This window comes from Mustelus asterias, chromosome 26 (assembly GCF_964213995.1).
Source record: "Mustelus asterias chromosome 26, sMusAst1.hap1.1, whole genome shotgun sequence".
Classification (NCBI taxonomy): domain Eukaryota; kingdom Metazoa; phylum Chordata; class Chondrichthyes; order Carcharhiniformes; family Triakidae; genus Mustelus; species Mustelus asterias.
In genome coordinates this window covers 20,003,599-20,147,777 of record NC_135826.1, presented here as the reverse complement: position 1 = coordinate 20,147,777, position 144,179 = coordinate 20,003,599, and the positions used below count along the sequence as shown (strand labels likewise).

Genomic DNA, 144,179 nt, shown 5'->3' with positions numbered 1-144,179 from the left:
ATGTCCCCTTGTAATAGCTCCATCCACCCGTGGAAATAGTCTTTGAACGTTCACCCTATCTATCCCCTTCATCATTTTATAAACCTCTATTAAGTCTCCCCTCAGCCTCCTCCGCTCCAGAGAGAACAGCCCTAGCTCCCTCAACCTTCCCTCATAAGACCTACCCTCCAAACCAGGCAGCATCCTGGTAAATCTCCTCTGCACTCTTTCCAGCGCTTCCACATCCTTCTTATAGTGAAGTGACCAAAACTGCACACAATATTCCAAATGTGGTCTCACCAAGGTCCCGTACAGTTGCAGCATAACCCCACGGCTCTTGAACTCCAACCCCCTGTTAATAAAAGCTAACACACTATAGGCCTTCTTCACAGCTCTATCCACTTGAGCGGCAACCTTTAGAGATCTGTGGATATGGACCCCAAGATCTCTCTGTTCCTCCACAGTCTTCAGAACCCTACCTTTGACCCTGTAATCCACATTTAAATTAGTCCTACCAAAATGAATCACCTCACATTTATCAGGGTTAAACTCCATTTGCCATTTTTCAGCCCAGCTTTGCATCCTATCTATGTCTCTTTGCAGCCTACAACAGCCCTCCACCTCATCCACTACTCCACCAATCTTGGTGTCATCAGCAAATTTACTGATCCACCCTTCAGCCCCCTCCTCTAAGTCATTAATAAAAATCACAAAGAGCAGAGGACCAAGCACTGATCCCTGTGGCACTCCGCTAGCAACCTGCCTCCAATCCGAAAATTTTCCATCCACCACCACCCTCTGTCTTTGATCAGACAGCCAGTTACCTATCCAATCTGCCAACTTTCCCTCTATCCCACACCTCCTCACTTTCATCATAAGCTGACCATGGGGGACCTTATCAAACGCCTTACTAAAATCCATGTATATGACATCAACTGCCCTACCTTCATCAACACACTTAGTTACCCCCTCAAAAAATTCAATCAAATTTGTGAGGCACGACTTGCCCTTCACGAATCCGTGCTGACTATCTGTGACTTGTACATTGTCAGCCATCTTTGGTGTCTGTGTCCATTTTTAGAAATGTACAACTCAGGTCTATTTTAAAGCCCAACATTTCCTTATATAATTCCAAGATCTTTCTCCATCGTCATAACACTATGAGGGAGAATGGTTTGGAGGTTACGATGATGGATTTAGATGAGGAAAGGAGAGGAAAGCAACTTGAGGGGAGTGGAGCAGAAATGCTGGCCTGCACTGATTGGGCCGAATGGCCTGTTTCTCTACCGTATATCCTCTATAATGCAGCTGAAGTCAAAAAAACATTGCAACATGTATATCTGTGTGTTCCTAAAAGGATGAGGGAAGAAAAACAGAAGGAAAAATCAATGCTTGTTTAATGTGCAGTCAGCGTGGAAGAGCAAATTAAATCCATGTGATTATACGGCCCCAGGTTTCACAGTATCAATTTGATGTTAAATTTTAACCTGGCATTATCATTATGATTCCCTTTTTGGACTTTCTTAGTTTCGGTTGGCTAGATTGTATAGCCCTGGCGTAATTTTATACATAAAGGTCACTAAGTCATTGCTTGCTCCTGTACACCATTTATATCAGGAAGGAACCTTCATTTATCTAGGACCTTTGTGTCTTCGAAGAACCCAAATAAATCAAATACTTTTGAAGTGTAGTTACTTTGTATTGTAGGGAAAAACTTTCTACAAAGCAAGATCCCAGTGAGATAAAGGACCAGGTCATCTGTTTCTCTGGCTGCCGGTGAAGGGATATTTCTCAACTAAGGCACCAGGAGGATTGTCTGCTTTTCTTCCACTGATCGAACTTACATTACATCTACTTGAGAAGACAGACGGGATCGTAGTTTATCATCTCATCGGAAACAAGGCGCTTTTGACAGTGCAACACTCCCTCAGCACTTCATTGAAGTGCTATACAGATTAAGTGTTGTCACCCCATGTTTGGAGTTTAAAGCAACAACATTCTGACACAGAGGCAAAAGCGTGACAATCGAGCCAAGGCTGAAACTTTGTAGGGACGGCACAGTGGTTAGCGCTGCTGCCTCATAGCGCCAGGGACCCGGGTTCAATTCCAGCCTCGGGTCAGTCTGTGTGGAATCTGCACGTTCTCCCTGTGTCTGCGTGGGTTTCCGCCGGGTGCTCCAGTTTCCTCCCACACTCCAAAGATGTGCGGGTTAAGTGGATTGGCCATGCTAAATTGCCCCTTAGTGTTCCAACATGCGTAGATTATGGTTATCAGCAGGGTAAATGTGTGGGGTTACAGGGATGGGGGGGACCTGGGATAAGATGCTCTGTCGGAGAGTCGGTGCAGAGTCAATGGACCGAATGGCCTCCTTTTGCACTGTAGGGATTCTATGAAAATGTTTTTGGTGCTGAACACGTGGCTCAGACCAGAAAGAGTTAAAGGAAAGAACCATGGAGGCCTGTAAAGACAACTAATAAATGTATTGAAAGGAAAGCTGTCAGTATTAGTTTGTTCATTACCAGCATGGAGGCACACTCCAACCAAAATAGTGACAGCTTTTCTTATTAAAGCAACTTTAATTATTTTTTCTGTGATTAGTTGTCAGGGTCTGGAACATCTGATATACACTGCCCCAGATGTTCACTTTAATATCAGTGGAGGTTGTTTATTGTTTAATTGGATAATTAAATAGAGGTAATGGCTGGGATTATCCGGTCCCGCTGCAGTGTATGGAGATTTGGTTGAGTGCCAAGTCGTTCGTTCTTGCTGGCAGCGGCAGTGAGGAGTGCGGGACTGGAGTATTCCACTGAACGTATTCAAGCTGATAAATACCCTGATATCTTACTTTAGAAATCTAAACAGTCCGACTAATGACCTGATGGAGTGTCCTGCATTTGCTTACAACACAGATACTGGGTCACTGATGTCACAATGGAGTTAATTCAAGAACAATTGCAAATAATTGAGAACAAACACCTTTAGTGTTGGAATTAAACACAAACTTCTTTCTAAAGATAATTGAATGGGGTTCATTTACCTGATGGGTGGTAACCTCACCCACTGACAGTATATATGGGGAATTCACTCTCATGCTATGCTTCTCCCGACCAACTCCCCTCCCCCCACCAACCCCGTGACCAGTGAAGAACCCAGTGTATACGGGATGAGTTCAGATCAAATGCTCACTGTACACCCTCTCTGATCTTACTCTGATACAAAAATCAGTGGAGAGTAATTTTGGGCATGGCGTAAATCTGGGCATCTGGTCTGAACCCGCCTGTTCCCGCCAGGTAGGCTTTGTTTAAAAAGCAGCCTCGAATAGTAGAATGTTGTCAAAAGGATCTCTCCCTGAATCAAGAAATCATTAAAAATGTGCTTCATGTTAGAATGTGTCAGAGAATCATAGAATCCCTACAGTTCAGAAGGAGGCCATTCGGCCCATTGAGTCTGCATCGACTCTCCGACAGAACTTTCCCATCCAGGTCTTATCCCTGTAACCCCACTTATTTACCCCACTAATCCTCCTAACCTACACATCTTTGGACACTAAGGGGCAATTTAGCATGGCCAGTCAACCTAATCTGCACATCTTTGGACTGTAGGAGGAAACTGGAGCATCCAGAGGAAACTCATGCAGACACGAGGAAAATGTGTAAACTCCACAGAGACAGTCACCAAAGGCTGGAATTGAGTCCAGGTCCTTGGTGTTGTGGTTAGTACTGCCATTCTGCTGCTCTCACAGTGAGACATCACTTAGTTAGACCACACTGTGAGAATTTTGGTCCCTTTAACTCAGAAAAGATATTATTACCATAGATGGAGTGCAACAAAGATTTGCCAGGCTTGTTCTGGATATGGTGGGACTGTCTTATAAAGAGAAATTGGGCAATCGGCCTGTTTTGTCTTGAGTTTCGAAGGATGTGAGGTGATCTCACTGAAACCTCCAATATGAATAAAGGAATAGATAGGGTAGAGGCAGGTAAGATGTTTCCTTTGGTTGAGAAGTCTAGACATGATGTGGAGATGCCGGCGTTGGACTGGGGTAAACACAGTAAGAAGTTTAACAACACCAGGTTAAAGTCCAACAGGTTTATTTGGTAGCAAAAAAGGCTTTTGTTACCAAATAAACCTGTTGGACTTTAACCTGGTGTTGTTAAACTTCTTACTGTGAGAAGTCTAGAACCAGGGGGCACAATTTCAAAATAAGGGGGAAGATGAGAAAGAATTTCTGTACACAGAGGGATGTGAACCTTTGGATTTCTTTACCCCAGAGGGCTGTGGAAGCTCAGTCATTGAGTGCGTTCAATGTAGAGATTGATAGATTTCTGATTAACAATAAACGTGAAGGGTTGTGGGGATAGTGTGGGTAAAAGGCATTGAAGTGCCCCATCAGGCTTGACCATATTGAATGGTGGAGCAGGCTCGATGGGCTGAATGGTCTACTCCTGTTCCTATATTCATATTCCTAAAGTGTATGTTAGCAAGGGGAATGGTAGTGCAGTGGGTTAGACAACGGAAATGAGTTCAAAAGAGAAAATGATGGAAAATCTCAGCAGGTCTGGCAGCAACTGTAAGGAGAGAAAAGAACTGACGTTGCGAGTCCAGATGACCCTTTGTCAGAGCTAGACAAAGCTTCCGCAGTAATTTGCTTTTATTAATGGAAAGGAGTTTTAATGTTCACCAAAATGATGGCAGAGGAACAAGAATAGCTCTGAAGAAATCCCAATGTTATCCTGGTTTGAGCACCAATGGAGAACTCAAGATGGATGACTGTTAGGGAAGAGGTCAGAAACTCCCAGGTATATTAGGAAGTTAGCCTAGACCCCAACTGTAAATTTTGTTTTTAGGATGAGCGTAAGGTGTTTCACTCCAGATGTGATTCAATTCACCCACTAGGGAGCTTTTATTAAAACAATCTTTATTTTTAACAATACAGTTAAAATATAAGAAAAGAATTATCACAACATTTACCAATTGGAAATACTTAAACATGACACGGTATAATTCTTAACAGCTAGCTATCTCTATAGTTCCAATGTAAGCAATATCTTCATAGATATCCCTCTTCAGAATCAGCACAAAACAGATATGCTCCCATGGGTGCTATGTTTCCAGCCGTTTAACCCCTCTGGACAGTTACAGAGAGACATCTTTCTTCTGAGTCTCATACAACCACCTCCAGAGAAAGATCCACCTCCAAACAGCAGAACCTCAGAGAAAAGAACTCATTTTGTGGCAGGTCCCAGTCTCAAAATTCAGAAGATCCCAAACAGCAACTAAACTTGATTTCTCTGTGTAAGCCTAGCTCCACCCTGTCACAAGATTTTACTGTCAATCAGCCTAATCAAGCCCTATTCTGCAAAACCCCAGAGGAAAACACTGAAATAACAGAACAGCATTAATCCAGATTAAAACAAACATTCTAGCAATTAGGACCAATTATGCTGCTGCAGTAACAACAGAGGCTGCTGGTTACAGACCACGTGGCACCGGTTTTAGAACAGACTGTTAAAAAAATCCGGCACAGAAACATGACCTAAATATACTTCTTAAAGGCACAGTATCATAACATGATGAATGAAGTGGAAAAATGTCACAATGCTACAATAGAGGGCAGTCTTCTGAAGTTAGTAGTTACATGGTTACCATTACTGACTCAAGGGAATCATTCCAGATTAATTAAATTAATTTAAATTCGATAGCCACAGCAGAGGGATTTGAATTAAATGACCTGAATCACAAACGAGGCCTTTAGACTATCAGTCCAGTAATATAACTACTATGCTATAAAATTTCCAATAAATACAATCAAATCGTGACCTAGCAGTCAGATTTTCCAATAATTAAGTACATTTTCCAGTAATCAAGCACAAGTAATCTCTTTCAAAACATAACTCTCTTGGTGTGGATATCACTGCATGATAGATTGTGTACGGGAAGGATGAGGTGTCAGCTCAGCACTAAGTCGATTGGACACATAAGATGATCCTTTTCCAGACTCATTTCAATACAATCTCTGGTGCCGTGATGTGTCATCAGGCATGTTAAGAGATGACAAAATATATAAGAATGTAAGATTTAGGAGCAAGTGTTTACCATGTGGCCTCTCAAGCCTGCTCCCCCATTCAATACCACATTCGGTCATGTTCTGCCTCAACTCCACATTCCCCAAGTCCCTTGATCTCACAAGAGACCAAAGAACCTGTTGATCTCAGCCTTGCACATGTTCAACGACAGAGAATCTACAACCCTCTGGAGTAGAAAATTCCAAATACTTCATTGAACTCCTACAGTCATAGAGTCATAGAATCGCTACATGAGGCCATTCAGCCCATCGAGCCTGCACCAACAACGATCCCACCAAAACCCTATCCCTGTAACCCCACGGATTTAACCTGCTAATCCCCATGACATTAAGGGGCAATTTTAGAACAGCCAATCCCCCTAGCCAGCACATCTTTGGACTGTCGGATGAAACTGGAGCATCTGGAGGAACCCTATGCAGACACGGGGAGCACGTGCAAACTCCACACAGAGAGTGACCCGAGGCTAGAATTGCACCTGGGAAAAAGCTAACATCTAGATGAGAACCTCACAGTAATCTACAGTGTAGAAGGAGGCCATTCAACCCATCAAATTTTCACCCACCCTCCGGAAGAGCATCTTACTCAGGCCCATTGCCCCAACCTATCCCTGTACCCTTGTGTATTTACCATGGCTAATCCACTTAACCTACACATCTTCGGACACTGGGACAATTTAACATGGCCAACCCACCTAACCTGCACATTACTGGACTGTGGAAGAAAGGGGGGGACCCGGAGGAAACCCACGTGGAAAATGTGCAAACTCCACTCAGACAGTGACCCGAGGCTGGAATCGAACCCGGGTCCCTGGCACTGTGAAGACTTGTGCTAACCATGTCCCACCATGCATCTCACAACCTTTTAAGTGGAGAAATTCATCCTTATCTCTATCCTTCTTTTACTTATTCATGGGATATGGATGTCACTGGCTGGCCAGCATTTATTGCCCATCCCTAGTTGCCCTTGGAGGGCTGTTGAGAGTCAACCACATTTCTTTGGCTCTCGAGTCACATGTAGGCCAGATCAGCTAAGGATGGCAGATTTCCCTCCCTAAAGGACATTAATAAACCAGGTGGGTTTTTCTGACAATCAACAATGGTTTCATGAACATCAGTAGATTCTTAATTCCAGATTTTTAAAAATTATATTCAAATTCCACCATTTGCTGTAGCAGGATTCGAATCCAGGTCCCCAGAACATTAGCTGCGTTTCTAGATTAATAGTCTAGCAAGAATACCACGAGGCCATTGGCCTAGACCAGCGGTCTCCAAACTCCGATCCGGATGCGGCCCGCTGCAGGCCGGATGTGGCCCGCGGGCCGTAGTGTGGAGACCCCTGGCCTAGACCCCCCCCCCAATTATCAAGCCTTTATCTTGAGACTGTGCTGGGGTCTCCAACCGGGGGAGACCCGGTCCTGTCAAGCATCCTCAAAACCGTATATGATTTAATTAGGTCACCTCTCATTCTTCTAAATTCTGAGGAGTATAGACCTAGTTAACTCAGCCTGTAGACTGAGGAACACTCTTCCCAATAACCAGCCGAGCAAATCATAACCTCCAATGCCCGTATAATCTTCCTTAAGTATGGAGCCCATACTGAGCAAATATTCCAGGCATGGTCTCCCCGAAGCCCTGTACAATTGTAGCAAGATTTCCCTATTCCTGTATCCTCATATCCTTTTGCAATAAAGGCCATTTGCCTTCCAAATTACTGGCTGCACATCGCATTCCTTGCATCCAAGTCCCTCCAAACATCAATATTTACAAGTTTCACACCTTTTAAAAAATAATCTGCTCTATTTTCTTCCTACCAAAGTGAATAACCTCACAATTCCCGACATTATACTCCTTGTGCCAATTTGTTGCCCATTCCCTTGGCTATGCTCTTTGCAGTCTCCCTGTATCCTCCTCACAGCTTGTATTCCCACTTAGCTTAGCAAACTTAGACACATTACTCTTGATATCTTCATCAAAATCATGCAGATTGTAAATAGCTGAGGCCCCAGCACTTGTAGCATCACTGCCAGCCCGTCTGAAAATGCCCCTTTTATCCTATTCTCAATTTTCTGTCCATTAACCAATCCTGCATCTATGCTAATATATTACCCCCAACTCCATGAACCTTTGTTTTATTTATTAACCTGTTGTGCAGTACCTGATCGGCATGGTGGCACAGTGGTTAGCACTGCTGCTTCACAGCTCCAGGGACCTGGGTTCGATTCCCGGCTTGGGTCACTGTCTGTGTGGAGTTTGCACATTCTCCTCGTGTCTGCGTGGGTTTCCTCCGGGTGCTCCGGTTTCCTCCCACAGTCCAAAGATGTGCGGGTTAGGTTGATTGGCCATGCTAAAATTTGCCCCTTAGTGTCCTGAGATGCATAGGTTAGAGGGATTAGCGGGTAAATATGTAGGGATATGGGGGTAGGGCCTGGGTGGGATTGTGGTCGGTGCAGACTCGATGGGCCGAATGGCCTCCTTCTGCACTGTAGGGTTTCTATGATTTCTAGATGCATTGGCCATGCTAAATTCTCTCTCAGTGTAGTCGAACAGGCGCCGGAGTGCGGCGACTAGGGAATTTTCACAGTAACTTCATTACAGTGTTAATGTAAGCCTACTTGTGACACTAATAAATAAACTAAAACTTTATTGAATGACTTTTGGAGATTCATGTTTGCTGCACAAACAGGATGGCCTTGATCACTCTACCACAGGAAAATACCAATGAATCAAATCCCGTGGGATCTGCCCACAAATCTGTGTTAAGAGGTGCCTTCTGATAGCTGAAGTGGCCCCATTCCCACACGACTTCATTTCTATGTAACTAAATATGCCTACAAACATGGTGTAGGTAAAAAAAAACCATTGAAATGTCAAATGAAAACACAGACAAGCAGTAAATGTGTGAAAAAGTCTTGATTCAATTTGTTCACACTTTTACAATAGCCTGACCTTGTAAAAGGCCAGAGCTTTGAATTGAAAAATGTCTGGATTTATCTCCGGAAAAACGTCAAAATCTTTTTCTGTTCAGGCGATCAGACAACTAATTCATCATCAGACTCTTCAGGGTCATTGGCCTCCTTGGTCTCCTCAGTTGAAGGATGCGCCTACAATCACATCATCTGTCAGTTCAGACATGTAGTGTATGACATTGTCCACTTCTGTGTGCGTTTCCATGGTTTCCTCTGCTGGAATTGTCATGCCGGACTCCTGCAGATGAACGAAACATGCCTCATCATCTGGTTGGTTGACCTGTTCCTCTTTATTCTTGACAGAGGTTACCAGGGGCAGCATGATGGCGCAGTGGTTAGCACTGATGCCTCACAGCACCAGGGACCAGGGTTCAATTCCCAGCTTGGGTCACTGTCTGTGTGGAGTTCGCACATTCTCTCCGTGTCTGCGTGGGTTTCCTCCGGGTACTCCGGTTTCCTCCCACAGTCCGAAAGACATGCTGGTTAGGTGCATTGGCCATGCTAAATTCTCCCTCAGTGTACCGAACAGGTGCCAGAGTGTGGCGACTAGGGGATTTTCACAGTAACTTCATTGCAGTGTTAATGTAAGCCTACTTGTGAAATTAATAAATGAACTTTAAAAAATAACTTTGAACTGTTTGACTCCGATATCTGATTGACAACACTTTTAACTTTCTCTTGGGTTTAGCCATGCTCACAGAGCTTGCACGTCCTTTCACAGGGAGATCCCGATGTCAAATGATGACTTGCCCAGCACGCCATGATTTTGCGCTCTTGTGTAATACAACTCCTCTCTGATTGGTGGTCATATGATAAATTTGGCTAATCTGAAATTACCAGTGCGAAATTTCAGTTTATCACAGACATTGTTCTGAGGGATTTGCTATTATGTCGGCAGGAATGGTCGAGCTCTTCTCCCCGTGTCTACGTGGGTTTGCTTCGGGTGCACCGGTTTCCTCCCACAGTCCAAAGATGTACGGGTTAGGTGGATTGGCCATGCTAAATTGCCCCTTAGGGTCAAGGGGACTAGCGAGGGTAAATGCATGGGGTTAGGGCCTGGATGGGATTGTGGTCGATGCAGACTCGATGGGCCAAATGGCCTCCTTCTGCGCCGTTGGGTTCTATGATTCTATAACCGGAATTTTGTGTCATCCGAATTTGACTTGTCGCGATTTCACTGCAGCTACAGCTTCAAAAAACTCAATGGGTGGAATTTTCCCACACGGGAATCATAGCAGGTGGGACACGGACCATGCAAAGGTCGGTTGACCTCAGGCAGGATTTTCCGGTCTTGGGGCCAGCACGGCTGGAAAATCTCTCCCAATAAATTTGACAAAGATGATTCTCATTTCTAAAAACCTGATTGACTTTGTCTGATCTTTACTATGATTTTTTAAGTCTAGTTAAGATTTCCTTCATAATGAATTCCAGCATTTTCCCAACAATTGATTTCAGGCCAAGAGGCCTGTTTCCCTTTTTTTTTCCTTTTCCTTCTTTCTTGTCACCTTTCCAGAACAAAGTGGGAACAAAGTTCAGATGATTCACTACTGTGGTATGAAGTGGGAGGGTACATTCCTGTAGTTTAAGGAAAAAAAATCATTCAAACAAAACTCCACAAATATATTATCCCCTCGTAGATATGTGTGGTCATTCAAAACCCGGAACAGATTTGGATGAAAGAAAATTGATGAAATATGACTCAGAGAAGAGCCATTATTTTTCCCTTGACTGATGGAAATGAAGCTAAACTGAAGTTGTAATGATGCACTTTCAGAGACTCCATTAATGAACAACAACGGATTTATTTACAAGGATCTACATGAGAGGCAGCATGTCTGTACGAGTTCTGGAATGCTTCTGCCTAAGAGAACTCCTCCTCCTGGGGTGATTCCCCATTCTGAGCCCCGATTGGTCACTCAAACCAGGTGAACCTTACTCAGCTTTGTTGCCCTAAAAGGGGCAATTACCACAGGTTGTTTTGAATATCTTTATCCTGTTTGAAGGGTACCATCAGTTTCTGTTCCTTTTGATTTGATTTGATCTATTATTGTTGCATGTATCGGTGTGCAGTGAAAAGTATTGTTTCTTGCGCGCTATACAGACAAAGCATACTGTTCATAGAGTACATAGGGGAGAAGGAAAGGAGAGGAAGCAGAATGTAGTGTTACAGTCATAGCTAGGGGTGTAGAGAAAGATCAACTTGATATAAGGTAGGTCCATCCAAAAGTCTGATGGCAGCAGGGAAGAAGCTGTTCTTAAGTTGGTTGGTACATGACATAAGAACATAACATAAGAACATAAGAACTAGGAGCAGGAGTAGGCCATCTGGGCCCTCGAGCCTGCTCCGCCATTCAATAAAATCATGGCTGACCTTTTCGTGGACTCAGCTCCACTTACCCGCCCACTCACCATAACCCTTAATTCCTTTACTGTTCAAAAATGTATCTATCCTTGCCTTAAAAACATTTAATGAAGTAGCCTCAACTGCTTCACTGGGCAGGGAATTCCACAGATTCACAACCCTTCCTGTGAAGAAGTTCCTCCTCAACTCAGTCCTAAATCTGCTTCCCTTTATTTTGAGGCTATGCCCCCTAGTTCTAGTTTCACCCGCCAGTGGAAACAACTTCCCTGCTTCTATCTTATCTATTCCCTTCATAATCTTATATGTTTCTATAAGATCTCCCCTCATTCTTCTGAATTCCAATGAGTATAGCCCCAGTCTACTCAGTCTCTCCTCATAAGCCAACCCTCTCAACTCCGGAATCAACCTTGTGAATCTCCTCTGCAGCCCCTCCAGTGCCAATATATCCTTTCTCAAGTAAGGAGACCAAAACTGTACACAATACTCCAGGTGTGGCCTCACCAGCACCTTATACAGCTGCAACATAACCTCGCTGTTTTTAAACCTCAGACTTTTGCATCTTTTTCCTGATAGAAGAAGGTGGAAGAGAGTATATCTGGGTTTGTGGGGTCCTTGATTATACTGTCTGCTTTTCTGAGGCAGCGGAGGTGTAGACGGAGTCAATGGATGGGAGGCTGGTTTGCGTGATGGACTGGGCTTCATTCACGACCCTTTGTAGTTTCTTGCAGTCTTGGTCAGAGCAGGAGCCATACCAAGCTGTGATACAACTAGGAAGGATGTTTTCCATAGTGCATCTGTAAAAGTTGGTGAGAGACATGCTGAATTTCCTTAGCCTCCTGAGAAAGCAGAGGCGTTGGTGGGCTTTCTTAACAATGACGTTGGTATGGGGGGACCAGGACAGGTTGTTGGTGATCTGGACACCTAGAAACTTGAAGCTCTCAGCTTTCCTGTTCCCTTGCTCTTGACTGCATTGAGAACATTGCATTGACACTTCCTGCAACACATTCCTTTCCAAGGTCTCGAAATATGGAACTCACTTCTCTCGGGTTTATCTTGCTTGTACACTTCACTGTTTTTTCAGCTGCAATCTCTGAGCCAAGGCGCAATACTGAGGGAATATTGGACTGAAAGAAATGACATCCTCTGATCAGGCATTAAAGCAGGGCCTCTAAACTGTCCCAAAGATGGGTGTAGACGATCCCCTAACACAATTCAAAGAAAAGCAGGCAAGTTCTCCAGCTTTCTGGCTAATAACCAACATCACATCAACATCATTCATGCTTATCCCATGTGGGACCTTGCTGTATGCAAGCAAGCTGCCATGTTTCCACATATTACAACATTTGAAAAGTATTTCCTTGGCCATTAAGTGTTTTGGGACATGGTGAAGACAGGAAAGGTGCAATAAAATTGAAAGTTCTTTATTCCTCTTTCTTTTGAAACGCCAAGCCAAATTTTACCTCACAGCGCCTCTTAAATTACCTCATCGGAGTTTAGGAGAATGAGAGACATTGAGACATATGGGATTCTCAGGGGGATTGACAGGGTGGATGCTGAGAGGTTGTTTCCCTTTGAGGCAGAGTCTAGGACCAGAGGGCATAATCTCAGAGTAAGGGGGAATTTCTTCCCTCAGGGGGTAGTGAATCTGTGGAATTCTTCACCGCAGAGGGCTGTAGAGGTTGGGTCATTAATTATAATCCTCAATGACATTTATGACATCATCGACACAGATGCCATCATCTCACGTGAGAACACCATCCACCAGGTACACGGTACATACTCTTGCAATTCGGCCAACGTTGTCTACCTGATACGCTGCAAAAAAGGATGTCCCGAGGCATGGTACATTGGGGAAACTATGCAGACGCTGCGACAACGGATGAATGAACACCGCTCGACAATCACCAGGCAAGACTGTTCTCTTCCTGTTGGGGAGCACTTCAGCGGTCACGGGCATTCGGCCTCTGATATTCGGGTAAGCGTTCTCCAAGGCGGCCTTCGCGACACACGACAGCGCAGAGTCGCTGAGCAGAAACTGATAGCCAAGTTCCGCACACATGAGGACGGCCTCAACCGGGATATTGGGTTCATGTCACACTATTTGTAACTCCCACAGTTGCGTGGACCTGCAGAGTTTCACTGGCTGTCTTGTCTGGAGACAATACACATCTTTTTAGCCTCTCTTGATGCTCTCTCCATTCACATTGTTTTGTTTCTTAAAGACTTGATTAGTTGTAAGTATTCGCATTCCAACCATTATTCATGTAAATTGAGTCTGTGTCTTTATAAGCTCTGTTTGTGAACAGAATTCCCACTCACCTGAAGAAGGGGCTTAGAGCTCCGAAAGCTTGTGTGGCTTTTGCTACCAAATAAACCTGTTGGACTTTAACCTGGTGTTGTTAAACTTCTTACTGTCATTAATTATACCCAAGGCTGAGATAGACAGATTTTTAATCAGTAAGGGAATCAAGTATTATAGAATCATAGAATCATGGCATCCCTACAGTGCAGAAGAATGCCATTCGCGCCTGCACTGATAACAATCCAACCCTATCCCCGTAACCCCACTTATTTATCCTGCCACTCCCCTGGAAACTAGGGTCAATTTAACATGGCCAATCAACATAACCCGCACATATTTGGTCTGTGGCAGGAAACCGGAGCACCCGGAGGAAACCCACACAAAAACGAGTAGAATGTGCAAACTCTACACAGACAGTGACCCAAGGCTGGAATTGAACCCGGGTCCCTGGCGCTGTGCGGCAGCAGTGCCAACCACTGTGCCACCATACCGCCCCTAGAGATAGGGATAAGGCGGGAAAGTGGCATTGATGATTATCATATCAGTCAGTCATGATCGGCATGGTGGTACAGTGGTTAGCACTACTGCCTCAGCATCAGGAACCCGGGTTCAATTCCAGCCTTGGGTGACTGTCTGTGTGGAGCTTGTACATTCTCCGGGTGTCTGCGTGGGTTTCTTCTGGGTGCTTTGGTTGCCTCCCACACTCTAAAGATGTGCACATTAGTTGGATTAGCCACGGTAAATGTGTGAGGTTACGGGGGTGGGTGGAGGGGTGGGGCTGTGTAAGATTCCCTTTTGGAGAGTCAGTGCAGACTCTATGGGACGAATGGCCTCCTGCTGCACTGTAGGGGTTCTATGGTTTTATGACATCATTAAACAGCAGAACAGACTCGATGGGCCAAATGATCTTCTACTCATACATCCTATGGTCTTATCTTCTCTCCTACACTGTAACCTTGGTGCTCCTGTTTTGCAAATATAAAAATACCAACAGGTCTGACAGCATCTGTGGAGAGAGAGAATAGAGCCAATGTTTCAAGTCTGGGTGACCCTTCGTCAGAGCTCTTGAAACATTGGCTCTATTTTCTCTCCACAGTGCTGTCAGACCTGCTGAGATTTTCCAGCATTTTCTGTTTGTGTATTATACCCAGTACAATACACAAAAGACAAGGGGTTATGAGTGTATTCCATCTGTACAGATTAGCAACATTCAGGTACCACAGAATCCATAGAATCTCTACAGTGCAGAAAGAGGCCATTAGGCCCATTGAGTCGGCACCGACTCTCCGAAAGAGCATCTTACCCTGGCCCTATCCCCATAAACTACACACTTACCATGGCTAATCTACCTAACCGACAGATCTTGGGACACTAAGGGGCAAGTTAGCATTGCCAAATTCCAGCATCCGCAATATTTTGCTTTTAAAAATACCAACATTGTTAGAAAGATTTACTGAGTAAAAAGCAAATGAAACAAACAACAGCACGACTAAACATGTAACGTTTAGCATATTCAATGCAGTGACACACCTGGTGACTAGCAAACCCGATGTAGGTTATTATGAAAAAATGTATAAAACACTGACAACAAGATTTTACATGTGGTTCAAGTATTAAGATCAGGTGCAAGTCCTCACACATCCTACTCAACCGGTTTATGCAGCGGAACAGTGAAGAACATGAAAAACAACCTCTTGCATTTGACCACTTATTTTTCCTGTCTCTGATACCATTGGTTCAGAAGGGGAAACATGATCTATGAGAAATCTGTAGTGGTTTATTAAACCTATATGTGGGGCCCTCGATCTATGAACATCAATCAATCTTTGGAAAGCTCTTCATTATCATATCCGGTAGAATACACAAAGGACAAGGGTTATGAGTGTTTCCTGTCTGTACAGATTAGCAAGAATAGAATCTCTGCAGTGCAGGAAGAGGCCATTAAACCCATCGAGTCGGCACCAAGTCTCCAAAAGAGCATCTTACCCAGGCCCTATCCCCGTAAACTACACATTTACCATGGCTAATCTACCTAACCTACAGATCTTGGGACACTAAGTGGCAAGTTAGCATGGCCAATCCACTTAAACTGCACATCTTTGGACTCTAAGGGGCAATTTAGCATGGCCAATCCACCTAACCTGACACCCTAGTGTCAGGGGGATTCGCAGGGTAAATATGTGGGGTTACAGGAATGGGGCCTGGGTGGGATTGTGCAGGCTAACTGGGCTGAATGGCCTCCTTCTGCACTGTAGGGATTCTATGGTTCTATGATCCTTCGACACTAAGGGGCAATTTAGCATGGCCAATCCACCTAATCTGCACATCTTTGGATTGTGGTAGGAAACCGGAGCACCTGGAGGAAACCCACGCAGACACAGGGAGAACGTGCAAGCTCCACACAGTCACCCAAGGCCGGAATCGAACCCGGGTCCCTGGCGCTGTGAGGCAGCAGTGCTAAAGACCACCGGGGAACATTATGGGAAATTTTCTGATATGCATGGGAGGCATACGTTCGTAAAAATTCTCCCACTGTCGGTTCTAATTACTTTTTAAATTCTTACAGGGGATGTGGGCGTATTTGTTACTTAACTATAAATTATATTACATTATAAATATCCTGCAACTGATTTATGCATTTGCAGCAGTAACTCTTATCCTGGGAATACCATGCCATTGACACACATTGAACAATTGTAATTATTTTTTCAAAATGACAAAAGAGCCATTCTTTAAAGAAAAGGAAATGCTATACTCTAATTAACCAGTCACTGTCAGGACTGAACCGCACTGAGGTTTACTGAGCCTCATGCTGATTTATCAAAATAACAGTGGTAATGAAGGAGCGAATGTCCTCTTTATCAAGTGGGCATTCCACTTATCCTATTATTTTGGGGTCAGGATGGTCTGAAAGGATCTACATTCTGTTAGTTTTAGTTGATTTCAAGGCATCTGGTCGGGAAACTTTCTTACCCTAACCTGCACCAAGGCCCACTCACCCATCACCCTGTGCTTGCTAGCCAATATTGAGCATCTCTATTTTAGAATGTACATCTTTGTTGTCAAATCGCCCCATTCGCTTTCTCTATAATCTCTAGCCCTAAAACCCCATGAAGTATCTGCACTTCTCTGAAACTGGCCCCTTTCCCATCCCTGGCATCTATTTCTCCACCATTAGCAGTCTTCAGCTCCCTCCCAAGTCTATCCAACCTCTCTTCTTAACTTAAATGTTCCATCCCGGGCAGCATCCTGATGAATCTCCTCTGTGCCCCTATCAGTGCAATCACATCCTTCCTATAATGTGGTGACCAGAACTGCGCACTAGCTGTGGCCTCACCAAAGATCTATACAACTCCAACATGACTTTCTTGCTTTTGTAATCTATGCCTCAATTGATAAAGGCAAGTGTCCCATATGCCTTTATCACCAGCCTACTAACAAGTCCTTCCGCCTTCAGAGATCTGTGGACAAACGTGCCAGGGTCCCGTTGTTCCTCAGAACTTCCTCGTGTCCGACCATTCATTGAATATTTCCTTGTCAAATTACTCCTTCCAAAGAGTATCACCTCACACTTTTCAGGGTTAAATTCCATCTGCCACTTACCTGCCCATTGGACCATCCCGTCTATATGTTCTTGGAGTACAAGACACTCAACCCCACTGTTAACCATCTGTCCAATCTTTGTGTCATCCACAAATTTACTAATCATACCCCACACATAGTCATCTATGTCACTTATATAAATGATGAACAATAGGGGACCCAGCACAGATATCTGTTATGTTTCTAATAGGGGGAAGGTGGGATCAAATGAATGGCAGAGCAGGCTTAAAGGGCTGAATGGCCTACTCCTGCTTTCTATGTTTCTATGTAAGCTCTGCAATTCCCTCCCTAAATTTCCCTGCCTCTCTCCTTCACTTTCCTTCTTTAAAACTTTCCTTAAAACTTACCTCTTCGGCCAAACTTTTGGCCATTTGACCTAATAAGCCCTGAGGATTAAGTGTCACATTTGGCTTGATAACCTCTGAAGCACTTTGGGTTATTTTATTACATTGAAGGTGCTATATAAATGCAAGTTGTTGTTGAGGTTGCCCTTGTGGCAGATTTGAGTCAATACAATTTTTGTGACGCATATCTAAAAACAATTGGATATTCAATGGCTTTGTGGGATTTGAACATAAAATGTTGTTATGGACAGGAGTAGGATGAATTTAAACAGCTCAGATTTCTCCTCTCACTACTCATTCATAAACAGAAAGGTGATTTTGATTTTTGACTTACCCCTTTATAAGCAGTGGCGTATTTTTGGCAACTCTCGCACCTAGAGTGTTCCAACTCTCTCGGATTCATTCGCACAGCAAACATGAGATAAGATCAAATAAAAGCATGAGTTTATTTCACACACGTGCAAAGTTTAAAGTTTTATGTTTATTTATTAGTGTCACAAGTAGACTTACATTAACACTGCAATGAAGTTACTGTGAAAATCCCCTAGTCGCCACACTCCAGCACCTGTTCGGGTACACTGAGGGAGAATTTAGCATGACCAATGCACCCTAACCAGCACGTCTTTCAGACTGTGGGAGGAAACCGGAGCATCCGGAGGAAACCCACGCAGACACGGGGAGAACGTGCAGACTCCACACAGACAGTGACCCAAGCCAGGAATTGAACCCGGAGTCCCTGGCGCTGTGAGGCAGCAGTGCTAACCACTGTGCTCATGTGGGATAGGGGTTTCTCAACGTCTGTCCCTTTTGTATTCATACTATAAAAGAGGGTAAGGGAACGAAAGGGGTTCAGGGCAAGATCACAATAAAAAAAATAGAGTTATGAGTTTATGGGAGTCCAGAATCAACAGTCTTATTCTCAGGGAGGAAGGGAGAGTAGTTAGCTGACCATTGCAGGATGATCAGTCTTTCCAAAAGTGAGGACTTCCCCAATGGGAGGAGACATGTAAAGTTAAATTAGTCTTAGAGGCACAAACTTCAATGTTTCAGTAGTCCACAGTATAAACAAAAATTGTATACCTGGGCATGCACTCTTTCTGCTGCTCCCTCTGAGATGGTAAGTGGTAGACAGCAACAGGGTGCTGCCTAGTGTCCTATTTCTCTTTGGAGGTCAAGCAGTGACTGAAGATAAGATCTAACAGCTTAGTAATTAAAGGAATTCAGACAGTGCAAGTTTTGGTCATGTGACAGGATGGTTTTGGGTTAGTTAATGAGGCTGCTGTTGAAACCCATTGTGTTTAGGAGCAGGTAATGGTGGGGCCATTAACGCAACATTGCAGATTAGGAGTCACAAACAGCTGCCTATGACCAGGCACAGGCAGACATCTCGTTGCTTAACCATTGCATTGGCTTGGCCGGAACGTTTATGTGATGCCTGGTGTGTTACATTCCAGAAGGTGCGAGAATCTAGCCTTTGTTTGCTTTCAAACTGCTCAGAAACTTCCAGAAGCCAGTATGTGACCATCTTCAGCCATCTCATTTCCATAGAAAATATTTTCGTATCACGGACAGCAATCAACCCCGGGGGCCCCTCTCCACTTTAGCAATGGCCCCATAACATGTTCCTGTGTCCATTGCCCGCCTGAGTTACGTCCAAAACTCTTTCCATGTTGCAGGTTCAGAGTGCTGCCTAAAATAATTCCGTTAAAGGGAATTCAAATAAAATAAACACCTTCTCTTGGACAAAATCCAAGTTTGTTCCTTTCCTGTTACTTTTTATTTCTACGATGGGGAATTATCCCCCTCCCCCCCGCGTCCACCGTGTTTTGCGGTGGTGGAGGCAACCCGCCATTGGCCATCAGTGGGATTTTCCAGTCCTGCTGCTGTCAATGGATTTTCCTGTTATTTGCACCCTCCACCACTAGGGAACCTGTGGCGGGGGAGTGGGGGGGTGGGGGAGGGAAGACCGCTGTCAGCGGAAATGGAAGATCCCGCCAGTAGGAACCGCCGGAAGATTTCAGCCTATATTTCAAACGTATATCTTTTGCTCAAAGGATCTTGGTTCTTCATTGAGGACTGACAATAAACAAACATTTGATTGAATCATAGAATCTTACAATACAGGAAGAGCACAGCTGTGCCTGTGTCAGCTCTTTGAACGAGCTACACAATTACTCCCTCCCCCCACTGCATTCCCACAGAACCACAATTTTGTCCCCTTCCAATATTTATCCTCTTTTGGAAGTTACTATTGAAGCTTCTTGCACCAGGCTGTACATTCCAGGCCATAATAGCTCACTGTGCAAAAGAAATTCTCCTCATCTCGCCTCTGTCTCTTTTATCAAACATCCCTGATTACCAAGCCTTCTAGCAGGGGCAAGGGTGCCGTGGTATTGTCACTGGACTCGTAATCCAGTGACCCAGGGTAATGCTCTGGAGGCCTGGGTTTGTATCCCACCATGGCAGATGGTGAAATTTGAACTCAATAAAAATCTGGAATTAAAAGTCTAATGATGACCATGAAACCATTGACATAAAAACCAATCTGGTTCACTAGTGTCCTTTAGGGAAGGAAACCTGCCGTCCTTACCTGGTCTGGCATGTGCTTGATTCTTAACTAGTTCAAGGGGATGGGCAATTAATGCTGGCCCAGCCAACGACACCCACATCCGAATAAAGAATTAAAAAATTGTTGGGAAGTTTCTCCTTATTTGCTGTATCAGAAGTCTTTATGAATTTGAACACCTCTATCAAATCTTCCCTTAGCCTTCTCTGCTTTAAGGAGAACAGTCTATGATTCTCTTGTCTGTCCACATTAATATATTTCACAGTATGCCCTGAAAAATACACAACATACTTCTGTAATAAGTGTGCAAAACAGGGTCTGTGAGGCTTTAACTTCTATCCTGTAAAGAATCCCAGGACCGAGGACTGCTGCCACCCACTGCTTGCAGTCCTTATAACAATGAGTCCCATTCTCAATAAGGTATTTATCCAACTCCAGTGTTGGTGTCAGCACGTACAAAAGATTGAAGAAGTATCATGTATCACGATAAATATCTTTAGATGTCAGGCTGACCAGGTCTATCATTTAGCAGAAAACGTATCAGCTTCTTTTGACGTTAATCTCAGAAACGCCCTTGACTGAATATATTTTGTGTTATTACTTATATTCTCTGAAGACAGCAATTCTCAGTCACCAACAACTGATTGTAACTCTGATTACAGTAATGGAATGTTCCTGGTCTATAACGTGAATGCTACGTACAAGCAAAGTGGAGCCCAGATCTAAATGGCTTGGCACAAAGTGAGGCTTAAACTCAATGAAGACATCCTCTGAAATATGCAATAATAATGGATATTTCAGAATAACCAACCAAGCAATGCTCTCAGTGAGTGATTCAATGATATGTAGTGGGTGTGGCATTGTAGTAGGACTAACCCAGGGAGTGTGGGCCACAGCAGGAGAGGAGTGTATGGAAAGAGTTAAACAGACACCACTGTGGTATCCACACTCACTGCAGGCAGACAGGACAAAACATAAATAACTACATCTCACTTGGCACTAAAACAGTCACACACCAGGTGGTATCAGTCCAAGATTTTAGTAATCATAAGAGAATTGATATCAATTATCAAGGCTCCAAAAGGTCGAGAGGGACCATTGCGCCTCTGAAAACTTAATAAAATATTCAGGAGATAGGACAATTAACACCCCATCGAAATCAATTTGACAAACACAATGCTTTGATATTGTAGACAGATGGACAGGGGATGCCCACAAAGTGATTAAAGCTGAATCACCCAAGACAATGGAACCGCATAATGTAATCAAAAACGGAACTGTAACCAATTCAAGGAAACAATCTGATGACCTAATCGAAATGTAACATGTTGTAATGTAAAGAAAGGGGTAGAAAGAATATATAAGACCCAATGATCAGTAGATTGACTTGGAAGCAAGGTATAGTTACAGCCATGAGTTCTGCTCTCCCTCATGCATGTTGAATAAAGCTGTTTTGTTGAAGTTCGACATGGTGTTGGAAGACTCATTCATTCATTCCCTCCTACAGGCTTGGCATTGTTGATGAATGTTTTAAGCAGGTAAAAATCCAGGAGACACTTGATCTGCCAATTAAAAAATTATATCTTGGCAACTTCCTCTCATCCATTGGGCAGCTGAATAATATAGAAGAAACAGGCTTCATTTTCAATCATCAGGCTGTGCCAAGTTAACGGATTTTTACGAACATTTATTTTATTTCATTTATGGGATGTGGGTGTCGCTGGCTGGCCAGCACTTATTATCCATCCTTAGTTGCCCTTGAGAAGGTGGTGGTGAGCTGCCATCTTGAATCGCTGCAGTCCATGTGCTGTGGGTTGACCCACAATGCCGTTAGGGTGGGAATTCCAAGATTTTGACACAACGACTGCAAAGGAACGGCGATATATTTCCAAGTCAGGATGGTGAGTGGCTTGGAGGGGAAATTGCAGGTGGTGGAGTTCCCATGTATCTGCTGCCCTTGTCCTTCTAGATGGAAGTGGTTGTGGGTTTGGAAGGCGCTGTCTAAGGATCTTTAGTGAATTGCTGCAATGCATCTTGTAGATAGTACACACCGCTGCTACTGAGCGTCGGTGGTGGAGGGAATGGATGCTTGTGAATGTGGTGCCAATCAAACAGGCTGCTTTGTCCTGGATGGTGTCAAGCTTCTTGAGTGTTGTTGGAGCTGTACCCAGCCAGGTAAATGGGGAGTATTCCATCACACTCCTGACTCATGCCTTGTAGATGGTGGACAGGCTTTGGGGAGTCAGGAGGTGAGTTACTCGCCACAGTATTCCTACCCTCTGACTTGCTCTTGTAGTCACTGTGTTTATGTGGCGAGTCCAGTTGAGTTTCTGATCAATGGTAAACAAACAGGATGTTGAACCGCTGCAGGTGTAGGTACACTGTGAAATGTGAACATACAAACCTACAAAATAGGAGCAGAAGTAGGCCATTTGGCCCCTCGAGCCTGTTCTGCCATTCAATAAGATCACGGCTGATCTGACAGACTTTTGACAGAATGACTTTACAATTAATAGAATTATCTTCCTCAACATTGGCTGGTGAGGAACATTTATTAGCCTTGACCTCTGCTGATGATGGCTGCCAGCAACCCCCATATAGTATTTTGTGTCAATGTTGAATGACAATAGCTTCAAACTCAGCAGTGGAATTCCTGAAATTGTATAGTAAGCTGACATTCGGATATTAAGGATGGTTCCTTGGGTGAGAAAGCAAAGTTCTGAGTGAAGGTGTTCTTCAGACAGGAGTCAAAATCTTCAGGTGGATCAAATAAATTCTAGGCAAAAGCAGTGATGAAGTGTTTTATAAAGTCCCATAGCTTTTTCCTTTGATGTTGCGTATTGTGACGATACTGTGCATTTAATAAATGTATTTTATATCAGGTTTCTGGTGAAGGTTGTGTTTATAAGCCAGCTCTGTTTAACAAGCAACAGCTCACAAACTGAGCGTGCAGAAGGTTAATTGCTCCTAACACTCCTTTTTGGAGTGTTTGTTCTAATCTGAGTTAATGCAGTTTTGTAATTTTTAGGGTGGTTCCCTGGAGTTTTCAGCGTAGGGTTTCATTAGTTTGATTGATATGTGCATGTCATACGCTAATGGCAGAAGCTAGGCTTACAGAAAGACAGGCAGGCAGTCGCAGTCTGAAATTTAAAAAGAGCAGTAGCTCTTTTTTTCTCTCTCTTTTTCTTGGAAATTGAAGTCTAGGAACCTGCTCGGACATAGGTGTCTCTCTCCAGAAGTCTGCAAAAGACAAGAGGTGTTTTCTCCCTCTCCCTCTCACTGGAGTTCTGTTGTGTGAAAACAGGTTTTCCTATGGAATCTGCTGTTTGAGAGTCAGAAGATGGGTGTCTCTCTGTGTCTCTATCTAGAGGGCTAAAGGGCTGGTAGTTTAGAATTAACGTACGCCTGTGTGTCTTGCTAACTGATTCTGCAGAGGAATTTATGTCTATGGGGATATTTCTTAAATTGGAACTAATAGAAATAGCTAGCAGTTAAGAATTTTACATTGCCATGTTTAAGTATTTCAATTGGTAAAAGTTATGCAATTTTTTTGTTATATTTTAACTGTTGTTAAATGTAGTTTATTTTAATAAAAGCTTCCTTGTGGGTCAATAGAATCACACCTGGAGCTCAACACCTTATGACAAAATCAAAAACAGTTGGGTTCGAGGCCAACTTCCATAATACACCTTGGAGTTTCTGCTCTGGTGCCTAAGAATATGCATTTTGTACTCATCAGAAAGGATCTTTCTCTAGGGTCCACTGGAGATGATGAGGAGACATTCACAGGCTAATGGACAGTCATATCAATGTCATCGTTCAGGAATGGACATACTTGTTCTCCATCAGCAATGTTACAGGAGGAACCTGGAGACTAACGTGTTATCTCCCCATTGTGGAAAGAAATCAATACTTTTCCAAAATACAAGGCAGATCAATATCTTTACTCTGAACATAACATAGTGAAATTATTTGAATAGAAAGTTCTTTTTGGAGAGTTTTCTTTTAATTTAGCAGCGGTTACGTAACTACACCAGATCTATTGTGTGATAATCTACAGTTAGCTCTTGAAAATGAAAGGCAACACATTCAGGGTTAATGGCTGGGAAATTGTATGAACGGCCCTTCAAAGGGTTCCCATGATATCATCAGTGACGGTAAGGGGCTTGAACTGCTGCCATCTGAACCCTGACCTGAGATTAGTTTCATGATAATTGCTTCCATCCATTCATATATTTCACTTTGACCTCTTGTTGCCGCGTGCTTGCTGGTGGTGGGAGGTGCTTCTTTTCTCAGGATGCTCTTTCATAAAAACCCTACAGAGCAGAAGGAGGCCATTTGGCCCATCGAGTCTGCACCGGCAACAATTCCACCCCAGGCCCTATTCCCATAACCCCACGCATTTACCCTGCTAATCCCTCTAACCACACACCCCTGGCAATTTAGCATGGCCAATCAACCTAACCTGCACATCTTTGCTCTGTTCAGTTAAGACGCAAAACATTGGAGATGTGGAAGATCTAAGATGGAAACTGTACTTGTGTGGAGGAGGACATGTGAACTGATGCTCGGGCTAGAAACCCCTATCAGTTCACAACCAGGGCTGGAGTATGTGCCGACCTGTCTTTCTTCCTCTACAATCCCAGGTCAACAGAGCCTTCTCATCTCTGTGACATTTTCCTTGCTTCCTTCCTCCTCTGTTGTTCTGCTGCAGATGTGTACACTTTCACTGTACCTCTGCTGTGGTCTCTGCACTAGTCTCACTATCACTTCCTTGTTCACCATCACGTCTGTTATTCAATGAATCCCACTATCCATTACCACAGACAGAATTTTTAAAAATTCTTTCATGGAATGTGGGCATTGCTGGCTAGGCCAGCATTTTTATTGGCCATCCCTAATTGCCCTTGTGAAAGTGGTGGTGAGTTTCCTTCTTGAACCACTGCAGTCCATGTGTAGGTACACACACAGTGCTGTTAGAAAACAGTTCCAGGATTTTGACAGTGAGGGGATGGTGATAAAGTTCCAGGTCAGGATGGTGTGGGCTTAGAGGGGAACCTCCAGGTGGTGGTGTTCCCATGTCTCTGTTGCCCTTGTCCTTCTAGATGGTAGCAGTCATGGATTTGGAAGGAATTTCTCTGGTCTTAACAGCTGTTCTTCTCCAACATCTCTCAGTTCTGATAAGAAGTCATCCTGCCGAAACGTTAACTCTGTTTTGCTCTCCACCAACGCTTCCTGATCTCTTCCATGTCCATTACTTTTTGTACTCCATTTAGTTAGCCTCTAATATATATCACCACTTAAAGTATAAGGAAAGTGTCAGAAACAAGTACTCTTGTCACATGCAAAAAGGACCAATATTTGCCTTGTAACAATTATCTTTGTTTGTGTCGTATCTCCATAGAAGTGATCACATAATCCATTGATTTGATCATAATATTTATTCAGGGAAAGCAAGTGTGAATACGTCCTGTCTGACAATAAAGAAGTCAACATTGTCATCATATTGGACAGCAAAAATATCTGCTCTTATAAACCATCTTATCACCAGTCAGAAACATCTGTCCATATTTATTCATCAATTGAATCAATTAAAGCAGCTGTTCCCCTTGGTTGAGGGGTCAATCATGAGGGAGCAGAGTTTTAGGGTAAGGGGCAGGAGATTCAGAGAGGATTTGAGAAAACATTTTTTCATTCAGAGGATCGTGGGAATCTGGAATGCACTGCCTGGGAAGGTAGTAAAGGCCGGAAACCTTACAACCCTTAAAAAAATATTTTGGTGAGCACTTGAAACATCATAACATTCAAGGATATGGAAAAAGTATTGGAAAATGGGATTAGTGCGACTTTAGTGGTAGTTATTGATGGTGCAGACTCGATAGGCCAAAGGGCCTTTCCTACTCTAACTTACATTTATACCACCCCTCTAATGTAATAAAACATCCCAAGGCATTTCATTGGAGCATTATAAAGGAAAGTATGATACCAAGCCACATAAGAGATATTAGGGTAGATGACCAAAAGCTTGGTCAAAGAGATAATTATTAAGGACTGTCTTAAAGGAGGAAAGTGAGGTGGAGAGGTGTACTGAGGGAATTCCAGAGCTTGGGACTTAGGCAAAACACCAATGGTGGAGTGATTAAAATCAGGAATGCTCAAGAGGCCAGATTTGGAGTACAGATATCTTGGAGGGTGGTGGAATCTGTGGAACTCTTTGCCGCAGAAGGCTGTGGAGGCCTAGTCATTGAGTGTCTTTAAGACAGAGATAGATATGTTCTTGATTAATAAGGGGATCAGGGGTTATTGGGAAAAGGCAGGAGAATGGAGATGAGAAAAAAAATCAACCATGATTGAATGGCAGAGCAGACTCGATGGGCCGAGTGGCCTAATTCTGCTCCTATATCTTATGGTCTTATGGTCTAATTGGAGGTGATTACAGAAATAGGGAGGGGTGAGGCCAAGGAGGGATTAAAAGCAACAAGGAGAATTTTAAAATCAACACGTTACTTGACCAGAAGCCAGTGCAAGTCAATAAGCACAGGGGTTGATAGTGGGAGTTCAGTCATGGGCAGTAGAGATTTGGATGACCTCAAGTTTTCAAAGGGTAGAAAATGGGAGAGAAGCCAAGAACACATTGGAATAGTCAAGTCGAGAAGGCTTGAATGAGGGTTTCAGCAGCAGATTAGCTGGGACTAGGGTGACCTCAGGCGATGTTACAGAGGTGAAGTAGGTTAATAATGGTATCGACATGAGTTGGGCAGCTCATCTTGGGGTCAAATGTGCCACAAAAATTACAAACAGACTGACTAAATCATATGTCATCTGACTTAATTATATGTCTACATAAGTGCTGTTTGCTTGGCTGGAGTGGCCTACTGCCCAGGGAGTTTTCCCTTTATGTGGTGGAGATCGTGTGGATTCTCTGATGATTCACTGTGATTCTAGGCAATTGTTAGACCCGGGTTGTTGGCAACCCATACATGGTCGGGAATAAAGGTACGGGTTTCATTTCATTAAAATCTCTGATTACATTTTGGAACTTTTAGCTACAAATGTGAAATGCATTTTAGGGGGAAAGGCCAAACTATAACAATCAAATCAAAATGTCTCCATGGAATTCCTACAGTGCAGAAAGAGGTCATCCAGTCTATCAAGTCTGCACCAAATCTCTGGAAGAGCATCCCTCCTAGACCCTCCCCTCTATTACCATAGCCTGCATATTTACCATGGCTAATTCCCCTAAGGGACAATTTAGCATGGCCAATCCATCTAACCTACACCTTTGGACACTAAGTGGCAATTTAGCATGGCCAATCCATCTAACCAGCACACTGTTGGACACTAAGGGGCAATTTACCATGGCTAATTCCCTTAACCTACACACCTTTGGACGCTAAGGGACAATTTAGCACGGCCAATCCATCTACCCTATACCTTTGGACACTAAGAGGCAATGTAGCATGGCCAATCCACCTCTAACCTACACATCTTTGGACACTAAGGGGCAATGTAGCATGGCCAATCTACCCCTAACCCACACAAGTTTGGACACTAAGGGACAATTTAGCATGCCCAATCCACCCTTAACCTGCACATCTTCGGAGTGTGAGAGGAAACCCACACCGACACAGGGAGAATGTGCAAACTCCACGCAGACAGTCACCCAAGGCCTGAATCGAACCTGGGTCCCTGGCACTGTGAGGCAGCAGCGCTAACCACCATGTCGAATTTGGAGTTTTAACCAGCTACTCCCAATTTAAAAGTAAACTTATAGCTTCTGATCCAGTTTTAATCTTGTTAGCCGCGCCTTCAATATTTGGTGGGATGCTCTTTCAGAGATTCGGCGCAGACTTGATGGACTGGATGGCCTCTTTCTGCACTGTAGGAAGTCTATGGAGTCATTTTGATTTGATGGTTGTAGGTTGGCCTTTCCCCTTAAAATGCATTTCACATTTGCAGCTACAAGTTCCAAAATGTAATCAGAGATTTTAATGAAATGAAACCAGTACCTTTATTCCCTACCGTGTATGGGTTGCTAACAACCCGGGTCTAAGGCTAGGTGGAATGTACTCAGTTTACTGTTTTTGTTCATCTTTATAATCTTGCTCTGTGTTGACACGGACATCCGCTGTATTATAATGTCATTCCTGGGTTCCTGTTTTCTAAGTTTTGTGAACTTTTGCCAGGCAGTTGCTGGCCCGAATCATCTCATAGCATTCATTCATGCAACCACAAATTGAACAGAGTGGGAGTGTCACAGATTCTTAGCACTTTAGATCATGTGAAAACTCTGGCGGTTTCCATCCAATCCGAGACTTTTTAAGGAGATAGGTCCTTAATTTTTCTCTCCCCCACTTTTACCCTTTTAATACTCCGGATTTATAAAATCGCTGAAGGGTGATGACGGTAGATTTGGAGAAGGAATTAAGGGGCCAGGTCTGATCTCTTGACAGGTCGGTGGCTTTTGCGTCTAGATTTCAGGGAAGTCTCGCCTTTTGAGGTGTTGGGTGAGTTTTTCAGGGAAGTTTCGCGTCCGGCGGGTCTTTGGGTCAGTTTCGAGTGCAGGCAAGCACGGATAGAAAGGACTTCCCAACCCGGCTATGGCTTCATGTTGGCGACGTTTGTCTTTCTGTCGCTGTGTCTGTTGTCTGTCCGAGGACGAGAAAGTGGCATCAGACATCAACAAAAAAATCAACAAGGCGTTACAGCAGCATAAACAGCAGCGGAAGAGGGAACTCAAACTCCTGCTCCTAGGTAAGTGAAGCGAGAGAGAGCACACACTGTCGTTCATACAACCATTTCACCCCCAAGACTTAAAACGCTTTCATCTGTCCAATTAATCATCAATAATGCTGCTTAGTTTATTTACCAGTGTCACAAGTTGGCTTACATTAACACTGCAATGAAGTTACTGTGAAAATCCCCCAGTCGCCACATTCCGGTGCCTGTTTGGGTATACTGAGGGAGAATTTAGCATGGCCAGTGCACCTAACCAGCACGTCTTTTGGTCTGTGGGAGGAAACTGGAGCACTCGGAGGAAACTCGCACACATGGGGCGAACATGCAAACTCCAGACAGACAGTGACCCAAGCCAAGAATTGAACCTGGGTCCCTGACACTGTGAGGCAGCAGTGCTGCTAACCACCGTGCCGCCCATAGGTATTTTTAAAAGGAGGTTTGAAATATCCGCTGAACTCCTCTTGTTTTCTTAATACAGAGAGGAGTTTGCCACTAAGTAACTAAAAGTCGAATGTAACGTGGTTATATTTGGATTTTAGATTTCTGCTTTGCAGCTGAGAATTTGCGTTCCTGTTGTGAGAATTTTGTGCTTGTGGGTAAATGCAGTGCAATGAGTCTCAGGGGATGTTTATTTATTAATGTCACAAGTTGGCTTATATTCACACTGCAGTGAAGTTACTGTGAAAATCCTCCAGTCACCACACTCCAGTGATTCTGGAAAGGAGCGAACAGGGTAGTTGTTCTTGGGGACTTTAACTTTACAAATATTGACTGGAAAAGCTATAGTTCGAGTACTTTGGAGGGGTCAGTTTTTGTCCAGTGTGTGCAGGAAGGCTTCCTGACGCAGTATGTAGATAGACCAACAAGAGGCGAGGCCACATTGGATTTGGTACTGGGTAATGAACCAGGCCAGGTGTTAGATTTGGAGGTAAGTGAGCACTTTGGTGACAGTGACCACAATTCGATTATGTTTGCCTTAGCAACGGAAAGGGATCGGTATATACGAAAGGGCAAGAGTTATAGCTGGGGGAAAGGAAATTATGATGCAATTAGGCGAGATTTAGCTGGCATAGGTTGGGGAAGGAAACTGCAGGGGATGGGCACAATTGTACTGTGGAACTTGTTCAAGGAACAGCTACTACACGTCCTTGATAAATATGTACCTGTCAGGCAGGGAGGAAGCAGACGTGTGAGGGAACCGTGGTTTATTAAGGAGGTTGAATCTCTTGTGAAGAGGAAGAAGAAGACTTATGTTAAGATGAGACGTGAAGGCTCAGTTAGGGCACTTGAAAGTTACAAGTTAGCCAGGAAGGACCTAAAGAAAGAGTTAAGGGGAGCCAGGAGGGGACATGAGAAGTCTTTGGCAGGTAGGATCAAGGAAAACCCCAAAGCTTTCTATAGGTATGTCAGGAGTAAAAGAATGACTCGGGTAAGATTAGGGCCAGTCAAGGACAGTAGTGGGAAGTTGTGCCTGGAGTCTGAAGAGATAGGAGAGGCACTAAATGAATATTTTTCGTCGGTATTCACACAGGAGAGGGACAGTGTTGTCGAGGGGAGTACTGAGATGCAGGCTGTTGGACTGGATGGGATTGAGGTTCATAAGGAGGGGGTGTTAGCAATTCTGGAAAGGGTAAAAATAGATACGTCCCCTGGGCCAGATGGGATTTATCCTAGGATTCTCTGGGAGGCTAGAGAGGAGATTGCAGAGCCTTTGACTTTGATCTTTGTGTCGTCATTGTCTACAGGAACAGTGCCAGAAGACTGGAGGATAGCAAATGTTGTCTCCTTGTTCAAGAAGGGGAGTAGGGACAACCCTGGTAATTATAGACCAGTGAGCCTTACTTCTGTTGTGGGCAAAGTTTTGGAAAGGATTATAAGAGATAGGATTTATAATCACCTAGAAAGGAATAATTTAATTAGGGATAGTCAGCACGGTTTTAGAAACCCTACAGTACGGAAAGAGGCCATTCGGCCCATCGAGTCTGCATCGACCACAATCCCACCCAGGCCCTACCCCCATATCTACCCACTAATCCCTCTAACCTACGTATTTCAGGACACTAAGGGCAATTTTTAGCACAGCCAATCAACCTAACCCGCACATTTTTGGACTGTGGGAGGAAACCGGAGCACCCGGAGGAAACCCACGCAAACACGAGGAGAATGTGCAAACTCCACACAGACAGTGACCCAAGCCGGGATTCGAAACCAGGTCCCTGGAGCTGTGAAGCAGCAGTGCTAACCACTGTGCTACCGTGCCGCCCGTTTTGTGAAGGGTAGGTCGTGCCTCACAAACCTTATTGAGTTCTTTGAGAAGGTGACCAAAGAGGTGGATGATGGTCAAGCGGTTGATGTGGTATATATGGATTTCAGCAAAGCATTTGATAAGGTTCCCCATGGTCGGCTTTTGCAGAAAATACGGACACATGGGATTGAGGGTGAATTAGTGGTTTGGATCAGGAATTGGCTAGCTGTAAGAGGTGGTTGATGGGAAATATTCATCCTGGAGTTCAGTTACTAGTGGTATACTGCAAGGATCTGTTTTGGGGCCACTGCTGTTTGTCATTTTTATTAATGACCTGGATGAGGGTGTAGAAGGATGGATTAGTCGGTGGAGTTGTAGACAGTGCGGAGGGAAGTGGCAGGTTACAGAGGGACATAGATAAGCTGCAGAGCTGGGCTAAGAGGTGGCAAATGGAGTTTAATGTGGAAAAGTGTGAGGTGATTCACTTTGGAAGGAGTAACAGGAATACAGAGTACTGGGCTAATGGTAAGATACTTGGTAGTGTGGATGAACAGAGGGATCTGGGTGTCCATGTGCATAGATTCCTGAAAGTTGGCACCCAGGTTGATAGGGTTGTTAAGAAGGCGTATGGTGTGTTAGCTTTTATTGGTAGAGGGATTGAGTTTCGGAGCCAGGAGGTCATGCTGCAACTGTACAAAACTCTGGTGCGGCCGCATTTGGAGTATTGCGTACAGTTCTGGTCGCCGCATTATAGGAAAGATGTGGAAGTGTTGGAAAGGGTGCAGAGGAGATTTACCAGGATGTTGCCTGGTATGGTGGGAAGATCGTATGAGGAAAGGTTGAGGGATTTGAGGTTGTTTTCGTTAGCCAGAAGAAGGTTAAGAGGTGACTTAATAGAGGCATACAAGATGATCAGAGGATTAGATAGGGTGGATAGTGAGAGCCTTTTTCCTCGGATGATGACAGCTAACACGAGGGGACATAGCTTTAAATTGAGGGGTGAGAGATATAGGACAGATGTCAGAGGTAGGTTCTTTACTCAGAGTAGTAAGGGCGTGGAATGCCCTGCCTGCAGCAGTAGTGGACTCGTCAACATTAAGAGCATTCAAATGGTTATTGGATAAACATATGGATGATATTGGAACAGTGTAGATTAGAAGGGCTTTAGATTGGTTTCACTGGTCGGCGCAACATCGAGGGTCGAAGGGCCTGTACTGCGCTGTAATGTTCTATGTTCTAGTGCCTGTTTGGGTACACTGAGGGAGAACATGGCCAATACACCTAACCAGCACATCTTTTAAATTATGGGAGGAAACCGGAGCACCTGGAGAAAACCCATGCAGACACAGGGAGAACGTGCAGACTCTGCACAGACAGTGACCTAAGCCAGAAATCAAACCCAGGTCCGTGCTACAGGCAGGAGAAAAATTGTAACATTATTTTTGAATGGGTGGCCAACAAAAGGTGCCACAAGAAGAAATAAAATTTCCATTCCTGCTGCTATTTTCATTCCCACTGCTGCTCCCCAAGTGCTTTACACTCAATGAAATACTTTTTGAAGTGTAGTCACTGTTGTGAGGTAGAAAACGCGGCAGCCAATTTACACACAGCAAGATCCCACAAACAGCAGGGTGATCATGACTGGTCTTGTTGGGTGAGGGAGAAATATTTAGCAAGGTTTAAAGGAGATGTACGAGGCAGATTTTTTTACACCGAGCTGAAGGGCCTGTTCCTTGCTGTAATTTTCTTTGTTCATGTATTTGTCAAGACGCCCCTTAAAAGTCACAACCGTATCCGCTTCCACTACCTCCCCTGGCAACGAATTCCAGGCACCCACTACCCTCTGTGTAAAAAGTCTGCCTACACTGACCATACTGCCCGACTGAACTAAAACCCCCTACCCTTCCAGGGACCGTATCCCTCTATTCCCATCCTATTCATGTATTTGTCAAGACGCCGCTTAAAAGTCACTATCGTATCTGCTTCCACTACCTCCCCCGGCAGCAAGTTCCAGGGACCCACCACCCTCTGTGTAAAAAATCTGCCTCGTACATCTCCTTTAAACCTTGCTCCTTGCATCTTAAACCTATGCCCCCTAGTAATTGACTCTTCCACCCTGGGGAAAAAGCTTCTGACGATCCACTCTGTCCGTGCCTCTCATAATCTTGTAGACTTCTATCAGGTCGCCCCTCAACCTGCCATAGGATGGGAATAGAGGGATACGGTCCCCGGAAGGGTAGGGGGTTTTAGTTCAGTCGGGCAGCATGGTCGGTGCAGGCTTGGAGGGCCGAAGGGCCTGTTCCTGTGCTGTAATTTTCTTTGTTCTTTGAATCCAATTCATGGTCCCCACAAGAGAGACAAACCACATTCAAGCTGATGAGATGAGGCATTGCATCCCATTTGGGCTTGATCCAACACTTGATCTTAGCCAAAAGGCCGAACCAGATGGGTATTTACGACGACAGATGACAGTTTCATGTCACCATTGATGAGATGAGCTTTACAATTCTATATTTAGTAACTGCATTCAAATTCCCCCAGCTGCTCATGTTGGGATGTTCCCAGAGCATTAGCCTGTACCTTGATGACTAGTCCAGTGACATTACCACTGCTCCACCACTTCCCCGTCACGACACCGGGTGTGTTAGTCTCAGCTGTGTGCTCAAGTCCCTGGAGTGGTGCTTCAATCCATAGCTTCTGAGTCAGAGGCAGGAATGTTACTCACGGAGCCACTGCTGACATGTTACTGCATGAACGTCGATGTGAAAAGTATTCGTGTAAGGCCAAGTGCCAGGTCTTGGCCCAGTCTTACTGGAATTAAACAGAATGAGATCCCAGAGAAGGAACTGTCTACAACAATCTGTCTACGCTATAACCCTGTCTGGTATAAAACCACATGATAAAGATTTGATTTATTATTGTCACGTATTGGGATACAGTGAAAAATATTGTTTCTTGTGAGCTGTACATACCGTTCATAGAGTACATAGAGGAGAAGGTCAGGAGAGGGTGCAGAATATATGTATTAGTGCACAGTGAAAAGTATTGTTTTTTGCACGCTATACAGACAAAACATACCGTAACATAAAGAAGGAAAGGAGAGAGTGTAGAATGTAGTGTTACAGTCATAGCTAGAATTTAGAGAAAGATCAACTTGGTGTGAGGTAGGTCCATTCAAAAGTCTGATGGCAGCTGGGAAGAAGTTCTTTTTGTGTCGATTGGAAAGTGATCTCAGACTTTTTTATCTTTTTCCTGGTGGAAGAGAGAATGTGTGGGGTTCCATTAGAGAATAGTGCACTGCTGAACCGCTCCCCTGTATCTTCTGCCCTCACTGGTGACGAGCTTGGAGGTGGGCAGGACGTGTAGTTGGGACGGTGACTTACCTGAAGCCTCCCTGCTCTGCCAGAGTTAGGTTCTGGGTGCGAAGGCCCAGGTTCAGCCTTGAGTGGCCAATTAATAAAAATTTTCTTTCAGCGGGTTTTGAATTTTTGGAGCTCTCTTCCCCTGAGTGGTGCAGACAGGGTCAATGTATGTGCTTAATGCAGAAGCAGCTAGCTTCTTGACTGACACACCAGATCTGCCACGATCTAGTTGAATGGTGGAGCAGGCTTGAAGGGAACAAATGGCCTATTTCTGCTCCTGTATGTTCTTATGTCCGTGTATCTCACTGCTGCTGGTACTAACTGAGCTGCAGGTGGGTCTGTCACTATATGCCATACGCAACAGCTATAACCATGTGGTTGGCTCACCACCTTCTGTGGTGGTGGGGGTTATTCAATGAAAGGCACCTGCTGGACTGAACAATGGGCAGGGAGGGTACTTGTGAGAGCCACCCTCCCTGCCCTTGCTGTTGACTCCCATGTCTCCTCACAACGCCTACTCTGCAAAACCCCCTCCACTTTACTTACCTGTGTCCTGGGACACCAGTGCCTGTCCTTCCAGCAGCAGCCACTGCCTCCTCGTTCGCACTGCTGAGCACAAGATGTGCTTGCTTCTGATTGGCTGACAGTACTTGGTGGGCAAGACTTGGGGTAGAATTTTCCCGTCCTGCTCGCCACGGAAATCGTAATGGGCGGGACACGGATCACGCAAAGATCCGTTGAGCTCGGGTGGGATTTTCCGACCCCTGGAGTGAGCGTGGCCAGAAAATCTCACCCTTGGGGTCTTGATTCCAGGTTAAGGCCCGCTATTGGACTCTCCCAGTGCCTGATGGGCTTGTGGTTTGGTAGGCCTTCCCAAACAGAGGCAGCATGGGTCTCACCGGCTGTACAAGCGGTTGGCAAGGTCTCAACAGGATTCCGCCCATTGTATTGGATTTTCTTTTATTATTGAATCGAGTGGGATACACCCACCAGTCTCACATAATGAAACACATTAATCCGCTGAGAAAATAAAGCTCCTTATCCTATAATAAGCAGACATTCACCTCCGTGCTGGACAAATTGAGGCCAGTTTACCTTTAGCTTCTATAGAAGGCAGTCAGGTTCCAGTCTCCAATCAATAGCTGCAGCATAGTTACAGGCACAATTCCTGCTCTCTCCAAGGAGCCAGATTGGAGCTTTGCAGTCCCATTACGGTGGGGGCTATCGGCTGTAGGAAGCACAACTGCCAGCTGTAGCAGACTGAGGTGCCACACAGCTGGGTACCTGGGACTGTGGTGAGAGAGTCCCGGTTGAGCAGAGATTTTCAATGATTGTTTATTCTTTAGACACAGCGCTGGACTGAAGCCCCCGATGTAACAGACATTTTCATTTCCTTTATTTTGTTCCTTTAATCTAGTCACTTTTTAAAAAAAAGTCTTATTTCACACCCACATGGTGGAACTCTGCCTTTTTAGCCAGAATCTTTTGTTTATCTTGAAATATTAACCTTTAGAAATCCAACAAGCAAGTATCTGTAACTGCTGCAGAGTAAGTAAAAGTTTTTAATTTTCAAAATACATGATTTGTTTGGCTTCTCTCCACCTCATCCTCGGGCTTTTCACTCAGCCTGGGGTGTGGCTCCATGAGCGATCTCTAATATTTCACTCTTCACGGCAGTGAACTTTGGCAGCAACCTGATGGGTCGTGAGTCACACAGTGAAGCTAGACCCTGCCCAATGTTCACATGCATTTCCCAGCAGTGGAGTGGGGAAGGCTGGAGGGAACAATGAGAAACAGATGTTGGACCAATTTCCTGTCCTGCGTGGACAGTTGAGGCCACTGAGGATAGTCCAACAGCTGTTGGAGATAGGATTAGCTGAACTCGATCCAGACTGGGGTGAGACCCTGGCATCAATAACTCAATAATTGGGTTTTCAACCCTTGCAGATTTTCCTGCAGTCTTTTGGATTAAAAATGTAATCTCCCAGGGACAGATGCGAGCAACCTGAGAGGACGGCACAATGGCACAGTGGTTAGTGCTTCTGCCTCACAGGGACCAGGGTTCGATTCCCAGCTTTGGGCACTGTCTGTGTGGAGTCTGCACATTCTCCTCATGTCTGCGTGCGTTTCCTCCGGGTGCTCCGGTTTCCTCCCACAGTCCAAAAGACGGTTGGGTGCATTGGCCATGCTAAATTCTCCCTCAGTGTACCCGAACAGGTGCCGGAGTGTGGCGACTAGGGGATTTTCACAGTAACTTCATTGCTGTGTTAATGTAAGCCTACTTGTGACACTGAAAAAAGATTTGCTCCATTTTCTGGTTATAATGTTGATGTTAGTGGCGTTTATATCACCAGAATTAAAAGTATATGTTTTTCATGATCTTCCTGGTTATTTCATGTGGAGCAGGGTTGAACAAGGTACAGGGCCACAATGTGCTCAGGGTGGCACTGGCACAAGCATGCTTTAAGCACAGAGTGGTTTCCGACGTGTGGTTCATTCTGTATGTTTGTTTTATTTGTACTTGGAATATGAGCCTCGCTGGTTAGGGCAGCATTTATTGCCCATCCCTAATTGCCCTTGAGAAGGTGATGGTGAGTTGCCTCCTTGGACCCCTGCAGTCAATGTGGTGTCGGTGCACCCACAGTGCTGTTGGGGATTGAGTTCCAGGATTTTGACCCAACGACAGTGAAGGGACGGCGATATAGCTCCAAGTCAGCGACCAATTACCATGAGGGTAGATGTGTTGGCGAACTGATGGCGGAAGCGCATGGGGGTGGGTTGGGCAGAGCAGCTGGAGGCTATGTGATGGATACCTCCTGGAGTACAAAGTTGGCAACCTTAAACACCACACCTACGCCATGAGCCATGCTATGAAAATAACAGTGGAACTTAGTGTTCACCACTGTTCACACACACATTCAATGGCAGCTCCTCGCAAGCACACATACGCAATTAAATGTGAAAATTAGAAGTTGTTGTCTAAGATATGTGCTTCCTCTAAATGACACCTCATCATCAGACTTGCCTTGCAACTATGTTCAACAATGTGCAGTTGCTGTTCTCATATTGTAGATAGGGACTAAGTGGCAAAGAAAGTTTGGGTTAGTCCAGTCCAGACTAATTATACTTTTAATGGTGCAGCAAGTCTTAATTACTGCCCAAAAATCTCCCTGACACTGAAAATTAAATTTTACAAATGTGGGCCGGGATATTCCCAAAAAAATTCCAAGTCCCCAATTCACGTGAAAACGGGAGTAACTCTGGCTGATTTTTTTTTTTTTGGTGTGATTTTCAGATTGAATCTCCCACACTCTGGGCATTGCACAATGTCCTAGCGGGATTCCCTCTAAACATCAGTGGGCAGGGGCCTATTCGTGCCTGAGAGGCCGGCAGCATAGCACTGAGCGGGCCACTGTGCATGCACCGAACTGTCAGAGTGGAGATCGACTCATGCGTAGTAGCCCTGCATTGCCAGCCCACCATCGCTAACTTGCCCCCACCCAACCCCCCCACTCGCTAACTTGCCTCCCGGCAAGCCCTGATCTCCCCAAACCGCCCCCCCCCCAATCTGGCCAGCTGGAATCGTCCGAGCTCCCCCTCACCCCACAGCCCTGACCCCACCCTCCGACAGCCACGATCCCCCACCTGGATGGCCAGCCCCGATCGTCATCCTCCCTCCCTCCCTCCCTCTGCCTGCGATCCAAATATAGAATGGCAGTGAGCACCCTCCTCTTTTTCCCCACCCCACCCCCAACCGATTGTGCCCCCAATAGACCCCTCTTGTCCCTGCCCCCTTTGCACTGCCTGATGCCCAGTGAGCAGTGCCAAGGTGCCCTTTGGGCAGTGCCAGTTTGGAGCTTCTATCAGCACTGAGGGTGGCCAGGACACAGAACATACTCTGGATGGGGGACTTACCATCACCACAGACCATGCCCCCCACCCCACCCTTACCTCTGACCTCCTGGGGGGCCTCAATGGATTCTCTTCACTCCAGTGGGGTTGGCCACCTGTTCCCCGTTAGGGGGGAGCAGTTGTAAACCCCGCTGGAGTGAACCATTCCTGGGTGCGGTGTCGGGGGGGGGGGGGGAGACAGGGATGGAGACATACTAGCGGGTCTGGAGACTCCGGGTTTCCATATGGTAATCAGCTCTGCGCCGATTTACAGTGATTTTCTCTGGAATTCTTTGGCTGGGAGATGTACGAAGGCCATGGCACCCAGTGGGGAACTGGCTAAACGGCCTGAGCTGATGTCTCCCGGCCCACTGTTGCTTGAGCAGAGCTGTGGGCTGCGAGAATCGCCCCCGTGGAGTCTCAATCTTGCAGTTTCTAATTATTGTTGGAGATTTTAAACTATGCAATTAGCATTTGTTGAAATTCTACTTGGTTGTTTTTTCTCTCTCTCTCACTCACATTGGGGAGGGAGTAGCATCGTGGTATTGTCACTGGACTGGTAATCCAGAGACCCCGGTCAATACTCTATGGCAGATGGTGGAATTTGAATTCAATAAAAATCTGGAGTTAAAAATATAATGACGACCTTGAGACCATTGTCAATTGCCATGCAGTCTGGTTCACATGTCCCTTAGGGAAGGAAATCCACCATCCTTACCTGACCCACAACAATGTAGTTGACTGTTAAATGGACTTACAAGCCACTCCGTTGTTTCAAACCACTATAAAGTCAAGAACAATGAATGAAGCCAGACGCACCACCTGGCATCGATCTAAGCACCAGAAAGGACAAAGCAAACCCAGCCTGTCGACCCTGTAAAGTCCTCCTTGCTAACATCTGGGGGGTTTTGCCAAAACTGGGACACCTGTCTCTCAAACCAGCCTCCCATCCATTGACTCTGTCTACACTTCCCGTGCCTCGGCAAAGCAGCCAGCATAATCAAGGACCCCGGACATTCTCTCTTCCACCTTCTTCCGTTGGGAAAAAGATAAAGTCTGAGGTCACATACCAACCGACTCAAGAACAGCTTCTTCCCTGCTGCTGTCAGGCTTTTGAATGGACCTACCTTGCATTAAGTTGATCTTTCTCTACACCCCAGCTATGATTGAAACACTGTATTCTGCACTGTCTCATTTCCTTCTCTATGAACAGTATGTTTTGTATAGCATGCAAGAAACAATACTTTTCACTGTATGTTAATACATGTGACAATAATAAATCAAATCAAACAATCTGACGTAGACATACTCACGGGATCATACCTTGCAGACAATGGGCCTGATTTTACCATTTTCATTCTAAGAGTTGAATCTGGGCGCAATTCAGATCCGACTTGGAAAACTGCTCTCAGGCGCCCCTGTACGCACTCTGCCTGGAAAAGCGACCGCGGGTCTGAATCGCCCTGTGGGCGGAGCTTATCGCGCCCGAAACACTGCAGCTCCGATCAGAGCTTTGAACTGCGCATGGGCAGTGAAATAAAATTGAAAAAACGCGCCCTTATCCACAAAAAGTGGATAAAGCAGCCCAGGAGCAAAAAACAGGAGCGATGGCCCCCACAGACTTTGCCCCACCCCCACAACATAACTGTCCCCCTTATCCAACCATCCCCCCCCCCCCCCCCCCGCTACCCAGACACCAATCATGACCCTCTGCCCCCCTTTCTCCCCCCCCCGGCCCCCACTAGAGATACATCTGACCACCTCGCTCTTTGCCCCCCCCCCCCATCAGAGAATGATCCCATCTCCCCTCCACACCAGAGAATGATCGGGCCTCCCCACCCCACCAGGGAGCGATCTGCCCCCCCCCCCCCCCCCCCCCCTCCCAGCCCGTGCTGTCCCCAATGTTCACATGTTATTTCAGCAATTGGTTGTCAAATATCTGATAATGGATATTGCTGCAGGATGTAGCAGCGGATGTGGAAAAGGTTGTTCCTAATAGAGCAGCAGTGGTTAGGTGGTGTAAAACACTGTTTAAAAAGACACAAAGTTGGGGGCAATAGAAACTGAGCCTGTTGCCATTGGGAAGTTTGGCAATAATGTTGGTGATCCACTCGGCAGCTGGGAGAAAGGGGAAAATTCATTAACAAAGAGGGAACAAGAGGGTCACGGAAAGAAATGGGAGAAGGGAAATAACTCCCAAGTGATCATGGATTCAAAATGTAATAATCTGACTGAATGACTTCTACAAATGGCAACGGCATCAACAATGGTCTTTAATCTCACAAGGCACTGTGATCTTTTGCTGAATGCCACTACTGTCAGCTGTTTAATGTGACGATCCATTGAACCAGACATGTCAATTCAATATTAAAATGTTTTATTTCAACAGTAGCTAAAGTCTTGACATGAGGATTTTTAAAACATTAGATGGTGGTTGCTGTTTTTGATAAAATTGAATTTGTCCTGGGGATCTTGAGGTTGGAGTGACTGTGACCGTGACGATTGGATAGCTGGAATATGTGAGCTTGATTGAGACAGCATTTATAGGTGCTATCAGAATGTGCAAAGTTCTGACAGGCTGAAATGTTTCAATCTGAACAGATAAATGTGTTCAGAATAAGAAGATGGATTTAATTAATATTGAATTTTTTTTTATTCATTCGTGGGACATGAGCGTCACTGGCTGACCAGCATTTATTGCCCATCCCTAGTCACCCTTGAACAGAGTGGCTTGCTCGACCATTTCAGAGGGCAGTTGAGAGTCAACCACATTGCTGTGGCTCTGGAGTCACATGTAGGTCAGACTCAGTAAGGATGACAGCTTCGCTTCCCTGAAGGGCATTAGTGAACCAGAGGGGTTTTTCTGACAATCGACAATGGTTTCATGGTCATTAGTAGATTCTTAACTCCAGATACTTCTCATTGAATTCAAATGCCCACCATCTGCCGTGGCGGGATTCGAACCCGGGTCCCCAGAACATTAGCTGAGTTCCTGGATTAATAATCCAGCGACAATCCCACCATACTATCACCTCCCCGCTTGTTAAATAGTATTCTAGGGTGAGTGAAAAGTTCACGGATCTTGCTGATTGAGGAAGAGACCCTCTTGTTCTGAGGTATGAGGACCCTAAACAGGAATAGCCTTCCTTCATATCTTTAATACACTCCGCACAGAGGGACAGAGCTTCCTAAACACAGCCACATGCAATTCTATAAAAGAAAACACCCACTCACCAAAGACTCAGTTACAGGAATCGGGGAACTTCATGACTGACACGGGGAACACCCAACTCCTTGAGAGCAACCAAACAAAGTGCAGGAAATAGCAGTGTCTTTGCAGAGAGGCACAAAGTTAACTTTACAGTCCCTGAACGGTCTGAATTCTGATGTAATGCTGTTGAACTGAAATGTTAACTCTGCTTCTCTTTCTATAGATGCTACTGGACTTGCTCAGTCTTTTCAGCATTTTCTATTTATTAATTTTGGATTCCCGGCATCCACTGTATGTTGCTTTTGCCTCGAGGCTACTGGATTTGCTTGTTTTCTGTTCACGTGTTCTGCATTTATTAAGTACCAGGAGCGGCTTCACTGCAGTAATCATAGAAACCCTACAGTGCAGAAGGAGGCCATTTGGCCCATCGAGCCTGCGCTGACAACAATCCCACCCTATCCCCACAACCCCATACATTTACCCTGTTAATCCCTTTTAACCTACACATCCCGGGACACTAAGGGGCAACTTAGCATGGCCAATCAACCTAACCTGCACATCTTTGGACTGTGGGAGGAAACCGGAGCACCCGGAGGAAACCCACACAGACATGGGGAGAACGTGCAAACTCCACACAGACAGTGACCCAAGCTGGGAATCAAACACAGGTCCCTGGAGCTGTGAGGCAGCAGTGCTAACCACTGTGCCACCGTGCCACCCCAAATATTACATATTAATATTAAATCTGAAGACACAGTTCCGTGTGAAATCAAAGGGTACAAATACTTGACCCAGCCCTACCCTCATGGCACAGTGGTTAGTACGGCTGCCTCACAGCTCCAGGGACCCAGGTTCGATTCCGGCCTTGGTGTGGAGTTTGCACATTTCCCTGTGTCTGCGTGGGTTTCCTCCGGGTGCTCCAGTTTCCTCCCACAGTCCAAAGACGTACAGATTCGGTGGATTGGCCACGGTAAATTGTTCCTTAATGTCCCAAAGTTTATTTATTTATTAGTGTCACAAGTAGGCATATATTAACACTGCAATGAAGTTACTGTGAAAATCCCCTTGTCACCACCGTCTGGCACCAGCTTGGCTGCACTGAGGGAGAATTTAGCATGGCCAATGCGCCTAACCGGCATGTCTTTCGGACTGTGGGAGGAAACTGGAGCACCCGAGGAAACCCACGCAGACATGGGGAGAACAGAGCCGCACAGACAGTGATCCCAGCCAGGAATCAAACCCGGGTCCCTGGCTCTATGAGGCAGCACTGCTAACCACTGTGCCACCGTGCTGCCCTGAAATGGATTGGCCATGGTAGATGTGTGGGGTTACAGGGATGGAGACGGAGGAGAAGGCCTGGGTAAGATGCTCTGCCAGAGAGTCAGTGCAGACTCAATGGACCGAATGGCCTCTTCTGCACTGTAGGATTCTATGATATTGATTCTCATCCCTCTTCTTCATTTCTTCCTTCTCTTGCATAATTTCTCTATCCTGTTTATTTCTAAATTAATGACTTGCCTTTCTACAGAATCTTTTTTTTTTGCTATATAAGTGTTGATGTGTTTGACTCGCCTTTCTATCGCTGCCACAATAATTCCACAACTCACCTTGGAGCTGGATTAACTTCTGTTAAGAATGGTTATGCTCGTCTGAAAAATAGCTTTTAAGATCAGTTTCCCTGTCAATTCAGAAGATCAGCGAGGCCACAAAACCTCAATGGCAGAAGTGAACATTCGGCAAAGCAGGTGAACTTATCCATGGGGCTGTGTTAATTATCACACAAACAAATCTTGCACCTGCAAGCCTTTTAGATGTATTTGTAAATAGAATATATTGGGTAAATGTATTCATTCTGAGGCCATGGTGGGGAGTTGACCTCAAAGGATATGTGGATAGTAAATGCAGTTAAAACCATGGCGGCACAGTGGTTAGCACTGCTGCCTCATAGAGCCGGGGACCTGGGTTTGATTCCGGCCTCGGGTCACTGTCTGTCTGGAGTTTGCACGTTCTCTACGTGTCTGTGTGGGTTTCCTCTGGGTGCTCTGGTTTCCCCTCCTATTCCAAAGATGTGCGGGTTAGGTTGACAAATACTCTATACAGACAAAGCATACCATTCATAGAGAAGGAAAGGAGAGAGTGCAGAATGTAGTGTTACTGTCGTAGCTAAGGTATAGAGAAAGATCAACTTAGTGTGAGGTAAGTCCATTCCAAAGTCTGGTAGCAGGGAAGAAGCTGTTCTTGAATCGGTTAGTACGTGTCCTCAGACTTTTGCATCTTTTTCCCGAAGGAAGAAGGTGGAAGAGTGTATGTCCGGGGTGCGTGGGGTCCTTAATTATGCTGGCTGCTTTTCTGAGGCAGCGGGAAATGTAGACAGAGTCAATGGATGGGAGGCTGGTTTGCGTGATGGATTGGGCTACGTTCACGACCTTTTGTAGTTTCTCGTGGTCTTGGGCAGAGCAGGAGCCATACCAAGCTGTGATACAACCAGAAAGAATGTTTTCTTTGGTGCATCTGTAAAAGTTGGTGAGAGTCATAGCTGACATACCAAATTTCCCTGAGTTCAGACGCTTTCCCTGTGGCGAAGTTATTGCCCGATTGCTTGCCTGCCGGGGGCTCAGAAACTGAGTGAAAGGCATTCTGACTGAGACTGTCTCTCCTGTGGCCATGTGTGCAAGTGCAGACATGTATTGGCAGCTATCTTGCGTAACCATCTTGAGCTGCTAAGAGACAGTGTTAAGAAACTGCATCCTGTCATCTCAAAATAGTTATTTCTTGGCTTATTTTTTTTCTTTCAAAATCATTTGAATTATGGTGCTCATGCAGTTTTGGTCAATGGATTTCTGTTCTTTATTTAGATTTATAACATAAACATGAAAGAGATTTTTTAAAAATCTAAATAAATGGAATTATCTTCATGTGCTGAACTGTACAATTGGTACTAGCCTTAAGACTTTGAAGAAAGGTTTGCATTTAGCACCTACTGTATCTCACAGAAATGTCTCAAAGCATTCTGCATCTGTCACTGTCAAAATTGGGTCAAAATTCTGAAACTTCCTTCCTAACGGTGGGAGTACTTACACCGTAGGGACTGCAACAGATCAGGAAGGCAGCTCACCACCACTTTCTCAAGGGCAATTTATGGGTGGACAATAAATGCTGGCCTAGCCAGCGGTGCCCACATCCCGTAAATGAATAAAGACATTTCAGGAACTCTTTTTTTTCCACATCCCTGAAACAGCAGGAAGATAAAGGGGCCAGTTGACCTTTCTTTTGGGCGATTTTGATTGAAGTCGGAACATTGACCAGGATATGATCAGAACGTCCTGATCTTCAAAGGTGTCACAAGATCGCTTTTATCAGCACAGATGGATGAGGCCTCGGTGTAATATCTCATCTGGAAAACTGCAGATCTGAGAATGCTTCAAATCCTCACGCATTGGAGTGTCAGTCTAGATTATATGTGTTCAAATTCTGGTGGGAGACTTGAATCAACAACCCTCTGAGTCAGGAAATGTCACCAACTGAGGCTAGCTAATGTACATGAAACACACAGTCATTTTCTTTTGAGACCACAGATTCATTGACATTCAACTCCTCCTATTTTAAACCTTTTTCAGTTCCTGCCACTTTGTGTGCTGAGGTCATGTTGACTTGATGCAAGGCTCCAACAACTGTACCAAATATTTCCTTTTGTCATCATTGAGAAAGATGCCTGTTGTATAAATCAGACTGTAATGGATGCAACACGTGATTATCACCATGCTTCTTCTCTGGCAGTCCCTCAGGGTCGGGGGTGACTTGCTTCCACTCCGGGGAGGTGGGTTCTGCAGTGGCTGAATAGTCCAAGCCTGGAGCCACAGGTTTGGCAGGCGGTGTTTGATGGGGTGGGTGGGTGGGACACTCTGGATTCTGCACTCCTTTCTGCTGTTTACACTTGGCCTCCACGTGCTCCACCTGGTGACGCACAAGGTGATTGGCACCTTCTCAGGTGGTTCTTTTCCAGTTTGTGTCCAGGCAAGCGATTCCCTCGTGTCGATGGGGATGTTGCATTTATTTAGGGAGGCTTTCAGAGTGCCCTTGTAGTGTTTCCTCTGCCCTCCTAGTGAATGCTTGCTATCGCTGAGTTCAGAATAGAGCACTTGCTTCATGAGTCTTGTGTCGGGCATGTGGAATATGTGGTCTGCCCATCACAGATCGTAGAGTGTGACCTGCGCCCCGATACTGCGGATATTGGTCTGCAAGAGGACACTCACATTGGTAGGCCCATCCTGCCAGTGGATTTGCAGGATTTTGCAGAGGCAATGTTGGTGATATCTCCAGGGATTTGAGGAGTCTGCTGTACATTGTCCATGTTTCTGATGCATTCAGGAGGGTGGGGACCACGGCTGTCCTGTAGACCATGAGCTTGGTGCTGGATCTGAGGTCTCAGTCTTCGAACACGCTGTTCCTCAGGTGTCCGAAGACTGTACTGGCGCATTGAAGTCGATGTTGAATTTCATCATCAATATCTGCTGCTGCCGAGAGGAGGCTCCCGAGGTTTGGGAAATGATCCACATTGTCCAGGGGCTCACTGTGAAGCTTGATGGTCAGGGGGCAGTTTTGTGTGGCAGGAGCGGGCTGATAGAGAATGTTTGCCTGAAGCCCATTCTCTCATGTACCCCTGTGAATGCATCAACGATGGTTTGTAGTTCGTCTCTGAGTGTGCGCAGACATGGGCATCATCTGCGTACTGCAGCTCGTTGACAGAAGTTGGGGCGGTCTTGCCTCTAGCCTGGAGATGTCAGACGTTGAACAGTTTCTCGCTTGTCCGATACGTTAGCTCCACTCCAGTGAGGAGCTTCAGAGTGATGGAGCGGAGTGTTGCTGCGAGGAAGATGGAGAAGATAATTGGTGCGATGACGCAGCCCTGTTTGACCCCAGTTTGCACTTGTATTGTATTATCATACAGCAACACTGTCCAGTGTAGAGAGTCCCCAGGAATCAAACACTAGCACAGATGAACAACAGAAATGATTAATCGAGCTGGATGGATTTTAAGAGGACGTAATTTCCATTTAGATTCTGAATCATCGGGGTAAAGTTGATCAATGCAAGTGGGCAAATGGACTTGTAGCGAATCAAAAGCTTACTTCTTATAATAGAATCCCAGCAGTGCAGAAGGAGGCCATTTGGCCCATCGAGCCTGCACCGACAACAGTCTCATCCAGGCCCTATTCCTGTAACCCCCATCTATTTACCCAGCTTATACCCCTGAAGAGGCTATTTAGCACGGTCAATCCACCTAACCCACACCTAGAGCAAACCCCACACACACTGTCACCCGAGGTCAGAATTGAAGCCGGGTCCCTGGCTCTGTGAGACAGCAGTGCTAACCATTGTGCCACCAATGCCCTTCTCTGTATCGGGATCATAACATCCACGAGAGCAGGGAGTGTCTTTCCCGGTGCATCATGCCAAAGGCCTTCAGATAGTGCACTGAAATTGTACCCTTTGAAGTACTGAACTGAGACGTATACCTTCTAAGCCAGAAGAAAGGTTACAACAAGCCCAGCCAAGTTGACATCACTGAAGGAGTGCGGCTTTTATCTAATGCATAAATCTGGTAGCATGAAAGTTATCTTTTAAGAAGTTTGACAGGTTCTACAGGTGCCAACTGTTGCACATGAACGGACAGGCAAAATTCCAAGAAAAGTGAAACTGTTGAAACATTTTAATCTGTGTTATAAGACAGCACAGTGCTGTTAAAGTTGTTTTGAATGCAGCACATATAAGGATAAGAAGACTGGAGGCAGTCAGGTTGGAGATATCACTGTGTTTGTTTTGGCTGTCCATGCCCTCTTTCCACAGTCAGAGTTGATGGAAACGCAAAATCAAAGTCCGAATTACATCCTCCGCTGTGGAATTTCAGAGTCCCCCACCCCCCCCCACCTACCAGCAAGGCGTATTTCTATCGGGTTGTATTTTGTCTGATAATTTCACACGTGCTGTTTCCGTACCCGTTTCCTGTCTCAAAGTTACGGCCAATTCTCAAGGGGAAGGTCAAAGTGTCACTTTTGCTTGTCAGTCCTCCACTGTTCAGCATTTTGTTTTCAAATAAAGGTGGTTGTTGCTGCCTTCCATACTTTTTTTAAAATGAAAATTCAGGGAGTGAATGTTAAAGTATACTTCAGAATATCAACTCCATCGGAGCACAATGGACAGTCTGAGGAAGAAACCAATCCACGTCAGCCACGTGAAACAGGCTTGCAGGGAATCAACAGCCAGTGTATCAACTGTGTCAGTTTTTATTATCCTTGGAAAATGTTGCCGTAATTTTTAAACAAGTAAAAGCGACTGCGAGTCTAGGAAACGAGTCGCCATGAAGGTTTGAATCATCGTTCTGTGAGCTTCAGTGGGAAGAGGATCAAGCACGGCACGGTGGCACAGTGGTTAGCACTGCTGCCTCACAGCACCAGGGATCTGGGTTCGATTCCCGGCTTGGGTCACTGTCTGTGCGGAATCTGCACATTCTCCCCATGTCTGCATGGGTTTCCTCCAGATGCTCTGGTTTCCACTCACAGTCCAAAGACATGCAGGTTAGCTGAATTGGCATGCTAAATTCTCCCTCAGGGCCGGAGTGTGGCAACTAGGGGATTTTCACAGTAACTTCACTGCAGTGTGAATGTTAGCCTACTTGTGACGTAATAAATAAAATAAACCTTTAGAAAAGCACAGTAATTGACATTACCTGTCAATGCTGTTTGTGGGGTATCTTAGTGTTTTTAACATGGCTGCCATTTTCCCATACACTGGACGAGATTCTCCGAGCTCACCCAAGGCGGGACCTTCTGCGGGCAAGAACAGAAAATTTGGCGTTCCAGCCAAAACTCTCAGCGGCATCGGAAAATCCCAGCTGCGAATGAGGACGGTCGGTTTCGGCCACTGTCCTTCAAAACAAAAATAGCCTCTTTTCTGTCAAGTATTTTGGGATGTGATGAATGTTATAGGAATTTGTGTCACCTGGTTGTACAAGGAACCGATGCTCAGGGAAGCAATTGGGTACCACACTTGATGGCAATCACTTTAGTCCTGATGCGGGTGAGCGTCCACACTTCTCTGACAACACAACGCGATTTTTTTCTTAATGTTCAACCATAATGAGCACGTAATGAGGCCTTTCAGCCCATCATGTCTACACTGGTCCTTTTTGAAAGAATTATTCAGTTCAATCTATTTTCCTGTTGTTTCCCCTTTTGCCCTGCAGATTTTATTCCCCTTTTCAATTGTGTTGATAAAGCTCCTGTGAAACCTTGGGATTCTTTACTACATGAATCATAGAATCCCTACAGAGCAGAAGGAGGTCATTTGGCCCATCAAGCCTGCACTGACAACAATCCCGCCCATGTTCCATCCCCGTAACCCCACATATTTACCCTAGCTAGTCCCCCTGACACTAAGGGGCAATTTAGCATGGCCAATCAACCTAACCCGCACATCTTTGGACTGTGGGAGGGATCCGGAGGAAACCCATGAAAGATCCTGTATAGATGCAAGTTGATAAGAACAAAGAACAGTACAGCACAGGGAACAGGCCCTTCGGCCCTCCAAGCCTGTGCCGCTCCTTGGTCCAACTAGACCAATCGTTTGTATCCCTCCATTCCCAGGCTGCTCATGTGACTATCCAGGTAAGTCTTAAATGATGTCAGCATGCCTGCCTCCACCACCCTACTTGGCAGCGCATTCCAGGCCCCCACCACCCTCTGTGTAAAAAAAAAAAAAATCCCTCTAATATCTGAGTTATACTTCGCCCCTCTCACCTTGAGCCCGTGACCCCTCGTGAACGTCACTTCTGATCTGGGAAAAAGCTTCCCACTGTTCACCCTATCTATCCCCTTCATAATCTTGTACACCTCTATCAGATCTCCCCTCATTCTCCGTCTTTCCAGAGAGAACAACCCCAGTTTACCCAATCTCTCCTCATAGCTAAGACCCTCCATACCAGGCAACATCCTGGTAAACCTTCTCTGCACTCTCTCTAACGCCTCCACGTCCTTCTGGTAGTGCGGCGACCAGAACTGGATGCAGTACTCCAAATGTGGCTTAACCGCGTTCTATACAGCTGCATCATCAGACTCCAGCTTTTATACTCTATACCCCGTCCTATAAAGGCAAGCATACCATATGCCTTCTCCACCACCTTCTCCACCTGTGTTGCCACCTTCAAGGATTTGTGGACTTGCACACCTAGGTCCCTCTGTGTTTCTATACTCCTGGTGACTCTGCCATTTATTGTATAACTCCTCCCTACATTATTTCTTCCAAAATGCATCACTTCGCATTTATCCAGATTTTTCTGCCACCTCTCCGCCCAATTTTCCAGCCTATCTATATCCTACTGTATTGCCCGACAATGCTCTTCGCTATCCGCAAGTCCAGCCATCTTCGTGTCATCCGCAGACTTGCTGATTACACCAGTTACACCTTCTTCCAAATCATTTATATATATCACAAATAGCAGAGGTCCCAGTACAGAGCCCTGCGGAACACCAATATATATCAATTTTCCCAAGGCTGAGACCTTAGTTACATTATGTCTAGTGAAAAGTGGGACGCAGACAATTCTCCTCCATTAAGTACTCGCGTTTTTAAAAATTGCATGTTTCAAAGTTCATCCTGGACTCTTGATTAGAGAGAAATAGGCATTCGTCCTTTATGATTGAGAAAGGAATTTCACCCTCTTTTTCCAATTATGGCCGGAATTCTCCCACCGTTCACACCGGTGGGATTTTCCCATCCCTGCCTGCGGGTTTCCCACTGGTGCGGGGTGACGTCAATGGAAATTTCCATTGACAGTGGTGGGACCAGAGGGTCCCGCCGCTAGCAAACAACACGCCACCTCCCGTTGAGGGGAACACGTGGCTGGGAGGCCGGAGAATTCCTGCCCATCTCTCCAAATCGATACATACTTTTGCAAGTTTTGATAGCGTTGATGGTTTTACCAACAGAAAGAATAAGCTGCTGAACTGCATTAAGATAGAAACATAGAACATAGAAACACTACAGTACAGAAAGAGGCCATTCGGCCCATCGAGTCTGCACCGACCACAATCCCACCCAGGCCCTACTCCCATATCCTTACATATTTACCCACTAATCCCTCTAACCTACGCATTCCAGGACACTAAGGGCAATTTTTAGCACGGCCAATCAACCTAACCCGCACATTTTTGGACTGTGGGAGGAAACCGGAGCACCCGGAGGAAACCCACGCAAACACGAGGAGAATGTGCAAACTCCACACAGACAGTGACCCAAGCCGGGAATCGAACTCAGGTCCCTGGAGCTGTGAAGCAGCAGTGCTAACCACTGTCACCATGCCACCATCTCACAAAGACTGTGGGAGGAAACCGGAGCACCCGGTGGAAACTTGCGCTGATATGGGGAGAACATGTAAACTCCATACAGACAATGACCCAAGCCAGGAATCGAACCCAGAACTCTGGCGCTGTGAGACAGCAGTGCTAACCACTGTCCCTCCACCCCCTTCATATCAGGCACCAATCTAGTGAACCTTCACAGTCCTGCCTTCAATGCAAGGATATCTCTTCTTAAACGTGGAGACCCAAAACTGCATACTGTACTCCAGATATGGGGCGGGATCTTCTGGCTGTTCATGCCGGTGAGGTTTTCCACTCTCCGACGGTTCACCCCCGCCGCAAACTTCCTGGCAGCATGGGGTGGATTCGGTGGGAAATCCCATTAACAGCAGCGGGACCAGAAGATCCCATCACTGGCCAACGGCGAGCTGCCTCTTGCCACTGGGAAACGCATACGGAGAGCCTCACCTGTACAGGTAAATATTGGAGTATCAGGTCCACTGTCACTCCAGATTCTGACTTTGTACCTGAAGCACTCTAGAAGTGGAATAGAGTTTGTAAATAAAGGGAATCTGGTGAAGGGACACCGGCCTGTGAGGGGTTATAAACAGTAAGAAGTCTCACAACACCAGGTTAAAGTCCAACAGGTTTATTTTCACGAAAGCTAATGGCTTTTGCTACCAAATAAACCTGTTGGACTTTAACCTGGTGTTGTGAGACTTCTTACTGTGTTTACCCCAGTCCAACGCCGGCATCTCCACATCAGGGGTTATCAAAGCAGCCAGCATAATCAAGGACCCCACAGATCCAGCACATACTCTCTTCCACCTTCTTCCCTTGGGAAAGGGATACAAAAGTCTGAGGTCACATACCAACCGACTCCGGAACAGCTTCTTCCCTGCTGCCATCAGACTTTTGAATGGACCTACCATATATTAAGCTGATCTTTCTCTACCCTAGCTATGACTATGTTCTGCACACTCTCCTTCCCTTATCCCCTATGTACTCTATGAACAATATGCTTTGTCTGTATAGCGCGCAAGAAACAATACTTTTCACTGTATACTAATATATGTGACAAATCAAATTATTTCACTCCAGAATGGATGATTCAGGCTGATTTAATCTGGGACAAAATTAATTCATGCTTGGAAAAATATGGGCTTATAAATGAAAATCAGCATTGATTTATTAAAGAAAAGTCGTGTTTGAATAACTTGATTGAGATTTTTGCTGCTGGAGCAGAGAGGGTTGAAGGGGTGGTGTCATTGTGTGTGTGCGTGCGTGCGTGTGTGTGTGTGTGCTTCCAAAAGTCATTTGAGAAAGACACACACAACACACTTGTTGGGAAAAGAATTAAAGCTCATGGGATTAAAAAGGCAGCATTAATATGGCTCTGAAGTTGGCTAAGTGGCAGAAGTGAGTAAGGGTGAATTGTTCTTTTCAGACTGGGGTTTGTGTTATGTCCACTACTCTTTTAGATATTTGTTAATGACCTGGACTTTGATATCCGGCACATAATTTCAAAGCCTGCACATGACACACAACTCAGAAATGTAATAAACAATGAGGAGAATGGTAAATAACTTTAGGGAGGACATAGGTTGATGGAATAGGCAGACAGACAAATGGCAGATGAAATTCAACCCAGTGAAATGTGAAATGATACGTTTCGGTAGGTGTTGCAGAAATGTTTTCATTTTATGATTCATATGTTTTTGAAACTAAATTGGTAAATGTAAGGTACGTGAAACTCTGGAATTCAGAAGTTGCCAAATCACCCAAGGTATTTGCACATCAAAGGTTTTTCCATGTCTACTTATAAGGTCAGGGCGAGAGCCTTTATAAAGCAGATTGGCCCATTTTGCTGGGAGACCTAAGACAATGGGTGCGATTTTTCTGGCCGCACTCACCCCAAAGCCAGAAAATCCCGCCGAGGTCAACAAGCCTTTGCGTTGTCCATATCCAGCCTGCTGCGATTCCTGTGGCAGGCAGGATGAGAAGATTCCGCCAATAACTTTGAGGAGAATTGCCTGATCTTCATTAGAGATAAAAAATATTTATGTAATTCCCCCAGACTAAAAGAAGGTTGAAAAACGACTGATAAGCAAGGGAATGTATAAAGTACCCATATACTTTTCAGATCAAAGGACAAGTTTGAAAATTGAAATTTATTAATTAAAATCTCTATTTGGAAAGTCCCAGGTGTGCTACATTTGTCGTGGTGACAGGAAGACAGTCTTTTGTTTTGAGTTTATCTGTGTGTTTTCTCACAAACATTTGGGATCCTTTATTAATAGAAGAACAGAGTATGAAAGCAAATAAATTATGTTATAAAATGCTAGTTGAGCCTCAGCTGGTGTATTGTGTTTAATTATGGACGCTGCATTTTTGGGGAAAATTTCCAAGGCCTTGGTGAGATGGTGTCATAGTGTTTAGCACTGCTGCCCAACAGTGCCAGGGACCCAGATTCGATTCCCGCCTTGGGTCACTGTCTGTGTGGAGTCTGCACGTTCTCCCTGTGTCTGCGTGGGTTTCCTCCGGGTGTTCCAGTTTCCTCCCACAGTACGGAAGATGTGCTGGTTCGGTGCATTGCCCATGCTAAATTCTCCCTCAGTGTATCCAAACAGGTGCCAGAGTGTGGCGACGAGGGGATTTTCACAGTAACTTCATTGCAGTATTAATGTAAGCCTACTTGTGACACTAATAAATAAACTTAAAAAGACTAGATTGCAGATTTGATTTACTGAAATAGAATCAGTTATGTGTCGACGCTGGAGAGACTGGGATTGTGCCCTTTGGAACGGAGATGGTTAATAGGAGAAAGGGCTGAACTATTTTGATGAAGTTCACAAAGAGAAAGTATATTTTACAGAGTAGACGGGGGGAATCTGCTCCTACTTGTAAAAAGATCAAGAACGAGAGGACACAGGTTTATAGTGTTTTGCAAAAGTAGCTAATGTGATGTGAGAAAAAACTATTTTGCACAACGAGTGGTTGGGGTCTGGAATGCACTGCCTGGATGTGTGGTGAAGGCAGCTTCAATTGAAGCACTTAAGAGGGCATTTGATGATTCCTTGAATAGAATCAATGTGCAGGGCTAGGGGGATAAGACAGGGGAATGACACTAAGTTATGATGTTCATTTGGAGAGCTGGTGCAGACATGATGGGCCAAATGGCCTCCTTCTGCACCGTAACAATTCTGTGGTGTCCAGTGGTAGAAATATTGTTAATTGGAGGGCTTAAGATTTAAGGTGATGTGATTGGAATAAGAATCAGAGCTAATGTGAGGAAACCTTTTTATTTAAATAGATGCCAAAATTTTGCTGCCACTTACGATGCTGGGATCTTGTGGTCCTGCTGATGGCATACCCCCACAGCGGGTTTCCCGGTGGGCGAGGCTTGCGTTCAATGGGGAAACCCCGTTGACAACGGCGGGACTATAAGATCCCATCACCACGAAACACTCCGTAGAGCGGGAGGAAAATCCCACCCAGAGAGTTGTGATTTGGCACGTACTACCTGAACGGGTAATGGGAAGCAGGTTCAGCAGTAGTGGGGATGTTGAAGGGAGGGGGACCAATTGGATAGTTCTACCTAAAGTGCTGGGACGGGCACAATGTACCAACTGGCCACCCCCAGCCCCCTCCGTGCCGTACCGTTCTCTGATTCTGTGAACTTGTGGTGATTTACAATTCGCGAGCTACTTCTTCTTCACCGTAAGATAGTGGATGATTTACGTATTTATAAATGTGACCCCATTTCAACTCTCTGTTCGTTTGGAGCAAATTTTAGCCAAAGATGGGTTTAATTGCTTTTGTAAAGTTGATTACTCGTGCAGGAAATGCTTTTGATGCAGCCCAGTGTTGGGCAAATTGTGGCCCATGAGACATTTTGTTGACCGTTACCCACACGCAGGGTTGCCACATTCCGCTGATTTCCATCCGCGTATTTATTTTCCAACGAGTATAGTGGTAACACATGTAAAACTTGCAGAATACTGAGAGGCCTAGATAGAGTGGACGTGGAGCGGATGTTTCCATGAGTGAGCGAGACTAGAACTCGAGGGCACAACCTCAGTGTGAAGGGACGCTCCTTTTAAAATTGAGATGAGGAGGAGTTTCTTCAGCCAGAGAGTGGTGAATCTGTGGAACTCTTTGCCACAGAGGCTGTGGAGGCCAAGTCATTGAGTGTCCTTAAGACAGAGATAGATAGATAGATTCTTGATCAATAAGGGGATCAAGGGTTATGGGGATGAGGATCATATCAGCCATGATTGAATGGTGGAACAGACTTGATGGGCCAAATGGCCTAATTCTGTTCTTATATCTTATGGTCGAAGGGCAAGTGAACTGATTGCTCACAACATTGACTGTGAGAGCCGTGCGCTCTCTCTGCGTCCAAGGTGTAAATATTGTTTTTATCATTTGAAGTTGATAGTTCTAATAATATCTATAACTTGTTATGAAATATTCAGTGTGTGTTAAATGTATTTAATCTTATTCATGGGGTCATGGTTAGTGAACAAGCCTGATTTCAATCTTGTGGCCCACTGAAATGAAGGAGGGCCACTCATGCGGCCCACTCACTAGCCCACCTCTGTGGAAGCCCAAAGATTCAACATTGGGCCTTAAGGAAATGATTTTCATCAGAAAAATGGCGGCAGCATTTTCGAACTCAAATCTGTTCCTGATCCACCTATCACCATACTCAAATGGACTTGGAAACGGGCAGGCTGAGTGGGTAGGCAGGCTGCCTGAGGTCTGCAGGGCCCAGATGCAATTTTCAGATGCCAGTGAGAGGAGTGTTTTGTTTTGATCATTTGTGGGATGCGGGTTTAGCTGGGAAGGCCAGCATTTGCTACTCATTCTTCAGTGCTCTTAACTGAGTGGCTTACTTATCCACTTCAGAGGCAGGTATGTAAGTCTCGAACGCATTCCTGTGGATCTGAAGTCACATTTAGACCAGGCCAGGTAAGGACAGTAGATATCCTGAGTGAACCAGATGGATTTTTAATGACAATCAGTAGTTGTAATGGTCGCCATTACTCTGCGAGCTCTTCAATCGCAGACTTAAGTAATTAACTGCATTTAATTTTCACAGCTATCATGATGGGATTGGGACTCTTGTCTCCAAATCATTAATCTAGGCTTCAGGATTAATATTGATCCTCATGCACAGTCCACAGCTCAGGAGTGGATGTAGTGCATACTAACCAGTGGTCCTTAAAGGAGTTCTGCAGGTTGCCCTACAGAACTCCTTTCAGAATGATTTTGTGATGTTCCTCTGACTCCACCAAATTTTCTTGGCCCACTGCTGCCCCTGTCATTCGGCACTCCACCTTGCCCCTCCTAAGTTTGATTTCCTCACTCTCAAACGTTTTGCTTTTCGGTTTATATTTGTTTGCTCATTCTGATTTCCGTATCGAGCTTTGCTTCTTTGTTCTTGTTTTAGTGTACAACATCTGCTTCTTATTTCAGTACGGGGCTGCCTTTGATCTCTGGCATTTCATTGACCTCTGTCTTTCCAAATAGAACATAGAACATAGAACATAGAACAGTACAGCACAGAACAGGCCCTTCGGCCCACGATGTTGTGCCGAGCTTTATCTGAAACCAAGATCAAGCTATCCCACTCCCTATCATCCTGGTGTGCTCCATGTGCCTATCCAATAACCGCTTAAATGTTTCTAAAGTGTCTGACTCCACTATCACTGCAGACAGTCCATTCCACACCCCAACCACTCTCTGCGTAAAGAACCTACCTCTGATATCCGTCCTGTATCTCCCACCACGAACCCTATAGTTATGCCCCCTTGTAATAGCTCCATCCACCCGAGGAAATAGTCTTTGAACGTTCACTCTATCTATCCCCTTCATCATTTTATACACGAATGCTTCTTCTTTTCATAATACCGTAACTAGCCTCTCCTTCTTTTCTCTAATATCATTGGAACATAAAGTAAAGATTATTTATTCGTCACAAGTAGGCTTACATTCACACTGCAATGAAGTTACTGTGAAAATCCCCGAATTGCCACATTCTGGCGCCTGTTCGGATACACTGAGGGAGAATTTAGCGTGGCCAATGCACCTAACCAGCACACCTTTGGACTGTGGGAGGAAACCGGAGCACCCGGAGGAAACGCACGCAGACACGGGGAGAATGTGCAAACTCCACACAGACAGTGACCCAAGCCGGGAATCGAACCTGGGTCCCTGGCGCTGTGAAGCAGCAGTGCTAACCACTGTGCTACCGTGCCGCCCTAACCCACTCCCCAAGGGCGATAATGATGAACCAACCAGACTATACACGTGTGCTCATGTCATTTCAGTCAAGGAATGACATGTAGGTAATCCCAATCTATTTAGTGCTTTAATCTACTGGCAGATTAGGAGTAGCAGTCAAATCAGCCTCACATTTCCTTCCGGTTCGCTCATTAAGTTTAAGTTTATTTATTAGTGCTACTAGTAAGCTTACATTAACACTGCAATGAAGTTACTGTGAAAATCCCCAAGTGTCACACTCTAGCGCCTGTTCAAGTTACACTGACAGAGAATTTAGCATGGTCTAAATTGCCCCTGAAAGACGTGCTAAACCAGCACGTCTTTCGGACAGTAGGAGGAAACCGGAGCACCCAGAGGAAACCCACGCAGACACAGGGAGGAGGTGCAATCTCCACACAGACAGTGACCCAAGCCGGGAATCGAACCCAGGTCCTCGGCGCTGTTAGGCAGCAGAGCTAACCTCTGTACTATGTTTCCAGCTCCTGCTAGTCAGGTGGCTAAGTTCAGAAGTTGGCCACATGAGGAATTGCTGGCACATACTGGCAACACAACATCCTCTGGCACAGCAGATTGGATCACCAGTACCTCGTACTGCCTGAATGCTATTCTAACCATCTTAACTAGAGATAGTGCAGGCCAATTAGAAACAACAAAACTGGTTTGCAGTTCAATGAATGATGGGTACAGAGAGTATAAAGCGAATGGGAATTAAAGAAGCAGTTTAGCTTTAGTGGCTTGGGTCAATCGAAACCAAACTGGTTCCAGTCCATTAAACTTAAAATCAGAACCAGGAACAATCAGCAAAACTTGCAGTGTTCGTGACAGGGTGGTACAGAGGTTAGCACTGCTGCCTCACAATGCCAGGGACATGAGTTCAATTGCGGCCTTGAGGGCCTGTCTGTATGATGTTTGCACGTTCTCCCCGTATTTGTGTGGGTTTCCTTCGGGTGCTCCGGTTTCCTCCCACACTCCAAAGATGTGTAGGTTAGATGGATTAGCCACGTTTTGGGGTTACAGAGATAGGGTGGGGGGAGAGGACCTGGGTAAGATACTCTATCAGAAAGCCAGTACAGACTCAATGGGCTGAATGGCCTCTTCTGCACTTGGGGTAACTATGATTTTTTTTGCCAGTTCTGTAGAGGTTTAAAGGCTTTGTTTATAATTCATATTTCCAATTCCCTTCCCACACCTAGTGGCGCACTAAGGCAGACTTTCATCTCAGGTCGCTAGTCTGTCACCAGGGGCTTATAGCCTGAGTGGTGTCAAGCGTGGCTGACCAGGAGTTTCTCCCACTCTTATCATCAGCTATCAGCATGCTTGGAAGGATTTGGCCATGTTATGAACGCCTCTTGTCCATCAAGTACTGGGGTGGGTCTTGAACCTGGAGCTTCTGGCTCAGAAGAAGGGATTCCACCCACTGCACCAGAAGACCTCCTGCTGATCTCAGTGCTGCCCCAAAATAAACCAAGGAATTTAGCATTGCCAATCCGCCTGACGTGCACATCTTTGGGCTGTGGGTGGAAACCAGAGCACCGGAGGAAACCCACACAGACACGGGAAGAACGTGCAGACTCCGCACAGACAGTGACCCAAGTTGGGATTCGAACCTGTGAGGCAGCAGTGCTAGCCACTGTGCCGCTCCTAGTTGCTCTCCCCAGAGATTGGTCTTGAGGTATAATCATCTCGATTAACTATAATCATTTCATTTTAGACTAGGGAAAAGTATTGCTGGATTCACTTTTTTTTGGTACAGCAATAAATACTTTGCTTTGAAATGGTCCAAACTGAAGTTTTTTTAACATCCAAGCCCATTAAGTTCTGGCTCAGCTGACCCTGTTTTGACCCAAATTTGCACCAATCACTGGTGATTAATTGGTTGTATTTCGGGGCAGAATGGTGTCCAGATGTTGTTTGGTTCTTGTGTATGCAGTATGTGGCTGATAGGTATGTTGATTGTGATTCAATTCTTGTGTTGTTCTGCCGGTCACTTTGTGTCTGGAACAGTCTTGGAAACAGTCTTGAACAATCGAGTTTGTTACCAATGGCAATGCTATTGATATGATATAATCCGCTAGACGTCAGTCAAGAGGATGTAGTTAGAAGCTCAAAATGTCCTGGAAACTTTATATTGTCTTTCTCAATATAAAGTGATTTGGGTATTTAGTCTTTGTGACTGGAAACATCGTCATCTCTGACAAGCTTAAGGAGTGTCACGGGCATTCGCCCTCTGATCTTCGGGTAAGCGTTCTCCAAGGCGGCCTTCACGACACACGACAGCGCAGAGTCGCTGAGCAGAGACTGATAGCCAGGTTCTGCACACATGAGGACGGCCTCAATCGGGATCTTGGGTTCATGTCACACTATCTGTAACCCCCACAACTTGCCTGGACTTGCAAAATCTCACTAGCTGTCCTGTCTGGAGACAATACACATCTCTTTAACCTATGCTTAATGCTGTCTCCACTCACATTGTCTGTACCTTTAAGACTTGATTAGCTGTAAAGACTTGCATTCCAATCATTATTCTGTAAATTGAGTTTGTGTCTCTGTATGCCCTGTTTGTGAACAGATCTCCCACTCCACCTGACGAAGGAGCAACACGCTCCGAAAGCTAGTGGCGTTTGCTACCAAATAAACCTGTTGGACTTTAACCTGGTGTTGTTAGACTTCTTACTAAGTTTAAGGAGGACAGTAGTATCGTGGGAATATTATTGGACTAGTAGGTCGAGAGGCCCAGCTAAACACTATTGCCATCTCATTTGGGACGGCACGGTAGCACAGTGGTTAGCACTGTTGCCTCACAGTGCCATGGACCCAGGTTCAATTCCTAGCTTGGTTGACTGTGTGGAGTTTGCACCTTCTCCACGTGTCTGCGTGAGTTTCCTCCCACAGTCCAAAGATGTGCTGATTAGGTGCATTGGCCATGCTAAATTCTTCCTCGGTGTACCCAAACATTCACTGGAGTGTGGCGACTGGGGGATTTTCACAGTACCTTCATTGTAGTGTTAATGTAAGCCTACTTGTGACTAATGAGTAAAGAAATAAATAAAAAATATTGAGGGATGAGTTCAAATCCCACCATGGCAGCTTGGGGGAATTTAAATTCAATTAATTAATGTGGCACAAAATGCTGGTCTCATTCTCGATAACCATTATAAAACTACTGAGCTGTGGTAAAAACCCAACTGGTTCACCATTGTGGCTCAGGTAAAGAAATCTGTCATCCTTACCCAGTTAGACCTACTTGTGGCTCTGGAATTACAGCAATGTGGTTGACTCCTAACTACTCTCTGAAACAGCTGAGCAATCCACCCAGTTAAAGGGTAATTAAGGATGGGTCATAATTCACGTCCCAAAAATGAATTTTAAGAAAAATCTCAACCTGCTGCTGTAGCAGTTCCAAATTCAGCAAGAGACTATTCTTCTGTTATTTATTCTTAGGCGGTTAATGCTATTTCATTTTCCCCTCTTTAGTTGCCCAGCAGAGGTGGATTTGGTGCCAATTGTTTTACAGCTGAATGATTTGGTAAGCATCACTCCTGAGGGGGTATAGAGTCAACCATTCAGCGTAAGAGGTGGCACAGCGGTTAGCATTGCTGCCTCACAGCGCCAGGGACCCAGGTTCAATTCCAGCCTCAGTCACTGTCGGTGTGGAGTTTGTACTTTCGCCCCGTGTCTGCGTGGGGTGCTCTGGTTTCCTCCCACAGTCTGAAAAACGTGGGGGTTACGTGCATTGGCCATGCTAAATTCTCCCTCAGTGTACCCAAACATTCACCGGAGTGTGGCGACTAGGGGATTTTCACAGTAACTTCATTGCAGTGTTAATGTAAGCCTACTTGTGACACTAATAAATAAACTTCATAAATTTAGGCTTGGAGACACTTGGAAATCAGAATGGATAAGGGTGACAAGCTGCCTTCCTTGAAGCTCTTTAATGTTCCAGCTGGGATCTCTGGCAATTTCATCACAGTCAAGTTGTTTGGCCATTCTATTTGGTGCAAATCCCCAAATTAATGAACTCATAACCTGGATGTTGCGACTCGGGTACCGTAACCGATACTCTGCTGTACCCCTCCAATCCATAGAATAGAATCCATGCAATCTTTGCAGTGCAGAAGGAGGCCATTTGGCCCATCAAGTCTGCACCAACCACAATCCTGCCCAGGCCCTATTCCCGCAACCCCACATATTTACCCTGCTAATACCCCTGACACTAGGATCAATTTAGCATGGCCAATCAACCTAACCTGCACCCGGAGGAAACCCACGCAGACAAGGGGAGAATGTGCAAACTCCACACAGACAGTGATCCAAACTGGGATTCGAACCCGGGTCCCTGGCGCTCTGAGGCAGTAGTGCTAACCACTGCGCCACCGTGCCACTTCCAATCACACTGATCCTTATGATGCATATGCTGCTGAATTCTGACTCTCCAGCAGGAAGTATTATTTGAGCTTCCAGTCGCTGCCGCAACTTCAAAAACAGCTTAAACACAAAGCATCTTTCCTTACATTTCTGGTCAACAATGGGCCAAAGAACTGAACTGTTCAACCCAGCTTAACCAGCAAAGTAGTTTTGGTATCATTAGACAGCCAGGTAGGAAACTCCCAACAAAACGCACTGGCTGGATCTCATCGAGCACGTTGAAGATAAACTTTCATTGTGCTTGCTGCCTCCATAGCATTGTGGGTTTCTCTTATTTTGTATTGTAATGTTTGCCAGGGAAATTGGGTTTCTGTGTCTAGTCTGTTTCTGTTTATTGTTCGCTGCAAGTTGGTTTAATGAGACATACAAAGACACAAAAATCTGAAAACATGTACCAACAGACTCAAGAACAGCTTCTTCCCTGCTGTCATCAGACCTTTGAATGGTCCTATCATATATTAAACTGATCTTTCTCTTCACTCTACCTGTAACAGTAACACTATATTTTGCACCTTGTCCTTTTCTTCCTCCCCATGTACTCTATATACGGTATGCTTTGCCTGTATAGCGCTCAAGCAACAATACTTTTCATTGTATCCCAGTACATGCGACAATAATAAATCAAATTATGGCCAGGACTTTTAGGATGGTGGGGTTTCCTCTCCCATTATTATGAAGAGTTGACGCATCCCCGTCGACACGGTGTGTCCAACAGTGATTTCACGCTCCAATGGGAGTTAATTGGTTGGAGACAGGCTTTCTGCCCCTCACTCGGGAAGAAGACCCGCCTTAGAGAGCTGCCGGCCAATCAACTCAGGTCTAATGCAGCAGCAGAAGCTTCAGTGGCCAAGACTAGGCCAGCAAGCAGGCCCCAAAGCCTAACTCCTAGGATTGTTTTTTATCCCTTCATGGAATGTAGGCATCACTGGCTGGCCAGCATTTATTTAGCATCCATGGGGGCAGTTAAGAGTCAACCACATTGATGTGGCTCTGGAGTCACATGTAGGCCAGAACAGGTAAGGATGGCGGATTTCCTTCCCTAAAGGACATTAGTGAACCAAACGGGTTTTTATGACATTCGACGTGTCATCCAGATTTTTATTGAGTTCAAATTTCACCATCTACCGTGGTGGGATTCGAACCCAGGTCACCATGGCATTACCCTGGACCTCTGGATTGCTAGTCCAGTGACAATAGCACTATCCCACTGCCTCTCCTTCCAGAGTCAGGTAAGTTTGGGCGTCTCAAGGTGGTGAGGTTAAGGCAGGCCTGGAGGCGGGGGGGTGCTGGGCAAAGAAAGATTGTCACATCAGTGTAAAGGCTGGAGGTGGGTGGAGGAAGGCCTTGTGGTTTTGTTCCTGTTGTAATTTTCTTTGCTCTTTCTGGAAGGGCAGGGGGTTTTAGTTCAGACGGGCAGCATGGTCGGTGCAGGCTTGGAGGGCCGAAGGGCCTGTTCCTGTGCTGTAATTTTCTTTGTTCTTTGTTGTTATTGGATTTTGGCATGGGGAGGGGGAGGAGGCAGTAAGTTTAAAGGGGGGCTGCTGATGGAGGGCCTCTTAACCTATCTTCCCCACCTGAGACCTGACCCTGATTCATTTTTGGGTTTCTCCCATACCCCGGAACTCCTCTGGCCAGCCTGAAAACCGAGGTTGGGCGGGAAATGGCATTCCCTCAGTACTACACTGGAGTATCAGCCTGCATCTTTGTGTTCAAGCCTTTGCAATGGAACTCAAACCCACAGCTTTCTGACTGAGAGGTGAAAGTGTGATCCACTTAGCCACAGCTGGGAATTCCCGGGCTTGAGGCCGAGGCAGCTAAAGGGACACCACAGCCGTGGTTCGTTGAAGAACAGCTGCTAGACTGTTGCACTCACCTGAGTCTGACCTGCAGTGTTAGGCTTTGTCATTGCAAATGGTAGTTGATGCAAGTGACCGTGGTTGGTCAGAAATGCATCCACAGAATGAATCTTTTTGGGGAGGGGGGTGGAAATATGCTTTTGGTAGCATGGAATCCTACAGTGCAGAAGGAGGCCATTTGGCCATCATATCTGCACCAACCACAATCCCACACAGGCCCTATCCCATTAACCCCCCCTTGCATTTATAGAACATAGAACAGTACAGCACAGAACAGGCCCTTCGGCCCACGATGTTGTGCCGAGCTTTATCTGAAACCAAGATCAAGCTATCCCACTCCCTATCATCCTGGTGTGCTCCATGTGCCTATCCAATAACCGCTTAAATGTTTCTAAAGTGTCTGACTCCACTATCACTGCAGGCAGTCCATTCCACACCCCAACCACTCTCTGCGTAAAGAACCTACCTCTGATATCCTTCCTGTATCTCCCACACGAACCCTATAGTTGTGCCCCCTTGTAATAGCTCCATCCACCCGAGGAAATAGTCTTTGAACGTTCACTCTATCTATCCCCTTCATCATTTTATAAACCTCTATTAAGTCTCCCCTCAGCCTCCTCCGCTCCAGAGAGAACAGCCCTAGCTCCCTCAACCTTTCTTCATAAGACCTACCCTCCAAACCAGGCAGCATCCTGGTAAATCTCCTCTGCACTCTTTTTCCAGCGCTTCCACATCCTTCTTATAGTGAGGTGACCAGAACTGCACACAATATTCCAAATGTGGTCTCACCAAGGTCCTGTACAGCTGCAGCATAACCCCACGGCTCTTGAACTCCAACCCCCTGTTAATAAAAGCTAACACACTATAGGCCTTCTTCACAGCTCTATCCACTTGAGTGGCAACCTTTAGAGATCTGTGGATATGGACCCCAAGATCTCTCTGTTCCTCCACAGTCTTCAGAACCCTACCTTTGACCCTGTAATCCACATTTACCCGAGCTAGCCCCCTGACACCAAGGGGCAATTTAGCATAGTCAATCCATCTAACCCATAGATCTTTGGACTGTGGGAGGAAACTGGAGCACCTGGAGGAAACCCAGGCAGACACAGGGAGAACGTGCAGACTCCGCGCAGACAGTGACCCAAGCCGGGAGTCGAACACGGGTCCCTGGAGCCGTGAGGCAGCTGTGCTAACCACTGTGCCACCGTGCTGCTGCAGGATAGAACAAACGCATCATTTTTCATTGATATTAGGAACTTATTAAATAAAGCCCTTTTTAGGATTATTTCAGGAGTGTTTTCAGATATCAAGTTGCCTTTGGAATTCTAGCTTTTAAGCCTGGGAAGAGAGACCTGATTATCATAGATATCATTAATCATTTTGAAAATCGCAAACGTCTATTTTAGGTAGAACATAGTCTTCTCAATAAATACCACAAGTCTGAGGATGTACAGTAACATGTTGCAACCTGCAAAATCATCTCTGGAGTACTTGAAAGAAAATTATTTAAAACATACATGTACCGTTAAAAAATGCAAACCGTTCTATCTAATATGTTTTGATTTCTTAACTTGATACAAATTAATCGTTGTCACGCGGTGGAAATTTCTTCCCTCACCTCAAAGGTTTGAAACCTCTCTCACAGTTTCTTGCTTCTGTGTTTTAACAATAAGCTGGAATGTACCGACTGACGGGGGCTGGCCGCAGATTCAACAGTAGGGATTGAAAGAGGAAAAGTAACAGAGGGCTATGTGGTAGGAGTCGGTGCATGGGGCTAATTGGATAGCTAATTCAAAGAGCTGGCACAAACCAGAGTGTGTCGAATGATGCTATCACCAAACAATAGTCACTGTGTATCATAGAATCCCTGCAGTGCAGAAGAAGGCCATTCGGCCCATCAAGCCTGCACCGACGACAATCCCACCCAGGTCCTATCCCCACAACCCCATGTATTTACCCTGCTAATCCCCCTAACCTGCACATCTTGGTGCAATTTAGCACGGCCAATCAACCTAACCCTAACATCTTTCGACTGTGGGAGGAAACCCAGGCTGACACAGGGAGAACATGCAAACTCCACACAGACAGTGACCCGTGGCCAGAATTGAACCCGGGTCCCTGGCGCTGTGAGGCAGCAGTGCTAACCACTGTGCCACCGTGCTGAATGGTCCTATTTGTTTTTCCTCCCAAGCTCCATATACTCTATCCTACATTACAGTATTACTATGGCACAGAAGGAGACTATTCTGCTCATGTCTGCACTGGCTCTCTGTATAAGCATTATGACTTGGTACCATTCCCCTTCCTTTTCCCTGTACCCCTGCGCATGGTTTCTATTCAAGAAATCATTTAATGCCCCATTAAGTGCCTGGATTGAACCTGCCTCTACCACACTTCCAGGCAGTGCATTCTAGACCCGAAACACTTGCTGTTTGAAGAAGTTTTTTTTTCCCCTCACATCACATTTGCTTCTTTTATAATTCACCTAAATCTGTGACCTCTAGTTCTTAATCTGTGCCCTCTTGTTCTCTCTCTCGGCGCCCATATTGTACTGTGATTACATACATTATACAGTCCGTTGTACTAGTTCTTTCTTTCCCAGTATTCCCTCAATGCTCTTTTCCCCTCCCAATCTACGGACTAGTAAAACCCCTAATAGCGGCTGAGTTGATTTGTACTTGTTCATTTATCTCCTCTTCCTCTGTTAGTATCACAATCTTGATGGCATCCTGCATGCATCAATAGAGGCAGGCTTTGGGCCTTGCGACCTTTGAACAAAAAGAGATAGGAGCACAGAATAGAGAATTATAAAACTAGTTGGCACTTTTGAGTTAAATTCTGAGGCAAGTTGTGCATAGTTATATTCGATCTTCTGAATAAAATAGAGATGCTTTAGGGTAACCCTTGCAACTGTTTTATTTTATTTACATCAGTGTTTATTTATTAGTGTCACAAGTAGGCTTACATTAACACTGCAATGAAGTTACTGTGAACATCCCCTCGTTGCCACACTCCGGCACCTGCTCGGGTACACTGAAGGTGAATTTAGCATGGCCAATGTGCCTGAGGTCACGTACCAACCAACTCCAGAATAGCTTCTTCCCTGCTGCCATCAGACTTTTGAATGGACCTACCTCGCATTAAGTTGATCTTTCTCTACACCCTAGCTATGACTGTAACACTACATTCTGCACTGTCTTGTTTCCTTCTCAATGAATGGTATGCTTTGTATGTACAGCACGCAAGGAACAATACTTTTCACTGTATATGAATACATATGGCAATAATCAAATCAAATAACCTCAGCCGCTATTCGGGGTCTTTCATGCCTTTATGGGACAGGTTAATTTTCACTCCTAGGTTTAAGTTGAATTCCAACCTAGATTGATGGCTTGCAAGTTTTCTGACTAATGGTCTTGCGTGAAACCATTTTAGCCGTTGTCAACCCACATTTCACGAATCTGACTCCAAAACAGAAAATTATTATTTTGTGTGCCTGTCACACTCCAAAAGGTCACAAGAAGGCTTAATGCAAGAAATGGGCAATATCCCAGGAGAGAGGAGTGCTGTTCCGATATAAGGCTGGGAAGGGGTGTTTTTTTTTAGTTCAGTGGGATTTTATCCTGCATCTAACTTGTGTGATAGACTGATGTGGATGTGGAAAATGTTTTGTTCTTTGCTTTCATCCACTTATGCTTTGGATCATGCACTTTATCCAGCCGGGATGGAAATTGCTGAGCAAGCGCCTCACTCAGGATATTTGTATTCCCTGAGGATTTGTGGTGGGCAATTCTGCTCCATGTCCAGCGGCTGTTGGACGGCCGCGTATATAACATCAATGCTACAAGGTTACAGTCCTAACTTAAACCAGCACTCCCTGACAGTGCAGTTCGCTGGTGCAAGCATTATTTCTGTAATCCTCCCACATGTCTGCTAGCTGTATGTGTGTAACCATAGACTGCTTCTCAGCTCTTTGCTTTTGTGGCTGGCACAATGTCTAATTAATCCTAAAGAAAGGCTCGAGGCTTCACTCATGAAACCTTTACTGAATACGCAACTTCTGAAGAATGGAGTGGGTGAAGTTGATCTGTGCCAGCAGTGCGGACAAAGCTGGGGGGAATTAGAAGGATACAGTGGCACAGTGCTGTACAGTGGCACAGTGCTGTACAGTGGCACAGTGCTGTACAGTGGCACAGTGCTGTACAGTGGCACAGTGCTGTACAGTGGCACAGTGCTGTACAGTGGCACAGTGCTGTACAGTGGCACAGTGCTGTACAGTGGTCCTGCTGCCTCACAGCGCCAGGGACCCAGGTTCAATTCTAGCCTTAGGTGACTGTGCAAACTCCACAAAGACATTCTCCCCATGTCTGCGTGGGTTTCCTCCGGGTGCTCCGGTTTCCTCCCACACTCCAAAGATTTGCAGGTTAGGTGGATTCGCCGTGCTAAATTGCCACTTAGTGTCCCAAGATGTGTAGGTTAGATGGATTAGCCATGGTAAGTGGGTGGGGTTACAGGGATAAATGCTCTTTTGGAGAGTCAGTGCAGACTGGATTGGCCCAATGGTCTCCTTCTGCACTGTTGGGATTCAGTGGTTCCCTGAGTCTCTTCCATCATGTTTTTTCAGGTAGGTTAGCCATAGCAGATGTGTGGGGTCATAGGGATAGAGCAGGGGAGAGGTCCATGGGTAAGATAGCCTGTCAGAGAGTTGGTTCAGATTCAATGGGCCAACTGGCCTCCTTCTGCACTGTAGGGATTCTATTGATTCTATGACACGGCTCAGGAGAACAAGAGGGGGCGGATGAAAAGCACAGTGGTGTCATGGTAGCAGAGGCAGGTGACTGGGCCTGCCATGGGAATCAATGATATTGTCAGAGCACCATCAATGTGAGGGATCATCTGATTCGGGCTTGATTTAACAGATGCTGTCTGATTCAGAAGGAAAAGCATGCCTGGGATCTCACACAGACCCACCTTCACTAACCCTTCCATTGAAGATACAGCCTGGGATGTGTGGATGCTTTCTGCCAATGAGGGATTCACATCTGTCCCAAGGTTTCACTCACCATAGACGGTCTCTTAATCTCCTTCTCCACTTTATACCTCTTTTCTTGTCTCTCTATCAATAAAAGGACATGTGTGACTTCAAGTCTCATTATTTATACTATGTTCACCAAGGGGAACAGGGCACAGTAACGGGTCAATTCTTGAGATTGTGAACATTTCAACCATTAAGAATTTGAAAGGGAGCTGCAGGGTTCTTTGTCCTAGCAGACTAGGTTCTGTTGGCCAGACCTGCATTAGGAAATGTAGATGGCCCTTTGCATTTGAAATTGGTTTCTGCAGCTCACAGAGATAATGAGGTGTCATCTCTTGGCCAGATAGTCATTTGTGTTTGAAAGTCACAGCCAGATATGGCTTCAGGTATTTGTAAAAATTCTGTTCATTCAGTTTTATCAACAATGGGTGTTGTGAGCAACATGAATGAATAACCACACAGAACATAGCTTGGAATACAGCAATAATGTAACAAACTTATAAAGAGAGAATAAAAAGGAAAAAAAAACGATGACAAAACACTGCCGAGCCCCAAAAAGATAAATGAAAAGAAAATCAACAACAATCATGTGACAAATATAGTTTCACATTACGTAACATATAGAATCTAGTTAGGGTTATATGAAAGTAGCGAGCAGTAGTTCCTCAAAACAATCTAGGGAAGGTTGCCAAGTTACATAAACACCAGCAGTGTTTATGGAACTTATGTAACAGCAGTACTGTTATAATGTATTCTAATTTCTCAGGTTTGAGATTCTGTGTAAGATCACGTATCCAATCAGCAAATGTGCCAGCATGCTTCCAATTTAATAGATTAAGTGTCGAGCCTGTAATATAGAAAAGGCGAGTGCATCAGACTGAGCCTTTGTAAGAGGGATGCTATTTGGTTCCTTGATAATGGGAGACAGTTAAGTGTCACTGACAGAAATATGTGGGAGTCGAAATAACTCCCACGAGGCCAGTGTTCCTTGACCAAATCTAGATTGATTTACAAGAGTTGGCAATACTCAGACAGGTACTTCCCAGTACAGAGTGTACACCCCGAGTGCCGGTAACCCCGACACACCACATTATATAATTCTACAGGGCTCCCGGATTGGATAGCATTAACTGCCACAATCGGGGAGCTCCTATTCTAACAGGTCCACCTCGATAAAGTCATTACAGGAATGATGTAAAAACTTTTGTCTGAAGTAAACCCAATTTAGGATTTGCCCAGTACATACAAAATAGTGAGGTGACTTCTTCTGTAATTTCAAAGCCTTCTTCCAGTTTTTAAAATTTATAAATTAACCAGACAGATAGATATGTACAGATCACAAAAATATAGTTTGAGGTCTTAGCTCCATTGCAGCAGTGCAAGACACAACATAAACAAAGCATCCCTAGCCAGTGTACAGAAAACGTACAATAACCGCCAGCAAAGATCACCGTTATGGTGATGGTGGCACAGTGGTTAGCACTGCTGCCTCACAGTGCCAGGGACCCGGATTCAATGCCAGCCTCGGGTCACTGTCTGTGTGAAGTTTGCACTTCCTCCCCGTGTCTGCGTGGGTTTCTTCCGGGTGCTCCGGTTTCCTCCCACAGTCCAAAGTTGAGAGGGTTAGGTTGAGTGGCCATACCAAGTGGACCCTAGTGTCAGGGAGGATTAACAGGGTAAATGTGGAAGATTATGGAATAGGTCTGGGTGGGATTGTGGCTGGTGTAGACTCGATGGGCTGAATGGCCTCCTTCTGTACTGTAGGGAATTTATGATACTAGGTCTGGACAGATAAGGAAGTTACCGATACATTTTGGAGACCGGTGAATTTATTGCTTTGTATAATGGTTTATTTAGACACAATGGGTGGAATTCTCCCGTGTGAGACTAATTCCCATGGTGGGGTTGGGAACGTGGAGTCTTTCCTGCTACGAAGACCAGTGGGAAAACACATCAAATCTTCTGGCCACGACCTCATTAATTATGCAATTAGACGTTTTGCGCCGTTTTCCATGGCAGCGCAGGCCTGATGGTGCATAGTTCAATAAGAAGTCTCACAACACCAGGTTAAAGTCCAACAGGTTTATTTGGTAGCAAAAGCCACTAGCTTTCGGAGCGCTGCCCCTTCATCAGGTGAGTGAGAATTCTGTTCACAAACAGAGCATATAAAGCCACAAACTCAATTTACAAAATAATGGTTGGAATGCGAGTCTTTACAGGTAATCAAGTCTTAAAGGTACAGACAATGTGAGTGGAGAGAGGGTTAAGCACAGGTTAAAGAGATGTGTATTGTCTCCAAACAGGACAGTTAGTGAGCATTCCAACCATTATTTTGTAAATTGAGTTTGTGTCTTTAGAGGCCCTGTTTGTGAACAGAACTCCCACTCACCTAATGAAAGGGCAGCGCTCTAAAAGCTTGCGGCTTGTGCTACCAAATAAGCCTGTTGGACTTTAAGAAGTCTCACAACACCAGGTGAACATGCGTACCCCAGTCCAACGCCGGCATCTCCACATCGGTGCATAGTTCGCCATCTTATCAGGGCGCCATATTGAAAAGGCACCCAACATCACCTCCCCCCCCCCCCCCCCCCACCCCCCCCCCCACCCACCACCACTATACACAGCTGTTGTTTTCCAGGGTCCAGGATTGCTGGTGGCCTCTATCCTGAACTTTAGAGACAGCCCCAGGTATTGTTCAGGTGAGTCCTGACATCTGCAGGCCACTTTGTTCCAGATGTGTAACAAAGAACAATACAGCACAGGAACAGGCCCTTCGGCCCTCCAAGCCCACGCCGCTCCCCGGTCTAGGATTGAATCCTGAACCCAGGATCCCCGCCCAATTTTCCAGCCTATCTACATACTAATATCCTATCCACCGAGCTGTCCCTCACAGCTACGATGCTTTGTTCATCACAACCTATTAGCTCACCCCCACCCCCCCATTCCAGACCATGTGATCTCCAGGGAGAGGCGAAAACCCAGAGTGAAAACCCCAGGGCCAATATGGGGAAAAAAAATCTGGGAAATTCCTCTCCGACCCCCTGAGGCGATCGAAACGAGTCCAGGAGATCACACTGGCCCTGATCGGAAAATGCTTCCCAACCCTATTCATTTCCACTTCCACGAACACCATATGAATTCCCTGCCCCCGAGACAGGTTCCCAACTATCCGCAGTCTCGCTCTGTACTGGCACCAGCAAGTTGATCATAGAATGAAGCCTTGAAACGAGAAACAAAGAACAATTAGCACGCGCCGCTCCCTGGTCCAAACTAAACCACTCTTTTGTATCCCTCCATTCCCACTCCGTTCATATAGCTGTCTAGATAAGTCTTAAACGTTCCCATTGTGTCCGCCTCCACCACCTTGCCCGGCAACACATTCCAGGCCCCCACGACCCTCTGTGTAAAATATGTCCTTCTGATATCTGTGTTAAACCTCCCTCCCTTCACCTTGAACCTATGACCCCTCGTGAACGTCACCACCGACCCGGGGAAAAGCTTCCCACCGTTCACCCTATCTATGCCTTTCATAATTTTATACACCTCTATTAAGTCTCCCCTCATCCTCCGTCTTTCCAAGGAGAACAACCCCAGTTTCCCCAATCTCTCCTCATAACCAAGCCCCTCCATACCAGGCAACATCCTGGTAAACCTCCTCTGTACTCTCTCCAAAGCCTCCACGTCCTTCTGGTAGCGTGGCGACCAGAACTGGACGCAGTATTCCAAATGCGGCCGAACCAACGTTCTATACATCTGCAACATCAGACCCCAACTTTTATACTCTATGCCCCGTCCTATAAAGGCAAGCATGCCATATGCCTTCTTCACCACCTTCTCCACCTGTGACGTCACCTTCAAAGATCTGTGGACTTGCACACCCAGGTCCCTCTGCGTCTCTACACCCTTTATGGTTCTTCCATTTATCGTGTAGCTCCTCCCTACATTATTCCCACCAAAATGCATCACTTCGCATTTATCAGGATTGAACTCCATCTGCCATTTCTTTGCCCAAATTTCCAGCCTATCTATATCCTTCTGTAGCCTCTGACAATGTTCCTCACTATCTGCAAGTCCTGCCAGTTTTGTGTCGTCCGCAAACTTACTGATCACCCCAGTTACTCTTTCTTCCAGATCATTTATATAAATCACAAACAGCAGAGGTCCCAATACAGAGCCCTGCGGAACACCACTAGTCACAGGCCTCCTGCTGGAAAAAGACCCTTCCACTACCACCCTCTGTCTTCTATGACCAAGCCAGTTCTCCACCCATCTAACCACCTCCCCCTTTATCCCATGAGATCCAACCTTTTTCACTAGCCTACCATGAGGGACTTTGTCAAACGCTTTACTAAAGTCCATATAGACAACATCCACGGCCCTTCCTTCGTCAACCATTTTGGTCACTTCTTCAAAAAACACCACCAGGTTAGTGAGGCATGACCTCCCTCTCACAAAACCATGCTGACTATCGTTAATGAGTTTATTCCTTTCTAAATGCGCATACATCCTATCTCTAAGAATCTTCTCCAACAACTTCCCCACGCTTTCCACTGGTGTGTTTTTTTTCTGCATGGAGAACCAGCTGTGGGGAAAAGATTCCGAGTGAGCCTTCACCTGCGTTCCACAAGTGGGATATAAGTCAGTTTCACGTTGGCCGCCAGGGGGATTTCCGATCCGCTGTGGCAGACGCCAGTGGAAAAATCCAGGTGGGAAATTCATGTTGGTGCAAAACTAATTTTTGGGCCTCCTGCTAAATTCTCTCTCTTCCCCCCCCCCAACAACCCACCATTGAACTCTATGCTGTAATATGAGGCCCACGTACCTTTGAGCGAGCATACCTTAAACTGCAGTCAATCACTCCCTCATCAGCAAGATTGCTACATTAATCCCATGGCTTGTATTCAGTCTACAAGCAGCTGTAGTTGGATGTACTATACTCGGCCATCTAGTTAACATTGTATGCATATAGTCCTATATTCAAATAAAGAACTCACATTGTTGCTTTACTGATCCATGTTGTGCAATTTGGTGGCACAGTGGTTAGCGCTGCTGCCTCACAGCGCCAGGGACCCGGGTTCAATTCCAGCCTCGGGTCACTATCTGTGTGGAGTTTGCACGTTCTCCCTGTTTTTCTCCAGGTGCTCTGGTTTCCTCCCACAGATGTGCGGGTTAGGTTGATTGGCCATGCTTGATTGACCCTAGTGTCAGGGGGATTAGCAGGGTAAATCTGTGGGGTTATGGGAATAGGGCCTGGGTGGGATTGTGGTCAGTACAGACCCGATGGGCCAAATGGCCTCCTTCTGCACTGTCGGGATTCTATGATTCTAATTGGCATGAGAAGAATGTAACTGATCATCACCCAGTGCCACCCTATCAAACCGCATATGAGAACTCACATATTTCTATGAACTCACCTGAGGTGACTATCTGCACTGATGGAGGTGTACTTGATGGATGTGAGGTGGTTCTTCTGAGCTCTGGTGCTTGGCTTAGCGATGTTGAGGAAGTTGGTCTCAATTCCTGGACGTTAACACCTTCTGGGAACACAAAACGAGATCAGGAGAACCAGCCTTGGAGCGCAGAAGCCTCTGGAGCGCTGATGCTCCCAGTATAGCTCTTCTATGGAATGTTGTTGGACAGAGTGGATTGCAATGCATGCCCCTACTGAATGCATTGCTGTTTCAATTCACCATTATCATCACCAATGCTTATCTCAGCTTGCCTGACCTTCTCATGGTTTACAATCCTGGTGATATCCATGACTCTCCCTCTTCCGTGCTTATGGTCATGTGAAGGTAGAATAACCCCTCCTCCAGTCTGGGTGCTCTCGTAGGCAGGATGAACCTGTAGCTCCTGAAAGGGCAAAAGAGAGGCAAAGGGAAGGCATTGCTGTCCTCCAGGAACAATGCCAGCTACTCATACTCATTAGAAGCTGCATGTTTCAGTGCTAGCAAGTCTCTAAGCAACTGTGAGGTGACAGTAAGTGCCCTAGGCCCACGCTTAACCTAAGTTTAGGGAAAGCACGTGTTGTCCGGAGGGTGAATAAATGAGGCTTGGAGATTGCACACACCTTGCATCGTTTGTTGAATCTTTTCCCACTCACGATCCAGTTTCTGCACACCATACTCCTTCCTCTGACTATGTCAGCTATCTCCTGCCTAGTCTAGGTGGGTAGCCTTCTCCTGTCCTCCTCTGAGTGCTTTCCTTCTCTCCCTTACAGCTTCCAGGAGGTCCTCCAGGAATACAGGAGCTGCCCTGGGTTCCAGGCCTCTGACTGTCCTGTGAAGAGATGGGTCAGCTGAGAAAAGACAGCCACTGTGATTGTCCTTTCTCCATTTGGCCTCCATTTGAGCAGTGCTGCCTCCGTTCCCCGTCCGACTGCCACAAATTGGCCTCCAAACCCATCTCTAGACCAATTAAGAGGTGGCTGTTTTCCCTGGGGGGGGGGGGGGGGGGGGGTTCGGGATCTGCAAACAGCCTCGACTTTGGTTCCCTACCTCCGAAAGGAATATCCACCCATCATATATTTTAGCAACTATCTAGAAGGACCCTGGAGCATCTTTGACAATGTGACAGGCCTGGGTAGAAGCAATAGATCGATACAAACTTGTGTATATTTTTGATTAATTTCTTCAATGTCCTGGAAAATCTGTTAAAACTGGGACAGATTTCCTCTGATATCAAATAAATTTGCCAATCGCTTTGCTCCAACAATCCTTCCTGAATCTAACCGGAAACTGGATAAGGGCAGTGGGATTGCAGGAAGATCATATGATCTTGCCCAAGAGGGGGAAAAAAAAACATTGAAACGGGGAAATAAGAACACAGGTCTGAACTGTTTTTCTCCTTCTGGGAGAGTGTAAGAAAAGGAAACTCTTTTCTCAGCAAGTCAACCCTCTCCTCTTCCTGAACCTTAATGACGCTTCTGATCGAAAGGTATATGGACAATAGATAGCATTCAAAGAATGTAACACTAGCACCTCGCCGCTATGATTTAAGCAAAAGATTACATGCGCAGTAAATGCCTTTAACACTGTCAGTGTCATATTTGAACTCCCTTTAATTTGACTGTTGGGAACACAATGCAGTTGAACAGGTTCCCTTGTCACGCGATACTTTGAAGACAGAACAGCTGCTGGCAGTCCTACACTTGCTTCGAGCGCTGCTGTGACTTCCTGCCAGCCGAAATTAAATGCTGTAAATCCTGAATCTATTTCCCTCAGTATCATCTGACTGCTCTGTTGTGTGAATGCGAAGTTTTATGATGCACTTGACTACATTAGAGAAGCAGATCCCAGTGTGAAAACCCTCATAGAATCCTACAGTACAGAAGGAGGCCATTCGGCCCATTGAGTCTGAATTGACCACAATCCCAACGAGGCCCTATCCCCTTAACCCCATGCACTTACCCTAGTTAGTCCCCCTGACACTAAAGGGCAATTTAGTGTGGCCAATCCACCTAACCCGCACATCTTTGGACTGTGGGAGGAAACCGGAGCACCCGGAGGAAACCCACGCAGACACAGAGAGAATGTACAAACTCCACGCAGACAGTGATCCAAGCCGAGAATCGAACCCGGGTCCCTGACGCTGTGAGGCAACAGTGCTAACCATTGTGCCACCGTGCTGCTTCAGCAATCGATGGAAATTGGAAGTAAAAGTTTTTAAAAGAACACATGGGCATGCAGGGGTGGCAATGGAAATCTGGAATGAGAAATGCCCATTCAGTTTCAGGCAGTGCTGCCTCACAGCACCAGGGACCTGGGTTTGATTCCCGGCTGGGGTCACTGTCTGTGCGGAATCTGCATGTTCTCCCCGTGTCTGCGTGGGTTTCCTCCGGGTGCTCCAGTTTCTTCCCACAGTCTGAAAGATGTGCTGGTTAGGTGCATTGCCCATGTTAAATTCTCCCTCAGTGTACCCAAACAGGCGCTGGAGTGTGATGACGAGGGGATTTTCTCAGTAACTTCATTGCAGTATTAATGTAAGCCTACTTGTGACACTAATAAATAAACTTGAACTCTTTCTGATAAGAAGTAAGAATATTCAAAAAGTCAAAGACCTGGGATTTTCAGGTCCAACAGGGGTTGTTACAGGCCACCCAAAACGCCGTTGACTTTTATTGGTACCGGATGATCCCAATGGAGGACGGAACAGGAAAACCCTGCCCAAAATCTCCTCCACTTGACTCTGTCCTGCCCCTTCTGCAGCCAACACTTTCCCCATCTATAGAGGGAAATGACCATTAAATCCAGTGAAACCTTTGATCTTCTGAACTTACAGCTTCACAATTCATTGCATAGTAGTTTCTTTCCAGAATGGTTAAGCATTGCAAATGTAACTTTATTTTTTATTCTTTCATGGGATGTGGGCGTCACTAGCCAGGCCACCATTTTGTTGCCCATCCCTAATTGCCCTTGAACTGCAGAGGGCGGCTGAGAGTTTGCTTTTACGGCCGGCACGGTGGCACAGTGGTTACTACTGCTTCCTCACAGCTCCAGGGACCCGGGTTCGATTCTGGCCTCGGATGACTGTGCGGAGTTTGCACCTTCTTCCCCGTGTCTGTGTGGTTTTCCTCCTGGGTGCTCCGGTTTCCTCCCACACTCGAAAGATGAGCAGGTTAGGCGGATTGGCCATGCTAAATTGTCCCTTAGTGTCCAAAGATGTGTAGGTCAGCCAAGGTAAATGTGTGGGGTAACGGGAATAGGGAGGGACAGAGAACCTGGATAAGATATTCTGTCAGCGTGACAGCGCAGACCCGATGGACCGAATGGCCTCTTCTGCGCTGTAGGGATTCTATGTTAACAGGAAAGGTGGAAATAAGTTAGGGTCATTCAGGATTTCCTGCTGGAAATACCTACAGTTCCACCATCATCGTATCGAGTGTTCTCTTCTGGAAGCTTGAAGTTCATTATCTCTGATCATTATCCCTGCTGAAACGTCATCACATTATTCTAAGGAACAGTTTTATAAGAACATAAGAAATAGGAGCAGGAGTAGGCCATCTAGCTCCTCGAGCCTGCCCCGCCATTCAATAAGATCATGGCTGATCTGAAGTGGATCAGTTCCACTTACCCGCCTGATCCCCATAACCCCTAATTCCTTTACCGATCAGGAATCCATCTATCCGTGATTTAAACATATTCAACGAGGTAGCCTCCACCACTTCAGTGGGCAGAGAATTCCAGAGATTCACCACCCTCTGAGAGAAGAAGTTCCTCCTCAACTCTGTCCTAAACTGACCCCCCTTTATTTTGAGGCTGTGCCCTCTAGTTCTAGTTTCCTTTCTAAGTGGAAAGAATCTCTCCATCTCTACCCTATCCAGTCCCTTCATTATCTTATAGGTCTCTATAAGATCCCCCCCTCAGCCTTCTAAATTCCAACGAATACAAACCCAATCTGCTCAGTCTCTCCTCATAGTCAACACCCCTCATCTCTGGTATCAACCTGGTGAACCTTCTCTGCACTCCCTCCAAGGCCAATATATCCTTCCGCAAATAAGGGGACCAATACTGCACACAGTATTCCAGCTGCGGCCTCACCAATGCCCTGTACAGATGCAGCAAGACATCTCTGCTTTTATATTCTATCCCCCTTGCGATATAGGCCAACATCCCATTTGCCTTCTTGATCACCTGTTGCACCTGCAGACTGGGGTTTTGGCGTCTCATGCACAAGGACCCGCAGGTCCCTCTGCACAGTAGCATGTTGTAATTTCTTTCCATTTAGATAATAATCCAGTTTGCTATTATTTCTTCCAAAGTGAATAACCTCGCATTTGTTAACGTTATACTCCATCTGCCAGATCCTCGCCCACTCACTCAGCCTGTCCAAATCTCTCTGCAGACCTTCTACGCCCTCCACACGATTCACTTTTGCAGCATCAATTGACAATGTACTTTTCACCAATCTAAACCAGTCACCAGGCTCTACTCTCACTTACCTTTTCTATATTATTCCATGTTGATGGGGTGTTAGTTACGGAATGGTGGTGCTTAAAGAAGTCTTCAGAGCCTTCAGCAGGTTAGCTGTCAGCCTTTTTTTTAACAAGTGGGACTATTTAGACATGCATAGGCAAGGGTACAGGTTAGGATCTATCTCCATGCTTAGATCTTAATCCAGTTTGGTGCAACACCACACTGACCCCTGGGTCTGGACCATGTGCCTTCTCGCGTCACAGTGTGGCCGTTACTGTACTCAGTCCCACAATAATCTTGTTTGTTCCAGACCCTTATACTACACTCTGAGGTTCCCCCTGTGTCATCTCCTTACAAATATGAAGAGAACCCAAGTTTCCACAGTCTTTCAAAGTAACTGGGGGTTACCATTAACCAGAAACTGAACTGGACCAACCATATAAATACCAGTGCTACAATGTCAGAGGCTGGGAGTTCTGTGGTGAGTAACTCACCCCCTGACTCTCCAAAGCCTGTCCATTATCTATAAGCCACAAGTTAAGAGTGTGATGGAATACTTTACAAATGCCTGGATGTGTGCAGTTCCAACAACACTCAAGATGATTGAAACCTAGCAGCTTGCTTGACTAGAATCCTATCCACTACTTTACTCCCTCCGTCACTGACAGCAGTGTCTATCATCTACAAGATGCACTTCAACTCATCAAAGCTCCTTCTACAGCACCTTCCAAGCCACAACCTCCAGCACCTAGAAAAATCGGGGCAGCAGATGCATGGGAACCTCCTAGTTCCCCTCCTCCAAGCCATACACCATCCTGACAGGGAACTATGTCACCACTCCTTCACTGTCGTTGGATCAAAACCTCCCTCCACAACAGCACTCTGGGTGTACCTACACCACATGGACTGCATCAATTCAAGGAGGCAGCTCACCACCACCTTCTCGAGGGCAATCAGGGATGGGCAACAAATGGCAGAAGCACAGATTTGTTACTGTCAGCCTGGTGCTCACATCCTGTGAAAGAATTAAGAAAAGAATGAATCTTCTGGAGGCAAGGAATCAGCGTTGTTGCTCTATATTTTTGAATCATTAACAAAAAGGCTGAATATCTTTCTTGTACTACCTTTGCAAACAAGACACAGCAGCATTCACAGTGTGGCCTGACCACAATACGGCACCGTTTGAACATCACATTCTCCATGTGGAAGTAAGAGGCTAAGAATATATCATGTGAGCAAAGATTGACTACGTTTATGCAGAACAGTGGCACCAAATACTAAACCACTTAGCCTGACAGTGGCAGAGAAACGTGTAAAAGGGGAAAGCAGAATGTTAAAAAATGGGAAGTGATCCATCACATAAAAATCTCTCTCTCTTATCTTCCCCCCCCCCCCCCCCCCCCCCCACCCCGATTTGGAGAGCTGTTAAAAGTCAATGGCTCTCCAAGTTTTCCTGTCCCACCCATGATGATGGTGGGAGTGGAAAATCCCAGCCAAAGTTTTCGTTAAGTAACCATTGTTGCCTTTTCCTGCAGTTTGGTTGCATTGTCAGTGCTGATTCAGGCCAGAGTTGATCATAAGGGAGCTACAGTTAACCACAATTGTAGATACGTACAGGCTGGATGGCTGGTTCGTGACGCAGAGCGATGCCAACAACGTAGGTTCAATTCCCTCACCGGCTGAATTTATTCATGAACAATGCCTTCTCAACCTTGCCCCTCGCCTGAGGTGTGGTGACCCTTTGGTTAAATTGTCACCAGTCAGTTCCCCACTTCAAAGGTGAGAGCAGCCTATGGTCCTCTGGGACCAACGCCGACTTTAACTAGAGGTGGGTGGCACTTTGGCACAGTGGTTAGCACTGCTGCCTCAGCGCCAGGGACCCGGGTTCAATTCCGGCCTTGGGTCTCTGTCTGTGTGGAGTTTGCACATTCTCCCTGTGTCTGCGTGGGTTTCCTCCGGGTGCTCCGGTTTCCTCCCACACTCCAAAGGTGTGCGGGTTAGGTTGATTGGCCATGCTAAACTGATCCTAGTCTCAGGGAGATTAGCAGGGTAAATGCGTGGGGTTGCCCGAATAGGGCCTGGGTGGGATTGTGGTCGGTACAGGCTCAGTGGGCCGAAGGGCCTTCTTCTGCACTGTAGGGATTCTATGATTTTACAGAATAAAGCACTACTGTACATAACTAAATTGTATTTACTTTACTGTATATTGTTATGGTCTGAGTCCAAATGTATGAGGTAATGAAAGTTACTCATGTTCATTGGAGAAAAGTTTTGAATTGGAATTCAAATCTTAATAATTTCACCTGTCTACCATATAAATGAGAGTGCATTGACAATGCATTCATTTCCCTTCCTTGTCAATCTCAAAGGTGCAGCAGATGATGGCCCAGTGGAATGCTCACTAGACTATTAACCCAGAAAGTCAGCTAATGTTCTGGGGACCAGGATTCGAATCCCGCCACCGCAGATGGTGGAATTTGAATTCAATAAAAAATACCTGGAATTAAGAATCACAGAATACCACAGTGCAGAAGAGGCCCTTCGGTCCATCGAGTCTGCATCGACGCATGAAAGGCCCTGACCTGCCCATCTAATCCCACTTGGCCCATAGCCTTGAATGTTATGGCGCGCCAAGTACTCATCCAGGTATTTTTTAAAGGATGTGAGGCAACCCGCCTCCACCACCCTCCCAGACAGCGCATTCCAGACCATCACCACCCTCTGGATAAAAAGGTTTTTCCTCAAATCCCCCCCCCTAAACCTCCCAACAATCACAAGTTAAAAGTGAGGGGTGGGAGGTTTAGGGGGGATTTGAGAAAAAACGTTTTTACCCAGAGAGTGGTGAGGGTCTGGAATGCGCTGCCTGGGAGGGTGGTGGAAGCGGGATGCCTCACAACCTTTAAAAAGTACCCGGATGAACACTTGGCACGCCATAACATTCAGGGCTATGGACCAAGTGCTGGCAAGTGGGATTAGGTGGGCAGGTCAGGGCATTTCATGCGTCGGTGCAGACTCGATGGGCCGAAGGGCCTCTTCTGCACTGTAGGATTCTGTGATTTTAACTTGTGACCCCTCGTAACTGACCCTTCAACTAAAGGGAACAACTACTGCTGCTGATGACCATGAAACCATTGTCGATTGACAGAAAAACCTATCTGGTTCACCAATCTCATTTAGGGAAGGAAATCTGCTGTCCTTACCTGGTCTGGCCTACGTGTGACTCCAGAGCCACAGCAATGCGGTTGACTCTCAACTGCCTTCTGAAATGGCCTAGCAAGCCACTCAGTTCAAGGGAAATTAGGGATGGGCAATAAATGCTGGCCCAGCCAGCGATGCCCATTTCCCACGAATGAATAAAAAAATGATGTTATCCGCACCTGATCCAGCCAATGCTCCAAATAGTAATTTGTACGTACTATAGTCATAGCATGGCTGATTAACCACAGAATGTTGCTCCTTTCTTTAAATGGAAGAAATACATTTATGAAACAGCTATTTGCTTGAACCATTTGATTTGACTTATTATTGTCACATGCATTAGCATACATGAAAAGTATTGTTTCTTGTGCGCTATACAAGCTAAACATACCGTTCATAGAGAAGGAAAGGAGACAGTGCAGAATGTAGTATTACAGGCATAGCAAGGGTGTAGAGAAAGACCAACTTAATGCAAGGCAAGTCCATTCAAAAGTCTGACAGCAGCAGGAAAGAAGCTGTTCTTGAGTCGGTTGGCACATGATCTCAGACTTTTGTACCTTCTTCCCGAAGGAAGAAGGTGGAAGAGAGAATGTCCGGGGTGCGTGGGGTCCTTAATTATGCTGGCTGCTTTTCCGAGGCAGCGGGAAGTGTAGACAGAGTCTGGCTTGCGTGATGGATTGGGCTACATTCACGAGCTTTTGTAGTTCCTTGCGGTCTTGGGCAGAGCAGGAGCCATACCAAGCTGTGATACAGCCAGAAAGAATGCTTTCTATGGTGCATCTGTAAAAGTTGGTGAGAGTTGTAGCTGACATGCCAAATTTCCTTAGTCTTCTGAGAAAGTAGAGGCGTTGGTGGGCTTTCTTAACTATAGTGTCAGCATGGGGGGACCAGGACAGATTGTTGGTGATCTGGACACCTAAAAACTTGAAACTCTCGACCCTTTCTACTTTGTCCCCATTGATGTAGGCAGGGGCGTGTTCTCCTTTACGCTTCCCAATGACAATCTCTTTTGTTTTGTTGACATTGAGGGAGAGATTATTGTTGCTGCACCAGTTGACATTGTGAGAGGTGCTTGGGAGGTCTACCATTTGCTTGGGAGGTCTACCATCCTCCATTGCCCTTGAGTTTGAAGGGTTGCGATGGGAGGAGATTTACATGCTCACTGTCTTGCTCTGCCAGTCTCTGTGTGCAGTCGTGTGTTCTTTACATTGCCCTCGCTTTTGTTTTCTTTCCTCCCCCTCGGGTTGGCACAGTGGTCGAAAACCAGAGTAAAAGTCACCTGTATTTTAATTTTATATTTCCTCTCGAGAAATAATGAAAAAAAGGAGAGACACTGCATTTCTATAGCACCTCTCGCCACCTCAGTATGTACCAAAGCTCTTCGAAGCCAGTGAGGTACTTCTGAAATGGAGCCACTGTTGTAACGCTGGTTCACGCAGGAACCAATTCGCGCAAAGCAAGCCCCCAACAAACTGTGATGTGGTAATGACCGGATCATTTGTTTATACTCTTCTGATATTGCAAATGGGCAAATTAACCAGGTAAATTTAATCGATAGCCCCTTCAAGGGGTATTGTAATTAAGGAAGAGGTTTAAAAGGAACTGTACCAAATTAAATCCGAATGTGTTTTCGGGGGGAGGGGGGGGGGGGGGGGGTGATGAAGCACTCCAGCCCCTAGGGTTTCCAGTGGGTGCAAAAAGCCTCGGGAATGCCGCAGGATACTGCGTGCTCCCTTTCAAAGGACACCCGGCCATGAACCTAGCTGCGGAAGAGGGGCAGACAGTCAACCCGTTGACCCTTTTGCTCACCCCTGCCTGGATCTGGCAATGACCAGCTTGGGGAGCAGTCTGGCAAGCTGGTCCTCCCCCTTGACCAGCCCCCCTTCTCTGCACTGGGTCGCAAAAGACCAGGAGCATTGTGTCGAATTGCAGCCAACATTTCAGAAGCTTTATTTGTTGATCAGTGTTGTTAGAGGGTTAATCCCCAGCCTGGACACTGGGGAGAATTTCCGACTCTTCTTTGCAGATTTCCATGGGATCTTTTACAACCACTTGAAAGGAAGGACTTGGTTTAATGTCGCAACTAACGGTGCAGCATGACTTTCGTACTGCACTGGAGCATCAGGCGAACATTTTCTGCTCGAGTCCCTGGAGTGGGACTTGAACCCACAACAGAGGGAAGACTGCTACCTTAGGCTGGCATATTTTGCCCATTTATGGTTGCCCTGAAAAAATAGCAGTGGGCCTTATTTTTAAATCAAGGTCACTTTGAACTCGAGTTAGCTGGGCTAGTAGCTGTGGAACATGTGTTCCAGACAATCTAACATCTTTTGTGGTTCATTTTTCTGGAGCCAACATGCAAGTTATAGTTGAGTTGCATAACCTGCCATGATATAAATTGAACAGTTGACTTTAGGATTGCTAGTCCAGCACCATTTACCACTTCACCAAAATACACTGCAGCAGACGGATTTAAGATTTTGATTCTTGTCAGGTCAGCCTAACACCGCAGAAATAGAGGGCGGGATTTTCCGGCCCGCTCGCCCCAAGGTCGGAAATGAGGTTAACGATCCTTTGCATGGTTCGTGTCCCGCCCACTATGATTCCCGTGGCAGACGGAATGGGACAATTCTTCCCAAAGCCATTCACGCCCCGCTGCCACTGTAAGCAAGGATGGAAAATTTGGCACTCGGCCAATTCTCCGTTCACTGCAGCGGGAGCAGAGAATCCTACCGGCGTGAATGGCCAGAAAATTCTGGCCATTGTGTCTCAATCCCTACCCATAAAGAGAGTCTCTTCCTATTTACATTCTGAGTGCCCTCAGTTATATATTTAAAATGGTTGCAGGGTTGCTTTGAGAGCTGATCGCATGATTTGATGGTGATGTAATTAGGATGTGGGCTCAGGCTGTTGTTTTACTTTCAGTTTTGTACTTGATGCAATGCAGAGAGCAGCTCCTCAATAAAGCCTGCTGAGTGTTTGTTTGAATCTAAGCGTGCAAACAGTTCTTTCTCTGTTAAAATCCACAACCCAGAACATAGAACATTACAATCTCCCCCCTCTCCTCATGGAACATTATCAAACCATGTACCTTATCCAGTTAATACAAAATGCTGCAGACAAGCACTAAGGTTTCAGTCTGTGCTTCCCTGAACTTCCCTTCCCATTCCATGGAGAAACACTTGCCCTTCAGATCATGTTCTTCCAGTGAATGGATGGATTTGAAATCAGTGACTCACTGTGTAGTAAGTTGGGCTGCAGGACAATGTAGAACTCGAATGTTCCTCACGGTTGCTTTGGCAGTTTTCCTTATTCTGTAATAATTGAGCAGTCTAATTTGTACCTTGTGTTTCATTTAAACCAGGCACTGGAGAAAGTGGCAAAAGCACATTCATCAAACAGATGAGAATCATCCATGGGTCTGGATACTCCGAGGAAGACAGGAAAGCCTTTGCAAAGTTGGTCTACCAGAACATAATCACCGCAGTCCAGTCCATTGTAAGAGCTATGGACATCTTAAATATACAATACCAGCAGCCGGGAAATAAGGTAAGATCTAAAGGAATGTGTAAAAAAATTGGCCAAAGTAAATCTCTCAAGTTAAAGTCTTCCTTTTTAAGATTAAGTTTTTTTTAAAGTTTATTTATTAGTGATACAGGTCGGCTTACATTAACACTGCAATTAAGTTACTGTGAAAATCCCCTAGCCTGTTTGGGTACAAGGAGGGAGAATTTAGCATGGCCAATGCACTTAACCAGCACGTCTTTTGGACTGTGGGAGGAAGCCGGGGCAGCTGGAAGAAAAGCACGCAAACACGGAGAGAACGTGCAGACTCTGCACAGTGACCCAAGCTGGGAATTGAACCTGGATCTCTGGTGCTGTGAGGCAGCAGTGCTAACCAGTGTGCCACCATGCCGCCCTATTGGATGCATTATCTGCTTCATGTGAGGATGGTTCTGGCTATATTTAATCAGTTTCTATTTCATCACCTGTGTGAGTCTCTATGAAATAAGAATGGCAAGGGATGAATTTCTGAGTTCAATCTGGAGCCTTTGCCTGTCAGCCGTGCCCGTTGAGGAACTGCCGTGGATGAATATTGGCACAGTGCTACACTTCATCCAAATCATTGTCAAAAGGTAAACATGGTGGTCATGTCTTGCATCACCATTCCACAAACAACAAATGATGAATGAACAGTTAATCATTTTTTGCTGGTGGTGTTTGAAGGAGGAATGTTGGCCGAACACCAGGGGAATTTGTTGCTGTTTATTAAATAGTCGCATGACATTTTTAACATTAAAAGCAGACAGGAGCTTAGCTTACTGTGTTATCCAAAGGGCGGGACTCGCCCATCTACAGTACTGAGTACTGAGCAGTTTGATTCACTGATGCTCCAACCAAACATGTGGAGGTTAGGCGCATTGGCTAAATTGCCCCTTAGTGTCAGGGGGATTAGCAGGGTAAATGCGTGGGATGATAGGGTGGCCTGGGTGGGATTGTGGTCGGTGCAGACTCAATGGGCTGAATGGCCTCCTTCTGCACTGTGGGATTCTATGATTATAATGGACTCCCACTCCAACCACCAGTCTGCTATGCCTATCATATCTGTGATCTACAGGATGCACTAGCCAAGGTTGCTTCGACAGTCCGTCATTCCCATTTAACCTCTCCACCAAGAAGGGCAATGCGGGACCATCATCACTACCAGGTTTCCCTCGCTCATTATCCGCACTGTTCCTTCATTGTTGTTGGATCACTGTTGGGCCCTGGAATTCATTCATAGAATCTCTGCAGTGCAGAAAGAGACCGTTCAGCCCATCGAGCCTGCACCGACAACAATTCCATCCTGGCCCTATCTCCGTCACGCCAAGTATTTACCCTGCCAATCCCCCTGACACGAAGGGTCACTTTACCATGTCCAATCAACCTAACCTGCAACCGGAGCACCCGGAGGAAACCCATGCAGACACAGGGAGAGTGTGCAAACTCCACACAGACAGTCACCCGAGGAATTGAACCCGGGTCCCTGGCACTGCGAGGCTGCAGTGCTAACCACTGTGCCACCATGCCACCCTGACTCGATTATGGTGGCATAGTGGATAGCAAAGCTGCCTCATAGCGCCAGGGACCTGGGTTCGATTCCTGGCTTGTGGGTTCTCGTGTCTGGTTGGGTTTCTCAGGGGGCGTCGGTCTCCTCCCACACTCTAAAGATGTGCAGGTTAGGTGGATTGCCATGCTAAATTCTCCCTCAGTGTACCCGAACGGACTTCGGAGTGTGGCAACTAGGCGATTTTCACAGTAACTTCATTGCAGTGTTAATGTAGCCTACTTGGGACTGCAGCAGTTTAAATGACAAAGAACAAAGAAAAGTACGGCACAGGAACAGGCCCTTCGGCCCTCCAAGCTTGTGCTAATCATGATGCCCTAACTACAATAAAATAAACTTCTGCCTTTACCCGGTCTGTATCCCTCTATTCCCTCCCTATTCATGTACCCATCGAGACGCCTCTTAAATGTTGCTAATGTGCCTGCTTCCTCCATCACCTTTTGGCAGCGCGTTCCAGGCACCCACCACTCTCTGCGTGGAAAAACGTCCCCCGCACATCTCCCTTAAAATTTCCCCCTCTCACCTTGAACCTTGAAAATATGTAGAAGGCCCAGCTGTACATTGTCAGGGCAACTTGGACGGGTATTAAACGAGGCCCACGATGCGAAACAATTGATGGTGAAAGTGCTGCATTTTGATTCATGTGGCTCAGGTTACAGGTTAAAATATTGGACCGCTTTCCTGAATTTGGAAAAGAATGATGTGCAGTGGAGGGTTCACCTTTCACTGCAGAATGTATCTAGAAACAAGAGGGAGTTGGAACGAGGAGGAAGATGAGGTCAGGGACTTTCATATCAACAGGCATTGTTGTTTCAGTATTAATTTGCATGCGCAAAAAGGAACAGGTGACTGACAGGAATATTACCTGTTTAGTTGAATGAAGCATTTGCTCCGACTAAATTATTTTCTTGCTAATCTTCAAGTGGGTAATCTCACACCATTAATCCTCCATCTGCTTTTGCCAGCAAAGTGTATTAGTTCAGGTAGCCAGCATTTATCAACTGTGACAACAAGCAACATGGAAAGGGAGATATAAGGGAAATATTTCATTTGGACCTTATTAATAATGCATTTATCTTACAAATTCTATACAGCTGCAGTAAGGTTCCGTTCAAATATTACATTGTCCCAGAAGAGTGAAGGCCATTCTTGCTTCACTTTTTTGAAATTATTCCATCCCGTAAGGATTGTGATGGAGACCACAGCAAGATAAAATACTTAACATCTTGAAAGGTTATCAGAGCTCTTTTATTCCCTTCATAGTGAGACTAGACAGTGTTGAATAATTTCTTTCACGCTTGGCTCTGTCAGGCATCTGAAATCGCCATTCAAAGAGCAAGAAATGACTTTACAGTAAGGTCAATAAAGCTTTTCCTGTTTCCCTTTGGGGTGCATTTGATAATACCACAGCTGCACCACTTGTACTTCCTGACCATGTGCAGTTGCAGTTCCCGTATTAATATTTCCCACACATTACATACTATGCTTAATCTCCAACAGCTGTCTTTCCCTGGCTGTACTTAATTTGCATTAATCTATAGTTCCTCATACCATAATATACCAGATTTAACACTTATTTAATTTGCATTAATCTATAGTTCCCCATACCATAATATACCAGATTTAACACTTGGCATGTCAGTTACAACTCTCTCCAATGTTTACAGGTGCACCACAGAAAGCATTCTTTCTGGTTGTATCACAGCTTGGTATGGCTCCTACTCTGCCCAAGACCGCAAGGAACTACAAAAGGTCCTGAATGTAGCCCAATTCATCACGCAAACCAGCCTCCCATCCATTGACTCTGTCTACACTTCCCGCTGCCTCGGCAAAGCAGCCAGCATAATTAAGGACCCCTCGCACCCCGGATTCTCTCTTCCACCTTCTTCCTTCGGGAAAAAGATACAAAAGCTTGAGGTCACGTACCAACCCACTCAAGAACAGCTTCTTCCCTGCTGCTGTCAGACTTTTGAAAGGACTTGCCTTGCATTAAGTTGATCTTTCTCTACACCCTAGCTATGACTGTAACACTACATTCTGTACTCTCTCGTTTCCTTCTCTATGAATGGTATGTTTTGTCAGTATAGCGCGCAAGAAACAATACTTTTCACTGTATGTTAATACATGTGACAATAATAAATCAAATCAAATCACTCAGTTACATGTTTTCCACTATATCATTTACATTCTACCCTTAATCCTCATAAACCTATAGTCAACATAGAATCATAGAACCCCTACAAGTGCTGAAGGAGGCCATTCGGCCCATTGAGCTTGCACCGACAACAATCCCACCCAGGCCCTATCCCTGTAACCCCACAAATTACCCTGCTAATCCTACCTGACACTAAGGCTGGATTTTTACCGCCCCATTCACCACAGGAATCGGAGAGAGTGAGGGGCAGAACATGGGCAGAACATTGACCTCAGCCGGGGCTTTACGATTACGGGACGAGCGAGGCCGTAAAATCCCACCCTATGGGTCAATTTAGCACGGCCAATCAACCTAACCTGCACATCTTTGGATTGTGGGAGGAAACTGGAGCACCCGGAGGAAACCCACGCAGACACTGGGAGAATGTGCCACCGTGGCGCCCAATATCAACTTTGTTTTCTTTTTTCACCTCTGTTTTCTGTCAGAAAAATTACTTTTGTGGCTGGTAAGATACCCTTAACCAGCTATCGAAAGGCACATTTTACATGGATTTTGGCACTGTCATTGATTAACCCCCTAATAATTATTCAAATTTGATTAGTGCTTGATTGTTTGAAGATTTCTTTTCAGCCTGGGACTGAGGTAAATTTGAACTTCTCTCAGCATGAATTGAAATCATTGAATCCTTACAGTACAGAAGGAGGCCTTTCAGCCCATCAAACCTGCACCCACAACAATCCCACCCAGGCCCTATCCCCATAAACCCATGTATTTACCGTTCTGATCCCCATGACATTAAGGGGCAAGGTAGCATGGCCAGTGTATCTAACCTGCACATCTTTAGACTGTGGGATGAAACCGGAGCACCCAGAGGAAGCCCCTGCAGACACGGGAGATTTGATTTGATTTATTATTCTCACATGTATTAGTATACAGTGAAAAGTTTTTTTTTTAGACAAAACATACCGTATATAGAGAAGGAAAGGAGAGCATGTAGAATGTAGTGTTACAGTCATAGCTAGGGTGTAGAGAATGATCAACTTAATCCAAAGTAGGTCCATTCAAAAGCCTGATGGCAGCAGGGAAGAAGCTGTTCTTGAGTCGGTTGGCACATGTCCTCAGACTTTTGCATTTGTTTCCCGACAGAAGATGGTGGAAGAGAGAATGTCCGGGGTGCATGCGGTCCCTGATTATGCTGCTTACTTTTACAAGGCAGCGGGAAGTGTAGACAGAGTCAGTGGATGGGAGGCTGGTTTACTGGGCTTCGTTCACGACCCTTTGGAGTTTATTGCGGTCTTGGTCAGAGTAGGAGCCATACCAAGCTGTGATACAACCAGAAAGAATGCTTTCTATGGTGCATCTGTAAAAGTTGGTGAGAGTTGTAGCGGACATGCCAAATTTCCTTGTCTCCTGAGAAAGTAGAGACGTTGGTGGGCTTTCTTAACTATAGAATCGGCATGGAGGGACCAAGATGGATTGTTGGTGGTCTGGACACCTAAAAACTTGAAGCTCTCAAACATTTCTACTTCATCCCCATTGACATAGACAGAATCATAGAATCATAGAAACCCTACAGTGCAGAAAGAGGCCATTCGGCCCATCGAGTCTGCACCGACCACAATCCCACCCAGGCCCTACCCCCACAGGGGCGTGTCCTCCACTACGCTTCCTGAAGTCGATGACTATCTCCTTTGTTTTGTTGATATTGAGGGAGAGATTATTGTCGTCACACCTGTTCACCAGATTCTCTATCTCTTTTTAACCTGTAACCTGAGCCACATGAATCAAAACTCTGTCTCGTCATTGTTTGAGATCCGACCCACTGCGGTGGTGATATCAGCAAACTTGAAAATCGAGTTGGTGGGGAATTTGGCCGCACAGTCATAGGCGAATAAAGTGTATAGTAACAGCTTGTGGGGCACCGGTGTTGAGGATGATCGTGGAGGAGGTGTTGTTGCCTATCCTTACTGATTGCAATCTGTGGGTTAGGAAGTTGAGGATCCAGTCGCAGAGGGAGGGGCCGAGCCCCAGGCCACGGAGTTTGGAGATGTCGGAATAATGGTGTGCAAATGCCACACAGTCAGTCATCCAAGGCCGGAATTGAACCTGGGTCCCTGGTGCTGTGAGGCAGCAGTGCTAACCACTATGCTATCATGCCCATGCACTCCAACATTGCGGAAAAAGATACATGGGCAGGTGGATGCAATGTGAGGCAATTGTACATGTATAGGGTGTCTTCAAGTCATGTCAGGAGATATAGTGCTCTTGGCTTCTTTATTTTACATGCTCATCCTAGTGGAGGAACATTGGTGCTTCCTGCACCAAGCACAGTCAAGCTGAGTTGGATATAGTACAACTCCATACAGAGTGAAACTCGATCTCATGACCTCAACAGTAGGCCTCAGAAATAAAAGCATAAAGTGCTTGAAATTCTCAGTGGGTCCAGAGGCATCTGAGAGGGGATGGAAGGTTAAAGAAGATTGCCCAGTTTATCTTTTAAGCGACTGTTGAGGCAATATAAGTGAAAATCTTCCTGCTGATAATTGGACTGGCAAAAGTAGTCATTGCAGGAATTTATATTAATACACATTTCTAGTTTCATATTCAATTATTGTAGACCATAATCATTCTTTTGTCATAGAAATCATAGAAATCATAGAAACCCTACAGTGCAGAAGGAGGCCATTCGGCCCATCGAGTCTGCACCGACCACAATCCCACCCAGACCCTACCCCCACATATTTACCCGCTAATCCCTCTAACCTACACATCCCAGGACTCTAAGGGGCAATTTTTTTTTTTAACCTGGCCAATCAACCTAACCCGCACATCTTTGGACATCAATGTAACCTATAGAGAATTGCACCAAGTATCTTTATCTATTCAAACTTCTGTAAACATTTTGGTTAGTAGTTGAAGAATGGACCTATTTAAACACAGAAATACTTTGGAAAGCTTCTGTTGGTTAAGCAAACATGATCTATTGATGAAAAGAGTAAAATATTGACAGGAATTCTCAACCGAGGAAATACAGCCTTTTTGTTAAAATTGAGTAGTTTTTGATTGGACTTCCTGTACTTGCTCTTTAACAAAATCATTGGTTGCTTCCAAACCAATAGCAATAAGGCAAGAAAACTGTGTACAGTATTGGTTACCTTATTTAAGGAAGCAATTATAGAGTCATTGGGCTTTACAGCATGGAAACAGGCCCTTCAGCCCAATTTGTCCATGCCCCCCAATTTTTACCATTAAAGCTTGTCCCAATTTTGGCCCATATCCCTCGATACCAATCTTACCCATGTAACCATCTAAATGCTTTTTAAAAGACAAAATTGTACCCACCTCTACTACTACTTTTGGCAGCTTGTTCCAGGCACTCACCATTCTTTGAGTGAAAAATTTGCCCCTTTTTGTATCTGTCCCCTTTCACCTTAAACCTATGCCCTCTAGTTTTAGACTCCGTTACCTTTGGGAAAATATATTGACTATCTACCTTATCTTTGCTTTTCATTATTTTATAGACCTCTGTAAGATCACCTCTTAGCCTCCTGTGCTCCAGAGAAAAATAGTCCCAGTCTATCCAGCCTCTCCTTATAACTCAAACCATCAAGTCCCGGTAGCACTCTTGTAAATCTTTTCTGTACTCTTTCTAGTTTAATAATATCCTTTCTATAACAGGGTGACCAGAACTGTACACAGTATTCCATGTGTGGCCTTACCAAAGTACAACTTCAACAAGACGTCCCAACCCCTGTATTAAATATTCTGACCAATGAAACCAAACATGCCAAATGTCACCTTCACCCCCTATCCACCTGTGATGCCATTTTCAAAGAATTATGAACTTGCACCCCTAGATCTCTTTGTTCTGTAACTCTCCCCAACGCTTTACCATTAACTGAGTAAGTCCTGCCCCGGTTCGATCTACTGAAATACATCACCTCGCATTTATCTAATTTAAACTTCATCTGTCATTCGTCAGCCCACTGGTCCAATTGATCAAGATCCCGTTGCAATCTGAGATAACCTTCTTCACTGTCCACTATGCCACCAATCTTGGTGTCATCTGCAAACTTACTAACCATGCCTCCTATATTCTCATCCAAATCATTAATATAAATGACAAATAACAGTGGACCCAGCACTGATCCCTGAGGCACACCGCTGGTCACAGGCCTCCAGTTTGAAAAACAATCCTCTACAACCACCCTCTGGCTTCTGTCATCAAGCCAACTTTGTATCCAATTGGCTACCTCACACTGGATCCCGTGAGATTTAACCTTCTGCAACAACCTACCATTTAGTACCCTGTCAAAGGCCTCATTAAAGTCCATGTAAACAACGTTGACTGCACTGCCCTCATCTATCTTCTTGGTTACCCCTTCAAAAAATTCAGTTAAATTCGTGAGACATGATTTTCCACTCACAGAGCCATGCTGACTGTCCCTAGTCAGTCCTTGCCTCTTTAAATGCCTGTAGATCCTGTCTTTCAGAATATCTTCTAACAACTTACCCATTGCAGACATTAGGCTCACTGGCCTGTAATTCCCAGGCTTTTCCCTGCAGCCTTGCTTAAACAAAGGCACAACATTTGCCACCCTCCAATCTTCAGGCAGCTCACCTGTGGCTGTCGATGATACAAATATTTCTGCCAGGGGACCCACAATTTCTTTCCTAGCCTCCCACGACATCCTGGGATACACTTCATCAGGTCCTGGGGAATTATCTACCTTCATGCACTTTAAGACTTCCAGCACCTCCTTCTCTAATATGTACGCTCCTCAAGACATCACTATTTATTTCCCCAAGTTCCCTCACATCCATGCCTTTCTCAACAGTAAATACTGATGAGCAATATTCATTTAGGATCTCACCCATCTCTTGTGGTTCTGCACATAGATTACCTTGTTGATCCTTAAGAGGCCCTATTCTCTCCCTAGTTACTCTTTTGCCCTTTATATATTTGTGGAAGCTCTTTGGATTCTCCATTGCCTTATCTGCCTAAGTAATCTCATGTCCCCTTTTTGCCCTTCTGATTTCTCTCTTAACTCTACTTCGACACCCTCTATACTCTTCAAGAGATCCACTTGGTCCCAGTTCACTGAAAGCTTACCGGATTAATACCTGGAATGGTTGGGTTGTCTTATGAGGACAAGTTGGCCAGTCTAGGCTTGTACCGACTGGAGTTTGGAGTCAATCTCGGGGTGGCTTGATTGAAACATATAAAATTCTACGGGGTTTTGACAGGGCAGATATGGGGAGGATGTTTCCGCTTGTGGGCAAATCTAGAACCAGGTGTTTAAAAATAGGGGTCACGGAGATGAGGCAATTTTTTTCTCTGAGTGTGGTGAGTTTTTGAAACTCTCTTCCTGAAAAGGTAGCGGAATATTTTTCAGGCACAGGTAGCTAGATTCTTGGAAAGCAAACGGGTGATAGGGTATCAATGGTAGGCAGGATGCAGATTTGAGGTGACTATCAGATCATCCATGAACTTAGTAGAATCATAGAATCCCTACAGTGCAGAAGGAGGCCATTCAGCCCATCGAGTCTACACCTGCCACAATCCGAACCCAGGCCCTGTTCCCATAACCCCCCACATTTACCCTGCTAATCCTCCTGACATTAGGCTTAATTTAACATGGCTAATCAACCTAACCCGCACATCCTTGGACTGTGGGAGGAAACCGGAGCACCCGGAGGAAACCCACGCAGACACGGGGAGAATGAAGATACTGGGGTGACTGTTAGAAGGGGTAAGAAGCAGTCAGTGCAACAATCCCCTGTGGCTGTTCCTTTGTATAACAAGTATACTGTTTTGGATACTGTTGGGGGGGGGGGGGAACCTACCAGGGGTAAGCCATGGGGTACAGGTCTCTGGCACAGAGTCTGCCCCTGTTGCTCAGAAGGGAAGGGGGGAGAGGAGTAGAACATTAGCCATTGGGGACTCCATAGTTAGGGGGGACAGATAGGAGATTCTGTGGGAACGAGAGAGACTCGCGGCTGGTGTGTTGCCTCCCAGGTGCCGGGCTCCATGATGTCTCGGATCGTGTTTTCGGGATCCTTAAGGGGGAGGGGGACCAGGCCCAAGTTGTGGTTCACAGAGGCACCAAAGACATAGGTAGGAAAAGGGATGGGGATGTAAGGCAGAAATTCAGGGAGTTAGGGTGGAAGCTTAGAGCTAGAACAAACAGTTGTTATCTCTGGTTTGTTACCCATGCAACGTGCTAGCGAGGAGAGGAATAGGGAGAGAGAGCAGTTGAACACGTGGCTACAGGGATGGTGCAGGAGGGAGGGATTCAGATACCTGGATAATTGGGGGTCATTCTGGGGTAGGTGGGACCTACAAACGGGATGGTCTACACCTGAACCAGAAGGGTACCAATGTCCAGGGGGGGAAATTTGCTAATGCTCTTCGGGCGGGTTTAAACTAATTCAGCAGGGGGATGGGAACCTGAATTGTAGCTCCAGTGTACAGGAGGTTGAGAGTAGTGAGGTCATGAAGAAGGTTTCAAGGTCGTCGGAGTGTACCGGCAGGCAGGAAGGTGGTTTGAAGTGTGTCTACTTCAATGCCAGGAGCATCTGGAATAAGGTGGGTGAACTTGCAGCATGGGTTGGTACCTGGGACTTCGATGTTGTGGCCATTTCGGAGACGTGGATAGAGCAGGGGCAGGAATGGTTGTTGCAGGTTCCGGGGTTTAGATGTTTCAGTAAGATCAGGGAAAGTGGTAAAAGAGGGGGAGGTGTGGCATTGTTAGTCAAGACAGTAAGGAGTCTAACAACACCAGGTTAAAGTCCAACAGGTTTATTTGGTAGCAAACGCCACTAGCTTTCGGAGCGCTGCTCCTTCGTCAGGTGAGTGGGAGATCTGCTCATAAACAGCAAACAGGGCATATAAAGACACAAACTCAATTTACTGAATAATGATTGGAATGCGAGTCTTTACAGCTAATCAAGTCTTAAAGGTACAGACAATGTGAGTGGAGAGAGCATTAAGCACAGGTTAAAGAGATGTGTATCGTCTCCAGACAGGACAGCCAGTGAGATTTTGCAAGTTGTGGAGGTTACAGATAGTGTGACATGAACCCAAGATCCCGGTTGAGGCCATCCTCATGTGTGCGGACCTTGGCTATCAGTCTCTGCTCAGCGACTCTGTGTTGTCATGTGTCGTGAAGGCCGTCTTGGAGAACGCTTACCCGAATATCAGAGACCAAATGCCCGTGATCGCTGAAGTGCCTCCCAACAGGAAAAGAACAGTCTTGCCTGGCGATTGTTGAGCGGTGTTCATTCATCCGTTGTCGTAGCGTCTGCATGGTTTCCCCAATGTACCATACCTCGGGACATCCTTTTCTGCAGTGTATCAGATAGACAATGTTGGCTGAGTTGCAAGAGTAGGTACCGTGTACCTGGTGGATGGTGTTCTCACGTGAGATTATGGCATCCGTGTCGATGATCCGGCACGTCTTGCAGTGGTTGCTATGGCAGGGTTGTGTGGTGTCGTGGTCACTGTTCTCCTGAAGGCTGGGTAGTTTGCTGCGGACAATGGTCTGTTTGAGGTTGTGTGGTTGTTTGAAGGCAAGAAGTGGGGGTGTGGGGATGGCCTTGGCGAGATGTTCATCTTCATCAATGACATGTTGAAAGAGGAGATGTCATAGCTTCTCTGCTCCGGGGAAGTACTGGATGACGAAGGGTACTCTGTCCACCGTGTCCCGTGTTTGTCTTCTGAGGAGGTCGGTGCGCTTTTCCGCTGTGGCGCGTCGGAACTGTCGATCGATGAGTCGAGCGCCATATCCTGTTCTTATGAGGGCATCTTTCAGCGTCTGGACACCTCCAGATTTATAATCATCTAAAAAGGAATAATTTGATTAGGGATAGTCAACACGGTTTTGTGAAGGGTAGGTCGTGCCTCACAAACCTTATTGAGTTCTTTGAGAAGGTGACCAAAGAGGTGGATAAGGGTAAAGCAGTTGATGTGGTGTATACAGATTTCAGTAAAGCGTTTGATAAGGTTCCCCATGGTAAGCTATTGCAGAAGATACGGAGGCATGGGATTGAGGGTGATTTAGCGGTTTGGATCAGAAATTGGCTAGATGTAAGAAGACAGAGGGTGTTGGTTGATGGGAAATGTTCATCCTGGAGTTCAGTTACTAGTGGTGTACCGCAAGGATCTGTTTTGGGGCCACTGCTGTTTGTCATTTTTATAAATGACCTGGATAAGGGCGTAGAAGGATGGGTTAGTAAATTTGCGGATGACACTAAAGTCGGTGGAGTTGTGGACAGTGCGGAAGGATGTTGCAGGTTACAGAGAGACATAGATAAGCTGCAGTGCTGGGCTGAGAGGTGGCAAATGGAGTTTAATGCGGAAAAGTGTGAGGTGATTCACTTTGGAAGGAGTAACAGGAATACAGAGTACTGGGCTAATGGTAAGATACTTGCTAGTGTGGATGAGCAGAGAGATCTCGGTGTCCACGTGCATAGATCCCTGAAAGTTGGCACCCAGGTTGATAGGGTTGTTAAGAAGGCATACGGTGTGTTAGCTTTTATTGGTAGAGGGATTGAGTTTCGGAGCCATGAGGTCATGTTGCAGCTGTACAAAACTCTGGTGCGGCCGCACTTGGAGTATTGCGTACAGTTCTGGTCGCCGCATTATAGGAAGGATGTGGAAGCATTGGAAAGGGTGCAGAAGAGATTTACCAGGATGTTGCCTGGTATGGTGGGAAGGTCTTGTGAGGAAAGGCTGAGGAACTTGAGGCTGTTTTCATTAGAGAGAAGAAGGTTAAGAGGTGACTTAATAGAGGCATATAAGATGATCAGAGGATTAGATAGGGTGGATAGTGAGAGCCTTTTTCCTCGGATGATGATGGCTAGCACGAGGGGACATAGCTTTAAATTGAGGGGTGATAGATATAGGACAGATGTCAGAGGTAGGTTCTTTACTCGGAGAGTAGTAAGGACATGGAATGCCCTGCCTGCAGCAGTAGTGGACTCGCCAACATTAAGGGCATTTAAATGGGCATTGGATAAACATATGGATGATATTGGAATAGTGTAGGTTAGATGGGCTTTAGATTGGTTTCACAGATCGGCGCAACATCGAGGGTCGAAGGGCTTGTACTGCGCTATAATGTTCTATGTTCTAACGTGTAAACTCCACACAGACAGTGACCCGGGGCCAGAATTGAACCCGGGACCTTGATGCAGTGGGGCACCAGTATTAACCACTGTGCCACCTTGCCACCCAACTTATTAAATGGCGAAGCAGGCTCGAGGGGCTGAATGGCCTATTCCTGCTCCAGCTCCATATGTAAGGATTACTCGTGCAGCAGGTGTGCTTGGAAAGGAAAGACAGCTCAACGTGAGTTCCAACATCAATTTTCCAAATTCTGTCCACTTTCAGCAGTAATTGCAACTCCGATTCCCAGCGTTCGTTGATTTCACTTTAGCTAAAACAAAGTGATTCCACATCAGGCATAGCTTCCGCAAGAGGTAAGCTTTCCCTTGGAGGGGAAGACCAATGGAATTTCAGGACTCTCTTCCATTATTATCTCACAGCCCAGCTGCAGGGAGTAACCAGTACCTCATATTGCAGCTGTGGGGAGTGTGCTTGTTAGATATTCAGTGCCAGAGACGTTTAGATCACAAGGCTGATTTCAATTAGCAATATCCATGCACATTCACTGCTAATTACATTAGCATCGTGTAAGAATATGCATGATTAGACTTAACATGCAAAAAATACCAACAGAGCTTTACTAATTGGAGGAAAGAAACTCATACAATATTAATGACACATACTAGACTTCCTAAACTTAATAAAAATGTGCATTAATTATCAGGTAATTGCCTTGCCTGCTCCTATTGTGTTTACTCTTAAAAGTTAATTTTTACCAGACTGCCCGATGGTTTAGTGATGTCGTCACCATCGCAGAGGCAAGTTTGTTCCCTGGTTCATGTCGGGTTAACTAAAATTAGCTGGAGCAGTGGTGCAGGCGTGACAATTAGCCGCAATATTGGTTTATGGAAAGGAAAATGACGGTTTTACAGCACACTTCAATGGAGGTGTGCGTATATAAGTCAGTTGACAGCTAGGCTGCGTTCAGTAGTGGCGCCCTCTGCATTGGGACATTCGGCCGACACTTGCTGTGAAGGCTCACATGAAGCATGGGTTTGGGTGAGAGAGTGGAGAGTAACTGGTGCCCATGCATTCCAGTGAGTGACCCGGCAGTAAAGGACTCACAACCTGAAAAGGAATGAAAAATACTTCCTGGTGTGGTGCCCTTTGGATCACTGTGGTGTGATAATTCATTATGTTGCTGCAAATGCTCTGTATTGTGTTTGGATAGTAAGAAGTCTCACAACACCAGGTTTAAGTCCAACAGGTTTATTTGGTAGCAAATACCATAAGCTTTCGGAGCGCTGCACCTTCGTCAGATGGAGTGGAAATGTGCTCTCAAACAGTGCACAGAGACACAGAAATCAAGTTACAGAATACTGATTAGAATGCGAATCCCTACAGCCAGCCAGGTCTTAAAGGTACAGACAATGTGGGTGGAGGGAGCATTAAACACAGATTAAAGAGATGTGTATTGTCTCCAGACAAAACAGCTCGTGAGATTCTGCAAGCCCAGGAGGCAAGCTGTGGGGGTTACTGATAATGTGACATAAATCCAACATCCCGGTTTAGGCCGTCCTCATGTGTGCGACAATACACATCTCTTTAACCTGTGTTTAATGCTCCCTCCACCCACATTGTCTGTACCTTTAAGACCTGGCTGGCTGTAGGGATTCGCATTCTAATCAGTATTCTGTAACTTGATTTTGTGTCTCTGTGCACTGTTGGAGAACAGATATCCACTCCATCTGATGAAGGAGCAGCGCTCCGAAAGCTTATGGTATTTGCTACCAAATAAACCTGTTGGACTTTAACCTGGTGTTGTGAGACTTCTTACTGTGTTCACCCCAGTCCAACGCCGGCATCTCCACATCTTGTGTTAGGATAACAGCCAATTTCCAAACTGACTGTCTTTGCAGCCTGTATATTTAACACTGACAGGGACCCGGGTTCGATTCTCGGCCCTGGGTTACTGTCTGTGTGGAGTTTGCACATTTTCTCTGTGTCTGCATGGGTTTCCTCCGGGTGCTCCGGTTTCCTCCCACAGTCCAAAGATGTGTGGGTTGGATTGAATCGGCATGCTAAATTGCCCCTTAGTTTTAGGGGATCTTGCAGGGTAAATATGTGGGGCTACAGGGATAGGGGCTGGGTGGGATTGTGGTCGGTGCAGACTCAATGGGGCCAAACAGCCTCCTTCTGTACTGTAGGGATTCTATGAACCACAAAAGATCAATACAGCTAAGGAATGTAGCTGAATGAATGATAGAATCATAGAATCCCAACCGTGCAGAAGGAGGCCATTCAGCCCATCAAGTCTGCACTGACGATAATCCCACCAAGGCCCTATTCCCGTAACTCCTCGTATTTACCCTGCTACTCCCCCTGACTCTAAGGGATAACTTAGCATTGGCCAATGCACCTAACCTGCACATCTTTGGACTGTGGGAGGAAACCGGAGCACCCGGAGAAAACCCACGCTGACACGGGGAGAACGTGCAAACTCCACACAGACAGTGACCAAAGCCGGAATCAAACCTGGATCCCTGGCGCTGTGATGCTTTGTGCCACAGTGCCGCCCATGAGGAAAAGATTGATAGGTGAAAGGGATTTAATTTTGGATAAGTTGCCGGATAAAGAATGGCAGATCTGCGGGCATCACCTTAAAATATGGAGGGGCAATTTCAGCTTTAGTGGGGCAGAGAGTGGCATGAGTGGATTGGCCACCAGTTGGACACCCAATTCGATTTTTCCTTCCAAGGAAGGGAATGTTGAACCTCGAGCTACAAAGGCATGAATAAGGATTTTGGCAGCGGTGAGGGAAAGAAGCGTAGACTCTTTTCAAGATTAGAACTAAAGGGTGATATTCAGGTACTTTGTAACATTGACGTTTAGAGTTGGTCATTGGCTGCTATAGTTCTCACTGTGAAATGGTTGCGGGGCCATTCTCCCAGCCAGGAGACTCAAGCGGAGGCCGTTTCGCGGGCTCCCCGCTGGGCGCCACAGCTTCCGCAAGTCTTCGGCTGCCGGATTTCAGCTCCACGCCAGAAATCGGCACAGAACTGTATAAATTATTTAAAGTAGAATTTGCATTTCATTAGTGGGCCCGGGATTGAAATCTCTGGGTCCGCTAGCCTCTCCCACCACCCTTGTCCCCGCCAGGAGTGATTCACTCCAGCGGGGCTTACAACAGCTCTCCATTAGTGGAGAGCTGGTGGCCCAATCCCGCTTGAGTGAAGGGAGGCCATGGAAGCTCCCCATAGGGTCAGGGATAAGGGGGTGTGAAGCCTGGGCATTGCCAGCTTGGCAGTGCCAACCTAGCCACCTGGCACTGCTCGAGGCAAAGTGGCAATGTCCAAGGGGGCACCTTGGCACTGCCCACCAGGCATTGGGCAGTGCCAAGGGGATGGGGTCTATAGGGGCGGGGCCTCAGGGCACAATTGGTGAAAATGGGGGGGTCCGGCTGCCACTCTGTGCATGGCTGTGACCGTGGGCAGGAGGCCAGCGATTGGTGCTGGATGTTTGGGTGGAGTCGACCTGACTGAGGGGGCCCGGGGCTCTTGGAGGTGCGGTCAAGACTGTGGGGGGGAAGGGAGGGTCGGGTGGGATGGGAAGGGCTGGGATGGGAGTGAGGGAGATGGGGACTGCGGGGGAAGAGGTGCATCGAAGCTGGCCCACCCACATTCGGGGGGGGGCCAGCAATCCGGTGGTAGGGGGGTTGGTAGGGCAACGATGCGGGGGTCACAGGCCTGGCCAGCGATCGAGAGGCCGGCACTGCAGGACCAGTGCGCATAAGGCGGCACAGTGTTTAGCACTGCTGCCTTACAGCGCCAGTGGCCCAGATTCAATTCCCGACTTGGGTCACTGTCTGTGCAGAGTTCGCACGTTCTCCCCGTGTCTGCGTGGGTTTCCTACAGGTGCTCCGGTTTCCTCCCACAGTCCAAAGATGTGCGGGTTAGGTTGATTCACCATGCTAAATTGCCCCTTAGTGTCAGGAGGTTAGTAGTGTAAGTAAGTGGGGTTATGAGGGTAGGGCCTGGGTGGGATTGTGATCAATGCAGACTTGAATGGCCAAGTGGCCTCTTTCTGTGCTGTGGGATTCTATGATGCTATGTTTCTTTGCGCCGATCTCGGTGCTGACAGACTGGAGCTTGCGCAGTGGCCCGCTCAGCGCTATGCTGCCAGCCTCTCCAGTGGGAAAAAGCCCTGCTCCCTGAATTTTCGCGAGATTCACGCTGGTGCACCCTGCAGTGCACAGAGTGTGGGAGGTACATTTTGAAAATCCCGCTGAAAACACCAGCATGATTTACTCCAGCTTTCATGCGAATTCGACACTTAAAGAACTTTTTTGGGAGAATCCCACTCGTTATTTTTGCAAAACCATTCCCTTTGCAGCCGAGTGTAATTTTACAAGTTGACTTCGGAAATTTCCACTTTGGATATGGCAATAGGAATATAAAAGAGAAGAGTTGACAAGAAATGCTCCAAATGTGCGATTATGTAGCTAACTGCACTAATAGAAGAGTGTGGATGCTTTGGAGAGGGTGCAAAGAAGGTTTACCAGGATGTTGCCTGGTCTGGAGGGTTCAGGTCTGAGGAGAGGTTGGATGAACTCGGATTGTTTTCACTGGAAAGACTGAGGGGCGACATGATAGAACTCTACAAAATTATGAGAGACATCGATAGGGTGGATAATCAGAGGCTTTTTCCCAAGGTAGAAGGATCGACTACAAGAGGACACAGGTTTAAGGTGAGAGGTGATAAGTTTAAGGGAGACATGCAGGGAAAGATTTCACACAGAGGGTGGTGGGTGCCTGGAAAACACTGCCTGTGGAGGTGGTGGAAGCAGGCACACTAGCAACATTCAAGGTGTATCCTGATAGAAACATGAACGGACAGGCAAACGGAGGGATAGAATTGCGTATTGGCGCAGGTTTGGTTGGCTGTGTTCCTGTGCTGTATTGTCCTTTGTACTTTGTTCAGACTACTAGTTGACATTCTGGATCATTTGTTAAGAAAAATTCAATGAGTTATAATTAGAGGCTGGGAGCTAATTGGCCAGGGGGTATGGCCATAATTCAGTCCCAGTCCTAAGGTTATACATTCAATTCTTATTTTTATCTTGGTGCACATTATGCCCACAATGGAAATGCTAATGTAAACTTGTCATGCTGTAATTACACTCTCCCTCCAGTGATGGTGCTGTACCACCTCCTTTTGTTAAGCCAGTGGTTCCCAAACCTTTTTCACTGGGCCACACTTTCGGAATAAAAATTTGCTCGCGCCTCACTGAATTTTTTATTGATAAGAAATACATTCAGTAACAACAAAAAACAACTCCAAGCAGTGCTTGATTCATAACATAGGACACAACTACTTTATAATATTATAATAATTTATATTATTGATGTCATATACATGGATCTTAGTAAGGCGTTTGATAAGGTCCCCCATGGTCGGCTTATGATGAAAGTGAGGAGGTGTGGGATAGAAGGAAAGTTGGCCGATTGGATAGGTAACTGGCTGTCTGATCGAAGACAGAGGGTGGTGGTGGATGGAAAATTTTCGAACTGGAGGCAGGTTGCTAGCGGAGTGCCACAGGGATCAGTGCTTGGTCCTCTGCTCTTTGTGATTTTTATTAATGACTTAGAGGAGGGGGCTGAAGGGTGGATCAGTAAATTTGCTGATAACACCAAGATTGGTGGAGTCGTGGATGAGGTGGAGGGCTGTTGTAGGCTGCAAAGAGACATAGATAGGATGCAAAGCTGAGCTGAAAAATGGCAGATGGAGTTTGACCCTGATAAATGTGAGGTGATTCATTTTGGTAGGACTAATTTAAATGTGGATTACAGGGTCAAAGGTAGGGTTCTGAAGACTGTGGAGGAACAGAGAGATCTCTAAAGGTTGCCACTCAAGTGGATAGAGCTGTGAAGAAGGCCTATAGTGTGTTAGCTTTTATTAACAGGGGGTTGGAGTTTAAGAGCCGTGGGGTTATGCTGCAACTGTACAGGACCTTGGTGAGACCACATTTGGAATATTGTGTGCAGTTCTGGTCACCTCACTATAAGAAGGATGTGGAAGCGCTGGAAAGAGTGCAGAGGAGATTTACCAGGATGCTGCCTGGTTTGGAGGGTAGGTCTTATGAGGAAAGGTTGAGGGAGCTAGGGCTGTTCTCTCAGGAGCGGAGGAGGCTGAGGGGAGACTTAATAGAGGTTTATAAAATGATGAAGAGGATAGATAGAGTGAACGTTCAAAGACTATTTCCTCGGGTGGATGGAGCTATTACAAGGGGGCATAACTATAGGGTTCATGGTGGGAGATATAGGAAGGATGTCCGAGGTAGGTTCTTTACTCAGAGAGTGGTTGGGGTATGGAATGGACTGCCTGCAGTGATAGCGCGGCACGGTAGCACAGTGGTTAGCACTGCTGCTGCACAGCTCCAGGGTCCCGGGTTCGATTCCCGGCTTGGGTCACTGTCTGTGTGGAGTTTGCACATTCTCCTCGTGTCTGCGCGGGTTTCCTCCGGGTGCTCCGGTTTCCTCCCACAGTCCAAAGATGTGCGGGTTAGGTTGATTGGCCAGGTTAAAAAAAATTGCCCCTTAGAGTCCTGGGATGTGTAGGTTAGAGGGATTAGCGGGTAAAATATGTGGGGGTAGGGCCTGGGTGGGATTGTGGTCGGTGCAGACTCGATGGGCCGAATGGCCTCCTTCTGCACTGTAGGGATTCTATGATTCTATAGTGGAGTCTGACACTTTTGGAACATTTAAGCGGTTATTGGATAGGCACATGGAGCACACCAGGATGATAGGGAGTGGGATAGCTTGGTCTTGGTTTCAGATAAAGCTCGGCACAACATCGTGGGCCGAAGGGCCTGTTCTGTGCTGTATTGTTCTATGTTCTATAATATGATCATGGGACATCCAGAAAGTATAAAACAATGCATCACTTAATGCTCTTGCTCTCACTTTGGAAAAATATCTATCCATGTTTAAATGTTTCTTTGATTGTCCTTGAATCTTCCTGCCACACTTGCCATCCTCTCTCGCCGCGCCAGTGTGGCGCGCCGCACTCTTTGGGAACCACTGTGTTAAGCACTTGCTGTTGAATTTGGTGAACATGCTTCATAACAAGCTGAGGGGTAATGGTCACGGAATCGAATCTACGCTGTTTCTACAATTTACATTCTTAATTAATTCAACAGGAAAATTCTCAGGTAATAAAGGAATTAGAAGCCTATAAAATCACTACACTTGAAAGACAGCATGCGGATGCGATTAAAAGCTTATGGAATGATCTAGGAGTAAGGACTTGCTATGAACGGCGCCGGGAGTACCAGTTGCTTGACTCAACAAATTAGTAAGTCTTTATTATGTTTTCAGATAGTCCCTTGTGCACAATTCAATTAGAATGAACAACATTGTCAGCCGTTGCATTTTAATTCTGTTTTTCCGTTCTGTCTGTTTTGGTTATTCAGGAATGTAGGAAATGTGCCTCAGGAATTCCATTGTGTTTTTATTTGATCTCGGCTTCCAGCTGCCCCTCAATCCTGTCATGCTCCAGAATTACACCCTAGTTGCCTTTTGAACTGACCTATGTGGTTTAATGATCTTCCATTATAACTATTTCATCATAGAATCTCTACAGTGCTGAAGAGGCCATTCAGCCCATCGTGTCTGCACCCACTCTCTGACAGATTAACTTACCCAGGCCCTCTTCCTCCTCTCCCCGCAACCCCATACATTTCTCATGGCTGATCTATCTAGCCTATACATCTTTGGACACTAAGGGGTAATTTAGCACGGCCAATCCACCTAACCTGCACATCTTCGGAGTGTGGGAGGAAACCGGAGCATCCAAAGAAAACCAATGCAGACTCGGGGAAAACTCCACACAGCCAGCCACCCAAGGCTGGAATTGAACCCGGTTCTCTGGAGCTGTGAGGCAGGAGTGCTAACCACTGTGCCACCATGCCTCCCAAATATATCTATTGGCTTCTGTGTGAAATACGAACATATGAATTAGAAGCCCCCAAACCTGCTCAGCCATTCAATTAGATCATGACTGATCTGATTGTAACCTCAACTCTACATTCCTGCTTACCCCCAGTAACCTTTCACCCCTTTGCTTATGAAGAATCTATCTAACTCTGCCTTAAAAATATTCAAAGACTTTGCTTCCACTGTCCTATGAGGACCAGTGATCCAAAGACTCAAAACCAGCTGAAGGAATAAACATCTCCTCATCTCTATCTTAACTGAACAACCCTTATTTTTAAACAGTGACCTATAGATCTAGGTTCTCCCAAAAGAGGAAACATCCTCTCCACATCCACCCCCTCCAGACTCCTCAGGATCATATGTATTTCAGGATATCATATGTTTCAATCAAGTCACCTCTTACTCTTCTTAACTTCAGTGGATACAAGTCTAGTCTATCCAATCTTCGTTCATAAGACAACCCAACCATTCCAGGTATTAGTTCAGTAAACCTTATCTGAAATGCTTCCAATGCATTTAATCCTTCTTAAATAAGGAGTGGAAAATCATGTCTCATGAATTTGATTGAGTTTTTTGAATGGGGTAACCAAGAAGGTAGATGAGGGCAGTGCAGTCGACATTAGCATGGCCTTTGACAAGGTACCGCATGGTAGGTTGTTGCAAAAGGTTAAATCTCATAGGATCCAGGTGAGGTAGCCAATTGGATACAAAATTGGCTTAACGACAGAAGACAGAGGGTGGTTGTAAAGGGTTGTTTTTTCAAACTGGAGGCCTGTGACCAGCGGTGTGCCTCAGGGATCGGTGCTGGGTCCACTGTTATTTGTTATTTATAATAATGATTTGGATGTGAATTTAGGAGGCATGGTTAGTAAGTTTGCAGATGACACCGAGATTGGTGGCATAGTGGACAGTGAAGAAGTTTATCTAGGATTGCAATGGGATCTTAATCAATTGGGCCAGTGGTGTGATGAATAGCAGATAGAGTTTAATTTAGATAAATGTGAGGTGATGCATTTTGGTAGATCGAATAGGGGCAGGACCTACTCAGTTAACGAAAGGGCGTTGGGGAGAGTTATAGAACAAAGAGATCTAGGGGTACAGGTTCATAGCTCCTTGAAAGTGGAGTCACAGGTGGACAGAGTGGTGAAGAAGACATTCAGCATGCTTGGTTTCATTGGTCACAACATTGAATACAGGAATTGGGAGGTTTTGTTGAAGTTGTACAAGACATTAGTAAGGCCATACTTGGAATACTGTGTACAGTTCAGATCATCCTATTATAGAAAGGATATTATTAAACTAGAAAGAGTGCAGAAAATATTTATGAGGATGCTACCGGGACTTGATTGTTTAAGTTATAAGGAGAGGCTGGATAGACTGGGACTTTTTTCCCTAGGGGGCTTAGAGGTGATCTTCTAGAGGTCTATAAAATAATGAGGGGCATACATAAGGTAGATAGTCAACATCTTTTTCCAGAGGTAGGGGAGCCTAACACTAAAGGGCATAGGTTTAAGGTAGGAGGGAAAAATGCAAAAGGTTGCAGAAGAGCAATTTTTTCACTCAGAGGGTGGTGAGTGTTTGGAACAAGCTGCCAGAGACAGTAGTAGAGGCGGGTACAACTTTGTCTTTTAAGAAGCATTTAGCCAGTTACATGGGTAAGATGGGTATAGGGCGATATGGACCAAATGCAGGCAATTGGGACTGGCTTAGTGGTACCAACTGGGTGGTATGGACAAGTTGGGCCGTAGGGTCTGTTTCCATGCTATAAACCTCTATGACTCTGAGTTCAATATTGTACACAATACTCTTGATATGGTCCCATTAATGTCCTGTACAATTGAAGCATAACACTCCCTACTTTATATACAATTCCCCTCACAATATACAATATCATTCTATCAGGTTTCCTAATCATTTGCTGTACCTGCAACCTTTTGTGATTCATGCACTAGAACAACCTGATCTCTCTGAATCTCAGAACTCTGCAATCTCTTAACATTTAGATAATATACTTCCATCTTATTCTTCCTGTCCAATTGTCCAATTTCATATTTTCCCACATTATACTCCATTTGCCAGATCTGTGCCCACTCACTTAACCCTTTGTAGCCTCCGTATATCCTTTTCACAATTTACTTTCCTACTTATCAGTGTGTCATCAGCAAATTTAGCAACCATACTTTTGGTCCCTTCATCCAAGTCATTTTTCTTTACTTTTCAAGTTTTAAAAATTTATTAGTCACAAGTAGGCTTACATTAACACTGCAAGAAGTTACTGTGAAAATCCCCTAGTCGCCACACTCCTGCACCTGTTCGGGTACATTGAGGGAGAATTTAGCATGGCCAAAGCACCTAACCTGCATGTCTTTCGGACTGTGGGAGGAAACCGGAGCACTCGAAGGAAACCCACGCAGACACGGGGAGAACATGCAAATTCCATACAGACAGTGACCAAAGCCGGGAATCGAACCCGGGACCCTGGCCCTATGAGGCAGCAGTGCTAACCACTGTGCCACCATGCAGCCCTAATATATAAATTTATATTTATATGAATTTATAGAAATTATGAAAAGTTCAGGCCCCAGCACTGATTCCTGTTGCACACCATTTTAAAAAATAATTTGCCAATCAGGAAGTGACCCAATTATACCAACTCTATTTCGTATTAACGGGCCAATCTTCTATCCATGCCAATAAGTTGCCTCGTAAAGAATGAGCTTTTATTTCCACAATAATCTTTGATGTGGCACCTAATCAAATGCCTCTGGAAATCTAAGTACAGCACATCCACCAGTTCCCATCTGTCCACAGATTACTTCTTCAAAGACTTCCAATAAACTAAATCATGGATTCACAGAGTTATTACAGCTGTCAGGAAGCAAAGGTAGTTGTAAATAATTTATGATTGTATTATTGGATATTAGAAAGACAGTATAGATTTAAGTGAGTTTAATTTAGTGTTTTTGCTTAAGAAAGGGTAAAACTCACTGAATTCATGTTAAACAAGTGTGTTTGCATGTATGGGCATTTTCGGTTTCAGTTCAAACTGTGTCTGTATTGTGCTTAGAAAGATTACGACATGAAAAGCAAAAACAAGATTGGAGAAAGAATGAGCTGTTGCTAAGCAACCAGGGGCACCTTTAGGGTAGGAAGGCTTTTTGAGTTTAGTATTAGCTGACCTCCTAGCAATCGGAGCTTAGCAGTGAGAGAAAAGGGTAGTTCTCACAGCCCTGCTAGAAGCAAGATAGCCATACCATGGATTAATGGGCAAGAAAGCAACTCCAAAAGCTAAAGGACAATTAGTTCCAGAAACTAGAGAATAGAGAGAAGCTTCCAGGAAGATTGAAGTAAAAAGAAACAAAAAGGAACTGCCATTGGAACAGGGTACTATTCGGTGAAGTTAGTCAAAGCTGAAAAGTGCAGACCTGTTGGAATTAGCTTGTGAAAAACCAGTGATATCTGAAGCACTCCTAAGAATGGTGGTATCTTCCTACATCCTGTGAAGTTAATGATTAATGCAATTGGTGGCTGAGAGACTATGCTAAAGTTGGAAAGCTTTTGGTTATTAAAGATAAAGGAATGCTGAAAGGAGAGTTGGAAAACCTGCTAAAAGCAGCGGAAGGAAAGCTTAATTGTGAAAAGGTTCTAAAGTGTGTCTTTGTTTGGAAACCGTGGCAATCATCCCTGGGGAATTTGGGAAGAAATTCACAGAAGCTCAATTGGGTAGCATCCACTGCTTGGGTGGGGTGTTGCCTGACCACAGTTAGCCTGTTGGGTTACAGGGACTGTAACTCATTGGCAAAAAAAATGGAGGCCATCGCATCTGTAGGGTGGTGTCATTAAAAATCTGGCAACATTGAGAATAGTGAGATCGGGGCAAACCCTGCCCCCTCGATCCCCTCCCACAGACATGGAGAAACTCCCCCCCTCCCATAGATAAGGGAACGCCCCCAAGGATAATTGGAATGCCATCCCCCATGGAGCTCCCAGATGGGCTCCCCTGGCACTTCCCCGGCACTCCTGGGTAATGCCAGGGTGCCAGGACAGGTGCTAAGGTGCCAGGATGGTGTTAGGGGGGAGTTCCAGGTCAGTGCCAAGGGGCAGAGCCAGAGCAGTGCTAGTTCACTACCCAGACATGTTTACCCAACCCCACAGCCCCCCCCAACCTTGCAGGGGCGATAACTACCAGTGGGTTCCCTTCACCTGTTTCCCGTTTTTAATGTAGGGAGGAACGATACGGTGGGGAATCTCGCAAATTATATTTAAATGTATTGAAATGAGGTTCCAGACCATCCTGAATGGGAACCTTGTTACGCCACTGGCATGGGAAATTGAAAAACGAGATCACAACGGCAAAATTCTCGTCTTCCATCTCTGGAATTTTGTGCCCATGTCGTTTTTACGCTTGAGGTGAATGCAGGCGCAAACTTTCCCCCACCCCATGGTGTAGTTTTCTACTTTCCCTCCCTTTTTGCACAAAAGCATTACGTTTGCTATTTTCCAATCTAATTGGATCTTCCCCGAATCCAGGGAATTTTGGAAAATTATAAGCAATGCATCAACTACGTCATTAGCCACTTCTTTTAAAACATGAGGACGAAGTCCACCAGGATCCAGAGACTTGTCAGCACACAGCTCCAACAATCTCATAGATCATAGAATCCTACAGGGCAGAAGGAAGCCATTGGCCCATCGAGTCTGCACCGACCATAATCCCACCCAGGCCCTATACTCATAACCCCGTGCATCCACCCTAGCTAGTCCCCCTGACGCCGAGGGGCAATTTAACATGACCAATCCACCTAACCCGCACATATTTGGACTGTGGGAGGAAACTGGAGCACCCGGAGGAAACCCACACCGAGAGTGACCCAAACTGGGAATCGAACCCGGGCCCCTGGCGCTGTGAGGCAGCAGTGCTAATCACTGTGCCACCTTGCTGCCCAATTTGCTGAGAGTATTGTGTGATGTTAGTGTACCTTCAAGAGTTTTTTTTTAATTCATGCTCACAGCCTTGGGTGATGTCCTTGTTGGGAGGAGAAAATAATTGTGGGAAGCTCAGGTGACAGGGATTGATTTGTAGTTTCAGTTTGGAGCTGCAGGTTAGAGTTGAGTTTTTGAAGGGACAGCAAGCTAAAAGAAGTATTTTTCCTGTCTCCCTGTTGTTTTGAAAGTTCTGTTGGTTTCCTGAATGGTGAAAAATTTCTGTTCTTGGGGGTTGGACCAGAGTCTCTCTGGTGCTTTGGAAAGCTGTCTTGTCTTCAAACTGTTCTGAATCTCAAGAGCATTGGACAGCAGAATTCAACTAATGGTCTCGATCCCAGAATCATGTGAGCATTAGTCTTTGCTATGTTAAACCTGTGAAAAGGGTTTTTTGTTGTCTATGGGTTTTGGTTTTAATTGGAACATATTAGAGATATTCATTAAGAGTTGCACATTGTAGTGGTTGTTTTGTTTCTTGTTTGTATTTGATAAAAGTTCTTGCTAATTTTCTTACTATACATGTTAACTGTATTCTTAAATAAACTTTGTTTGATAAAAGTTTCCTCGTGGTTCTTTTGAATCACACCTGAAATTGAATATATCATACTAATCCTAGCCAAATTCAAGATGCAAAACTTATGATTCGAGCGGACTTCATAAAACACTTTGGAGTTCCTGACCCGGACCATAGCGCAATTATAATCAGTAGTTTTCCCTGAAATCCCTACTTCCCTCCAATTGAAATAACAGGTGGGATTTCCATCTCTCCACTGCCTCTCCTTGGGTTGTCTGACTGTTCCAATACTCGACTTGATTAAGGCAGTTTGTGCTCCCTCAGGAACAGGCTGCCTCCTCACCAATGTATTAAATTGGGACCAAATGATACAGTCGGGAGGGACCCTGTGGAATTTTGCTGTAACTCAGTGCTGTCACCCTCTGTGTCCTGGCAAACTATGGGTGGGGCAGGTTGGGCAGCAGCCATTGGCAGTGCCACTGAAAGGGATTATGAGCTGCAGTTGTGTCAAGCTGGAGGCAGATGTGTATTAACATTTTCATCATTCCTTTCGGGGTTTTGAAGCGTTAGAGATTTCCTCAAGATGAATTCCTTGCTGCTTTGCAGACTCTGTGTATTTCCACATTAGTGCTTCATTGAGCTGATCTATTTAGCCCCTGCCAATCTGCCGATAGTGATGAGTCATTGGACGGGTGGAGCTGTTGCTGATTCCCATTCTGATCCTTCGCCCAGGTGTTTATGGGGAGACGGGGAAGCAGTGAGGTGAGATTGCAGTAGCTGGGAAATGCGGAATGCAGGGGGAGGGTGGGAGTTTGAAGGGACCTCAGTGGGAGGATGTCGATTACAGGGAGGAAAGAATGTTAGTTTGGCACACCAGGGCTGCAGTGAGACTTGTCCACTCCTCCTGACCCACAACCAGCACATGGAAGGCACTTACCTGCGGGATCCAGCCTTGCTTGTCTCCCTTCAGCTGCCAGGTTACCTGGGGAATCTAGTCAGTAACAGTTACATGTACATGGCTACTAAAATAAAAGGCTTGTTGACATATTTAAATAATGAACTTGCCTCTGTTGAGCCAGTTCACCTACTCCCAGCCTCCCATCTGTTACCATTAAAACCAGATGTGGGCATGCTAGAGATAGGCTGGTGTTGGGTTCCAGCTGTTCGAAGTTCTAAATCCCCTTCTTCGCCCCCCCACCCCCAAACACTCCCACTCCACCCATCATGGGGTGTTGTCTCCAACTGAATTGGATTTCGGATTTGAATCATTTCACGATTTTAAGAAAAGTTTCATGTTTTCAGGCCCCCCCTTTTTAAACAATTGCTCTGTTAAAATTGTTGATGAACACGGCCTCTTTAGAAGAGTTATTGCAGAGTGCTTAAACCGAGAAGAAATAGGAACTCGCCAGGCACTACACATACTGAGAATGACCGCCATTGCATGACACAGCACAGCTCATGATACAACTTTCCTATGATTTCCTTCATTGGATAATCGATCCATAGAAACCCTACAGTGCAGAAGGAGGCCATCTGGCCCATCGAGTCTGCACCGACCACAATCCCACCCAGACCCTACCCCCATATCCCTTCACATTTACCCGCTAATCCCTTTAACCTATGCATCTCAGGACACTAAGGGGTAATTTTGGCCTGGTCAATCAACCTTACCCGTACATCTTTGGACTGTGGGAGGAAACCAGAGCACCCGGAGGAAACCCACGCAGACACGAGGAGAATGTGCAAACTCCACACAGGCAGTGACCCAAGCCGGGAATCGAACCCAGGTCCCTGGAGCTGTGAAGCAGCAGTGCTAACCACTGTGCTACCGTGCCGTCCTTTTTAATGTATATCCATTTTAATGTATATCACTGCTCTGAGATTGAGAATGTTACGCCACTGCTACACGTTTTAAATCCTGACTCACACTAATCTGTTTATTTTTTTTGCAGTTACCTGACTGACATTGACCGTATTGCAGCGAATGATTATATACCAACGGACCAAGACGTATTGAGGGTTCGCGTACCAACAACAGGCATTAATGAGTATTCATTTAATATGCATCAAGTATCCTTAAGGTATGCAGAAACTATTCTGTGGGATGAGGAGAAAAGCCTCAAGTCGTTGGGTAGATATGTTCCTGGTTCAATGCTGTTCACAAAGTTAACTCTTCAATCACCCCGATTTGTTTCTTAACAGGAGTGAATAGAGGAAAATACATCCCCCAGCCCCGAGCTGGCCAATGTTTCAAGAGCTGGAAGCATTTATTGTGCAGCAATGAAGTTATATTTTAAATCTAATTTTTCAGAGTTGTGCACTGGCCACTCCCACAGTGATTAAACTAAACTTTGCAAGGAAGCTTGACATCCAGCCCAGCAATGTAACTTTTAACTTTTATTTCCATTGACCTGGAGGTTGCATTCTCTCTCGCTTTCATTCCCATTCTTCCTCACTCGTTCATGTATTCTCCTTGCCTCATTTCATAGAATCCCTACAGTGCAGAAGGAGGCCATTCAGCCCATTGAGTCTGCACTGACCACAATCCCACCCAGGCCCTATCCCCATAACTGCATGCATTTACCCTAGCTAGTCCCCCTGACACTCGGGGGCGATTTAGCATGGCCAATCCACCTAACCCGCACATCTTTGGACTGTGGGAGGAAACCCGAACACCCGGAGGAAACCCACGCAGACACGGGGAGAACGTGCAAACTCCACACAGACAGTGACCCAAGCCGGGAATCGAATCCAGGTCCCTGGCGCTGTGAGGCAGCAGTGCTAACCACTGTGCCATCCTTTCTCTGCTTCTCACCTTGTTAACACCCCCCCTCTCTCACTCTTTCTCGCTGCTACCTCACTCACAATCTTCACTCTTAATTCTTGTCCTTCCATCCCTCACAATCTTCTCTTGCTGCCTCTCTGACTCAAGGGGCGGGATTTTCCGATCCCGCTTGCCCCGAGACTGGAACATCCCGAGGTCAATGGACCGTTGCATAGTCCTGTCCCACCTGCTGTGATACCCATGGTGGGAAAATTCCGCCCTTCATTGCTCACAGGGCGCAGAAGAAGTAACATGAGCAGACTGCGTAAGGATTCAAACAGAATATCATCGGAAAGCAATCACACAGCAGGGCATTGACAAATCCTGATAGCCGTAATTAATAAGCTTGTAAGAAATGGGGGCTGTGGTCGGCCATTCAGCCCATTGAGCCTGTTCTGCTGTTCAATAAGATCTGGGCTGATCTGATTGTGGCCTGAACCCCACTTCCTGCCTGTTCCCCACAACCTTTAACTCCCTTGCTGATCATAAATCTGTCTAACTCGACCTCGAATATACTTAATGACCCAGCCGCGGCTGGTGACTGTGGAAGACAGCTCCACACAATAACGTTAATAGTTTTTGAGTGAACAGCGGGTTGAGGTTCTCTGCTCTTTTTAAAGATGTGAAATATTTCATCGCCCCGGTTACACTCGGGACAGAAATGCGTTATAATCAATGAAGCACAGAATGTTTTATATCCAGCAAGGAGGGTTCATTGCTGGAACTGAAAGGGTTAATAAGATCAGGAAGCTAGGGCCAAATCCATGATTTTTTTGTCCATGAATTTTGCAGGGTGGAAAGTCCAGAACTGCCAGTCTGTGATTTTCCGACCTGTGCTTCCTGAATTCATCGGGAATGTCCCGTCACGGAATCAGGCTTCCTGGCTGGTCCCAGGCCACCTGCAATCCACAATTAAACTTGCATCAAATTAACCATTGGATTTATTTCAGTAAATATTGGATAATGTTCTACTCAGTCTGACTGGAGCCATGAAGTGGAATTTAAGGAGCACTGAACATACAGAGGAATGCATATTAGTTTTTGTTCTTAGGGCGAATCGATAGCCAACAAAGTATCCTATGGAAATAAAAGTATTCTGTGGATTCGCATTTAATCCTGTTATTTGTGGCTATCTTTGAAAACAGTATCATAGAATCCCTACAGTGCAGAAGGAGGCTATTCAGCCCATCTAGTCTGCACCGACAACAATCCCACCCAGGCCCTATCCCCCTAATCCCACATATTTACGCTGCTAACCCCCTGATACTAAGGGCAATTTAGCATGGCCAATACATCTAACCCGCACATCTTTGGAGTGTGGGAGAAAACCGGAGCACCTGGAGGAAACCCACGCAGACACGGGGAGAACGTGCAAACTCCACACAGACAGTCACCCGAGGTCAGAATTGAACCCGGGTCCCTGGTGCTGTGAGGCAGCAGTGCTAACCACTGTGCTGCTGTGCCGCCCATGATGTGGCATGTGTATTTTTTTTAATGATACCTGGCTATTTGATGCGCTATGAGCAATTGTTATTCCTGATTGGATCAATGGTCAGGTTTCTAAGTCCTTCTGTAATTCCTAGAATTGTGGATGTTGGAGGACAGAAGTCTGAAAGGAGGAAATGGATCCACTGCTTTGAGAATGTCGTGTCAGTTATCTTCCTGGCTTCTCTCAGCGAATATGATCAAGTCCTGGAAGAGAGCGAGAATGAGGTAAGACTCCTTGGGCACTGGGGAGTTCCTTGCGTGAAGTTAACTTACCCGAGACCTCTGCTTTTATTCATTTAAAGTTTTTATATATTAATTATTATCAGAAGTAGGCTTACATTAACGCTGCAATGAAGTTACAGTGAAAAACCCCTAGTTGCCACACTCCGGCACCCATTCGGGTACACTGAGGGAGAATTTAGCATGGTCAATGCAACTAACTAGCACGTCTTTCAGACTGTGGGAGGAAACCAGAGCACCCGGAGGAGACACAGGGAGACACTGACTCGAGCCGGAAATCATTTTTTAAATTCATTCGTGGGACATGGGTGTCACTGACTGGCCAGCATTTATTGCCCATCCCTAGTTACCCGAGGGCAGTTGAGAGTCAACCACATTGCTGTGGCTCTGGAGCCACATGTAGGCCAGACCGGGTAAGAATGGCAGATTTCCTTCCCTAAAGGACATTAGTGAACCAGATGTATTTTTCTGACAATCGACAATGGTTTCACGGTCATCAGTAGATTCTTAATCCCCGATTTTTTTTTTCATTGAATTCAAATTCCACCATCTGCCGTGGCGGGATTCGAGCCCGAGTCCCCAGAACATTAGCTAAGTTTCTGGATTAAGAGTCTAACGATAATACCACTAGGCTATCGCCTCCCCAGTGCTAACCACTGTGCCACCGTCCCACCCTGCTTCCCTTTTAGACTGTTGGGAATGAACTCACGAGGGAGATGTGGAGAATTTTTATACGTCTGTCCAGCCAACAGGAACCCTTACAACCGGCGTTGTGGGTCTTGAGTTTGAACACACGCAACGTATGACTTTTTGACCATTTGGTTTTAATGGAAACTCATGGCCAACATGTCCTGTAATGAAAGTAAAATGCTGCAGATGCTGGAAGTCTGAAATATGAACAGAAAGTTCTGGAGAATCTCAGCAGGCATTCGTGGAGAGGGAAAGAGTTAATGTTTTCAATCCAGTATGACTCTTCTTCGGAACTATTTGTTCAGCACTTACCCTGTTCTTCACAAACAGTTAAATTATTACAAACAAATCTTAGAGGAGCTTGCTGTGCGTAAATTGGCTGCTGCATTTCCTACATTACAACAGTGATTACACATCAAAAGTACTTCACTGTCTTTAAAGGATTTTGCAACATTCTGGGATTCCAGAAGTGGGTATCTAATGTGATGTCAGTGTACCTTTGAGTTTTTAAAAAATTCATGCTCACAGCCTTCGGTGATGTTATTGGGAGGAGAAAAAACTGTGTACTGCTCAGGTGACAGGGATTTCATTTGTAGTTTCAGTTTGGAGCTGCAGGTTGGAGTTGAGTTTTAGAAGGGACAGCAAGCTAAAAAGAAGTGTTTTCCTTCTCTCCCTGTTTTGAAAGTTCTGTTGCTTTACTGAAGGGTGAAAATTTTCAGTTCTTGGGGGTTGGACCAGAGTCTCGCTGGTGTTTTGGGAAGCTGTCTTGTCTTCAAACTGTTCTGAGTCTCAAGAGCATTGGACTGCAGAATTTAACTAATGGCCTCGATTCCAGTATCGAGTGAGCATTAGTCTGTATTGTGTTAAATCTGTGGAAAGGGTTTTTGTTGTCTATGGGTTGTGGTTTTAATTGGAACACATTAGAGATATTCATTAAGAGTTATACATTATTGTGGTCGTTTTGTTTCTTGTTTGTAATTGATAAAAGTTCTTGCTAATTTTCTTACTATACATGTTACCTATATTCTTAAATAAACTTTGTTTGATAAAAGCTCCCTCGTGAGTCTTTTGAATCACAGCTGAAGTGAAACATCTCATGCTTATCCTGGCCAAATTCAAGATGCAAAACGTATGGTTCAGGTGGGCTTCATAAAACATTTTGGAGTTTCTGACCTGAACCATTGCACTAAATAAGATAGATAATGTAGATACAGTGTTCTGGCAATCTCAGAACTGTGCTCTCTGAACCCTGGTGACACCACATTAAATCCTCTTCAAATTTAATGGCAGCGTAAATCATAGCACAAGATGTTCAAAACTTAAATTTGAAAGCAATCCCTATAATTACAATAATTACAATTTCTTTGTTGCAGAATCGAATGCGGGAGAGTCTTGCTCTTTTCCATTTTATTTTGAAATCCGACTGCTTTGCAAATTCATCCATGATTCTTTTCTTGAATAAAAAGGATATTTTGGAGGAGAAGATTCTTAAGTCACATCTAGTGGACTATTTTCATGAATTTGATGGTAAGTGGAAATCATAATTCTGTAACGCTGCTCTTTTTTCCTTTCCATATAAGGGTCCTCAATGTTTAACTATTTTTTAAAAATTAAAATAAGTTAATATCTGTGCACATCAAGGTGAAAATGAAAGACATTCATTCCAGGGAATGGAAGAAGCATGGGACGCATAATGGGCTTTGGTGATTGGGTTGGGAGACATGAGTCGGCGTGGAGGGGGCATGGGTACACGAGGTAGTGTGGGTGAGGCATAGTCCCAGAGATTAAGGTGGAACTTCTAGCCATCTTCTGGGGGCAGTGGGCATGACTCAATCCTATCCCCATCTCCACTAGAGTGAAAGTTTCATGTGACGGGGGACCCCTTTATTTCGAGATGCGTCTGTTTGGGAATTTTCTGACTTAAAGCTACCCACCACGGTAGCAAAATTCCTTCTCTGGGAGTGGGATTTTCCAGCCCTTCCAGCTGGTGGGATCAAACCCCCCCCCCCCCGCCACCCCCACTGCAGGAGGGCGGGTAAGCTGTGCAAAATGACATAGACTTTGACAGAAGCAGAAGATGCCGCCAACAGCCAATGGCAAGCCACCTCCGCCATGGGAAAACCTACCATTTTGGTTGGGGGGGGGCTGGAGAATTCCAGTCTTAAATTTGCTAATGACAGCTTAATGCCCGGAACAGTCCCTCGTCCCCCAGGAGGCTATACTTAGTTTGCCCCCCTCCCCCCATCCACCTCACCCCCCCCCCCCCATCCACCTCACCCCCCCCCCCCCCCCCCCCCCCAGTGGGTTTCCCTCTACTGCTTCACGTTTTTAAATACCTGGGTGTAAATCTCGCTGACGTGACTTCACATTGGTGAGGGGAAAGTTCTTCGTGCAGGGTGACATAAAGTGAGAGAGTCACTTTAAGTGTATGTTAGTTTATTATAATGGATTTAAATGAGACTCCCAGCCTTTCTGGTCACTGGTGAGGGGCGGGGAAATCAGAGGATGCGGCTTCACTGCTGAGATTCTTGTTCCTGAGGTATCGTGAGATTTTCCGCCAACGTAGCCATATTCTCCAGCGTGATCACCGCCATGCTGTCGAAGCTTTTCCTTTTACACTCATCAGTTCAGCTACGCAAGATCCATGCCTTTTCCAACAAGGCAGAAGTTTGGGGGAACCATTATTCCCTGTTTTATTCCCCTATGTCAATGCCTTGACCAATCAGAGTCGACTTGCCTGATTTGAATTTGAAACAAAAGTTTGGCATCTAACCGTTAACTGTTCTCTGTTGCATTCTCCATGGCAACACCTCTGCCAGTCTGAGTCCACAGCTAATCCATCAGCACCATCTTCTGATGCAGTTTAAATTGCCATTCCCTTTACTGTTGGTTTATGCCAACAGCTGTCCTGATGATTGCAAAATGAAAAACTTTCAATGGCATGTCGCTTTTTTCAGCAATACTCTAGAATTATTTTCTTAAACCTTGCCTTTCTGCCCCTCTCTCCTCCTTTTAAGAAGTTTCTTAAAACTTGTTTCTTTGCCCAAGCTTTGAGCCTCACCTCTGCTAATGTCCACCTTTGCGACTCCATTTGACCAGAAGACCATGAGAAATAGGAAAAGAAATAGGCCGTTCAGCCCTCCGAGCCTGCTCCACCATTTAATAGGATCGTGGCTGATCTAACACTCATTCAGTCCACTTTCCTGCCTTCTCTCCATAACCCTTAGTTCTCCAATTGTTTAAAAGCCTGTCAATCTCACCTTTGAAAATGTTCGAGGACTCGGGCTCCACAGCTTCCTGGGGTAAAGAATCCCCAAAATTCACCACTTTTTGAAAGAAGAAATTCTTCCTTGAATTTGTCTTCAATGAGCTCCCCCTTATTCTGCGATTATACCCTCTGGTCCTACACTCTCCCCATGAGTGGAATCATCCTCCTAACATTTCCCCTGTCTAACCCTCTAAGAATCTTCTATGTTTCTATCATATCATCCCTCATTCTTCTGAATTCCAAGGAATACAGTCCCAACCTTTAAAATCTTTCCTCATATGGCAGTCCCTCTAAACCCAGCAGAATAACCTCTTCAGTAAAGTTCTTCAATGATATATCTTTCCTTATATAAGGGGACCAAAACTGTACAAAGTATTCTAAATGTGGCCTCACTAGTACCTTGTAGAGTTGTAGCAACACCTCTTTACTTTTATACACAGCTTGGTATGGCTTCTGCTCTACCCAAGACCGCAAGGAACTACAAAAGTTGTGAATGTAGCCCAATCCATCACGCAAACCAACCTCCCATCCATTGACTCTGTCTACACTTCCCGCTGCCTTGGCAAAGCAGCCAGCATAATTAAGGACCCCACGCACCCCAGACATTCTCTCTTCCACCTTCTTCCTTCGGGAAGAAGATACAAAAGTCTGAGATCCCGTACCAACCGACTCAAGAACAGCTTCTTCCCTGCTGCTGTCAGACTTTTGAATGGACTTACCTTGCATTAAGTTGAGCTTTCTTTACACCCTAGCTATGACTGTGACACTACATTCTGCACTCTCTCATTTCCTTCTCTATGAACGGTATGTTTTGTCTATATGGCACGCAAGAAACAATACTTTTCACTGTTTGTTAATACATGTGACAATAATAAATCAAATCAAAATACTCCAGCCCACTTGAAATAAAAGCCAGCACTCCATTTGCCTTCCCTATCACCTTCTGTACCTGCATGATCGTTTTCTGGTTTCATGAACAAGGATCCCCAAGTCCCTTTGTGGTACAGCTTTCTGCAGTCACTCTCTATTTAAATAATAATCTGCCTTCTTATCCTTTCCTCCGAAATGAACAATCTCACATTTTCCCACATTGAATTTCATTTACCAATGTTCTACCCACTCACTTAACCTGTCAATATCTCTCTTGTAAACTATTTACACCCTCCTCAAAACCTGCCTTCCCGCCCACCTTTGTATCGTCTGCAAATCTGGCCACAGTGCACTCTGTTCCTCCAATCATTAATATATATTGTGAAGAGCTGCAGTCCCAGCACTGATCCCTGTGACACTGCACTGTTTACTGCCCTCCAACCTGAGCAAGACCCCCTTGTCACTACTCGCTGCTTCCTGTTAGTTAGCCAATCCTCTATCCATGCCAGAATATTACCTGCAACACCATGCGCTGTAGCCTTGTTTGATAGTTCTCCTTCGGGCATATTGCTATGTTAAAGATGCTATATCAGTACAAGTTATTAATTCACAGAACCACACATTCATGAGTGAATGATGCTGCAGGAGAGGTTGTTTATACAGCAAAGTGCACTCATAGAGGGGTAATCACACACCTACTGTCAGTTGTGCTCCTCTTAAAAACCATTTTAATGTTTGATGATAGAATCATACAGCACAGAAGAGGCTATTCAGCCCATCATACCTGCGCCAGCTCTTTGAAAGAGTGGTTCCTCTCACACCTCTGCATTTTCGCTACGAATCTTTCCTTTTCAAATAAATGTCCAATTCACTCTTCATAGAATCCGTACAGCGCAGGAGGCCATTCAGCCCATTGAGTCCGCACCGTCTCTCCAATGGAGCATCTTACCCAGGCCCACAGAACAGAAAAATGAGTGGGCGAGGTACACAGCGTCACTCTGGTGGGGCGGGGCCTGATAGAGCCAGCTCCACAGAGATCAGGGCGTCCTTAAAGGGCACAGCGATCAGCTCAAAGTAAACACCCTCTCAGTACCCCATCACGGACACATAGGAGCACCTCACAAGCATCAGGGGCAATACCCCCCCCTACTCGCCACCCACCACAATGTTAAAATCAACCAACCCATCCCCATTCCCAGACAACATCAGGGCTCTCCCCTCTCCCCCCTCTCACAAGCGTTGAGGCAGTCCCCCCTCTCCCCAACTCCCTGTTAGTAGGCATCAGGGCACTTCCCTCTCCCCCCGCCCATTGCAGACATCAAGGCAATCCTCCCTCCTCTTCCGCCACCAGTGCAGTCTCAAGGGCACTCTCCCCCCTCCCCCCAATCTCCTCCCTCTTTTCACACCCCCCACAACCATGTCTTGGAGCATTCTTTCTCGTCCTCACAGGCATCAGCTCCCCCAACACACATGAGGGGATGCCCTCCACTGGGCCCACCTCTGGCACTGCCCCCCTGGCACAAGTTGGCACTGCCCGGGTGTAATCTGCATGTCACTCTCGCGAACAAACTTAGTTTGGCGCCCCCTTGGCACCCTCAGTGGGATCCCCTCAACTGTTTCCCATCTTTACAAACCTGTTGTGAACTTGCTGGCGTGGCGTTGCATTGGCAAGGTTTCAATATTCTGTGAGGGGTGGAGGGGGATATGTGGAGGGGAGGCAGATGTAAATGTATTTAAACGAGATTCCTGCCTTTTCTGGGAGAAAATCGGTAAATAAGAAGAATCAGTTTTCAATGGCATGAAGGTCAGTAATTAGCGGGCACAGATTTAACATAACTGACAAAGGAACCAGCGGGAAGATGGGGAGAAACACTTTTCCACAGCGGGTCATTACAATTTGATTTGATTTATTACTGTCACATGTATTAGTATGCAGTGAAAAGTATTGTTTCTTGCGCGCTGTACAGATAAGCATATTGTACATAGAGAAGGAAAGGAGAGAGTGCAGAATGTAGTGTTACAGTCATAGCTAGGGTGTAGAGAAAGATCAACTTACTATGAGGTAGGTCCATTCAAAAGTCTGATGGCAGCAGGGAGTTCTTGAGTCATTTGGTGCGTGACCTCAGATTTTTGTATCTTTTTCCCGACGGTAGAAGGTGGAAGAGAGAATGCCCAGGGTGTGTGGAGTCCTTGATTATGCTGGCTGCGGGAAGTGTAGACGGAGTCAATGGATGGGAGGCTGGTTTGGTGGTGGAAACAGATTTCATAGTAACTTTCAAAAGGAAATTGGATATATACGCCAAGGGGGAAAATCAGCAGGGCCGTAGGGAAGGAGAAGTGGAATGGGACGAATTGAATAGCTCTTTGAAAGAGCCAGCACATAAACAAATGGGCCAAATGGTCTCCTTTGCTTAAAATGGATTCCCATTAAAATGGGATAACTGAGTCCTGAGAGTCAAACGCTCACATGTTCCGCCCTGCTCGAGTTCACCTGATATCCAATTTGACAAATCTAATTTTTCTTCTTCTTCAGGCACCAAAAGAAATGCTGGGGCCGCCATGAACTTTATCTTAAAAATGTACCTGAGGCAAAATGAGGAGAAGAGGAAAATCTACTGGCACTTCACCTGTGCCACGGACACAGCAAATATCCGCAAAGTCTTTCTGGACGTCAGGGACACGGTCTTGTTGCGGAGCTTGGAAGAACTGGACTTATTGTAGAAAGCGATGAGAGCGCACCAGCAAACAAGGTGCTCAGTGTTGTACTCCTGGCAAAATGGCGACTTAAGCCTTCCCTCTGCAGCACAGCTGAGAACAGGACCAAAATTCCTTCAAAACCACATGGCCGTGTTTATCAATGGCACAGGTTTCTTCAATCTCTCAAGCTGTGGCTTCACAGTTTTGAAAGGGTCTTATCACCAAAATCAACCACTTGGCAGAATGTTTCCCTGATCATATTAACACGGGGCTGTGCACAGCTCCCTGGAAATGCTGGGATTCAGCAAAGCCTCAACAGAAGACCAACCAGGGGCGGGTGGTCAAATGATGAAGAAACTATGATGTAGCTTCATGAGTTTGCTAAGGAGGTTGTTCAACCATTGCAATGTTCTGAAATTTGCTTTTAAAATGATCTGGGGGCCTGAGTTCGAATCCCGCCACGACAGATGATGGAATTTAAATTCAATTAAAAAAAGAAATCTGGAATTCAGAATCTACTGATGACCATGAAACCATTGTCGATTGTCGGAAAAACCCATCTGGTTCACTAATGCTCTTTAGGGAAGGAAATCTGCTGTCCTTACCCAGTCTGGTCTACATGTGACTCCAGAGCCACAGCAATGTGGTTGACTCTCAACTTCCCTCGGGAAACAAAGGAGGGGCCATAAATGCTGGCCAGCCAATGACGTCCATTTCCAACAAATGAACATAAAAGAAGCTGGGTTGCTTCATTACTTTACATATTCCAGAATGAGCATTTGCCGTGTGACTGATCCCAGAATCGGCGTGGTATTATTTTCAAGGGAGGTCATTATCCGACATGAAAGCAGTGGGGAACTTCGCATACCAGGAGCAGAGAAGGATTGGCCATGCTAAATTGCCCCTTAGTTTCCAAAGCTATGTCGGTTAGGGAGGGGTTGGTGGGATAAATTTGTAGGGTTTCAGGGATAGGACAGGGGGTGGACCTGGGTAAGATGCTCTGTCAGAGAGCCGGTGCAGGCATGATGGGCCGAATGGCCTCCTTCAGCGCTGTTGGTATTCTATTGATTCTATTGTGAACATTGCTCACAGTTTGAAGGCAGACAACTTGTTATTTTCTGGTTTTATGATTTTACGATAATTCCTTGATATGGTATCTTCCGGATATTCTCCCCACCCTTTACTGCATTGATAGAACACCCTCCAACACACAAGAGGCATGCAAATTAGGAGCAGGAGTTGGTCGTTCAGTCCCTCAAGCCTGCTCCATCATTCAGTAAGATCATGGGTGATCTGATAGTGGCCTCAACTCCACATTCCGCCCACCCCCAATAACCTTTGACTCTCTTGTTAGTCAAGAATCTATCTGCTTCTGCCTTTTAAAATATTCCTGGACCCTACCTCCATCACTCTCTGGGGAAGAGAGTTCCAAAGATTTAAGACGTTCTGGGAGAACAAAATTCTCCTAATCTCCATCTTAAATGGGGAACCCCCCCTCAATTTAAAATGATGTCCCCTAGTTCTAGTTTCTCCCACAAGGGGAAACATACTTCCAGGCATCCACCCTGTCAAGTCCCCTCAGGATCTTGTATGTTTCGGTAATATCACCCCTCTTTCTTCCAAGCACCAATAAATATAGGCCCAACCTTTTCTCATAAGATAACCATTCTCCATCCCATCTATCAACCACGTGAACTGCTCAGTGAATAGCTCGGCCCAATCACATGATCTACTCCTCCTGCTCTGGAATTGTGGGCAGAGGGTCCTCCAAGGATTGTCAACTCTTGCTTGGACATAGTCCAAAGATGTGCAGGTTAGGTTAACTGACCATGCTAAATTGCCCCTTAGTGTCAGAGGGGATTAGCAAGGTAAATACATGGGGTTACGGGGATAGGGCCTGGGTGGGATTGTTTTTGGTGCAGGCACAATGGGCCGAATGGCCTCCTTCTGCACTGTACGGGTTCTGTGATATTCCTGTAGATGTCATCCCAAGGCGCCAATCACCCAGCCCCCCACACTCCTACCATTTACCATCTGATACATCCATTCATGCAATTCCACATCTTCCCACACCAATTGGAAAGCAAACACTATCCACACCCAACTGGGTGATTCTCCAGTGTCAGTCAAACAGTTTTGTTTTCTCCCCATCCCAAATATTTCTAGAATTCATAAAGGTTTTCAAAGAAAATGAACAACTAGCATCATTAAGTGGCTTGATCTAAGATATTTCTCACGGTTACATGATTCCTTTGTGATACGTAGTTGGACTTAGCAGACAATTTGAAATAAACTCTCAACACTTGAGGGTTACATCTAAAAAATATGATATTCTTTCAAATTCCACAGGTGGCAGTGCAAACATCACAAAGAGCTGTCTATTTTGTTTGTACATCTGAGACAGATATAACGTTGAGTGGATATAAATATCTGTCTCACAACATCTGAAAGAATTAATTAAACTTTCCTCAGCCTACAAAGATAGAAATGTTGTTAAGAGAACACAGTCTTCAATGTACAAAAGCAGACTACATTAAAGAACTGGACTTCAGTATTTATAGAGGAATAATGGGTGCTTTTAAAGACAATTTCTTCCAGATACATTACCTGTCTTTGATGTATGAGACCTTCCTGAAAGTGCTACTTTGTACATTGTAAAACTAAACAGGAATTAACTTTGTCAGATTAAAGAGAGCAATTGAAGTGACTGTGCAAAATCTGCACAATCTCAGTTTAATAGATTCATTAGTACAGCACGGGGCTTTTACATTCTCATTCCTGGAACTTCCTTATGACAAAAGAAACCCTAGGATCAGCATAGTTTCAACATTGTGAACTCATACGTTTTAATATTTTAATATTCGGTTTAGATTATTGTGCCCTTTCTTCATTCCATCATCGATTTTCCACTTCTGCTGCCTGAGCTATGGTTCCATGGACACTTACTGTCCTTGAGCTGCCTTGGCTTGCTTGTTCATTTGTCAGCTATGACGGTCTGTGTGTGCAGGCTGTTCAATTGTAGGGGCATTGCAAGCCTGCCAGATCCTTTCCTTAACCGATTGCCCACACAGTCATATGGGTGGCACAGTGGTTCACACAGCTGCTTCACAGTGCCAGGGACTCGGGTTCGATTCCCAGCTTGGGTCACTGTCTGTGCAGAGTCTGCATGTTCTCCCCATGTCTGCGTGGGTTTCCTCCGGGTGCTCCAGTTTCCTCCCACAGTCTGAAAGGCGTGCTGGTTAGGTGCAATGGCCATGCCTCAGTGTACCCGAACAGAGTGTGGCGACTAGGGGATTTTCACAGTAACTTAATTGCAGTGTTAAAGTAAGCCTACTTGTGACAGGTATAAAATAAACTTAAACTCCAGTGAGGAAATAAGTGCAGAGCAAGCTGGGGCAGATGGTGAAATTTGATTTCAATAAAAATCTGGAATTAAAAGTTTAATGATGACCACAAAACATTGTCGATTGTCATAAAACCCCATCTGGTTCACTAATAAAGTTAAAATAAAGTAAAGTTTATTTATTAGTGACAAGTAAGGCTTACATTAACACTGCAATGAAGTTATTGTGAAATTCCCCTAGTCACCACAGTCTGGTGCCTGTTGGAATCAATGCACCTAACCAGCACGTCTTTCAGAATGTCCTTCAGGGAAGGAAATCTGCCATCCTTACCTGGTCTGGCCTGCATGTGACTCCAGTCCCACAGCAATGTGGCTGACTCTTAAATGCTCTCAGGGATAGGCAATAAATGCTGGCCCAGCCAGCGACGCCCACATCCCATGAATGAATAAAAGAAAAAGTAATAGTGCTGATTTTCATTACCTTAGCACCGGAACACTGAAAAGTAAATGAATTAGGCAGCCAATTTGCAACGTCTGTTTTGGGTGTGGCTGGCAAGTTGTAATTTACCCAGTCCCTAACAGTTCGTGATGATATTATTGGACCACAGTGTGCAAAAGGACATTTTCAAAATGATGTAATTTTTAAAAACCCAGACTTATTAATTTTACTGTATTGAAGGCACTAGTTGTTGCTATTAACAACTGGTAAAGGAATAAGATAAAGGAATTTAACATGAGGTGAAACAAAATCTGAAAATGTTGGAAAATCGCAGCGGGTCTGACAGCACCTGCGGAGAGAGAATAGAGCCAACGTTTCAAGTCAGGATGACCCATTGTCAGAGCTGAAGACTAGGAAAATTGTACAAGATTTACACTGTGGTGGGGGGGTGGGGGGGGGCTGTTGGTTGGTGAGGGTCAACTGGCGCATTCCAACACTCTGCACCTTTGTTCTGCCATTTACACATTCCAATCTCTTAATGGACGCTCCTAGCACCATTCCGAGCTTTTATGATCACCGTTTACGCTCTCTTTGATTTTTTGTTTATGACATTCCTATCAATTACAGCCCCCTCACATCCCCCCCTCATCCTCACAGTTTAAATCTTGTCCTATTTTCAGCTCTGACGCAGGGTCATCCACACTTGAAACGTTGGCCCTATTCTCTCTCCGCAGATGCTGTCAGATCTGCTGAAAATTTCCAGCATTATCTGTTTTTTGCTTCAGATTCCAGCATCCGCAGTATTTTGCTTTTACCTTTAATGTGAGGTGATCCCGACTGATGTGACAATTTAAAAGATTGATGCTCCTGTCTCCCCCTCCATCTTGTGTCGCCCAGCAAGTCCCTCCTCCATGTTGGTGTGCTAAAACCCCTGATGGGGCCCTGCACTTTGTTATCCCTTTAAACTTTTATAACAAGGTTGTGAAAGGTCTCAGTTTTGTATTTATTGTGGCGCAGACTCAGCATGGGAAAGTTAGGATTGTGAAGCAACCTGCTGGTGGCTGTCCCAGACTCCTCATTATGGTGGACCGGCCCCTTTTAATCGGATCTGCACCACCTAACAGCCCATCTTATAGTGGAACATATAGAAAAGGTTTGGTGCACAGAAAAAATTGTGATTTTATTACTTACAGTAAACTGTGACAATGCCGCTCATTCATAAACAATAACCTGTGCATTATATAAATATGGTAAAATATAAATAGCATTTTGTAAAATGTGGTTTTGTACACATTCCCCTCATTGTATTCTTGGATTAAATGTATTTCTGTACAACCTGGGTGTCTTTGAAAGATTCTATTGCTTGTGAACCATTGATATTTAGACAAGATGCTGAAGGGACCAGGGTTGCTGGGACTAAATATAGGCCTGGAGTCTCCGTGGGCAGGAAGGCAGGTGGGGGCAGAGAATCCACTGGGGGTCCCTCATAAGGCTTTTCCGCCAGTGGAATTTCCTGTTCCCATTCTCCCCAACCCCCGCCGATGATGTAATGGGGTTTCCACCATGAAAGGTCAGGAATCCCATTGTCATACATTTACATATCATTCGCGTTGTATTGTCCCCCCCCCACGTTAGGATTTCCTCCGCTCCTCTGGCGCGACGTCACATCAGCAGGGTTTACAACAGCTTTTGACAGATGGCGACCTGGCAAATGGTCCCTGCCGGAGATGCGCAGGTAAGGGCGGCACAGTGGTTAGCACTGCTGCCTCACAGTGCCAGGGACCCGGGTTCAATTCTGAACTCGGGTGACTGTGTGGAGTTTGCACATTCTCCCCGTATTTGCGTGGGTTTCCTCCGGGTGCTCCGGTTTCCCCCCACACTCCGAAGATATGCGGTTTAGGTTGATTGGCCATGCTAAATTGCCTCTTGGTATCAGGGGGACTAGTAGGGTAAATACATGGGGCTAAGGTTATAGGGCCTGGATGGGATTGTTGTTGGTGCAGACTCAATGGACCAAATGGCCTTCTGCACTGTAGTGATTCTATGATTCTGAAGCACAGCCCCAAAGGGGGAGAAGGTCACTTCTGGACAGTTCCCTGGGCAGTATCTCGGGGTGGTGCCAGGGGGCACTGCTGGGGAGGGCGGGCTTCTTTTAGGGACATCCATGAGTGGGGTGGCTTCCCGTGTCCATGGATGGGGGGGTTCCCGTGTCCAAGAATTGGGTTTTCCCTAGAGAGGTTAGCATGTACATGGGGGGAAAATTCCTATGTCCGTGGGAAAGAGGGGGGGGGGGGGGGGCGGAGGGGGGTGATCCCTGGGGGAGAGGTCTCCATGGGGAGTTTTATTTTACTTTTAGTTTTTTTTTGATCAGGGCACCCCCAATCACTTGAAAACCTAGCTTGTTGGCAGGACCGGTTCATTCAGAGCCCCCCTCACCCCCCTGTCAGTGTGACATCATGGAACCCCACCTCCAGGACTTTATTTTTAACTTAAGTGCCAAAAAATATGGCTGGAAAAGCTAACAGTGGAGTTGGTGGGTTGCACACCGCTTTTCCTGGCTGAGTTAGCATTTAGTCCAAATATGATAAAATTAGCAATGCTTTGATATATTGAAGAAAATTAATAGAAATAATAGAAACCCTACAGCGCAGAAAGAGGCCATTCCTACAATCCCACCCAGGCCCTACTCCCCTATCCCTACATATTTACCCGCTAATCCCTCTAACCTGTGTGCCCTAATCTTATTCAGCAGCCTTTTATGGGGCACCTTATCAAACGCCTTTTGGAAATCCAAAAACACCGCATCCACCGGTTCTCCTCCATCAACCGCCCTAGTCACATCTTCATAAAAATCCAACATGTTCGCCAAGCACGACTTTCCCCTCATGAATCCATGCTGCGTCTGATTGATCGAACCATTTCTATCCAGATGCCCTGCTATCTCCTCTTTAATAATGTATTCCAGCATTTTCCCTACTATAGACGTTAAGCTGACCGGCCTATAGTTACCCACCTTTTGTCTCCTTCCTTTTTTAAACAGCGGCGTAACATTAGCCGTTTTCCAATCAACCGGCACTACCCCAGAATGCAACGAGTTTTGATAAATAATCACTAACGCATCCACTATTACCTCTGACATTTCTTTCAATACCCTGGGATGCATTCCATCCGGACCCGGGGACTTGTCCACCTTCAGTCCCATTAGTCTACCCAGCACTGCCTCTCTGGTAACATTAATCGTATTAAGTATTTCTCCTGCTGCCAACCCTCTATCGTTCATATTTGGCAAACTATTTGTGTCCTCCACCGTGAAGACCGACACAAAAAACTTATTTAAAGACTCAGCCATATCCTCATTTCCCACTATTAACTCCCCCCTCTCGTCCTCCAAGGGTCCAACATTCACTCTAGCCACTCTATTCCTTTTTACATATTTATAAAAACTTTTACTATCATTTTTTATATTAATTGCTAGCCTAGCTTCATAGTCTATCCTTCCTTTCTTTCTTTATCGCTTTCTTGGAATGTGGGAGGAAACCGGAGCACCCAGAGGAAACTCACGCACACATGCAGGGAATGTGCAGACTCCACACTGTCACCCAAGACTGGAATTGAACCTGGGTCCCTGGCCCTGTGAGGCAGCAGTGCTAACCACTGATCCACCATGCTTCCCAATTGCCTTCATTAAATTGAGGCTTATCTACCCCTTTAGGTGGGTGTTGAAGGATTAATCTCCAGAATCACTAAAACCTTGAAAGTAAACTTCTTCCCCAACTAGCAACAGGCTTAAGAAACAACATAAAAGTTATTCAGCATCATCATAACACAAGGAGCATGTTTGTCCTGAATGGGCATTAAGTTAACATTTGTCAAGGTGACCTTTGACAAGTGATGTGAAGCTACCTCCAGGTGACATTTTCTACCTGCTTCTGTTTCACGATATAATTGTAACCTCAGTGAGTTCAGCTTTCGAAAGGCCCTGGGCTGTCCACTGACAACTTTCTAAGCTTCAGAATTTTAAGTATCCTGTCGGCATACTGTCAACTTTGGAGTGTAAGCAGCGAGCCACTCAGGTGCCTGCCCTGCACAGGTTTGCAAACTCAGATTTCTGCTTTCTTTGGTAAAAGAATGGCACCGGGTCTCCAACCATGCAGCTCTGAACCATATAGGTAGCAGCCTGCACCTTAATGACATCGTTAGATATACCTCCTTGGCACTTTACACTTCAATATCTGATGTTACGCAAAGACATATAAAGTTACTGAGAGGTCGTGACAGGGTGGATGTGGAGAGGATGTTACCTATTGTGGGATAATCTGTAACTAGGGAGTCACTGTTCAAAAGTAAGGGGTCGTCCAGTTAAAATGGAGGTGAGGTGATTTTTTTCTCTAGACTGTAAACATTATTAGGAAAATGTGGCTCTTCAAGGAACTGTGCAACAACAGTATACAATTTTGTGCATCTTGCAATTTAGGAACTTTAGAAACCGTAGGAGGCCACTTAGCTTCTTGAGCCTGTTCTGTAGTGTAAGGGTGTTTGGCATAGCAAGGGTTAATATGGAACTGGAGAACAGCACTGCCCATAATATGATGTAGAGAGACACGTGACAGTTGCCAGAGTTGTATAGAGTGACTCAAGTGGAAGTCTGTAATGACTTCAATCAGGCCATTGAGGTTAGCCTATTGGAGTATGAACTCTCTGATTAAGGATCACCTGACTGCCTCTCTACCGCAGCTACGTTCGCGGCCAGGTGTCCCTGGAAAGTTGATGCCTTCCATGCCCGCTGGGCACTGCAGGGACTGGAGTGCATTACCGACCCCTTTACTCATATTTTTAATTTGATGTTTTAAGTTTTCTTTCCGCTTTGTCTTTTGTTTCGGGCAGTTCCCCTCCTTTTAGGAAGTGCCCTTTTTGAGTTGTCCTTAAGTTAATTTGATTTCATTTATTTGGTTCAACAAAAAAAAGATATACCTGATTAAGGATCACAAAAAGATGTCCCTGATTAAGGATCCAGTTGGTGGGCCAATCAGGAAGTCTTTGCCTTGTACTTAACCGGAGTGTCAATTCCTCTGACACCCCCGGAGATAGACCGTGTACTGCTGTTAGAGTTTGTAAATAAAGGGATTTTGGTGAAGGGGTTTCTGCCTCCGAAGACTTATTACAAGATCAACATGAAGTTAGCTCCCAGTTTAAGGGGCTATGCTTTGTAAATGTTTATGTAGTTATCTGTTACCAATAAACACTACAGTTCAATCTTACAAGCCTCTGAACCTCTTTGTGAGGCCCATTGAATAAACCTTCGAAACATGTTCCATCATTCAGTTTGGCCATGGCTGACCTGTACCTTAACTCCATCTGCTCAACTTGGTAATGTAACCCTCAATACTTTTGCCTAACAAAACTTTCAGCAATCTCAGTTTTGAAATTTTCTGTTGAGCCACAGTGTAGTTTTTTTGGGGAGAGACTCCGATATTTCATAGAAACCTTGATTTCAGTTCATAGAATCCTACAGTGCAGAAGGAGGCCATTCGGCCCATCGAGTCTGCACCAGCAACAATCCCACCTAGGCCTTATTCCACTAACCCCACTTATTTACCCTGCTAATCCCTCTAACTTATGCATCCCAGGACACTAAGGGGCAATTTAGCATGGCCAATGCACCTAACCTGCACATCTTTGGATTGTGGGAGGAAACCAGAGCACCAGGAGGGAATCCACTCAGACAAGCTGTGACCCAAGCCGGGAATCGAACACAGGTCCCTGACGCTTGAGGCAGCAGTGTTAACCACTGTACCACCGTGCGCCCCATCATGCTTAGTGTGAAAATGTACCTTCTGATATCGCTCCTGAATCGAAGAAACCTAAACCAATTTCACCACTCAGGTAGCTAAGTCTCCATTCGAACAGCACCACATTACGTAGGAATTGCTGTTTGTGATATTAAAGGAAAGGCTGGCTCATTTGTGTTAAATTGGAAGATCCGTCTGCCGATGCAACAGAAAAAAGAATGTTCTAGAATGGAGTGAAGCAGACATACAATTAAATTACAGAGAAGAATTTCCAAGATTGTTTTGTTTTGCACAAAGCTATGAAAACAGCAAGATTAGGAAGATCTCTGCGCTTTAGAGAACAATTTGTCTTGATCATAATCAAGCACTTGGTCAACGGAAGTAATTAAAAAACCGAGTGACAGAAGCCAAACTGCACAGAAGTACTCTCTTCATTGTTGTGCTACAGAAGTGGCAATTTATGGATAAGGTCCCCTTCGATTCCCTTAATTAATCAAAGCATTAATTAGAACAAAGTCTATAATGATGTTGCAGAAGCAAGTAGCTCTGTGTCAGGGAAGACTGTACATCAAAGTACACATTCTCCTATTAATGCTTGGTGTGTGTATTTACAATGCAGGGAGAATCTTAGTATTGCAAGCAAGTGTATAGGTATTCATAAAACAGTAAGTGTTGATGCTCGAGGGATCGAATCCCGCCATGGCAAATGGTAAAATTTAAATGCAGTTTATTGGAAAACAAGTCTGGGATTACAGGTCTACTGATGACCATGAAACCATTGTCGATTGTTGTAAAAAACCCATCTGGTTCACTAATGTCCTTTCGGGAAAGAAATCTGCCATCTGGTAATTAAGAAGGCAAATGGAATTTTGTCCTTCATTGCTAGTGGGATGGAGTTTAAAAACAAGGAGGTTATGTTGCAGCTGTATAAGGTGCTGGTGAGTCCACACCTGGAGTACTGTGTACAGTTTTGGTCTCCTTACTTGAGAAAGGATATACTGGTACTAGAGGGGGTGCAGAGGAGATTCACTAGGTTGATTCCGGAGTTGAGAGGGTTGGCTTATAAGGAGAGACTGAGTGGACTGGGGCTATACTCATTGGAATTCAGAAGAATGAGGGGCGATCTTATAGAAACATATAAGATTATGAAGGGAATAGATAAGATAGAAGCAGGGAAGTTGTTTCCACTGGCAGGTGAAACTAGAACTCGGGGGCATAGCCTCAAAATAAGGGGAAGCAGATTTAGGACTGAGTTGAGGAGGAACTTCTTCACACGAAGGGTTGTGAATCTGTGGAATTCCCTGCCCAGTGAAGCAGTTGAGGCTACCTCATTGAATGTTTTTAAGGCAAGGATAGATAAATTTTTGAACAGTAAAGGAATTAAGGGTTATGGTGAGCAGGCGGGTAAGTGGAGCTGAGTCCACAAAAAGATCAGCCATGATCTTATTGAATGGCGGAGCAGGCTCGAGGGGCCAGATGGCCTACTCCTGCTCCTAGTTCTTATGTTCTTATCCTTACCTGGTATGGCCTACATATGACTCCAGAGCCACAGCAATGTGGTTGACGCTTAAATGCCCTCTGAAATGGCCGAGCAAACTATTTAGTTAAAGAGCAATTATGGATTGGCAATAAGTGCTGGCCCAGCCAGCAATAGCCACGTCCTGTGAATGAATCATTTCTTCAAAGTGTTTCAGCGGAGCATCATCAAGAAAATTGACATTTGAACCATGCAAGGAGGCATTAGGACAGATGGCCAAAGGGGTGAGTTTTCAGTGTCTTAAAGAAGGACAGAGAGAGTTAGAGAGGTGGATAAGTTTAGCAAGGGAATTCCAGTCTTTAGGATCCACACAGCTCCAATGCTAGATTGATTAAAACCAGGGTTATACGGGAGGCTAGAAGTGGATGGAAGTCCAAGATGTCAGACATTTGAAGAGTTGGAAGACATTATAAGGATAAGGAGAATCAAATCCCCTCCCAATCAACTTATGCTGGAACTCCCGTCCCTCTCTCCCTCAGTCACATAGGAACAGAACTCGGCCATTCAGCCCATCGAGCTTATTCTGCCATTCAATGAGATCATGGCTGATAACGCCATATATCTTTGGCCCATATCCCTTTAGGTCTTTACTTAACAAAAGTTTATCTATCTCAGATTTAAAGACAACTGATCTAGCTTCAACAACATTTGTGGAAGAGAGTTCCAAACCTCTCCCACTCTTTTTGTGTAGAAAGGCTTCCTAACATCTCTCCTGAATGGTCTGGCTCTAATTTTTAGACTATGCCCCCTAGTTCCAGAATCCCCAACCAGTGGAAATAGTTTATCTTTATGTACCCTGTCTTTTCCTGTTCGCATCTTGAAGACTTTGATCAGATCACTCCTCAACCTTCTAAATTCTAGACAAAAACAGGTCCAATTTATATAACCTCTCTTCATAATTAAACATTTGAAGTCCAGGTATCTTCTTGTAAGTTAAGTTTAGTTATTAGCCACAAGTAGGCTTACGTTCACAATGAAGTTACTGTGAAAATCCCCTAGTTGCCACATTCCGGCACCTTTTTGGGCGCACTGAGGGAGAATTTAGCATGGTCAATGCACCTAACCTGCACGCCTTTTGGACTGTGGGGTGAAACTGGAGCACCCGGAGGAAACCCACGCAGACACAGGGAGAACGTGCAAAGACAATGACCCAAGCCGGGAATCAAACCTGGGTCCCTGGTGCTGTGAGGCAGCAGTGCTAACCACCGTGCCACCCCCATTCACTGCATTCCCTCCAAGGTCAATATATCCTTCCTATGGTGTGGTGGCCAGATCTGCTCACAGTGACTCCAAGTGGGGTCTAATTAGGGTTTGTATTGCTGCAGCATAACATTTGCACCCTTATACTCCCGTCCTCGAGATATAAAGGCCAGCATTCCATTAGTCTTCTTGATTATTTTCTGCACCTGTTCGTGGCATTTTAACGACCTTTGCACCTGATGTCTCCTCGGACATCCACTGTATTTAACTTCATACCATCTAGAAAGTACTCTGATCTATCCTTTCTCGGTCCAAAATGAATAACCTCACACTTGCTTCGATTGAAATCCAGTTTGGCCCATTCATCTAGTCTATCAATATCCCTTTGTGATTTTGTGCTCTCATCTACAGTGTTCAGAATGCTGTTATAGCAATCTTATTCCCCCCTGTCCCTTTAGTATCCTTCAATGACATTCGGGCTGGCACTTACTCTGCAAGTTGCCTCAGACCATGTTAGTCACTCCTTTTCGGAGACATTGGGAGTGAATGATAAAGAAATAAAGCTTATCATTTTGACACTTAGATGTAGGTTTGCCAACCCCCTTGGGTTTGGCCAGAAGGCTCCCAGGATATGGCACAAGTCTCCTCAGTGCTGTTGCTGTTAGTGCCTGGGAGATCTTTGAACTTTAAGTTTCTCGCCACCGTATCACCCGCCCCTGCTGTGTGGCAGCACCAGCTGTCGCTTCAGAGCCCAGGAATAATACGCAGTTGTTGTGGACTTGCTACTCGGTGCCTGAAAGTGCAGCAGTTATATTCGATGAGGTGCACAGTGTCGAAAGGGGAGAGGGATTGGGAATGGAGGTTGTAGGAGGGAATGGAGAGTGGGAAATGGAATTTTAAAGAGAGAGGGAAACTAGGGAATCGGGTCAGGGGGAGAAGGAAACCAGAGAATGGGGTCGGGGGAGAAACCAGGGAATGGGGTCAGGGTGAGAGAAAAACTAGGGAATGGGGTCAGGGGGAGAAGAGAACCAGAGAATGGGATCGGGGGAGAAACCAGGGAATGGAGTCGGGGGAGAGAAAAATCAGGGAATAGGGTCAGGGGGAGAAGGAAACCAGAGAATGGGGTCAGGGGAGAAACTAGGGAATGGGGTCGGGGGAGAAACCAGGGAATGGGGTCGGGGGAGAAACTAGGGAATGGGGTCAGGGGGAGAAACCAGGGAATGGGGTCAGGGGAGAAACCAGGGAATGGGGTCGGGGGAGAAACTAGGGAATGGGGTCGGGGGGAGAAACCAGGGAATGGGGTCGGGGGAGAAACTAGGGAATGGGGTCAGGGGGAGAAACCAGAGAATGGGGTCGGGGGAGAAACTAGGGAATGGGGTCAGGGGGAGAAACTAGGGAATGGGGTCGGGGGAGAAACTAGGGAATGGGGTCAGGGGGAGAAACCAGGGAATGGGGTCGGGGGAGAAACTAGAGAATGGGGTCAGGGGGAGAAACCAGAGAATGGGGTCGGGGGAGAAACTAGGGAATGGGGTCAGGGGGAGAAACCAGGGAATGGGGTTGGGGGAGAAACCAGGGAATGGGGTCAGGGGGAGAGAAAAGCCAGGGAATGGGGTCGGGGAAAGAGGGAAACCAGAGGATGGGGTCAGGGAGAGTGGGAACAGAAATAGAAGTTGGGGCTGATAACAGACAGAGACTGGATGGGTGAATTAGTGTCTGGCGGGGAAGAGAAAGAGGGACTGAGGGTAAGGGGTATTTCTGGGAGTGTCGCTGGCAAGGCCGGCATTTGTTGCTGATCCCCAATTGCCCTTCATTGCACAGTGGCATTGAACTGCCATTTGAACCATTACAGTCCACCCGATTTAGGTACAGCCACACATTGTCTAATTCTCGGTGTGAGAGGCCATGGATTGGTGGGAGAGAGATGCAACAACTTTTGCAAATGTTACACAATCAGACATCAGATGTCAGCTGATCAGATGGGGTTAGAATGTCACGTAATCAAACCTCCAGGGATGACTCCAAGCGGAATCGGCAAACCTACTTGAATGTGACAAGCTTAATTCACCAGGATACTGCAAACGTTTGCCACATGAGCTTTCATTTTTAACTAACAAAACCAAAATGCCACCAAGAGATGGCAGCATCGGTTCACTCAGCATTCGAGTAAATAAGTTTAAACTGGGTAACTAAAGTAAAAAGTTACATCCATCTCGCTTTTCCAACAATGTTTAATTTTTAGTGGTTCTTTGGGCACACTGAGGTGCCAGATACCATTGATACTGTGGGGCAGTTGTAGGGTTGCCATGAAGAGTCTGAGGTCACGTACCAACTGACTCAAGAACAGTTTCTTCCCTGCTGCCATCAGATTTTTGAATGGTCTTACCTCGCATTAAGTTGATCTTTCTCTACACCCTAGCTATGACTGTAACACTACATTCTGCACTCTCTCCTTCCCTTCTCTATGAACGGTATGCTTTGTCTGTGTCACGTGCAAGAAACAATACTTTTCACTGTATACTGTATACAGTGACAATACATGTGACAATAATAAATCAAATCAAATCAAATCAAAGAGCAAAGCTACAATTGTACCCCAACTATGAAACTTAACCCTCATGTCAAAGTGCTCTACTCAGTACTCTTCTGGTCTCCAGAATCTGAATTTTCAAATCCACTTCAATTGGGTGAGCGTTGAAATTCAGAATGGTGCCAATCAGAAAATTTAGGCTCACGTGAGTGAGACTGGCAACTTGTGACAAAGTGAGGGCAGTTTTTGAATTGTGAAACCACAGACAGGAATTGGATTGAGGTCAACCCAAACCTGCTGACAGTTAGAAAAGAGATTATTCCGATTATTCTGGGCAGCATTGAACACTGGGTCCAAAGGTAAAATAACAAATCTCAACCTGTGGTGATTGTCCCTTTGAGAGCAACACAGCAGACTAAGGGTCACCTAGCTTGGCAGACCAATTGGGACTAGGAGTGGGTAATCACCCCAGGGGGTGGAGTTCTCTTAGGCAAGGATACACGTAGGGAGAAAGCTGTAGCTACGAGGCTGCTGAAAAATTCTTATTAATAAATCTGTTTTGTTCTTACTAATGGAGTCTCTCTGAAAGTGCATCTTGCTCAATCCTGGTGCAGATACAGCAAGATTCAATAGTTCATCCAACAGCTGATTAAAAACAAAGACTTGCACTTATTTCACACCTTTCATGAATTTAGGATGAATTGCCCTTTAGCTAAATTAGCTAAATCGCTCTTTAGTGTTCTAAGATGTGTAGGTTAGGGGTTATGGGGATTGGCAGGTGTAGTGTTGGGGTTGTGGGCCTGGGTAAAATTCTGAGTCAGTGCACACTCGATGGGCCAAATGGCCTCCTTCTGCACTGTAGGGATTGTAGGGCTGCAATGTAACTGCTGTTCACGCCGGTGGAATTTTCCCATCCCGCTGCAGTGAATGGAGATTTGGCTGGGCGCCAAATTCTCTGACGTCACTACAACAGGAGCGTGGTGAGAATGGCCGGTAAGAGTATGCCCTTTGATTCTATGATTCTATGATATTCCTAAGCACTTATAGTCAATTAAATACGTTCGACGTAGTCACATAATAAAAATTTGCCCACAGCAAGCTCTTGCAAACAGCAATGTGACAATGAGCAGATCATCTGTTTTGTTTGGTGTGGTTAAGAGGTAGACACTGGCCAGGACACTAGGGAGGGACACTTTCTTAAACAGTGTTGCAGCATCTTTTGCATCTACCTGAGATGGGCACTAGCTCCCACGGCACTGCGTTGGAGAGCTAGCCTTGATTATGTGATCAAATCTCTGTGGTGAGATTTGAACTCATAATCCATTGACTCAGAGGTGAGAAAGCTACCAACTGAGTCAGAGATGGAAACTGAGATATCAAATGGGGAACACTAGCCTGCAATTGTGAAAGTGGAAATATTGCAGCTCGGGGTATTGTGTTTAATAAGAATTGTAAACCTGCAGCAAAAGGAATATTCCTGTGGCAGTCTCAAACACGCGAATCACACAAATCAGCCAACCAAACTTCAGACATTAACACTTACACGGCAATTATGATCTGTGTGAAAGATGGCACAAGTTAAATCCCAGTCAGGATCTGCATGATTGAAATGAGGGCAAGTGGAGTTGAATAATGTTTCTGATGGAATTGAAAGCTAATTAATGCAGAGCGTGATTGGAAGAGTAATTAACTATTCATTAGGGATCAGACAGCCAGCTCCAGTCTTGCTGCATTTACTTGTAAAGCCCAAAGAATATTGAAGGAGGTTTGGAATGAAGCCAGAGGCATTAATCATCATGTTCTTTGGAACTGGGACTGGAGGTTGGGAGGCCCCTATTCAAAAAGAGAAATGATAGTCCAGGAAATGGTAGACCGTTTGATCTTTAGTTAGTTTGAGTGTGAGTTTCTGAGGGTGGATTTTATGAATCTGCTTTCTTTTATTTGATTTGATTTGATTTATTATTGTCACATGTATTGGTGTGCAGTGAAAAGTATTGTTTCTTGCACGCGACACAGACACAGCATATCGTACATGGAGAAGGAAAGGAGAGAGTGCAGAATCTTAGTCATAGCTAAGCTGTAGAGAAAGATCAACTTAATACGAGGTAAGTCCATTCAAAAGTCTGATGGCAGCAGGGAAAGATCACCAAATCGGTAAGAGATTGAATTAAAGAATTATTCGAGAGTTTATAAGAGTTAGAATAGAGTTTTAGAAGCATAGAACGAGAGTAAGAGATAGTATTAGAGGGTATTGCAAGAAGTCGCCTTGCTCCGGTGCCATTTTGAAATTAATATGAAGCTTTTCATACCAGTTGCATGCATGTTGACAGGTGCCACAGGGTACACCTTGAAGTGTGAGGGAGTGTGGAGGAAGACGTGTGCAGTTCCTACATTTTATAAAGGTGGTGGTGAGCTGCTCCATGCAGATGCAGGGAGAATGTGCAAACTCCACACAGACAGTGACCCGAGGCTGGAATCAAATCCGGGTCCCCGGCACTGTGAGGCAGCAGTGCTAATCACTGTGCCACTGTGCCGCTGTAAACAGAACAACCTGAAATCAAGGGGTTTCAGCAGTGATTCCAGTCTGCCCCTAAACTTCGGAATCTGATTTTTAACATCCAAAGTTGAGTTTTCTGTCCTTTTGTTCCTGATCTTTGCTTCTTTCTACTCTACAGAAGCCAAACATTTACCAGAAGCCCCTTTGAATCATAGAAACCCTACAGTGCAGAAGGAGGCCATTCGGCCCATCAAGTCTGCACCAACAACAATCCCACCCAGTCCTTATCCCTGTAACCCCACATATTTACCCCGCTAATCCCTCTAATTTATGCATCCTGGGACACTAAGGGACAATTTAGCATGGCCAATGCACCTAATCTGCACATCTTTGAGCTGTGGGAGGAAACCGGAGCACCCGAGGAAACCCATGCAGACGCAGGGAGAACATGCAAACTCCACACAGAGAGTGACCCAAGCCAGGAATCGAACCCAAGGTCCTTGGAGCTGTGAGGCAGCAGTGCTAACCACTGTGCCACTGTGCCACCCATAACCCTTTGGAGCCATTAAAAGGTTGCATCATTTTTGTGTTGCATGTCCTAAATTCCACTTAAGTGGTGCCATCCATTACTGTTCAGCAACACCATGGGGGCGTTTTTCCCGCCTCGACGTGCCTGGCACACATTGCGCCAATCCTGGAAAATTGCCTGTGGGCCTAAAAATGGGTTTTGTGCCCACGGTTTACAATTGGCCTGGTCCCTTTCTCCTGGTACAAACCAGATTGCACCTGATTAGTATATTTAAAATGATATTTAAATAGGCTTAGCCCATTCGATGCTGGATTCTCCCAGCTCCTGGGATCTTCCAACCCTCAGGTACAGTGAAAATCACTACTGATCTCTACTAGCGGAGACCAGGAGTGATGGCCAGATGGGGGGGCTCAGAGGCCATTGAAGCACATGGATGGTCAGGGATATAGCTGGGCAGTGCCGACCTGGCACACTGGAAGTGTCCACCAAGCTATAAACTAACCCCGTGCTTGCTTCTACACAAGTCTCAGTTCAGTCCACAAGTGATCCTAGTCTCAGGTCATGTGTCTCTTTACATCACATTGTGGGCAACAACTGTTTCCCAGTTCCACATTAACCCTTGCTATGCCAGATGCCTGTATACTACAGTAACCATAACTGTCTTTCAGAAGTTAGGGTAAAGGGTCCTCAGTGCATTGCCAACATTTGCAAAGGGTTCCCCACAAGTGTATCACTTTAATACAAGGTTTCAGTTTCCTTAACTGTCTTTTCCTGTTTGTGATATCTCCAAATAACACAAATGGTGGACAAAACCTTCAATTTTCAGTCATGTTCCCATTGGTTTCAATCCGGTGATTAGGAATTTCCTCATAGAATAGAATCATAGAATCGCTACAGTGCATTTGGCCCATCGAGCCTACACCGACAGCAATCCCACCCATGGCCTATCCCCATAACCCCATGCATGTCGTTGCTAATTCCCCCTAACCCACACTAAGGGGCAATTTAGCCTGGTCAATCCAACCTGCACATCTTTGGACTGTGGGATGAAACCAGCGCACCTGGAAGAAACCCACACAGATAGATAGATAGGTAGGAGTATCTCAGATCCCAGAGATGAAAGTACTGTTGAACCTTGCACCACCCCTCCCCAATCCTTTAAGCAAATTTTCTTTTAAGAAACTACAAACAAATTTCACTTTCAAGAGACGTTGGTGAATTCAATGAAAATGTAATGATCTGTGTGGCAGTGCAGCTCAATCAGCGGTGAATTGGATTTGTGAGTGGGATGTGATAACAAGAATACCGTCTCATATTTTACAGGATTACATTAATAGTAACAGACTATTATTTTCCAGAGAATAATTTTCTAGACAGGAGGAAGATCCTTTATCCTTCAATTAAAATTAGATGGTCCTCATTCTGGGGGACTGATCCACAATTCTTGATTCGGCTTGGAATGTCATTTTTTTTTTGTTTACATCCAATTCAATCCAATCAAAGCCCAATTCAAGTCTCAGCAAATGAGACATTCCAGATCCAAGCTGACAAGACAGACTTCCCACTTCCTGTCTTGGGCTTGAGTTATATGATCCAAGTTGACTGGAGCAGGCATTGCACCCCCTCCAAGGCTTGATCTCATTTGCATCTTAGCCAAAAGGCCGAGATGCCGCTTTAAAAAATTGCTTCAAATGAAGCCTCATTTTAACCTCATGACTCCAACCAAGTGCAGGATGCCAAACTACACTTGATCTTACCCTAAAGGCTGAGAAGCGTGCAATGCAATTGCTTACTCTACACGTTTTGCTGTCGCATGTTGAGAATGAAGTGTGGAGAAGGAACGGTGGATAAAAGATGAATCAACAGTCTGTTGCTGTAGGCAGGGGAGGTGATGGAAGAATGGAGACAAGTAAGACAAAGCATCACACACTTGTCAGGAAGGTACCTAATAGTGTGCCTTTTTAATAATTGCCGATGCTGTCAACAGAAGCCTTATAAAACATTCAGGTTGCATTATTGCTGATCGCTCAGCTGCTTGCAAATCGCTGGGAGATTTAATAACTTCAAACTCCATCATGTCCTTTGACAAATTTTAAAATGATCAAGGAATGGGGTAGTAAAGTATGTGTTGTCTGGACTGATTCCTGTTTTGTATGCACATCGCCATCGCTTTCCACTTCAGCTGGAGAATCAAGCAGAACTTTGTACAAAGCAATGCTCTGAAATATTGTGTGGCATCATTCAGGCACAGTAGCTGAGGTTGGATGGTCAGGCTGATTGCAAGTGAAAGAGATGGAGCGGCGATGGCAAACATCAAAGGGGGGGAGTGAACTGAGTCTCATGTACTTCCAGGATCGCCAATGGCTGAGCCTCAGATGCACAAAATGACCAATGATGACACACATCGGATTAATTAGGATATATATCACAGCAAAAGGCCATTCGGCCCAGCCAGCCCATGCTGGTGTTTGAGCTTCCTCCCATCTTCCCTCAGCCAAATCTACCCTCTATTCCTTTCTCCTTCAAGTGCTTGTCCCGTTTGCCCTTAAACACAAGAGTGAGAATGCCAGAGCTGTAATCATGTGCCCTCATTATGCAACATGTAAACAGCCAGCATTGTTGATGTATTCATGAACAAAGCATTAACATGCT

General features: G+C 45.5%; 1 protein-coding gene across 1 annotated transcript; it reads left to right on the top strand.

The window, feature by feature from the left end:
- The first annotated feature begins 28,526 nt into the window (after positions 1 to 28,526).
- On the top strand, positions 28,527 to 127,650 carry LOC144479502 (guanine nucleotide-binding protein subunit alpha-14-like). The gene is made up of 7 exons (XM_078198233.1): positions 28,527 to 28,961; positions 85,092 to 85,276; positions 105,297 to 105,451; positions 113,542 to 113,670; positions 115,997 to 116,126; positions 118,205 to 118,358; positions 123,503 to 127,650. Exons 1-7 carry the CDS (start codon positions 28,808 to 28,810, stop codon positions 123,688 to 123,690), a joined length of 1,095 nt encoding a protein of 364 aa, XP_078054359.1. The 5' UTR covers positions 28,527 to 28,807; the 3' UTR covers positions 123,691 to 127,650.
- The last annotated feature ends 16,529 nt before the right edge of the window (positions 127,651 to 144,179 follow it).

Excerpts from the sequence above, each read along its gene's own strand:
- LOC144479502 (XM_078198233.1), top strand. The coding sequence starts at position 28,808 with ATGGCTTCATGTTGGCGACGTTTGTCTTTCTGTCGCTGTGTCTGTTGT. Across the intron at positions 28,962-85,091 it reads ACTCAAACTCCTGCTCCTAG|GCACTGGAGAAAGTGGCAAA; the intron begins GTAAGTGAAGCG and ends CATTTAAACCAG. Across the intron at positions 116,127-118,204 it reads TGGAAGAGAGCGAGAATGAG|AATCGAATGCGGGAGAGTCT; the intron begins GTAAGACTCCTT and ends TCTTTGTTGCAG.